Consider the following 129,529-nt stretch of genomic DNA (forward strand, 5'->3'; position numbering starts at 1 on the left):
AGCACTGTCATAATAATGACATTACAGGTTATAAACGCATTGGGAAGTTGATGACAACTGACTATACAGCTGTTACAGAAACCAATTTAGGAAAATGTGTTTGTTTTTGGTATTCCTTAACCATCTGCTTAAGTGTAATGTCCAGGGCATTGGGTAATTATTTTTCAACAAGGAGTTTTCTATTCCTGAATTAAATTCCAATCCACTCCCTGAATTGAAAGAAGTGAAATAAATTGAGCCCCCAACCCTAGTATGTAAGGACAATGGTAAAGTCAGCTGTTGGAATTCTGCTATGTCATGCTCATGATATTGCGGGGTAGACCTGAGGACATTGGTGTCAGGTAACTTATTTTTGGACAGTGTATAAGGAAGTTATTTACTTCATTTCATATCAATAATATTTGAATTTAGTAAACATTTTTGTTTCGGTTTAAACAGTTGGGAATGAAATTAACATACTGTACTTCTTAAACATATGGACTGAACAATGATTCAACCCCCCAGACATATGGACAAAACTTTATAATCAGGCATAAGCGGTCACTTAGGGCCCCTGGCCGCTATGGGGCCCCCGACCTTGTCTCAACTTACTCAGGATAGTATAATACACAAGATGCAAGTTCAAAATTTGGTTGTGCATCAGCAGCTTTTCTCTTCTTTTGTCTGTCAGACAGTCACTCAACTAGCCATGTCAGCTAACCATTTTTAGATTGATAAATCAGTCAGGCCAGTTATCAAAACTTGTAGTAATCATGACCAAATGACCATGCACTTGCCTCGAATTTTGGAGATCATTAGGGTACTAGGGGGTAACTGCCCCTCCCCCTGTAATTCACCACAAGATGTTGGGAAAATAATTGGGTGACATTTCCCTAGCTGCCACTGCTCTTGCTAAAAAAAATGTCCTCTGTGTCATCACAACTGTGCAGGTGAGTTAAAAAGAGGGACTTAAAAAGAGGGACACATTAAATCTCCCCGTAGTGCAGATATTAATGGTGACATGTGCAACACCATTGCAACACCATTCCGCCACATTCGGGTCCTCTCCTTGTTCGGGCGGCGGTCGGCGTCGCCGGTCTTCTAGCCATCATCGATCCACTTTTCATTTTCCATGTGTTTCGTCTTGTTTTTCCTCACACCTGGTTTCAATTCCCTCAATCACTTGTTGTGTATTTAACCATCTGTTCCCCCCATGTCTTTGTGTGGGATTGTTTATTGTAAGTGCTTGTGCACATGTTTATTGACGGGTTTTTGTACCCAATATCTTGTTATTTTTATGCCGTACCGGCTATTACTTAGTTCTGCTCTCCTGCATCTGACTTCCCTGCCACCGCTTACGCACCCCTTACACTACCGAGTCAATGTGCAGGTGTAATTTGTACATGTAGGTAGGGGTATAGTGACTGCATAGATAATAATAGCGAGTGGCAGCAGTGGAAAAACAAAGACGTGTGCGGGGGGTGGCACTCCGGTACCGCTAGCCATACGGTAGCAAAGAGAACAGTCTATGATTTGGGTGACAGGTCTTTGACCATTTTTTTGGGCCTTCCTCTTCCACCGCCTAGTATATAGGTCCTAGCAGGCAGGAAGCTTGGCCCCAGTGATGTACTGGGCCGTACGCACCGCACTCTGTAGCGCCTTACGGTCGAATGCCGAGCAGTTGCCATACCAGGTGGTGATGCAATCAGTCAGGATGCTCTCGATGGTGCAGCTGTAGCTCTTTTTGAGGATCTGGGGACCCATGACAAATCTTTTTAGTCTCCTAAGGGGGAAAAGGTGTTCTCATGCCCTCTTCTCGGCTGTCTTGGTGTGTTTGGACCATGATAGTTTGTTGGTGATGTGGACACCAAGGAACATGAAACTCTCGACCCGCTCCAGTACAGCACCGTCGATGTTAATGGGGGGCCTGTTCGGCCCTCCTTTTCCTGTTATCCACAATCAGCTCCTTTTTCTTGCTCACATTGAGGGAGAGGTTGTTGTCCTGCCACCACACTGTCAGGTTTCTGACTTCCTCCCTATAGGCTGTCTCATCATTGTCAGTGATCAGGCCTACTGTTGTGTCGTCAGCTAACTTAATGATGGTGTTGTGTTTGGCCACGCAGTCGTGGGTGAACAGGGAGTACAGGAGAGGACTAAGTACACACCCTGAGGTGCCCCAGTGATGAGGATCAGCGTGTCAGATGTGTTGTTGCCTACCCTTACCACCTGGGGGCGGCCCGTCAGGAATTTCAGGATCCAGTTGCAGAGGGAGGTGTTTAGTCCCAGGGTCATTAGCTTAGTGATGAGCTTAGTGGGCATTATGGTGTTGAAAGCTGAGCTGAAGTCAATGAACAGTACTCTCACATACAGTGCCTTGCGAAAGTATTCGGCCCCCTTGAACTTTGCGACCTTTTGCTACATTTCAGGCTTCAAACATAAAGATATAAAACTGTATTTTTTTGTGAAGAATCAACAACAAGTGGGACACAATCATGAAGTGGAACGACATTTATTGGATATTTCTAACTTTTTTAACAAATCAAAAACTGAAAAATTGGGCGTGCAAAATTATTCAGCCCCTTTACTTTCAGTGCAACAAACTCTCTCCAGAAGTTCAGTGAGGATCTCTGAATGATCCAATGTTGACCTAAATGACTAATTGTCACACCCTGACCATAGTTTACTTTGTATATTTCTATGTTGTGGTTGGTCAGGGTGTGATCTGAGTGGGCATTCTATGTTACATGTCTAGTTTGTCCAGTTCTATGTTCGGCCTGATATGGTTCTCAATCAGAGGCAGGTGTTGGTCATTGTCTCTGATTGGGAACCATATTTAGGTAGCCTGGGTTTCACTGTGTGTTTGTGGGTGATTGTTCCTGTCTATGTGTTTTCACCAGATAGGCTGTTTAGGTTTTCGTTACGTTCATTACGTTCTTTATTTTGTAGTGTTTGTATTGATTCGTGTTTTATGTTTGTTTATTAAAACATGGATCGCAATCGACACACTGCATTTTGGTCTGACTCTCCTTCTCATATAGAAAACCGTTACAGAATCACCCACCACCAACGGACCAAGCAGCGTGTCAACAGGCAGCAACAGCAGCGTAAAGAGGAATGGACATGGGAGGACGTTATGGACAGCAGGAGTATGGACTATACTACTTGGGAGGAGATCGACAGGTGGGCGGCCGACCCAGGGAGAGTGCCGGAGCCCGCCTGGGATTCGCTGGAGCAGTGCGAGGAAGGTTATCGTAGAATGGAGGCGGTGAAAGCAGAGAGGCGCTGGTATGAGAAGGCAGCACGGCGACGCGGATGGAAGCCCGAGAGGCAGCCCCAAAAATTTATTGGGGGGGGGCTAACAGGGAGTATGGCTACGCCAGGTAGGAGACCTGGGCAGACTCCCTGTGCTTACCGGGGGGCTAGAGAGACCGGACAGGCACCGTGTTATGTGCGCACGGTGTCTCCAGTGCGGGTGCATAGCCCGGTGCGGTATATTCCAGCTCCGCGTGTCGGCCGGGCTAGATTGAGCGTCGAGCCTAATGCCATGAAGCCGGCTCTACGCAGCTGGTCCCCAGTGCGTCTCCTTGGGCCGGCTTACATGGCACCAGCCTTGCGCTCGGTGTCTCCGGTTCGCCTGCATAGCCCAGTGCGGGCTATTCCACCTCGCCGCACTGGCAGGGCGACCGTGAGCATTCAACCAGGTAAGGTTGGGCAGGCTCGGTGCTCAAGAGCTCCAGTGCGCCTGCACGGTCCGGTTTTTCCAGTACCGCCTCCACACCCCAGCCCTCCGGTAGCAGCTCCCCGCACCAGGCTTCCTGTGCGTGTCCTCGGCCCAGTACCACCAGTGCCAGCACCACGCATCAGGACTACAGTGCGCCTCGCCTGTCCAGCGCTGCCAGAGCCTTCCTCCTCTTCAGCGCTGTCGGAGTCTCCCGCCTGTTTAGCGCTGCCTGAGCCTTCCTCCTCTTCAGCGCTGTCGGAGTCTCCCGCCTCTACAGCGCTGTCAGAGCTTTCCGCCTCTACAGCGCTGCCGGAGTCTCCCGCCTGTTCAGAACTGCCAGTTTGCAAGGAGCTGCCAGTTTGCAAGGAGCTGCCAGTTTGCAAGGAGCTGCCAGTTTGCAAGGAGCTGCCAGTTTGCAAGGAGCTGCCAGTCTGCATTGAGCTGCCAGTCTGCATTGAGCTGCCAGTCTGCATTGAGCTGCCAGTCTGCAAGGAGCTGCCAGTCTGCAAGGAGCTGCCAGTCTGCAAGGAGCTGCCAGTCTGCAGGGAGCTGCCAGTCTGCAAGGAGCCGCCAGAGCTGCCAGTCTGCAGGATGCCGCCAAAGCTGCCAGTTTGCAAGGAGCCGCTAGAGCTGCCAGTCTGCAAGGAGCCGCCAGAGCTGCCAGTTAGCATGGAGCAGCCAGAGCCGCCAGTCAGCATGGAGCAGCCAGAGCCGCCAGTCAGCATGGAGCAGCCAGGGCCGCCAGTCAGCATGGAGCAGCCAGGGCCGCCAGTCAGCATGGAGCAGCCAGGGCGGCCAGTCAGCATGGAGCAGCCGGGGCCACCAGTCAGCATGGAGCAGCCAGAGCTGCCAGTCAGCGTGGAGCAGCCAGAGCTGCCAGTCAGCGTGGAGCAGCCGGAGCTGTCAGTCAGCATGGAGCAGCCAGTCAGCATGGAGCAGCCAGAGCAGCCAGTCAGCATGGAGCAGCCAGTCAGCATGGAGCAGCATGAGCTGCCAGTCAGCATGGAGCAGCCAGTCAGCATGGAGCAGCCAGAGCTGCCAGTCAGCATGGAGCAGCCAGTCAGCATGGAGCAGCCAGATCTGCCAGTCGACCAGACTCTTCCAGATCTGCCAGTCGACCAGACTCTTCCAGATCTGCCAGTCGACCAGACTCTTCCAGATCTGCCAGTCGACCAGACTCTTCCAGATCTGCCAGTCGACCAGACTCTTCCAGATCTGCCAGTCAGCCAGACTCTTCCAGATCTGCCAGTCAGCCAGACTCTTCCAGATCTGCCAGTCAGCCAGACTCTTCCAGATCTGCCAGTCAGCCAGACTCTGCCAGATCTGCCAGTCAGCCAGGATCTGCCAGAACCGCCAGCCAGCCAGGATCTGCCGGATCCAACTACCTGCCTGAGCTTCCTCTCAGTGCTGAGCTTCCTCTCAGTGCTGAGCTTCCTCTCAGTGCTGAGCTTCCTCTCAGTGCTGAGCTACCCATCAGTCCCGAGCTACCTCTGTCCCGAGCTGTCATTAAGGAGGGTAACCTATCTAGGGACGCTAAGGAGGTGGACTAAAACTATTATGGAGTGGGGTCCACGTCCAGCGCCAGAGCCGCCACCGCGGACAGATGCCCACCCAGACCCTCCCCTATAGGTTCAGGTTTTGCGGCCGGAGTCCGCACCTTGGGGGGGGGGGGTACTGTCACACCCTGACCATAGTTTACTTTGTATATTTCTATGTTGTGGTTGGTCAGGGTGTGATCTGAGTGGGCATTCTATGTTACATGCCTAGTTTGTCCAGTTCTATGTTCGGCCTGATATGGTTCTCAATCAGAGGCAGGTGTTCGTCATTGTCTCTGATTGGGAACCATATTTAGGTAGCCTGGGTTTCACTGTGTGTTTGTGGGTGATTGTTCCTGTCTATGTGTTTTCACCAGATAGGCTGTTTAGGTTTTCGTTACGTTCATTACGTTCTTTATTTTGTAGTGTTTGTATTGATTCGTGTTTTATGTTTGTTTATTAAAACATGGATCGCAATCGACACGCTGCATTTTGGTCCGACTCTCCTTCTCATATAGAAAACCGTTACACTAATGATGATAAATACAATCCACCTGTGTGTAATCAAGTCTCCGTATAAATGCACCTGCACTGTGATAGTCTCAGAGGTCCGTTAAAAGCGCAGAGAGCATCATGAAGAACAAGGAACACACCAGGCAGGTCCGAGATACTGTTGTGAAGAAGTTTAAAGCCGGATTTGGATACAAAAAGATTTCCAGAGCTTTAAACATCCCAAGGAGCACTGTGCAAGCGACAATATTGAAATGGAAGGAGTATCAGACCACTGCAAATCTACCAAGACCTGGCCGTCCCTCTAAACTTTCAGCTCATACAAGGAGAAGACTGATCAGAGATGCAGCCAAGAGGCCCATGATCACTCTGGATGAACTGCAGAGATCTACAGCTGAGGTGGGAGACTCTGTCCATAGGACAACAATCAGTCGTATATTGCACAAATCTGGCCTTTATGGAAGAGTGGCAAGAAGAAAGCCATTTCTTAAAGATATCCATAAAAAGTGTTGTTTAAAGTTTGCCACAAGCCACCTGGGAGACACACCAAACATGTGGAAGAAGGTGCTCTGGTCAGATGAAACCAAAATTGAACTTTTTGGCAACAATGCAAAACGTTATGTTTGGCGTAAAAGCAACACAGCTGAACACACCATGCCCACTGTCAAACATGGTGGTGGCAGCATCATGGTTTGGGCCTGCTTTTCTTCAGCAGGGACAGGGAAGATGGTTAAAATTGATGGGAAGATGGATGGAGCCAAATACAGGACCATTCTGGAAGAAAACCTGATGGAGTCTGCAAAAGACCTGAGACTGGGACGGAGATTTGTCTTCCAACAAGACAATGATCCAAAACATAAAGCAAAATCTACAATGGAATGGTTCAAAAATAAACATATCCAGGTGTTAGAATGGCCAAGTCAAAGTCCAGACCTGAATCCAATCGAGAATCTGTGGAAAGAACTGAAAACTGCTGTTCACAAATGCTCTCCATCCAACCTCACTGAGCTCGAGCTGTTTTGCAAGGAGGAATGGGAAACAATTTCAGTCTCTCGATGTGCAAAACTGATAGAGACATACCCCAAGCGACTTACAGCTGTAATCGCAGCAAAAGGTGGCGCTACAAAGTATTAACTTAAGGGGGCTGGATAATTTTGCACGCCCAATTTTTCAGTTTTTGATTTGTTAAAAAAGTTTGAAATATCCAATAAATGTAGTTCCACTTCATGATTGTGTCCCACTTGTTGTTGATTCTTCACAAAAAAATACAGTTTTATATCTTTGTTTGAAGCCTGAAATGTGGCAAAAGGTCGCAAAGTTCAAGGGGGCCGAATACTTTCGCAAGGCACTGTAGGTGTTCATTTTGTCCAGGTGGGAAATAGAGTGTGCTTGAAATTGCGTCATCTGTGGATCTGTTGGGGCGGTATGCGAATTGGAGTGGGTCTAGGGTTTCCAGGATGATGGTGTTGATGTGAGCCATGACCAGCCTTTTAAATCACTTCATGGCTACCAACATGAGTGCTATGGGGCGGTAGTCATTTTGGCAGGTTCTTTGCTTTCTTGGGCACAGGGACTATGGTGGTCTGCTTTAAACATGTTGGTATTACAGACTCGGTCAGGGAGAGGTTGAACATGTCAGTGAAGACACTTGCCAGTTGGTCCTTGCATACTCTGAGTACACGTCCTGGTAATACGTCTCGTCTGGCCCCGCGGTCTTGTGAATGTTGACCTGTTTAAAGGTCTTGACCTCATATAGAGGATCTACTCCAGGGATCATCAACTAGATTAAGCTGTGGGTATGGATGTTGATTTGATGGATTTTCAAGGGGCCGGAACATTATTACAAATCATTTGTCGACTGCAAATTGACTGCAAGAAGCCCAAAGACATATAGTCACATATCTCTCTCTATTATACGTGGGAATGCTTTGGAACAGATTTCCTCAAATAAAATCAGATTTACTAGTGGGAGGGTTTTTCTGAGAAAACATGAGGGGGGGGCAAATAAAGTCACCCGCTGGCCGCGAGTTGAGGAACCCTGATCTACTCGTTGCTACCGAGTTTGTATGCTAGCTTGGTAGCTAGCTCAAGTTGGCTAACAATAGCCACACCTCATGTACAAGGTAATATTACTTTTATATTGGATATTTGGTGGATATTCTGTTTTCGATCTTCAATAGCTCTTACGCAAAGCGTGCCATGACTATGAAGACACTATACTCTGAATTAGTGGAGGATGGACAAAAATCCACAGCTTTCTTTTTTGTTATACTGTACAGTGAAACAACGTAACATACATTACCATCCCCTGGGAAAATCATTATATTAGGTCATACATTACATGCACCCAGTCATTTATTCAGTTATTAACAATATACAGTACAACTGAAAGCAAATAACAGTTCAAATACAATAGATTCTAAATATAACTCAAAGTAGTGTCTTTACAAATCCAAGCAGCTGCCAGTCTAAATTCTCGTTAACCCTTATTGTAGTTAGGCAAAACCACTTAACTCATGTGGAGTCAGAGCAAAGACTAGAATGGCATTGTCATCTGAAGAAGTATTTTTTGCAATGCTCTGACGATAACTCGACTCCCTTCCAAGACTAAGAAAGTTCAGGAATGAGGCCTCCAAAACTGGGCCAACAAGGAGGAGGAGAGCAAGGCCAAGGGCGACTCTCCCACGCACCACAACTTTCTGTATTGGAATCATAGAGTCCAATGTGCAGAGGGGGTCATCAAGAAGAGGTAACTTTCCCTTAAAACAACACAAAACATGCCTTCTGTCCTCGTACGACAATATTCTCCCAGGAAAACCTATTTTTTTAATCAATTCATTTCTGCCTCTTACTGGTTGACCATAATACAGGTCATACCCACTCCACATATTTATATATGTTTTTATACAATTGTCAGATATTCCACTAGTTAATACACTTTTACAACATTTCTGAAAAGTTAGATTTTTGGCATTATGAGGCTACTCATACAATTGACGTCACATTGATATCAAATTTCTAGCGCTTGTAAGGATCTGTCCTTCAAAAGTGGGTAAATCTTTTTTATTGGACTGTTTACCGATCTGTACATACAAACACATTCTGTAATAGCAAATCTATTCTCAAAATTATCAAATGGCCAGGTTCAGTTGTTTGGATGATTTCAAAACTATGTAGAGTTTCAAACAAAGCAAAGAAACGGAATGAAAATGTGATTAATATGACAACAGAATATTTCAGCTACAGTCCCAGAGGGTGGCTTGTCACTAAATCTGGACTGTCATGTGTGTGCCATGTACAATCACAACCTTTCTTTCACAGATCCCTTTTAATTAATTCCATGCTTACTTTGCAACTTCTTTACTCCACATGTTTTACCTTATTATATAGTTTCCTAATGTCATTTCCTTACTTGTTGTGATTCATCTGTATTTCTATCATTTCAGATTCCTTTGGAGTACGTGACATGGTTGTTTTACCGTGCAACTTGGGGGAAGAGGATTCTATAAAAAAAATATAAAGAGAAACATTTCCACAAATACAGGGCAAGCCGTTCGAGCTTTGTCAGGCAGATTGCCATCACAGGGTGTATGCCCTGACATTACCACAGATGTGCCCACAGGCGATCAGAGACAGCCAGCAGCTGAATAGGTCCACGCTCTACAGTGCCTTGCGAAAGTATTCGCCCCCCTTGAACTTTGCGACCTTTTGCCACATTTCAGGCTTCAAACATAAAGATATAAAACTGTATTTTTTTGTGAAGAATCAACAACAAGTGGGACACAATCATGAAGTGGAACGACATTTATTGGATATTTCAAACTTTTTTAACAAATCAAAAACTGAAAAATTGGGCGTGCTAAATTATTCAGCCCCCTTAAGTTAATACTTTGTAGCGCCACCTTTTGCTGCGATTACAGCTGTAAGTCGCTTGGGGTATGTCTCTATCAGTTTTGCACATCGAGAGACTGAAATTGTTTCCCATTCCTCCTTGCAAAACAGCTCGAGCTCAGTGAGGTTGGATGGAGAGCATTTGTGAACAGCAGTTTTCAGTTCTTTCCACAGATTCTCGATTGGATTCAGTTCTGGACTTTGACTTGGTCATTCTAACACCTGGATATGTTTATTTTTGAACCATTGCATTGTAGATTTTGCTTTATGTTTTGGATCATTGTCTTGTTGGAAGACAAATCTCCGTCCCAGTCTCAGGTCTTTTGCAGACTCCATCAGGTTTTCTTCCAGAATGGTCCTGTATTTGGCTCCATCCATCTTCCCATCAATTTTAACCATCTTCCCTGTCCCTGCTGAAGAAAATCAGGCCCAAACCATGATGCTGCCACCACCATGTTTGACAGTGGGGATGGTGTGTTCAGGGTGATGAGCTGTGTTGCTTTTACGCCAAACATAACGTTTTGCATTGTTGCCAAAAAGTTCAATTTTGGTTTCATCTGACCAGAGCACCTTATTCCACATGTTTGGTGTGTCTCCCAAGTGGCTTGTGGCAAACTTTAAACGACACTTTTTATGGATATCTTTAAGAAATGGCTTTCTTCTTGCCACTCTTCCATAAAGGCCAGATTTGTGCAATATACGACTGATTGTTGTCCTATGGACAGAGTCTCCCACCTCAGCTGTAGATCTCTGCAGTTCATCCAGAGTGATCATGGGCCTCTTGGCTGCATCTCTGATCAGTCTTCTCCTTGTATGAGCTGAAAGTTTAGAGGGACGGCCAGGTCTTGGTAGATTTGCAGTGGTCTGATACTCCTTCCATTTCAATATTATCGCTTGCACAGTGCTCCTTGGGATGTTTAAAGCTTGGGAAATCTTTTTGTATCCAAATCCGGCTTTAAACTTCTTCACAACAGTATCTCGGACCTGCCTGGTGTGTTCCTTGTTCTTCATGATGCTCTCTGCGCTTTTAATGGACCTCTGAGACCCTCACAGTGCAGGTGCATTTATACGGAGACTTGATTACACACAGGTGGATTGTATTTATCATCATTAGTCATTTAGGTCAACATTGGATCATTCAGAGATCCTCACTGAACTTCTGGAGAGAGTTTGCTGCACTGAAAGTAAAGGGGCTGAATAATTTTGCACGCCCAATTTTTCAGTTTTTGATGTGTTAAAAAAGTTTGAAATATCCAATAAATGTCGTTCCACTTCATGATTGTGTCCCACTTGTTGTTGATTCTTCACAAAAAAATAGAGTTTTATATCTTTATGTTTGAAGCCTGAAATGTGGCAAAAGGTCGCAAAGTTCAAGGGGGCCGAATACTTTCGCAAGGCACTGTACGTCCGTGTGATGGTAAATGTAGTAGCATAACTTAACCTAACAAGAGACCATGTTTCTATAGACCCGGGGTTCTCAAATTAGGGTGTGAGGTACTGCAGGGGGTCTGAGGCCAGATCTCAAAATATATAGTATACCTTGTTTTTTGTACGTCATTTCTTTGAAGGAATATTACTGATTACAGATCAAACACATTTTTGCCAAGGGATCCGAGGAATAAGTTTAGAGGGTGTAATACAAAACAATGTAATATTACTAAACTACAATCTAATTGATGTGCTTAACCCTGGCCAACATGGGCCTGGGAGGCTCACAGGGATATTGGATTCCCCAGTACTCCACTGATTATCAATTATTTCAACTCAACACAATTTAGTAAAAAAATAAAATCACTGTGATTTAAGCTTTAAAACTGCTAAGTTTGCTCTCTCCCTCGTGGAACAATGTGCAGGAAATTAGCTTTAAAAAGCTACCTTTGAAATCTTTCAATGTATGCTCTTTTTATTTCAGTAGAGTTGTGTTCAGATTATGAGGGGATCTCTCGTAACATACTTCATAAACAACAGGTGCTGACTAACAGTGAAATGCTTACGTGCTGGCCCTTCTCAACAATGCAGAGATAAATCAAATAAAGGAGATAATGGAACATTTAAAAAAGGAATGATAAAAGTAATAATAAATACACAATGGGTAATAATAACTTGGCTGTATACACATTGATGTGAAATTGAGGTAGATACAGTTTAAGTTGGAAGTGTTCATACACTTAGGTTGGAGTCATTAAAACTTGTTTTTCAAACACACCACAAATTCCTTGTTAACAAACTATAGTTTTGGCAAGTCGTTTAGGACATCTACTTTGTGCATGACACAAGTCATTTTTCTACCAATTGTTTACAGACAGATTTTTTCACTTATAATTCACTGTATCATAATTCCAGTGGGTCAGAAGTTTACATACACTAAGTTGACTGTGCCTTTAAACAGCTTGGAAAATTCCAGAAAATTAATAATGTCTTTAGAAGCTTCTGATAGGCTAATTGACATAATTTGAGTCAATTGGAGGTGTACCTGTGGATGTATTTCAAGGCCTACTTCAAACTCAGTGCCCCTTTGCTTGACATCATGGGAAAATCAAACGAAATCAGCCAAGACCTCAGAAAAACAATTGTAGACTGGTTCATCCTTGGGAGCAATTTCCAAACGCCAGAAGGTACCACATTCATCAGTATAAACAATAGTATGCAAGTATAAAACCATGGGACCACACAGCCATCATACCGCTCAGGAAGGAGACGAGTTCTGTCTCCTAGAGATGAACATACTTTGGTGCAAAAAGTGCAAATCAATCCCAGAACAACAGCAAAGGACCTTGTGAAGATGCTGGAGGAAACGGATACAAAAGTATCTATATCCACAGTAAACCAAGTCCTATATCGACATAAACTGAAAGGCCGCTCAGCAAGAAAGAAGCCACAGCTCCAAAACCGACATAAGAAGCCAGACTACGGTTTGCAACTGCACATAGGGAGAAAGACGTACTTTTTGGAGAAATGTCCTCTGGTCTGATGGAACAAAAATAGAACTGTTTTGCCATAATGACCATCGTTATGTTTGGAGGAAAAAGGGGGAGGCTTGCAAGCCGAAGAACACCATCCCAACCGTGAAGCATGGGGGTGGCAGCATCATGTTGTGGGGGTGCTCTGCTGCAGGAGGGACTGGTGCACTTCACAAAATAGATGGCATCATGAGGGAGGAAAATTATGTTGATGTATTGAAGCAACATCTCAAGACGTCAGTCAGGAAGTTAAAGCTTGGTCGCAAATGGGTCTTCCAAATGAACAATGACCCCAAGCATACTTCCAAAGTTGTGGCAAAATGGCTTAAGGACAACAAAGTCAAGGTATTGGAGTAGCCATCACAAAGCCCTGACCTCAATCCCATAGAAAATGTGTGGGCAGAACTGAAAAAGCGTGTGCGAGAAAGGAGGCCTACAAACCTGACTCAGTTACACCAGCTCTGTCAGGAGGAATGGGCCAAAATGCACCCAACGTATTGTGGGAAGCTTGTGGAAGGCTACCCAAAACGTTTGACCCAAGTTAAACAATTTAAAGGCAAAGCTACCAAATACTAATTGTGTATGTACATTTCTGACCCACTGGGAATGTGATGAAATAAATAAAAGCTGAACTAAATCCTTCTCTCTACTATTATTCTGACATTTCACATTCTTAAAATAAAGTGGTGATCCTAACTGACCTAAGACAGGGAATCTTTACTTTGATTAAATGTCAGGAATTGTGAAAAACTGAGTTTACATGTATTTGGCTAAGGTGTATGTAAACTTCTGACTTCAACTGCATTCAACTGCACTGTACATATAACTAGGAATAAATTGACAGATAATAAACACACTTTTGGTGCAAAAAAGGTCAATGCAGGTAGTCTGGGTGGCTATTTAACTAACTATTTATGTCTTGGGGTAAAAAATGTTAAAGGTCATGTTAGTTCCAGACTTGGTGCATCGTTACCGCTTGCCATGCGATAGCAGAGAGAACCGTCTATGACTTGCGTGGCTCAAGTCTTTGACAATATTTACGACCTTCATCTGACACCACCTTGTATAGAGGTCCTGGATGGCAGGGAGCCGTATGCACTACCCTCTGTAGTGCCTTGTGTCAGATGCCAAGCAGTTGCCATGCCAAGTGTTGTGTTCGATGGAGCGGCCTTCCGTTTTCTGTAGTCCACGATCAGCTCCTTTGTCTTGCTGATGTTGAGGGTGAGGTCGTTGTCCTGGCAGTCTTGACCTCCTCCCTATAGGGTGTTTCATCATCGTCAGTGATCAGGCCTACCACCGTCGTGTCGTCTGCAAACTTAATAATGGTGTTGGAGTCGTGCAGGGCCACGCAATTGAGGGGGAACAGGGAGTACACGAGGGGACTAAGCACACATGTGTTGAGGGTCAGCGTGCTGGGTGTGTTGTTGCCTGCCCTCACCACCTGGGGGCGGCCCAACTGGAAGTCCAGGATCAAGTTGCAGAGGAAGGTTTTCAGTCCCAGGATCCTTAGCTTAGTGATGAGCTTGGAGGGCACTATGGTGTTGAATGCTGAGCTGTAGTCAATGAACAGCATTTCCACATAAGTTTTCCTCTTGTCCATGTGGGAGAGCAGTGTGGAATGCAATAGAGATTGTGTCATCTGTGGATCTGTTGGGTCAGTATGCGAATTGGAGTGGGTCCAGGGTGTCTGGGATGATGGTGTTGATGTAAGCCATGACCAGCCTTTCAAGCATTTCATGGCTAGAGATGTGAGTGCTACAGGGTGATAGTCATTTGGACAGGTAACCTTGGTGTTCTATGGTGGTCTGCTTGAAACATGTAGGTATTACAGACTGGGAGAGGTTGAAAATTAAAACACTTGCCAGCTGGTCAGCACATGCTCTGAGTACACGTCCTGGTAATCTGGCTGGCATTCGGCCTTGTGAAGGTTAACCTGTTTAAAGGTCTTACTCACATCGGCTACGAAGTGAGTGATCACACAGTGTTGCTTGCCTCAAAGTAAGCATAGCTTGTCTGGTAGGCTCGCATCACAGGGCAGCTTGCGGCTGGGTTTCCATTTGTAATCCGTGGTAGTTTGCAAACCCTGCCACATCCGATGAGCATCAGAGCTGGTGTAGTAGGATTTGATTTTAGTCCTGTATTGACACTATGCCTGTCTGATGTTTTGTCGGAGGGCTTAGCGTGATTTCTTATAAGCGTCGGGATTAGTGTCCCACTCATTTTGAGTGCTTTTGCCGGGACTAAGGAAATGGCCAGCAAGATGTTCTCCCTCCAGTGCCAATTTTTAAGCAACCTTGAGGAGCACGAAGGAGGGGAGCATAGCTTGAAATGGACTGACCCAAGCCTGCACTATATATGTGTTGTGGTCAGGGGGGGAAGTAGAGGTGAGTGAATGACACTTTCCATCATGTGTTTTCCATCCAGAGGTCATATACGGTCATGTTATTAACACAAACCTGTACTGTTGTCTTATGTGTTTCATGAAATTAGTGCATCTACTATGTCAGCTCCATCCCACAGACACTCTACAGCCCGCAGCATATCTCACTCAACGTGCAGTCACTCTCCCCCTGCCAGTAGGCCCTCTCCTCCAGCACCCAGTCGCCATCCACCTGCCAGCAGGCCCTCTCCAGCACGCAGGCCCTCTCCCCCTGCCAGCAGGCCCTCTCCAGCACGCAGGCCCTCTCCCCCTGAGGAAGAGTATGTTTTGGGGGAATTTTTGTTACATTTAAATACAATACTAGGTTAGTCAGATGATAAATCACACTTATGGTGTTGCATGTATTTTTGTGCCCTATTTAGCAAGTTGAGAAATAGCATTCAGCAGTCAGTTAGTCCTTGCATCCAGAGCTACGTAAATGGATTTGAGTGATAGTACCAAAACTTGGGTTTTGAGAAATTTAGTATGATGGGACTGGAGTTATTTAACGTTACGATTAAGGATTGTAACTTTATCAATATACAAAACGAGTCATCTTGTTGACAGAACAGTGATGCTTTTGTTTCAGACCAGACCTGAAGGATTTGCTGATGGCCCTGATGTAAAAAGTAGATTTCAACAAAGAGGCATCTGTCGGCAATGTTGTCAATGTGGTCAGGGCAATGGTGCTGGAAAGTGCTAAACGGACTTTCAACTGGCGCACATTCGACCCCTGCAGGAAGCTAAATGTTATTCTTGTAGACACGTGTGGAAAGGGTGAAGGAGCAATGGAGGCTGGTGGGCCGTCCCGTAAATTTGTCAGGCTTCTTATTAAAGCCATTCTGAATCAATTTTTTATGTTGGACCAGAGGACCAGAAAAGCCTGGCACTTGACTCCATAGGTATGGTCATCATTTATGTTCATTTATACCCTGATGAAGACAGCTTGTCTGTCAAAATGTTGGACATAAATATTTTTGCATCTGAGCTCCTAGCGTGTGCATCTCTCCTTTATTTTTTTAGGGGTGGGGCCATGCGCCTTCTCCGATCAACTCTTCTGCCAGTTATCAGAAGAACTGACCCCACCGTGCACACTGGCAGAGGTGGATGATGAGGAGTTGCGTGCAATCTATATGGGTATGTATGACGGTGCACACTGCTGTTTGAAGTGTTGTACTAAAACATGCTCTTCATTGGCAGCCTCTAACTCTATTGGTGATGCATTGTGTGACAGATACCAAGCCCAGAAGCGGCACCTTCAAGCTTAGCGTCAGTTTCATATCAACATAGCCCAAGCAGTGGCGAGGCAGCAATGTTTGTATTCTGTTGATTTTGGATAGCAAGTGGCTGTCCTTGTATTGTAAAATGTCACACTTAACAGTGATTCTGCTTTGTTAACAATGCAATATGGTTGAGGTGACTAAGTTCCATTTAGAATCACATTTTGAATATCAAATTCCTAATTGTACTTCTCAATCACAGTTCAAACGGACTAAATGACTCAGTGGTGGATCATAGTGTAGTCTCAGGTATTTGTGGAGAATTGCATTCTGCAATTTGTTTGTCATCTATGCTAATGATCACATTTGCTCTTTTAAAAAGGTTTAAAGAGGGTCTAATGACCCTTGGTGTCCTCGATACGTTACAGTCCAGCACCGCCGCAATGAGGAACGAAGAGGAGTTAGTGGTGGGCTTCTGGAAGGACTGGCTGATCGATGTCGAAGGTGAGTTTACCTAGAAGTAGTAGTAGTAGTAGTAGAAGTAGAAGTAGTATAAGTAGTAGTAGTAGTAGTAGTAGCAGTAGAAGTAGTAGTAGTAGGTTTAATTGGCAAGTTCGCTGTCAGACATAATTCTACGCCAATTTACAATCATAGATAATAGCGAAATAGTAAAATTCTACACTAGCACAAATCTTGTAAAGAGATTCTATGGGAGTTTGGCAACTACGTATTTTTTTTTAAACTCCCGCTTTGGGTTGGATGTGCAAATGTGTAGTTCATACATGCATAATCTATGCGCATAATGACTGTTTTACCTCAGTTTGCCACAAAATCCCAAGTTTTAAAGGAACTACTTTCTGAAAGATGTGCAGCGCAATTTTCAGTACATTTTCCCATCGTGGGCCAGGCCCCTAGCAATTCAAGTTCCTTCCAATGGGCTTCAGCCCCACGCCGTTTGAGTGACAGATAGCAAGATGCACACACACCAGAGCAATGACGTCCTGCACATATCTGCACAGATATGGCGTAATACGCCATATCTGCACAGATATGGCGTAATACGCCATTTTCGGGGACTCATTTAGGCTCTTGGGCGCTACTTTCAGAACTACAGGCAAAAGAAGTATGCAAATCTGACAGAGAATCTCTTAATATAATGTAGTTTAAAATAAGTAATATATACAAAACAACAAAGTTTGGAAAATGCAATAGTACTTGGGTAGACATTAACCTTACATTCTTGTCATTTAGCAGACACTCTTATCCAGAGCGATTTACAGGAGCAATTAGGTTTAACTGCTTTGCTCAAGGGCACCAATTTGATTTTCCACCTTGTCGGCTCAGGGAATTGAACCGACAACCTTTCTGTTACTGGCCCAACGCTCAGCTACCTGTAAGGCTTAAGCCCCTGTGGTAAATGGTGTGTGCATTGATTTGTTTAGTGATAGCAGCCTGTCCAGATACCTTGGCTGGTTGGAAGAAGCCAGTCTACAAACTGGGAGCTACGCAGGGACTTCGCTCACAAGGGACATGATTGGGTTTCGAGGGCTTCACGATAGCTGGTGTATGACACGCCTATGATTATTATTCTGGTCCCGTTGAGCAGTCAAGGTTTGAGTGAGGCCAGAGTACCAGGTAGGGATTATGTATATTTAATTAAAACACAAATCTGGAGAGAAACTATCCCTCTAACTCTTGAAGATGTACTGGTTTTTGCCACTGGGGCATCAAAGATCCCACCGTTTGGTTTTGATGACAAGCCAACCATTGAGTTCCTACACTAAAGTGCTGCAGGAACAAAAAAGGATCTTCCCAGAGGCCAACACATGTGCGTTAAAGTTGTGGCTCCCTGTGCATGCCACTTTTGAGTACTTTATGAAGTGGATGACCTTCAGTATCCAACAGTCACCAACCTTTGGAAAGGCCTGAAAGAGGCACAGACAATCTGGGCAGGAGTTCCTGTGTGTCTTTCAATATCTGGAAATGTTGTTCCAAAAACAGACAGCAGAGGGAGTTATTTGCTTGTATCTACATCTGTTATTTTGTTGATGGGGAAAAATAGCAGAGTGAATAATATGTGAATGCTTGGTCGAATAGAAACGTGAAGAGAAATGCACTAAGGAACATAATATACACTGTGTACAAAACAAGGACACCTTCCTAATATTGAGTTGCACACCCCTTTGCCCTCAGAACAGCCAAAACAGCATCATCACGGACAGCAGAAGTCTTCGCATCGACCATTCTGGAATCACGCACCGAGAAGACACTTGTTTTTCCTTATGTCTTGAAGATATGTTGTATCATGTGATTACACGAACAGATGTGCCACTCTCAATGTCATTGTTGTGTCACTAAGATATCCTGGCATTTCCAACCTTGTAGTGCGTGATCTTCTTTGAAATCTTAAAAAGAAACAGGATATAAAAAATGAATTTGTTATTCCACAAAGAAATATGGGGTATGTTCAACCCATCATTTTACAATAATGAAGGAGTTCAGCACTGATTATGTCAGTGTGGTTATGTTGACCCATATACCCACACTGCAGACAATAATGTTTTTGTTTGGTCATTTGTCTGCTTGGAGGGGAACAGAGATGTCTGCCAAGTGAATGTTGCTAAAGTAAGAAATATTGATGCCGTTTATCTTTAAGGAAGGGAGTCGATCAGTTTATCACCAGCCTCCTGTCCCTACACCCTTTACAGAACTGTTATGTAACGGTCTTAAATTGTTGCATTTAGTCCTTGTTATTGCTAGAAGGGATACATTTGAAGTTTACTGAGTTAGATCAAATGGTACAACGTTTATAATGAATGTAAACCACTATGGAATTTATGCATCTCCACAGAAGTGATATTTCCTTTTGCCGTAGCTCTTTGCCTTGGCTTTTGTTGTTAAGCAGGACAATTTTTAGCTCTGTTGTTGTATCTTTTTGAGGAGTTAAAGTTTGCAAAAGTAAAAAAAGTTGGAACAAACATTGAAGTATTATTACAAAAAGGTAACATGTATGCAGTAAGATGTTTCCTTTGGAAACACAAAAAGGTCACTATTACAGTTGTAATGTTGTAAACATACTGTAATCCAGTCCTTGTATTTGTACAGAAATACTCAAATTGCATGTTTCACTAGGGACATATAATTGTGCTTGGAAGCCCTGTGAACAACCACTGTAATGCCAGCATACCCAGAGTATTTCAACTAAAGTATGTCAGACCTCAGTTCTTATAAGCATAAGTAATCTAACGTAAAGAGAGATGTTACAACAGTGAGGAATGATATTCAATGCACAAATGTGAAGAGAGCTACATTTCTAGAACATAGCTGAGGGAAGCCAATTCTTTGTCAGATTGGTGCCAGAGCTGACATGTCCACTAATCCCGAGCAGGATCAATCTAATCCCAGAGAATGAGTTCACGCCCTTGACAGAGCACTAGAAAACACACCAACCCTCCTGAATTGTCAGAGTACTGAACAAGGATGCTGTACTGTTATCTTACCACTGTTTCTGTGCCCCCCCCCCCCCCCCCCCTCCCTCCCTCCCTCTAGTTGTCTTTCTCTTCCCTCGGATTCCCTGCAGAGAGGAGGGGAGGGAGGGAGAGAGGCAGCAGCTGGCAAATGTAATCCATTCCCACTGAGGGTAGCTACGTGTTCTACTGAATGCATCATCCTCCACCCAGGTCACCGCTACATTATCCACTGTATTGTGTTTTGGCACTTTACCTTTTCCACTTTGACAATCTGTTTGATCTCTTTCTCTCCAACTGATGTCTGCTGAGTTCTCTGGCTCTAAATGGTATTACATATTACCCAGGTGGGCGCTACGCATTGGTGGTGAAAGCGGAGAGTTTATGCTGCCCTTTGAGCACCTGGTGAAAGACCCGTATGTAAATTCAGTCCATTATTGACTGAATTTTTAAGAAGTGTAACTCCAAGATGCACTACAACACCACCACTTGGCCTACCGGTATATTGAGCTAAATTACAGAAAAGCATTTATTTGAATAATTCAGTTTTATTTAGTGGCTATTATTAGACCATGCTTCTTGAATTTTTTTTTTTTTTTTTTTAACAGAAAATTGCTTCTGAAAGGAAACACTGGCTAAACCTTTTACTGGTGAGAGAATTTCAAAAATTGTTGATAAAGGCCTGTGTGTGACTGTCAGATTATTTATGGCAGGGGTACTCAAGTACTATTTAAGAAGGTCCGGTCACACAAATTTCCTAGGTTGCAAAAAGGTGTCAATTATCGGCATAGTAACAACCCCCCACCTCACAATTCATGCGACCCGAAACTTCACACCCCTCGTTGGCGAATAAAACATTTTGCAGTTGTAAAGCTAATTTCCGGTAATCGACACATCTGTGTTGATTTGATACCAGGGGTCGAAGCTCTACCGAGTTCAATATTGACCCCGTTCTGGGTCCGCGCTCCGTATTGACCCCGTTCTGGGTCCAGACCACGGGCGGCCAGTTGAGTATGGGTGGGATTTATGGTAGATCTGATTTAGTTTATTATTTATTTATTTGGAGGCCGCAAAACACTCCGAGGCCCATTCTTTGCCCTCTTTCACGCAACCGAGCAATGCTCGGATGTAAAAAATACATTAAAAAAAGATCCAATACAAATGGATTTACTCCCTTCACAGCAGAAATAAGTGCCTCATTGAATTGTTTTCCAAACAAGGATACTGATTCCTCATCTCATAGAGCATCATTATTTTAATAGGAGCCTTGCTTGGGAGAGATAGTGGTGGAGGAGTTGTTGTGATGGCCAAATATCAACCGAACACGTGCTATGATTAGTACAAGTTTTAATAACTGGCTAGAATAATTTACCAAACTAAAAATTGTTAGCTGACATGGGTAATTGAGTGACTGACAAAATAAACTGCTGATGCACAACCACATTTTGAACTTGCACCTCGTGTACCATTCTAACTTAACGGTCGGGGCCCCCATAGCATGACATAAAATAATTATCATGTCCAACAGCTGACTTTACCATTGTCCTTAATAGGGTTGGGTGGATTGGAAATCAATCAGGAATCTAAAAATCCTTGTTGGGGGGGAAAAAAAAAAAATGTATCCCACCAAATCTGGTCATGGTCATTACACTTAAGTAGATGGTGAAGGAATACCAAAAGCAAACACATTTTCCTAAATTGGTTTCTGTAACAGCTGCATAGTCAGTTATCAATTGCCCAATGTGTTTATAACCTGTTGTCATTATTATGACAGAAAAGTCAAGTCACTATAACCATAACATACACTGAGTGTACAAAACATTAAGAACACCTTAATATTGAGTTGCACTCTCCCTTTTGCCCTCAGAACAGCCTCAATTCACTTGGCCTCTAAAAAAGATGTTGAAAGCATGCCACAGGGATACTCCCTCACTGTGACAATGTACTAGATGTTAAATGGGGGAATTTTACAGAATCATTTTGAAAAATGCCAATCGGAGTTTTTCCTTTCGGCAACTGACAGACAATGAAGTCCTTGATGTGCTGTTGACATAATACATGAAGAAACATACAGGGGCCGACCATTTGGATCCAGGTCTGCTCAAGTGTACAGCGTCCCTCATTGTGGGCTCAATAACCCACATCTTTAAATTTAACACTTATCAGGAAATCTTCCTAAAGTGTGGAAATCAGCTTATGTGATGCCACTACATAAGGGAGGCGATTGCTGTGATCTTTACAAATTAAAGCCTGAGCTGAGGGAACCAGAAGCTGTAGAAGCAAAGACCTGCTCCATAGGGGAGGGGGTCGGGCCAATAGTCACACCCCGATTATGACCCTGAGTGGAACCATGTATAACAAAGTCAAATAGTCAGTGCTTTCTCCTAATGAGTCTTGACAAAAAGGCTGTGCATGAAATCTCTTCCTGTTGCAGTTCAACTTACCAAACCAAACAGTTTAAAAAGGATTAAAAATGAAACATGGTTCCACAAACTATCAATTACTAGTAGATGGAACAAGCGTCAATGCATTCACTCAGGTTTTTTGTGTAAGGGAGCATCTATGGTGGGGATCAGCATTCTACAATATTATCTCAAGGATATTATCTGTATTAGGCTATATGGATAATATATCAAGAATCAAACTTTATCTGAGACACAGAATCATGCACTGCAATGAGGAAGGAAATGGGGTAGCTAGTGAAGGGGTAGCAAAGGATTCTCTATCCTTCATACTGATCCTTGACCATACCATAGCAGAGCTGAAATGACTGACAACAATATCTTTCATTACTTGGTCCACTCAAACGAGTAAGTTGACCAAAGTTCAGCTACGTACTGAAAGATTTTGAACTGGATGTCAAATAAATGAGCACGTTTATGTTTACTTCATTAGTTCAACATTTGTGCTAACTAAGGATATTCGCTAACAAAATAAGTTGCTGAAGAAAACGTCTGCATTGAAACAACTCATGTTCGCTAAAGAAATATTTGCTCAAAAAAAGCTTTAACGCTTGCTAATCAAGCAAATGTGCTGACAAATCCATGCTGGAAAAAACTAGCTTGATAAAGAATCATTGTTTATGAGCAGAACATGCTTACAAAATGTGTTCTTAACAAAACTTATTTGTGAAAAATATTTCGCTAAAGACAAGGGGATGAAGATGACTTCACGTGCCCAGATCTGATTGCTGCCACCTGACGAATATGTTGGTATTGCAAGGTTTATGTAGACATCTGGAATCTTATTTTCCGATAAGTAGAGTTGTAACCTTAAACTCGTACATCAAATCTGAAAAGGAAAAGCAGGAAAAAAAATCTGGCCTTTGTTTCCGAAGCCCAATCGCTACTAGAGCGCACAAAACAAGACAGTTTCATTCCCAGATCGGACGATAATTAAGATGATGCCTCGATCGCCCCACGTGGCTAGTTCTGAGAAGTGATTCTGCTGCCGGTACCCTGAGTCACACTCTAAGAGGTTGAGTCTATATTGTCTTTTCTACAGCCTCTGTTCCATGGCCTTGTCCATCAACCTACTCCACTCTCCCTCTCACCGATTCCTTTCTTCATTCTTCAACTTGGAAGGTCTGAGAGCATTGACAGAGACAGAGAGTTAAGTAGGGCGAGTCTGGCCTGTTCAGTAGCCTACAGTCTGTGGTCAACATGCCGGAGTCAGGAGGGAAAAGGTGGTGCCCAAGATTGGAGCATGTTAGTCTGCCTTTGCCCACCCCACCAGAGAAGAGGGTATGGGTCAGGATATCACCTTCCCTTTCCCTCTTCCCACTCCATCTCTATCGCTCACTGCTGCGCCTCTTCGGCCTCAGGCTGGGCCTGGGCCTCAGGTTGGGCCTCCGGCTGGGCCTGTTCCTGAGCAGGCCTGGCTGGGGGAGGAGGGGGAGGAGGGGGCATTGCCTGGTGTTGTCTCTGGCGGTAGGCGATGACGGTGCCTAGCAGCAGGGCGATTACCGTCATTAGGTAGAGGTCCCACTCAGGGCCCAGGAGCTGGTCCAGGTCCACCTGACTGACCACCTCACTCATCTGGTGGAGGGGAGAGAGAGATGATACAGGGTGGGAGGGGAGAAAGAGATAGGGTCAGTCGGAGGGAGCAGAAAGAGAGAGCATTGACTACATTGAACAAACATAGTACAATCCCATGAATCCTGTACAAATGTAATAAATCAAGTTAGCCTCAAACATTGAGCCTGGCCCCCATGAGTTGAAATGGAAACAACCAGGGAAATGAAACTCCCAGAGGCACCGGGTCCAGGAAGTGCTCTGTACTGTACACTCACGTTGAGGTCGTGCAGGTATTGCAGGGTGTAGACCAGGCCCAGTTTACACAGAGCCAGGAAGACGGGCACCTGAGCTTCAGGACTAGCCTCAGCAGCCATGTCGTAGAAACGCTTGGCCAGGTGGATATCCTACAGGAGGTGGGAAAGTAAGGGGTTAGACTTATAGGGTTGCATGTGTGTATGAATGAGTTTGTTTATGTGCGAGTGCCCACCTGTTTGATGCCCAGGCCTTTCTCGTGCATGTAGCCCAAGTTGAACATGGCCTGAGCGCTGTGCTGCTGCTCCGAGGCCAGCCTATAGTGGATAACAGCGGTCTCGTAGTCCACGTCAGTACCATAACCATAGAAGTGGTAGTCCCCCAGCTTTATCCTAGCCACTGTATAACCTGGGTAACAAAGTTGAACATACAGTACACACGTTAGTACCAGTGGTGTAAAGTACTTAAGTAGTACTTTAAAGTAGTTTTACTTAAGTAGTTTTTTGGGGTATCTGTACTATTTATATTTTGACAACTTTTACTTTACTACATTCCTAAAGAAAATACTGTACTTTGTACTCCATAAATTTCCCCTGACAACCCAAAGTACTCGTTACATTTTGAATGCTTAGCAGAACAGGAAAACTGAAATTCACACACTTATCAAGAGAACACTTGGTCATCCCTACTGCTTATGTTCTGGCAGACTCACTAAACACAAATTTATATTTTGTGAATCATGTCTGAGTGTGCACATGGCTATCCTTACATTTTTTTAAAAGAAGGGCACTGCCTATGTTAAACCCTTTACTTAATATAAGGAATTTGAAGTTATTTATAATTTTACTTTTGATACTGAAGTATATTTAGCAATTACATTTACTTTTGATACTTAAGTATATTTAGAACCAAATACTTAGACTTATCAAGTAGTATTTTACTGGGTGACTGTCACTTGAGTAACTTTCTATTAAAAAAAGGTATCAATACTTTTACTCAAGTAAGACAATTGGGTACTTTTCCCACCACTGGTTAGCACCATAACCGTAGAAGTGGTAGTCCCCAAGCTTTATCCTAGCCACTATATAAGCCGGGCCCAGTTTTTCAAACCAAATATCATGGGCTCAGATACCATGATCTTTGTTTTAGCATATAATGGGATCCTTCCATTTGGTCTTAAAATTGCATCTAAAAATGAGGGACCACATCTGAAGGGGAATGAGAATTTAACACAACTCAGGATAATTTTGATTTGGATGAAATGTTTTGAAAAGCTTGGCCCTGGGCAACACAGTTGAAGATACAGTCTCCCCCAGCTTCATCCAACTGTCCTCCCCTACAATTACTGAAGGGCACAAAGACCAGCTCAGTACAGCAAAAATATGGAAGGGTGATTAATGAAGGAGGCTCAACCAACCCTGTGCTGCTGCTCTGGTCCAATGGAGGAGGGCTCGAGGGTATGTCTCGTTCTCGTTGAAGATCTGCGCCTCCTCTACTTAAAACGAAACACGCACACACACACGGTTCAAATACAAAATGGCACCAACTGGTTTAACATCATGGTAAGTGCTTATTAAACGCATTCACAAAGGTCATGTCTGTAAATAGATATCAGAAGGGCTGCACAAAGAAATGGATTGTTTTGGCATGGTGTCGCAATTTCTTCATATCTAAACAACCACAGGGGATTCATTGCCTTCCAGTGATTAGAGTTCTGAACACATTACAACAGATGGCGGGCCACAGACAGTCCCTAGGCCATATGCTTGGTTCACATGTTACAGGGTCACAGTGCTCTCTGGTGACCAATGTACATAGAAACAAATTTCCTCCCGGAGCGTGTAGTTGTTCCCCTCTCCTCATTCATTTAAAAAGGAAGGATCATGGCTCCCTTATGCCCATGCTTACCGCAATCCAAATGCTTTTGAAGCCTTGCGGGGGAGTGAACAAGTGCACAGTTCAGGGAGAGAAACAGAACTGGGCTGAGGTTCTAAGATGGTTGCTGCTAAACAGAACGGAACTCAAACTGTTCCCCTGTCAGCTATCTAGGGGATTCTTATGACAAATATTGTGTATTTGTTCTTACTCTGGTCCAGGATGAAGGCCACGTTGCTCTGCGCCACTTCGTAGCCCTGCTCGGCCAGCAGCAGGTACTGCACCAGCGCCCCGTCCATGTCGCCGTCCTTGAAGTTGCCGTAGGCTGCCATCAGCCTGTCCGACCAGCGCCCACGCTCACACACATTCTTGAAGAGCTGCCCGCAGACATACATATGAAGACACAAAGACAGATGCAGTTAGAAACACAGAGAGACAAGAACAACAGGCAATTTGAGGTGGAAATTGCCCATAATCACAGATCTAGGATCTGATTACACAACGCCTGATTTGAACTTTTACCATTGGGAGGATAAAAATGAACCCAAACCTGGTTGTGGATTTAATGGCTAAAGAATGGGTAAGTAGGTTTTGGATAGACAATGACTGACACGGAGTAGCAAATGGCTAAATAATTAACTAATGGATGACGGCTAATGGAGGACAATAAATAGCTAAACAGGCTAATTGGTTCATGCCTAGCTAGAGGACGGATTAATGCATTGATCTAATGGATAAAGGTTAACAGATGGCTTATTTAAGCAATAAGGACCGAGGGGGTGTGGTATATGGCCAATATACCACGGCTAAGGGCTGTTCTTAGGGACAATGCAATGCGGAGTGCCTGGATACAGCCCTTAGCTGTGGCAATATACCACAAACCCTGGGATGCCTATTTGCTATTATCAAATCAAATTTATTTATATAGCCCTTCGTACATCAGCTGATATCTCAAAGTGCTGTACAGAAACCCAGCCTAAAACCCCAAACAGCAAGCAATGCAGGTGTAGAAGCACAGTGGCTAGGAAAAACTCCCTAGAAAGGAGTTTAAAGGAGTATTATAAACTGGTTACCAATGTATTTAGAGCAGTAAAAACAAATGTTGTCATACCCATGGTATATGGTCTGATATACCATGGCTATCAGCATTTAGGGCTCGAAACACCCAGTTTATAATGACGATTAATGCACAGCTAACGAAAAGCTAATTAACTGTGAAAGGCTAGCTAACGGCTAGCTCCAAGGTGGCTAGTGTAGCAGGGTTGCTTGATACTTATTGGCTAATTGACTTAAGCACTGAGCCTCTGAACTAGCTAGCTAATTCTACAGCTTTCCAATTATAGAGCGCTATCTAAATGGCTAGTTAATGGCTAATGCTGTAGCTAGCCAATTACAGTGCATTCGGAAAGTATTCAGACCCCTCGACTTTTGCCACATTGTGGTTACAGCCTTATTCTAAAATGTATCAAATATTGTTTTCCTCAATGTGTACAAATGTATTAAAAATAAAACAAATACCTTATTTACATAATTATTCAGACCCTTTCCTATGACACTCGAAATTGAGCTCAGGTGCATCCTGTTTCCATTGATCATCCTTGAGATGTTAATAAAATTTGATTGGAGTCCACCTGTGGTAAATTCTATTGATTGGACATGATTTGGAAAGGCACTCACTTGTCTAAATAAGGTCCCACAGTTGACAGTGCATGTCAGAGTAAAAACCAAGCCATGAGGACGAAGGAATTGTCCATAGAGCTCCGAGACAGGATTGTGTTGACGCACAGGGTACCAAAAAAACGTCATTGAAGGTCCACAAGAACACAGTGGCCTCCTTCACTCTTAAATGGAAGAAGTTTGGAACCACCAAGACTCTTCCTACAGCTGGCCGCCTGGCCAAACTGAGCAATTGGGGGAGAATGGCCTTGGTCAGGGAGGTGACAAAAAACCCGATGGCCACTCTTACAGAACTCGAGAGTTTCTCTGTGGAGATGGGAGAACCTTCCAGAAAAACAACCATCTCTGCAGCACTCCACCAATCAGACCTTTATGGTGACGGAAGCCACTCCTCAGTAAAAGCCACATGACAGCTCCCTTGGAGTTTGCCAAAAGTCACCTAAAGACTCTCAGACCGTAAGAAACAAGATTGAATGCCAAGCATCACGTCTGGAGGAAATCTGGCACCATCCCTACGGTAAAGCATGGTGGTGGCAGCGTGGGGATGTTTTTCAGCGGCAGGGACTGGGAGACTAGTCAGGATCAAGGAAACGATGAACGGAGAGAGATCCTTGATGGAAAAACTGCTCAGGACCTCAGACTGGAGCAAAGAATCACCTTCCAACAGGACAACGACCGTAGGCACATGGCCAAGACAACGCGGGAGTGGCTTCGGGACAAGTCTCTGAATGTCCTTGAGTGTCCCAGCCAGAGCCCATACTTGAAACCGATCTAACATCTCTGGAGAGACCTGAAAATAGCTGTGCAGCAACACTCCCCATCCATCCTGACAGAGCTTGAGAGGATCTGCAGAGAAGAATGGGAAAAACTCCCCAAATAGTGGTGACAAGCTTGTAGTGTCATACCCAAGAAGACTCAAGTCTAATTGGTTCCAAAGGTGCTTCAACAAAGTACTGAGTAATGGGTCTGAATACTTATGTAAATGAAATATTCCTGTAAATCAAATTTGCCAAAATGTATAAAAAAAACAAACAAATGTTTGCTTTGTCATTATGGGGTATTGTGTGTAGCTTGATTAGGGGGAAAAAATCTATTGAATCAATTTTAGAATAAGGCAGTAATGTAAAAAGTCAATGGGTCTGAATACTTTCTGAATGCACTGTTAGTACAGCAGCTAGCTAATGGCTAGCTAGCTCACCTCCACGGCGGTGTGGCAGGAACGCAGCACGCCGGTGCCTGTGGCGTGCATCTGGGCCAGGTTGTAGAATGCCAGAATGTGCCCAGCCTGTGAGGCCAGATTGAAGAACTTGAAGGCCTGCTTGTAGTCACGCTTCACCCCGATGCCATCTGGGGAGGAAGAGGAGGAATGGAGACAAAAGTGAGTGAGATACCCAACAAAGAAAAATGGTGTGGAAGAGAAGACAAATAGCATTTCTAGGATTTTGTTTATGGGGTGGCCAAGGGGGAACCAAAACCAGTCATGGGTGGCCATGAGAAATCAGCTATTTGTATCACAAATAGCATTGAAAATTGGCTTAAACTACGATGCATTTTATTTAATAGTCTAGGTGCCTACTTTGTTTCATGTTTAACAAAAGGCTGCCCACCAAATTTAAGCTCACAGATCAAATACAGGGCAAAAGAAACCATGTCAAATGGGGGTATGTACTGGTTAAAAAAAAGGAAAGACTTGGCTGTTTAATGTTGTTACTGTATGTCTCAACTCTCATTAGAAAAGGGAATAACACCCTGCTGAAACAGGAGCAAACGGTGAACAGTGGTATTGACGAGAAAGGCATCCGTTTCCGTAGTGCGAGTCGCGGCTCATAATGGAGAACGCATGATTTCTTTTAGAAAATGACCTCGCAACTCAAGCAGACAATTGACAATGACTGCATATCATCAGCAATCATTTCTGTAATCAGCTGTTAACGATGATGTGCGGAGCGCTTTATATCCGTAGAAAATCATTTATGCCTGTACTAGACTATGGGGATATTTTATATATGAATGCTTCCACTCAGTGTTTGAGATCAATTGACACCCTTTACCATGGCACTTTGAGATTTATTTTAAACTGCAAAGCCCTTACGCACCACTGCACTTTGTATACCAGGGTTGGCTGGCCTTCTCTAGTCACTCGTAGGCTCAGGCACTGGTATACTTTTATTTACAAAGCCATTTTGGGTTATTACCTTTTTATTTGTGCATTTGTATTGTTCAGAAATGTGGTGGGTACTCTCTTCGTTCGCTGGACTTTATCCTGCTAACTGTTCCAAATGTCCGAACTGAATTTGGTAAAAGGGCTTTTATGTACTCTGCGCCATCGTCTTGGAACGCCTCACAAAATACTTTTAAACTGGAAGAACTTGTCCCGATTGGTATTTTTAAATCACTGATGAATGATGTTGAGACTGATTCCCTGACCTGTCAATGTTTTTAAATGGGCTGTTATTGATTTTGTTATAGTCTTGTGAACTCTATGGTTTTTACTAGATTACTTGTAGTTTTTCATGTTGTTTGTCTGTAATTTTTGTAATGATTTGGTGCTGCCTATCTTGGCCAGGACGCTCTTGAAAAATAGATTTTAAATCTTCCTGGTTAAATAAAGGTTAAATAAATATATTTGAAAAGGTGTATATCCCTTCTTACTAACTTTACAGCATTGTTGCGTTAGACAGGCGTATTTGTTCAAATGTTTTCACTTTGATGATCAGGACCTGTTAGTGGTAGTTTTGTGAAGAGAAAAACAAGACATTGTTTTCCAGTGAGGGATTTATTTCTAAACCAGATTGACAGCACTCTGACCCAATGAGAATGGGGTGGCACTAAGGGTGGCCAATCATATTTCATGAGTAGCCGTTGACACCCCGCTGATAACACCCCTGCTGCAAAGAGTGCAGAGTTGGGAGCAGAACGTTGGTGGGCAACTAACATTGCACTTCCAGGAAACCAAAAGGGGTAAGGCTGCTTTATACAACAACAGAAATAAAGGGGTGGTCTATACACACAAACACACACTCACTGTAGTACATGGTGCCCAGCTGAAGCTGTCCATCCACCCAGCCCTGCTCTGCTGCTTTCTGGAAGTACTTCAGTGCCAACTCGTAATTCTGGAGGATGGACACACACAAGATTGTGTAAATCACGCAGGAAATACCGACATAAAGTGCGTTCTGACCCCTTCACTTTTCCCACATTTTGTTACGTTACAGCCTTATTCGAAAATGTATTAAAATTGCCCCCCCCTCCCCCCTCAATCTATACACAAAATACCCCATAATGACATAGCAAAAACAGGCTCAGAAATTTTAGCAAATGTATATATATAAAAAAAAAAAGGAAATATCACATTTACATAAGTATTCAGACCATTTACTCAGGACTTTGTTGAAGCACCTTTGGCACCAATTACAGCCTCAAGTGTTCTTGGCACACCTGCATTTGGGGATTTCTCCCATTCTTCCCTGCAGATCCGCTCAAGCTCTGTCAGGTTGGATGTGGAGCGTCGCTGCACAGCTATTTTCAGTTCTCTCCAGAGATGTTCGATCGGTTTCAAGTACAGGCTCTGGCTGGGCCACTCAAGGACATTCAGAGACTTGTCCCGAAGCCACCCCCGCGCTGTCTTGGCTGTGTGCCTACGGTCGTTGTCCTGTTGGAAGGTGAACCCTCACCTCAGTCTGAGGTCCTGGAGCAGGTTTTCATCATGAGCTCGCTGTACTTTGCTCATCTTTTCCTCATCCTGACTAGTCTCCCAGTCCCTGAAAAACATTCCCACAGCATGATGCTGCCACCACCACGCTTCACCATAGGGATGGTATTAGACAGGTGATGAGCGGTGCCAGGTTTCTTCCAGATGTAACGCTTGGCATTTAGCCAAATTAGTTCAATTTTGGTTTCATCAGACCAGAGAATCTTTTTTCTCATGGTCAGAGTCCTTTAGGTGCCTGGCAAGTGTGTTCTTGTGGACCGTCAATGCTGCAGAAATCCCGTCTCGGCGCTCTACAAAAATTCCTTTGACCTCATGACTTGGTTTTTGCTCTGACATTCACTGTCAACTGTGGGACCTTATATAGACAGGTGTGTTCCTTTCCAAATCATGTCCAATCAATTTAATTTACCACAGGTTGACTCCAATCAAGTTGTAGAAACATCTCAAGGATGATCAATGGAAACAGGATGCACCTGAGCTAAAATTTCAAGTCTCATAGCAAAGGGTCTGAATACTTTCCAAATGCACTGTAAACCTAAAGCACACAGCTGCTGGATTCTATTGCCTATGCCAATGTCTACAAAAGCTCAATTTAGGAATGTAACCACAGTGCAAAGCAGGGACAGGCAACTGTCGGATCGATCAATTCCACCCCCCCAAAAAATGTCAAATTAAAGTGGGGGTCTCAACTTACTGTTGAGAGTTAGAATAGTAAAATAAATAAAAAAGGTGCAAATTTGGTTGTGCATCAGCAGTTCTCTATGTCAGTCAGTAGGCATGTTTCCATTGCTTTTGTCAAAAGAAACCTGGGTCAATGTCGCAAAAATAATAATTGCATCATGGTAACAGCAGACATAGGAGAAAGTTTGTAAAGATCAACAGCATTTTTATTCATTCGACAGGGTTGTACTTTTCTTTTGTTAAACTTGCGACAAATGGAAACTGTTTACCAAATAAATATTTGCTGAATACTTTAAGGTACGCAGGGCACGTGATATCATTTAACTGAATACCTTTGAAGGTATGCAGGACACGTGATATCATTTAACTGTAAGCTACACTCCACATTTCATTCTAAATGCCTACTGCTTGCAAAATAAAATGTAACTATAAAAATAATGTTTCTTTGCAGGACAAGGATTGTTCTGACTTTCAAGAATGCCTGAATTGCTTTGCCTTGCTTTTCTGGTTGGCTGAATGAAAGTTTCACCATCCAATTATTACAGATCTCAGATTACAGATTATTACAGATCTCTGCCACATGATAATTATTAGAATATGGCAAATATTGGTCAATTATAGTATTCTATCCATGCTGGCTTTCGCAGGTTACCTGAGACATGAAAGATCGGTGGGAGGGCACACAGGCAGTCGCCAATTTATTAATACGCAATTTGACTAAACGGGTAATGGCAAACACTTCAACTATTCCATTTTTATTTGTTTTTGGGTATGACGTTATTACGTCCAGTTGTTTTTAATCAACACAACATAGTTCAAATGGAAACGCACCCTAGCAGGCAATTGTCGCCTATATTCTCTATGCCAATGTTCTAAGTGCCTACAAAAACAAACAAACAAATATATATGTGTGTGTGTGTGTGTGTGTATATATATTAGACAGGTTCATGGAAACATAGCTACTGACAGCTAATATTTTTTTAGATTGGATAAGTTAGTCTAGCGGCCAGCTATATAAACTTGAAGTAATCATAGTCGAAATACCAACCGGGGGCCCCGATTGATTTTGTTAGTCACTCTCACGCAGATATCATATTAAAAACTGCAAACATTTGTCTCCACCCCATAGCAAAATGTGCAGAATTGCAGAGGGAGAGCGGTCACTCACCACTGGCACACCTCTCCCGTACAGGTACGCCATGCCCAGCCCACTCTGCCCAACAGGGTTACCCTAGGGGACAAGAACAGCGAGTAGCGACATCAAAGAGACAGAACCAAGTATTGAAAATAATAGTGCACTCTTGAAAAATACATATATATATAAACCTGTTAAAATGTACTATTAATATAACAGATTGATCCTGAAATAGCATGTGCATTGAAAATCTATGCACAGTATAGGAATGTTTCTGTCCTACAGTTTGACCACGATAAGTAGAGGATTGTTACATTCAGTACAGGCACTGTGGGCTATGTGCAAGATATCCATAGGAGTGAATGGTTCTTTTTTTACTAATGTCAAACCAAACATATATACATATATACATACATACATACATACATATATATAGAGAAATATCTATATCTATATATATATATATATATATATATATCTTTCTCTATATATCTATCTCTATATATATATATATATATATATATATATATATATATTATGATGGATGCCTAACAATCCATGGTTGGACCACAGAAATAGAATGTCAATTCTAGTCAAGGTTTGGTTACTCACCAGGTCAGAGGCCTTCTTGAAGTACTGCAGGGCCGTCTCATTGTTCTGAGACAAGTACTCACTGCCCTCCGAGTACATCTGAAAGATAGTGAGAGAAAAAGAGAGTGAAGAGAACAAATGAAAACAGAGTAAGAGAAACCACTGAACGGTAGCACAGTCACAGAGTAAGGTAGAGTTACTTGCTTATTTCTCCACAGTGCTACAGGCCTATAAGATCATGTAATAATCTTACCTTCCCAAGGAAGGCCATTGCGTGCGTGTTCCCAGCATTCGCGGCCTGGTTGAAGTAATCGTAGGCCCGCTGTCGACAAAAAAAAAAACATCTCCACACATGAACTTCACACGAAATACAGGAGTCAGCAAGACAGAGCTACAGATGTAGGAAAATAATTATAACGCTTTTTTAGGGTCGATACATTTTTTGTTAGGGAAAATCAAGTCTGAAATTTCTAAGTGGATATGACAAACTTCAGAAGCCTTTTTAAACTTCAAATACACTACAAGTTTTTAATTTCCTGCACAGGGTGATCAAATTAAGATCCTACACCTGTAGTGTTTCAACAAGGTTGAAAATGGGTCAGGGAAAGGTTACCTGGTGGTTCTGCTCCACCCCCCGACCACCGTGCAGATGCAGCTGGCCCAGTCCCACCTGTTGGGAGCAAAGCATGGGGTCATAGCACAAAACACCATGTCGGAGAACCAAATGGCCCCCTAAACCCTACATGGTGTACCACTTTTGACCAGGGCCCAGCTTTTCAATCATTATCCGCTAACTCATTATCATGCTATATTCATGCAATCACCAGAGAAACTTTAAAATGAGATAATTAGAATATTTCCATCAACTCCCACGAGGAACGGCATAATGCCTCGCTGCCAAATATACTCCTGAACTCATCATTTACGGAATTTTTCATTCTCCCTGACTGTCTAGCTCACATGTCAGACACAAGGCCCACGGGCCATCTGGCTAGTGACATTTATATATCATTGCGCAGGCTGGATTTGGGTTGTCAATTCATTTTGGCCCACTTACATACAGCCACCAACACACTGTACTACAAGTTCCAGCAAGCACTGCCAACATGCTGCGCACCAAATGGAAGTGCATTGACACATACCCCTCCTCCCAGACCCACCCACCTACGAGCCAGCCAGTACACGTTCATATTGTATGTTTATAAGTGGACATTATGAAGAACCATTTTTTTTCTTTTAAGTCCAGTTTTGGTGGCATTTATATGCATGTTGTTTTTTTCCCCAATATGGCCCGTGCTGCGATTGAATTCGACACCCCTGTCCTGGCTTTTATTTTATATAGTTAGTTCTTAAATATCACATTATAAGAAAAAAATATATATAGGTCCATTAACTTTTTCTACATACTTTATACTTAGTTTTAGTCATTCAAGTTGACACAGAATGCCTTTTCCATCGCAAAGAATCCTAAAGAATTTCCTATGCAAAAAAAGAAAAAAACTCATAAGAGCAGTGTGCCCCATCTGAACCCTAACCTGGGCCTGGACATCTCCCTTCTCAGCCAGGAACTGGTAGTATTGGATCAGGTCTTCCTCCAGCATGCCGCTGGTAGAGCCCGGGTTCTCCACCTCGTCCAGCAGACGCACCCTCTGCACCGCACTGCCCCCAGTCAGGGACACGTCACTGGCCACTGGAGGTTCAGGAGAGAAATAATGAAGAAAAAAAAACTCACTGCTCTTTGCATAACGCCTAAGGAAAGCCTCAGGACTCAAATCTTGCTGCCATAAACTTGCTCTGTGAATCAAAAAGTTACTTTTTGAATGCAGCCTTTCCTTTCCTTTCATCAGTTTGCAGCACCTACAATGTAGGGCTTTTCAAATGCAGGTCTCCTCAATTCAAAACACTAACCAGGTTTCCATCCAAACTTTTTATGCGAGTCAAGTACATGTCGGATAAAACATTTCACGACAGGCCTGATGGAAACCGCAAATTTGTCAGTAAACACTCCAAATGTCGACAAAACGCTTTAGACAAGACGGGATCTTTTTTTGTTTCTGTACAATGTATTATGCTAAGTAAACTTGGAGTCATGCGATGATATGCTGCGTGGTTCTCCCACTACGACTCTGGAAAGCATGTAGTTTAATAGGCAAACAGAGGAAATAAAATTACGAGAAAGTCACAGGGTGGTGAAAATGCACCGTGATGAGCTTGATGCTCCCAGACAATAAATAGGTTATTATTCTGGTGACATGATGATCAATGCTTGCCTGAAATTTGATAAAAATAATCTTGCTCTTTTTTTTCATAATCTCATCATCTACACTGTATCCATGAGCTGTTGGCTAGAGCACACGTACCAAGACCATAGTGAGCACATTTGCTAAATTACGCAACATTTTTGGTGGCAGAACCATCAGTAGAGTTGAAAATGCGATGGGAATTTAACCGCAACAGTAAAAAAAAAAGAAAAAAAAAGGATGCACTTAGTTTTATCCACAACAAGTCAATATGATGAAAACAATTTGTTTTTTTGCCGAATTTAGAATATTCACATGAAAATCTGTCACCTATTGTATAGAAACCTAGCTACTGAGACCAACTCATCTGAGACAGTGAAAGACGTTTATTGGTTGAGAGGGGGTGGCCTCCTACCGTGATTGGCCACCAGTCTGTAATGCGTCAGTGCTGATTCGCAGCTCTGGGGTACGCCCACACCACCCCAGTATCGGTATCCCTAAAGAGAGAACGGTAGCATAGGACGGAAAGGTCAATCATTATATCCAGAAGGACGAACAAGAGACATTATAAGGCTTCTCTACTCAAAGATACAAAGAGCAGAAGTAGCTCACCAGAATCATATGAGCCACCAGGTTTCCGCCCAAAGCCCCAAAGGTATAGTAAACCAACGCCTGAAACAGAGTTGGAGGGTTATGCTTTTACATTCCAGGCTTAGCAGCCAACTTTGACATTATCTAGGAAATAGCGCTGGGACGATAAACCAAAGATAAGTTGTCAGTTTGGTCGGTGTTGATTATTGTGGACTTTCTGCTGATATCGTTCATTACGATAAATAACCTATAGGGCCCTACTAGAGTAATATGAAGTTTGAAATTAAGTAAGTTTGCTAATATCAGTAATTGTTAAATGGGACAATTGATAGCTACAAGATTTAAAATAGTAGTAATAGTTAAGGGTTATATTTAAGTTATAGTTAAGAGTTATATAAAAAAAAATGTGGTGCACTGTAATGTTATAAACTCATAGTTGTACTTGTTATAATTCAGTCAATTTATCATAATATGGATGAGTGTCCATGTCGCCCTGCTCTACTACAAAAGCTACCTCTGAACAAAGTAAGCTTTTGATCAGTATATAGGCTACGTGTAAAAAGGAGAGTTTTGGGGAGAGAAAGTGGAGAGGCTGGGTGTTGGTACCTTTGCTTGACTGGAGTTCACGCCTAACCCAGCAGCGTACAAGAAGCCAAGTGCCTATAGGAAGTACAGGGTGGAGCGTTAGGTTACCTACAACCCCACAGAGACGCATGAAATCATATATGCATTCATCAAATGTCAGTTTTTGTCCGTCAAAAGTTAAATTCAAGTCTGTCGACTTCTTTTAAGCGAGTTGCATACGTAAAAGGACTGTCATTGTGCATTATTTAATGGGCAATCAATCCTGTTGTTCATCAACGAATGACTCCCATTGAAAAACCAAGGTCAAATCAGTAATTTTAACTAAATTTACATGCCGGTAGCCTTAAGCAGCTACAGAGAATGTGTAAATGGCCCAATAGGACTACAGTTGTAGGGATAGTGCAAGATTTGGGCAATTCATTAAAATGGTAGGAAGCATGAGATTTTACTCACCAAAGTAACAGTGTGGTCAAAGACTCAGTAACTTAGTCACGATCTGGTTACCTATAATTTTTTTATTTGATTTTTTTTAAATGTGTATATTTATTTCCGGACACCTTCTAAACTACCCATAATGCACTATTTCTCAACATCATATGGAGAATCTACTCTGTATTAGCTAGCCATGCAGACCAATTGTAGGCAGTGGTGAGCTACAATCGACCAAATCACGTGGTGGTGGGGATGTAAACAACAAATCAGATCCCCCACACGAGGGCCGCATGATCTAGCGTTACACAATGACTGGAAGTCAATGGGATCAGCTAGCTGATTGCGTCAACGCTATCTTATCCCGTAGACTTCCAGTCATTGTGCCAATGCTAGTTAGCAATCGCCACAGAAATGACCTTCAACTTACCTCCAAACTGCATGAGACTAAAAATGGTATATTCAAGTGTTCATCTGACTGTGGATAAGTAGAAAAGAATTGCCCCAGTCTCGCACTATCCCTTAAAAGGGGCATGTTGACATCTTAGACAATTCCTGGAGACAACCTGAAACTCCATCGTCTCAATGACCACATTTAAATGCAGACCAATATCCTCTTATTGTGATGATGTTTTCATCTTTGTCAAACAAATCACTTAAGAAAGTAGGCTACTTGCCCAGAATACGATGCACATGTAAAGTGGTCAATGAGACTACCCTGGATCCATTAAGTTTAAATAGGAATGTTCCATTACCATCTGAGCTTTGGGGGAGCCCTCCAGGGCCAGTTTCTCAAACAGCTCCTTGGCCTTAGGGATGTTCTGGGCCAAGTAGTCCCCAAACAGCATGGCGTAGGCCACCTTCTCCATGGCCTTGTGGTGGCCCTTGCCGGCAACCTTCAATAGCTTCTCATACAACCTGGTGAGGAATAAGATGACGAATAGGAGGAAGGTTGTATTAGTCTGAAATTAAAATATATTAAATTGGCATTTTGTGTCACTGGACAGATAGACACAACACCCCATAATGTTAGTGGAATTATGTTTTTAGACATTAAAAATGAAAAGCTGAAATGTCTAGAGTCAGTAAATATTCAACACGTTTATGGCAATCCTAAATATATTGAACAAAGATATAAACTAAACATGTAAAATGTTGGTCCCATGTTTCATGAGCTGAAATAAGAGATCCCAGAAATGTTTCACATGCACAAAGGCACCAATTTGCTTACATCCCTGTTAGTGAGCATTTCTCCTTTTTCAAGATAAATCCATCCACCTGACATGTGTGGGATATCAAGAAGCTGATTAAACAGCATGAACATTACACAGGTGCACCTTGTGCTAGGGACAATAAAAGGACACACAAATGTGCAGTTGTCACCACACAATGGCCACAGATATCTCAAGCTGGGGGAGCATGCAATTGGCATGCTGACTGCAGAGATGTCCAACAGAGCCGTTTTCAGAGAATTTAATGTTCGTTTCTCTACCATAAGCTGCCTCCATCGTCATTTTGGAGTATTTGGCAGTATGTCCAATCGGCCTCACAACCGCAGACCATGTGTAACCACGCTATTTCAACTGTGCTGGGCAGACTGCGTGTATGGTGTCGTGAGGGCGCGCGGTTTGCTGATGTCAACGTTGTAAACAGTGTCCCATGGTGGCAGTGGGGTTATGGTATGGGCAGGCATAAGCTATGGACAACGAACACAATTGCATTTTATTTATGGGAATTTGAATGCAAAGAGATACCGGGACGAGATCCTGAGGCCCATTGTCGTGCCGTTCACCTGCCGCCATCACCTCTTGTTTCAGCATGATAATCTATGGCCCCATCGTCGCTTGGATCGGTACACAATTCCTGGAAGCTGAAAATGTCCCAGTTCTTCCATGGCCTGCATACTCACCAGACATGTCACCAATTGAGCATGTTTGGGATGCTCTGGATCGACGTGTACGACAGCGTGTTTCAGTTCCCGCCAATATCCAGCAACTTCGCATAGCCACTGAAGAGCGGGACAACATTCCCACAGGCCACAACCAACAGCCTGATCAACTCTTTGCGAAGGAGATGTGTCGCGTTGCATGAGACAAATGGTGGTCACACCAGATGGTTCTGATCCACAGCCCTTACCCTTTATTTTAAAAGGTATCTGTGACCAACAGATGCATATCTGTATTCGCAGTCACGTGAAATCCATAGATTAGGACCTAATGACACTAACCTGCAAAAAAAAGAAAGTCATAGCTGTATTGAAGTGGGGTGTTTTTAGGGAATCTCTTAAGCAAGAGGAAGAACGATAAGACTATGTGGGATTTCTAGTGTTCTTGCTGTCAGCAAACACACTCATGAACATAAAAGGTGAACATTGTAGACGAGACAATGAAGAGGAGAAGAGGGAGAGCTCACTCTTTCTTCTGGCTCTTCCGGTTGGTTCCGTTGATCATGCGGAGGGCTGTCTGGTACTCCTTTTCGGTCTCCTCCGCTAGATGCCTCTGCTCCACCTGCTCTTCCGCTACAATATACAACACAACTAGAGTTGCAAAGAGAGGGTATATTTCTGGTAACTTCCTAAGTTTACCAGTAAACTACCAGAATTTTGTGTAACTTTCAAGGTTTTTGGAGGAATTTCATAAAATGGCATCTAGTGGCCTTTTTTGGTACTTCAAATTATCACAAGTATCTAATTTCCGGCCCTCTATGTGGCCTTATCACATGTAAAATATATAATAAAATGATTCTTAAAAAATAGAATGGCAAAGCTGTAAAACATCCTAAATATACCATTGGTGTTGAATATGAAGGTTTCATTATGAAATATCCCTTATAATTACACACTTATTTTACTATGTACAAATGTCTTCGTAAATGTTTCGGCGCCAAACTGGTGGCAGTTATGAAAAATTACAATAGCTGGAAGAGTTGCTTCATTGAAAAGTGAATAGAAAATAATTAGGCTATTTACTCTTTAAGAATAAGGTATTTCCACTAGACACTCAAGACAATATGGACAGATATAAAAAATGAACACACAAATGCATCATTTTAAAAAGGTATTCAACTATAAAACCACCAAATTTACAAAGATTCTAGTAACTTTGGTAAATTGCAGGTATTTTTGCAACCCTAAACACAAAGCAACTTTATTCATCCGCCAAGAACAATTTGTTTCAGCCACGTAAGTAGTGTGTCCATGTCTGATTCCCTCTAAGGCAGAGAAACAGGAATAACAATTTATTTTTACACATGTATGCTTTAAGGGATACTTACTCTCACAGAAGCCCCATCTCTTGTCCCTGTCGTAGTCGTAGGTGGTGGCGCACCACAGGCGGTCGTCCCCCCGGCCATCGGTGGTACAGTCCACATACTCCTTCCCCAGGAAGAGGAAGGGGAAGAGACAGGGCTTACCATTGGCTGTGCCGCCATTCACCACAGGAACTGCATCAACCAAAAATCACAGGGGCAGGGTGGTATGTTTAAGCAAAAACACTGACAGGAAGCAGATGGATGGTGATTAACATGTGGCAAACATCAACAAACTGAAGCTCAAATCTGTTTTAAGTTAAGCTAAAGATTGAACCAGTCTGGTTAAATTATGAAAGAAACCCTACAGTACAGTGGCCAAATGGTGCATATACCCTTCACCAGAGTACTTTCAGAGATGTCACAGGTGCAAGCGTGTTTTAATTTCCCATGAGGGCCAACCGTTTCACTGAGTGCAAGTTCAAAAAGACACCGCATTGTTGCCATGCTCAAGGCCAGGTGTCAGCAAAGCTTAGTTTGTCCCAGTTTCTCAAAATGCTTCCTCAATGTTCTCAGCCAAGATGTTGTCACTACAAACATGTTCCCAGTTCTAGAGGTATACATGTGGGGTAGCTGAAATCTATGGAGTGAAACTGTCAGTGGATTGCAGACAAATAGAATTAATTACTACATAGATATGAAACATCTCCATGTAACATTCCACAATTACTTTATTAGTCAAGACAGACAAGTCATAGAAATCCAACTGCAATGGCCACTAGTGACACCTGGCCAATAAAGGCTATCTTACGGATCCTTACCCTCTTTAGGCCTTTCCTCGACGGGAGGAGGTTGAGTGGGCAAGTCCTCCTTCTCTTCCCCCTCCAGCCCACCTTCCTGGACCCCACCTTCCTGGACCCCACCATCGAGTCTTCTCTCCCCCTCGGCCTCCCTGGGGGCAGTCACCATTCCTGCTACAATCCTGGCACCTACTGGGACCTCATCCTCCTCAGAGTTGGGCTCATGGTAAGACTAGAAGGGGAAAACAAGCAATATGAGAGGATTGAGGGGTTACATGATGTAATAACTTATTATATTGTCATTAGCTTGAAGGTTAGTGGATTTGAGTGAGACCAAGGCTATACACATGTTTTCTTATGGTTGGTTCTTCGCAAAGCAAATCTGCTTTTGCCATTTATAAAGCTAACCTATACTTTTGCTTGCATGATACCAAACAGCTTCTTATATAAAATTTGAAAAACCTAGGTAGGCCTACTTCCACGTCTAAATGCAATAGAAAAGGGCACAGCCGGTTCTTTTAAGTTACTGCTAGCTACCTTCAATTCAGGAGCATGATCATTATTCCCCTCTGGCTCTTCATCTGCAGAAAGACAACATCAAAGAAAAAAGTAATTGATTAGGTATTGTGCATCAGCTGACAAACAATAATCATCTAAAGAACAAGACTACGTAGAATAAATACTTTCCTGCTGACAGTAATGATAACTGACGTTAGTGCCTCAGAAAATGACAAGCTTGCTAGCTAATGCAATGCTAGCCAGCACTAGCGTTACACAATCTGTCAAATAGTTAATGTTGACATCTACCTGGCTGACTTTTTTTATTTTTACTTACCAGCTGTTGTTCCGTGTGAGAAAACTATTAGGAGAATCACCATAGGCAAAATCATCCTCGTAGTATTTAAATGACCCTTTCGACAACAAGCTAAAGATTGCTAGCCAGCTAATTAACCAAATTAGCTCCGTGGCTAATGTTAAACATTAAATTACAGGATTATTCTTCTCGTGCATACGCTGCTAACTAACATTCATTAGGACAAAGCCCACGAAATGAGGACAAAGCCCACAAAATAAATAATAATTAAAAGGAAGGTGCAGCTTAAAAAATATATATATAATGCTTTCTAACAGCTAAAGTTAACATGCTAGCTAAACAAAAGCTATAACGTTAACGCCGGTAGGCTTCACTATGCTTTGAAATAAATATTTCTTCAGCTAGTTATATGTACGTGTTCCTGGTCTTTGAAGCTTGTTAATAAATAGCAACGATCAGCTGTACTTAGCTAATATCGTTCGCAGTTTAAGACAACAGCTAGCAACCCCTGACCCTTGAACACCACTTCCTAATCCCTCCGATAGACCAATCCTAGACCACGATGACTGACATTGACCAATCGTTGATGATAGAGGACATGTCATCCAATCGGGTGTGCACACACACGTTTCTTGCTTGTACAGTAGGCAGATTCGTCCACGACAGTCGAAACGCCTTCTGACACATATCGGGATCTTCTCTCATGCAAATTTGTGTGGCAAGCGATACAATGCACTTGGGAGCCCCCAAAGAGCAAATACTGAAGAACTACTAGCAAATTTTAGCATAATGGGTATAGTAAGCTACTGTTATCTGCCAAAATTAAGGAAACACTTAAGTAAATGAGGGATACAAAGTATATTTAAAGCAGGTGCTTTCATCCACACAGGTGTGGTTCCTGGGTTAATTAAGCAATTAACATCCCATCATGCTTAGGGCCATTGCTGTACAACAGGATCTTGTTGCCATTTGATGCACTGTCCTATGTCGTGCCTTAGTGGTATTACTGTTGATGATATCTGGAAATGTGCATGTACACATTTGTTAACACTAGAATATTATTACCTAAAATGGATCAATTGAACGTGTGGGTTCATAGCTCCAATCCAGATGTGTTGGTCATTACTGAGATGTGGTTAAGAAAGAGTATTTTGAATACTGATGTTAACCTTTCCGGTTATAAACTTTTTCAGCAAGACAGATCTTCCAAAGGTAGGGGAGTGGCAATCTTTACCAAGCAACACCTTCAGTGCTCGGTTGTCTCCACCAAGTTTGTCCCCAAACAATTTGATTTGCTGGTTTGATTTTTAAGTATTCAACTTTCAAATAGCACTTTGTTGCCTGTTGCAAGGTGCTATCGTCCTCCATAAGCACCGGCCTGTACCCTACCTGCCCTAAGCTCTCTCCTGGCCCCTTACACTAAGTCTGAATTTGTCCTGCTAGGTGACCTAAACTGGGACATGCTTAAACTACCTGACCAAGTCCTAAAGCAATGGGACTCCCTAAATCTTTCTCAGATTATTACCAATCCCACAAGGTATGGCTCCAAACACCCAGAAATGTTACTCTTCTTGATGTTATCCTCACAAATAATCCTGATAGGAATCGGTCTGGTGTTTTCTGTAATGACCTTAGTGATCACTATTTCACAGCCTGTGTTCGTAATGGCTGTTCAGTGAAATGACCTGTCCTGATTTGTCATAGACGCTTGCTAAAAAAACATTAATGAGCAAGCCTTCCTTCATGAACTGGCCTCTGTAAAATGTTATAGAATCAGCTTGATCCCCTCTGTCGAAGACGATTGGACTTTTTTTGATAAATTGCACTTCCTAAGGCTTCCACTACATGTCAACAGCCTTTAGAACCTTGTTTGATGCTTCTACTGTGAAGGAGGGGGGAATGATAGGGGATTGAGTCAGAGGTCTGCCAGAGAGGCATGAGCTGACCACGTGAGAGTTAGCTTGAGTACCATTGCATTTTGAGTACCATTGCATTTCTGAAGACAAAGGAATTCTCCGGTTGGTACATTATTGAAGATTTATGATAAAAACGTCCTAAAGATTGATTCTATACATCGTTTGACATGTTTCTACGAACTTTAATATAAATTTTTTTACTTTTCGTCTGAACTAAGCGATCGCGTATTGAGCATTTGGATTACTGGGCTAAACGCGTGAACAAAAATGAGGTATTTGGACATAAATGATGGACTTTACTGAACAAATCAAACATTTATTGTGGAACTGGGATTCCTGGGAGTGCATTCTGATGAAGATCATCAAAAGTAAGTGAATATTTATAATGTTATTTCTGACTTCTGTTGACTCCACAACATGGCGGATATCTGTATGGCTTGATTTGTTGTCTGAGCGCTGTACTCAGATTATTGCATGGTGTGCTTTTTCGGAAAAGCTTTTTTGAAATCTGACACAGTGTTTGCATTAAGGAGAAGTGTATCTATAATTCCATGTATAATAGTTGTATCTTTTATACATTTTTATTATGAGTATTTCTGTAAATTGATGTGGCTCTCTGCAAAATCACCGGATGTTTTGGAACTACTAAACAAAACGCGCCAATGTAAACTCAGATATTTGTATATAAATATGAACTTTATCGAACATAACATACAGTGGGGAGAACAAGTATTTGATACACTGCCGATTTTGCAGTGGTTTTCCTACTTACAAAGCATGTAGAGGTCTAATTTTTATCATAGGTACACTACAACTGTGAGAGACAAAATCTAAAACGAAAATCCCATTATATGAATTTTAAGTAATTAATACATTTTTAATGCATGACATAAGTATTTGATCTCCTACCAACCAGTAAGAATTCCGGCTCTCACAGACCTGTTAGTTTTTCTTTAAGAAGCCCTCCTGTTCTCCACTCATTACCTGTATTAACTGCACCTGTTTGAACTCGTTACCTGTATTAAAGACACCTGTCCACACACTCAATCAAACAGACTCCAACTTCCCCACAATGGCCAAGACCAGAGCGCTGTGTAAGGGATAGAATTGTAGACCTGCACAAGGCTGGGATGGGCTACAGGACAATAGACAAGCAGCTTGGTGAGAAGGCAACAACTGTTGGCGCAATTATTAGAAAATGGAAGAAGTTCAAGATGACGGTCAATCACCCTCGGTCTGGGGCTCCATGCAAGATCTCACCTCGTGGGGCATCAATGATCATGAGGAAGGTGAGGGATCAGCCCAGAACTACACGGCAGGACCTGGTCAATGACCTGAAGAGAGCTGGGACCACAGTCTCAAAGAAAACCATTAGTAGCACACTATGGCGTCATGGATTATAATCCTGTAGCGCACGCAAGGTCCCTCTGCTCAAGCCAGCTCATGTCCAGGCCCGTCTGAAGTTTGCCAATGACCATCTGGATGATCCAGAGGAGGAATGGGAGAAGGTCATGTGGTCTGATGAGACAAAAATAGAGCTTTTTGGTCTAAACTTGCGTGTTTGGAGGAAGAAGAAGGATGAGTACAACCCCAAGAACACCATCCCAACCGTGAAGCATGGATGTGGAAACATCATTCTTTGGGGATGCTTTTCTGCAAAGGGGACAGACTGCACCGTATTGAGGGGAGGATGGATGGGGCCATGTATCGCGAGATCTTGGCCAACAACCTCCTTCCCTCAGTAAGAGCATTGCAGATGGGTCGTGGCTGGGTCTTCCAGCATGACAACGACCCGAAACACACAGCCAAGGCAACTAAGGAGTGTCTCCGTAAGAAGCATCTCAAGGTCCTGGAGTGGCCTAGCCAGTCTCCAGACCTGAACCCAATAGAAAATCTTTGGAGGGAGCTGAAAGTCCGTATTGCCCAATGACAGCCCCGAAACCTGAAGGATCTGGAGAAGGTCTGTATGGAGGAGTGGGCCAAAATCCCTGCTGCAGTGTGTGCAAACCTGGTCAAGAACTACAGGAAACGTATGATCTCTGTAATTGAAAACAAAGGTTTCTGTACCAAATATTAAGTTCTGCTTTTCTGATGTATCAAATACTTATGTCATGCAATAAAATGCTAAATTAATTACTTAAAAATCATACAATGTGATTTTCTGGATTTTTGTTTTAGATTCCGTCTCTCACAGTTGAAGTGTAACTATGATACAAATTACAGACCTCTACATGCTTTGTAAGTAGGAAAACCTGCAAAATCGGCAGTGTATCAAATACTTGTTCTCCCCACTGTACATGTATTGTGTAACATGAAGTCCTATGAGTGTCATCTGATGAAGATCATCAAAGGTTAGTGATTAATTTGATCTCTATTTCTGCTTTTTGTGACTCCTCACTTTGGCTGGAAGAATGGCAGTTTTTTTCTGTGACTAGGTGCAGACCTAACATAATCGTTTGGTGTGCTTTCGTCGTAAAGCCTTTTTGAAATCGGACACTGTGGTGGGATTAACAAAGAGTTTATCTTTAAAATGGTGTAAAATACTTCTATGTTTGATGAATTTTAATTATGAGATTTCTGTTTTGAATTTGGCGCCTTGCACTTTCACTGGCTGTTGTCATATCGATCCCGTTAGCGGGGATTCAAGCCATAAGAAGTTTTTAAGGAGCAGTTCTCTCTCTCTGGGTCTAATCCCAAGAAGTTTAGGAAAACAGACTTGGAGAATAAACTCTCCTCCTCACAGCTGCCTATGTCCCTTAAAGTTGATGTGGTTGTTACTGATCACCACTAGGCTAACCACGGCAGGGTAGCCTAGTGGTTAGAGCGGACTAGTAACCGGAAGGTTGCAAGTTCAAACCCCCGAGCTGACAAGGTACAAATCTGTCGTTCTGCCCCTGAACAGGCAGTTAACCCACTGTTCCTAGGCCGTAATTGAAAATAAGAATTTGTTCTTAACTGACTTGCCTAGTTAAATAAAGATAAAATTAAGTCAGGATTCTTATTAGACTCAGCCATGCCTCCTTGCCCGTCCAACATTTCCTCATCTCCCACCCCTTCTAATGTGACTATCCCTGATCCCTCTTTTTCCCCTGCCCCGATACAAAGTTTCTCTGAGTCCGAGGTGATGAAGGAGCTCCTAAGAACTTAACCCAAAAAAAGCATCTGGGTCAGATGTTTTAGACTCTTTCTTCTAAGCCTATCTCTGACCTTTTTAACCTGGGGAGGTTCCCATTGCTTGGAAGGAAGCCACCGTTCATCCTTTAGTTAAAGGGGAGATCAAGCCGATCTTAACTGATATAGGCCTATTTCTATTTTGCCCTGTTTATCAAAAGTGTTGGAAAAACTTGTCAATAATCAACTGACTGGCTTTCTTGATGTCTATAGTATTCTCTCTGGTATGCAATCTGGTATCCGCTTAGGTCATGGATGTGTCACTGCAACCTTAAAGGTCCTCAATGATGTCACCATTGCCCTTGATTCTAAGCAATGCTGTGCTGCTATTTTTATTGACTTGGCCAAAGCTTTTGATATGGTAGACCATTCCATTTTTTGGGGCCGGCTAAGGACTATTGGTGTCTACGAGGGGTCTTTGGCCTGGTTTGCTATCTACCTCTCTCAAAGAGGGCAATGTACAGTTGAAGGCAGAAGATTACATACACCTTAGCCAAATACATTTAAACTCAGTTTTTCACAATTCCTGACATTTAATCCTAGTAAGAATTCCCTGTCTTATGTCAGTTAGGATCACCATTTTATTTTATGAATGTGAAATGTCCGAATAATAGTTGAGAGAATGTTTTCTTTCAGCTTTTATTTCTTTCATCACATTCCCAGTGAGTCATAAGTTTACTTACACTCAAATAGTATTTGGTAGCATTGCCGTTAAATTGTTTAACTTGGATCAAACGTTTTGGGTTTCCACAAGCTTCCCACAATAAGTTGGGTGAATTTTGGCCCATTCCTCCTGACAGAGCTGGTGTAACTGAGTCAGGTTTGTAGGCCTCCTTGCTCGCACACGCGTTTTCAGTTCTGCCCACAAATGTTATATGGGATTGAGGTCAGGGCTTTGTGATGGCCACTCCAATACCTTGACTTTGTTGTCTTTAAGCCATTTTGCCACAACTTTGGAAGTATGCTTGGGGTCATTGTTCATTTGGAAGACCCATTTGCGACCAAGCTTTAACTTCCTGACTGATGTCTTGAGATATTGCTTCAATATATCCACATAATGTCCTTCCTCACGATGCCATCTATTTTGTGAAGTGCACCAGACCCTCCTCCAGCAAAGCACCCCCACAACATGATGCTGCCACCCCCGTGCTTCATGGTTGGGATGGTGTTCTTCGGCTTGCAAGCCTCGCCCTTTTTCCTCCAAACATAACGATGGTCATTATGGCCAAACAGTTCTATTTTTGTTTCATCAGACCAGAGGACATTTCTCCAAAAAGTACGATCTTTGTCCCCATGTGCAGTTGCAAACCGTAGACTGACTTTTTTATGGTGGTTTTGGAGCAGTGACTTCTTCCTTGCTGAGTGGCCTTTCAGGTTATGTCAATATAGGACTTTTTTTTACAGTGGAAATAGATACTTTTGTACCTGTTTCCTCCAGATTTTTCACAAGGTCCTTTGCTATTGTTCTGGGATTGATTTGCACTTTTCGCACCAAAGTACGTTCGTCTCTAGGAGACAGAAAGCTTCTCCTTCATGAGCGGTATGACGGCTGAGTAGCCCCATGATGTTTATACTTGCCTACTATCGTTTGTACAGAGGAACGTGGTACCTTCAGGCGTTTGGAAATTGCTCCCAAGGATGAACCAGTCTACAATTGTTTTTCTGAGGTCTTGGCTGATTTCGTTTGATTTCCCCATGATGTCAAGCAAAGGGGCACTGAGTTTGAAGTAGGCCTTGAAATACATCCACAGGCACACCTCCAATTGACTCAAATTATGTCAATTAGCCTATCAGAAGCTTCTAAAGACATGAATTAATTTTCTGAAATTTTCCAGGCTGTTTAAAGGCACAGTCAACTTAGTGTATGTAAACTTCTGCCCCATTGGAATTGTGATACAGTGAATTATAAGTGAAATAATCTGTCTGTAAACAATTGGTAGAAAAATTACTTGTGTCATGCACAAAGTCGATGTCCTAACCGACTTGCCAATACTATAGTTTGTTAAGAAATTTGTTGAAGTTGAAAAACAAGTTTTAATGACTCCAACCTATGTAGACTTGCGACTTCAACTGTATAAAATCAGAAAATCTGCTGTCTCAGCTACTGCCTGTCACCAAGGGAGTATCCCAAGGCTCAATCCTAGGCTCCACACTCTTCTCAATTTACATCAACAACATAGCTCAGACAGTAGGAAGCTCTCTCATCCATTTTATATGCAGATTATACAGTCTTATACTCAGCTGGCCCCTCCCTGGATTGTGTGTTAAATGCTCTACAACAAAGCTTTCTTAGTGTTCAACAAGCTTTCTCTGCCCTTAACCTTGTTCTGAACACCTCCAAAACAAAAGTAATGTGGTTTGGTAAGAAGAATACCCCTCTCCCCACAGGTGTTATTGCTACCTTTGAGGGTTTAGAGCTTGAGGTAGTCACCTCATACAAGTACTTGGGAGTATGGCTAGACGGTACACTGTCCTTCTCTCAGCACATTTCAAAGCTGCAGGCTAAAGTTAAATCTAGACTCGGTTTTATCTATCGTAATCGCTCCTCTTTCACACCAGCTGCCAATTAACCCTGATTCCGATGACCGTCCTACCCATGCTAGATTACCGAGACATAATTTATAGATCGGCAGGTAATGGTGCTCTTGAGAGGCTAATGTTCTTTTCCATTCGGCCATCAGATTTGCCACCAATGCTCCTTATAGGATACATCACTGCGCTCTATCCTCGCTCTGTAAACTGGTCATTTCTGTATAGTCGCAAGACCTACTGGATGATGCTTATTTATAAAACCCTCTTAGGCCTCACTCCCTGCCTGAGAAACCTACTGCAGCTTTCATCCTCCACATACAACAGCTGTTCTGCCAGTCACATTCTGTTAAAAGTCCCCAAAGCGCACACATCCGTGTCACTCGTCTTTTCAGTTCACTGCAGCTATTCACTGCAGCTAGCAACTGGAACGTGCTGCAACAAACACTCAAATGGACAGTTTTCTCAATCTCTTCATTCAAAGAATCAATCATGGACACTGACCGTTGTGGCTGCATTGTGTGATGTATTGTTCTCTGTGCACTGTTTGTCCCATGTTGTCATGTGTTGCTGCCTTGCTATGTTGTCGTCTTATGTAGTGTCGTCTCTAGTCGTGATGCGTTTTGTCCCATATTTATATATATATTTTTAAATCCCAGCCACAGGAGGCCTTTTGGTAGGCCATTGTTTTGGTAGTCCAGTGTTTTCCACCACCATCGACAGAACATCAATTTATAAAATTTCTCATAGAAGAACGTTGTCGCATCCCTCCAATAGAGTTCCAGACACTTGTAGAATCTAGGCATTGAAGCTGTTCTGGCTCGTGGCGGCCCAACACCCTATTAAGACACTTTATGTTGGAGTTTCCTTTATTTTGTCAGTTACTTGTATAGCCAGTGGGATAATATATCCCCATCCATCCGTCTCGATCTTGTACGATTGTATCCAAAGGACTGTCTTCTGGATGTGTTAGCTGAACTATATTATTGATGCCAAAACCTTTTGTAATTAAATGTACATGTATCCTTTACTGTCCATTTTTCATGTGTAATGCAAATTGTTTGACGTCTTAATTTTGTTAAAATATGCATGCTTTTGATTTATTCAGACTAATATCACTAAGATTCAGGCTTGAGCAACCGTGTTTCCATACAATTTTTTCCAGAGAAACATCACCGGACATAGGGTAGCCATCGAGCAACAGTATTAACAAGCATTCTTTTAATAATTTGTCTTGCAGTTAGTCGTCATTAAACCCCCAAAACATAATTCAGTAAAAATGTAATTTATTTCAGCATGACACACTTCAAATGTGCAGAATTGGAGATTGCTAATAGTTAATTCCAAATATACTGTCGATCGAGTAATTGTTTCTACATCTCATTTTGCCTATAGACTCAGTAAAGTAAGCACAGACATCAAAGAAAGCCTTGAACCAATGACCCTTACACGGACTGCCATCTTCCAAGTGGAAAAGGCACTGTTTGTCTACGCACGATGTAGGGCTGGTGCTACAAGAGACTGCATTAAATAATCAGGTTCTTTTTTTTCTCTTTTTTTTTCTTTTTTACATTATTCAGTAGAGTCGGGCCCCGAATCCAAAAGTCTGTTTGATGGCTTCAAAGTAGTGTCTCTTCCAACCCTCCTTTGTCCGATCCTCCTCTACCGTCGGGACTCCTTTAAATTCTACCTTCAGCTCAGTCTCATTGCCTCGATCCTTCATGTTCAGGGTAATAGTTGCATAGTGCTCTGGAAAAGGGAAATCAGAGCCAGTTTTAGAATCACTTGTTGCTAAAACAATAATATATCCAAGGTTTCTCAAGTCCAGTTGTGGGCACCCAACAGGGTATGCACGGTTTTGTTCCTGCCAAGTAGCAACACACTGAATCCAACTAATCATCATGCCTGTAATTAGTTGAGTCAGGTGTGTTCATTGTAGGATGGACCAAATCCTATATACCCTGAGGATGCCCAGGAGCAGAGTGGAGAAAGCAGTTAAGAATTGTAGAAATGACCCGTATAAAAAAAAAAAAAGACCTAAGTAGAGAAATGCTGAAAGTTGCCAAGGAACACACAAATCAAGGGCCCTGCTGGGCAAGATGGGGAAACCTACCACATGGCCAGGTCTTGAACCTCCATTTCATAACTATCTTTTCATCTGGGACCTAAGAAGTGGAAACCAAAACCAGTTAGATTTGGTATTTCTCCGCCAATGGGTCATGATCAACAGAACATGAGCTCAAGCAGATGCATGTCCTCACCAGCTCCAGAAACTCTCCGTTGACGCTTCCCTCTAGCAGCTGAAACTTCCCTCCTTTGTCTCCGTCGACCACTGCTGCAGTATGGGTGAACGCCTGGACCATCTGCATTACGAGAGAGGAGACCATAGATTAGTCAAATCAGCACGGATTCCTATGCCCTCAGCCAATTGTAGTCATGATTCAAAAGAGTTATGGGACGACAATTTAAAAAGTAGGTAGGCGTTATATTATAATAGGCAACATTTTTAAAGCGGAAGTAATCCACTGAGTTAAAGTCTATTGAGGTTGGTCTTCAATCCCTATTAAAAGCAACAGATGCAGTAAAATCCAACATAAGGGTATTGGAGTGAATAAAAAACATTTGCACTGAAAATGATTTGCAGTGGTGAAATTTGCACTAGTGAAGTACAGGAGAAAATTCTATCAAAACCTTGGTAGAACACTTTCCATTGAAGGCAAACAAACACATGCACTCAAATATATACTTACTGGTTTTCTGTGCAAATTGTATTTATGAAAATTGTGTCAATTCAGCTTTGTTGCTATTGATACTTTAATGTCAAATTTGTGAATTAACCATTCTCTACTGACTAGGGAAAGTACTGGGGTGTATTCATTAGTGCACACCGTAGAAAATCTTTTCACAACGGGAATGTTTTGCAATGAAAACCAAGTTAAGAGTTTATTTCCAAAATGCTATTAAACTTGCGTTTTTCAACAGAAATGATTGCATATGGGTACCTTCATGTGTGTTAAATATTACACATCTCATTTATAGATTTTAGATGTTAATTAAACAATTGTTTTTGCAAAACGCTGTATTATTGTTAGCTGGAATGGAATGTTTGTATCCTGTATATTTGACTCTGATATGTGGTTGTCTCACCTAGCGATCGTAAGATGAATGCACTAAGCTAAGTCGCTCTGGATAAAAGCATCTGCTAAATGACAAATGTGAAATGTAAATGTTTTAAATAGATCTCATATGACAGTATTTCATTATGTTTTATGTCAGAAATGTATCATTTGTACAGCTGTATTTGTTATGTTTGACTGTGTAAAACCTGAGGCGGATATACAGCGGCTTGCTAAAAATCCTGATTTGTCTCTCTGAAATGAAAACATTAAGTGGTAGATTTTAAACGAATAGATGTCTGTCATTACACAACCCAATGCCATGATTAACTTGTGAAAAAAACTCATACATTCTTGAAACAATAAAAGTTAATTTACCAACATTTCTGAAAATTGATATATAGCTTTTTGAATATAAACTCTTCCAAGTGTTTATTGGACAAGTTCAGGTTAGTCCCTCCAGTTTCTGCCCTTACGCGTTTGTTTGGTTCCTAGTGAATTCATCCCTGAATTGGTTTCCAAGCATATTACTTCAGCCTGTCATATCTGTCCCAATCAGTGATGTTGGAGGAAAGGACAAGGAAGGGAAGCTAGTATTTGACTACTTTACTACTCACGTCCTGGTTGATGAAGGTTCTGTACAGCTCGTCAGGTGAGGTGAGGAAGGTCTCCTTGAGACTAAACTTGCAGGTGGGGATCTTGACCCCTGTGCTAGGAGAGGGGGCTGATACGGAGGAGCCAATCTGGGGACATAGACAAGCGTGATCATCTTGTTATTCATAAATTCTGATTATGAATACTTAAAATCCAGAACGTGGGAAGTTCAGTAGATGGATTACGTATTGGATTCATTATGTGGCGCTTTACATCAATAAGGGGGATGGGGAAATCACTTAATTCACTACCTATGTTGGAATTCTACTTGAATGGACACTTATCAGTTGAATTCTTGTCAATAAAAAAAGCATTCCAATTTATTTTTTCTTCAACATACATGTATGGAACATTTCCTACATGGTATGTTATTGCTAGTAGGGTTTTAATCATGCTCATTAGCCCCTTGATACAGTGGTTCTTTGATTGTCTCAATTCTTCCCCCTTCTCCTTTTGTGTGTATGGGATTGAAGTAAATATTAGCTGGAGAGAGTTTCCACCATTGTTAAATCCATGACGGATGTGAAATAGAAAGGAGAAAGGTAGATAATGGGGAGGTAAGGTGAGAAGGCAACTGCCACCCACCTGGGTTTTGTCCACTTTGACCTTTGTCTGCGTTGGCTGTGGCTTGCTCACCACTCCATTCGCCGTTGGGAGGATCATGCCCTGAGTGAACTCTGCAGTCATCGGAAAAGTTCAATTTCAATCAGTATCAAGCTGAACTATTAATATCTGTATAAACAGGCACAAGGGTTAAATTATTTATTAAAGTCAAAGGCCTCACCGGATTTGAGGTGGTCCACATAGCTCCCCAGGGCAGCGCGCACTTTCTTCGCTCCCTCCTTCTTCATGAGTTCGGTGAGGGTTGTGTTGGGTTCATCTTTGCAAAGTGACACACTGATCTGTGCCCGGGGGGGGGGGGGGGGCAAAGATAATACCCAATGTCATGTTAGGTGTGGTCTTGTTCTTTTTACCATTACAAGTAACGCAAAGAAATAACATTACAACCAATAGCCATCAGCGGTCAATGTGCAAATTAGCATTCTGTCATAACCTACATCTAGGTCGTCCATGTCATTTTCATCGGAGAGGTTGGGAACTTCGATGTTCCCTTTGTACTTGATTCCGGTTTTTGATGTTCCTGGGACAGAGCGAGAGAGAAAGAGATGTCATGAAGCCTACATTGAAGAGACACTATGACAATCCACCCACTTCTCACTGAACCCCTGGGGCTTTGTGTGCTGGAGAATATAATTACAGTCTCATTGCCATGGAAACAAGGGCCCTCTGCTTCAAGCAAAATGTAGGATACATTTGGTAGAAAATACACGGGCAGAAAACCTATGTTCAACATGAGTTCCATATAGAGTGATGTGTGTGTCTGCTTGTGGTCACGAGGCCAAGTATCATGATACCACGGTAGGAAAAAAATAGCCTAGCCGTCCCCTTTGCCCTGTCCCCCGGATGCTTGTTCCTGTTTTCTTAATCTTCTGAGCATGTGCTACGCAAAAACCTGTCAATTAAATTCACACTTCCACTCAATACAATTCACACTTCTACTTGTATAGAATACGGCATAGATCGGCTGATTTGCTCATATTTGCAAAGGCCTACCTTTGGCTGCAGGAATATACGGGCGTGAGCTGCATGTCATTGTGGCAGGCTTCAGTTAACACACCTCCCTCAAACACACCACTCTCTCTCCCACAAACACTGCTCCAACTTTCAAAACACTAAGCACCAAACAGAACTTAAGGAGCACCAGAAAGAGATCAGTTTTTTATATATTTTAGGCTTCCGTTAGGCCTATATGAATCACATCATGAGTAGCAGACCCTTTTCCTTTCTTCCCGTGCCAATCAAATTTGCCTAAGCCAACTTTTAAGGTTGTTAGCTAGCTAGGGTACATGACTGAACACTTATCAAATCAATAATTAGCGACCCGGGATTAGTTTATAACGGCCTGCGACATGGTTTGTGAAACAATATAAAATGCACGTGAATACCGATAGAAAGAATAAAAGGCATCTCTGGTAATATGGGTCTTATTTTAACCGTTTAGGCTAGAGACAAGGCGTTTTCTTTGCTGTAAAGCTGAACGCATGCTTGTCAATTTCCGCTCTCTGGCACTCACGAGGCTGCGTGATAGCGAACTTGCAGTCTACTCAGACGGCCTGGGCTTATGGCTTGTAACAGCCGACTAAATGAAACAATGAATCAAATCTTGCGCGCTGCTCCAATTGAACAAATCTACAACCATAACAGAAGACTCATCAGGGTCTGTGCACCCCCACCACGTCTAAATGATATATTTTTTAAACTGATGGAGGAATAGATGTGCATGAAGAGTGGACGGAGAGAAGCAGTGAGTGAGGGCTGGAAAAGGATGTGGTTGGCTGATTACAGCTACCACAAGTGATATGCGCATACAAGTGAAGTGGATATTATTGGACCGGAGCTTACTTGTGGCCGTTGCTTAAATTCCACTGAATTTATTAACAAACTAGGCGCCAGCAGGTTCATTTGATCGGTAAGGCCGAAATATTCAGTAGTATTATATGAAACGGTACTACGGTATTCTAAAAAGTTGGCATCAGTATCATGACGTTTTAGTGCCGTTATACCGTTCAACACTAGTATCTGCTGCACTCACCAGTCCACGTCGCCTTGACGTTCCACTCGTAGAAGTAGATGAGCTTCCCCTTGCGGTTGTTGATGGATGCCTCACCGTCCAGATTGGGGATGTCAGTGACCTCGCAGCTCCCCTCTGGGCCCTCCACGCGCAGTCCCAATAGAAGCTCCTTCAGCTTGTCTGTTGACCAGCCGGTCACATCTCGTTCGGTCCTGTAGGGACACACAATGAACATATTCAACTGGGTCGCGTTCATTGGGAAACCGTCACTGTAACAAAGCATTCTGTAACAGAATCAAGCATTTGTTATTGGAGGATTTCCCCGTTTCAAGGGCTTTTTCTAGAGGGACTCAAAAGTCAAGCTCCTTTAATAACATTCATACGCAAGTGAATTGTTTACTGTAAAAATAGTTCAGTTGTAGTTAAGGGGATTCGTTGACAGCGTTTACTTAGCTCGCACCATGATCACAGTGAGGCAGACCATAATGTAATTTCCCCTGAATAAAAGTAATGATCAGGTAGAGAAAACATTTCACTCTCACACTCGTAGCTCTTTTCGGTTCAGAGGGTTGTGATCATTGCTACCGTTTGGTGTCAAGTGTTATAAATATCCCCCATCTGCACCACAGTTGTACCCTGTCCCCGGTGCTCCAGAAATAGCTTTTCTTAAAACCCTTCAGTCAGTGCCACCAACTAGAACATTCCAGAGGCTTCTCGACAGACCATAGGGGAAGAAAAACAAAAAACTTGGGAGCCTAACACTCAAAACGTTTTGATAACCGTGTGGATCTCTCCGACAAGGTGACTTATCAATATAGCGTGCTCTATTTACTCAGATTTGAAAATGATAATTACCGTCAAAGTAGCTATCATGCAAGACTGCAAGTTCCTGCACACCGTCGCTGTCAACTTGCTAGCTACCGTGATCCAAAATGAAAATAGTTTAAAAAAAAAGTGTATTTACTGTTCTATATCTTATTGAACTAATATTAGTTTATGCATTGGTTTTGTATAGAACACTATCCTAGTAGCAGTCTAGTATTTATAACATGCCCATGAATACTAAGATTCTCTGCAAAAAGAACTAGCTATCTAGTTGATATTAGCCTAATAACCTTACTTCAGCTAACCAGATCCTCTTCTCCTTCAGCCAGTGTCAGTCTTTCCTTAACTATAAGAAATCCATTTCAATTCATGGTGTCAGAATGCACTGCTGTATTAAAAGAAATTCAGAACTAACTTGACATGTTCTGTTGCAGATTCAAACCCAGATTAACTCATTGCAGAATGTATCCATTATGAATAAGTGTATTTGACAATGCACCTAGTCACCCATCAAATCACATCAAACACCTGAACTCCAACAATTACATTGTTTAAGAAATCAAAATAGGAAACAATGCATACATATGCATAACATATAAACCTCTGAATTTAAGCCAACATTAAAAGGATTTAGTCATCAATGTCACAAACCTGGAACGTCAAAGAGCACCATATGAACTATTATCATCATCATCCGCGAGCGCACAGATTCTGCTTTTCCATTTTAGGAATTAGACCAGCACAAATAACAGTGTAAAACAGAATATTGTGATTTTGGTAAGCAAGTTACAAATTGAAATAGTATTTTTTTAATCAAACCTAGCCAACTCCAGGAGAATGAGAAACACACACTCAAAACAAGGAAGCAATGCCTAATCGCAGCTATATCAACACACTTCTTGTCAATTTAACAGGTCCATGTTGCTGCTGTCAATTGTAAGCAGATTATTTACCACTGCATTCAGTCTGAACCCCAGAATAAACAGCAGGAGGACAACATTACACAGATGAAAAAAAGGTAGCAAGACTCAGGCACACCCACTGGTTCTGGAATAGAGAAGGTGCAAATAAGGTTTGCAATTTGGCATCAATAACATGACAGTAATTATACCTCAAATAAACATGCGAGTACCGATTACTTTAAAACCCACCATAGTAGGAAGGACTAAATAAGGTTACATAACATTGCATACTAGCTATACTAAATTATCTGTCCAGATGATAACAGCAAACAATGTTGTTTTCCCCACGGTAAATTAAGCACACTGTTGACTCAAGAGGATGCTAATCAGTCCATCTCTGAAACCTCCCAAAAAGCAAGACTAAAATAATACAGCTAGCCAGGGTAACTAACTATAAGTCAAGTAGGCTACCCACCCCTCACCCACAAACACACAAAGAATGCCTAGCCCTAGCTTCGCCATCTAAGTAGCAAGCTAGACTTGGTTTATAAAGCCAAAGACAACTAAACTTGTTTTAATTAATGTATCATGAATTTAAATGGCTAGAGAAACAAACGGTTAACATAGCAACATTAGCCTGGCTAGGTGGCTAACTAGATAACAGGCTATTTCAATTTAAAAACTTGCCCAAGACAGTTAACAATTGTCAATTTCTGATTGACTAAATGAGGCTAACATTAGATAGCTAATCCAGAGATTCTTACCTTTGCCTCAATTTGGCAGTATCGTCCAGATTTTCAAGGCCCTGGTGAGTGTCGTTAAGCTTGAGACAGGCATTTGTAGTTCTAGATGATATTCGCATTGGCAGCTAATTAGCATAGTTATCAAAAACGTACCGGCAGGGTAAACCTACATGAAAACACAGCCCTTAATTGAAGCGTTTCTAAAATCCACAATGGCTCAAACGAACGGTGTAAAAACGATTGGAACCATTTCTGTGTTTGTCCGCTAAATTTTATATGTATTACGACTAATACTGACGTCCACCAAATTCACACAGAAATATGAGTTACAGATCTTTCACTCATTGAAAGAAAGTCTAAGAAGCAGTAGATATGTTCTATGTGCAGTATTTCTATTGCTTCCATTCCTTAGATTTCGTTTTTGTATATTTTACTTTTGGTAACGTTATTGTTCACCAGCTTCAAACAGCTGAAAATACAATATTTTTGGTCATGGGAAATATTTCATAGCGGTTTAGAAAGTACAATGATTCTCTACACTATACTTGCTTGTTTTGTCAGATTAACTGAAATTAGGTTAAATTTTAGAATTTTAGCAACCAAGAAATGGCGGAGCTGTTTCTGCATAGTGCATCTTTAAAACGCAGAAATAGTCTAGGGTAGAGATAGCTACGGAACGCTCAACTCCGATCTCATAAAAAAACGTAGTTGAACGTTTCGTTCTCATAAGATAACGTAGGTGAGCGTTCCTCGTCTTAGGGACAGTGCAGCTCAGATGCTGCTGTAGCCTCTTTCAACCCCTCACTTGATAACGACCTGCCGATAAGCATCCTCACAAGAACAGAAACGGAGGTGCAGGTTATACAACAGCATAATCGAATCCCACAAAACATGCGATATTTGAAAAGGGCATTTTGCCGAGGTCTTCTCAACTGGATCTGAGACAGCCTATCTAGCTGAAGAAAGCACACTAACGTTACTCACCAATGCCAGTTATTGACGTTTGTTGCATCGGCTCTCTCCTCCACGATCCAGCGTGGATCCCCTTCTCCCCATTTCGCCATGATGACAGCGGTGTCTAGTTAATTGGTTAGCTACAGTAGCTAATGTTATTTGCTAGCTACTACCAACAAAAAAAACAGTTCAAAATGATTTCCTAAAGCTGGCTAACGTCAGCTAACTAGCTAGTTAAATGAATTACAAATGCCTATAACCAAAAAGGATGAAACGTGACGAAAAGCTACGTTAGCTACACAGCTAGCCACAGGCTAACGTTGGTAATATCAACCTATATGGCAAAGTGTAGCTACTATGTATGTATTTTTAACTGACAAATTCAATTAATCGCTAACCAAAACATTAACTTCAGCTAAACCGACTGTAAATCCTTTGTATTTCATCTATCTAAAACTGCGTTATGGCCGTAGAAATTACCCGTGCGCCGGTGTGCTTGGTTTTAGGACCCTGGTGTTTCTCGAAAACTCGTTTTGAAATGCAAGGAGCTTGCGCACTCGCCGTAGAAATTACTAGAAGCGGACTAGAAATGACTGGAAGGGGAAAGAAGCGGATGTAGCTACATGCGGAAGTTCCTGTCAAAAGGAAATGGTCGTCACTAGTTCCCAAAGCCACACACCTCGCCTATTTCTACCATTTCTCTTCTTTAACATTATGCCTTACCTTCAAGTAAGACAAAATAAATCATTTTTTAATTTTTTTAAATTCATTATTACGATATAACGTCTTTGTGGCAACTAGTGGAAACCAAATAAAAGCCCCGATATTTATTTTTACATTTAAAACAAATAAAGCCTATGTTACAGTACTAACAGTCTTAATACTAAACATATTGCTTTGTCTGGAAAATGTGTGACAGGAAAGTGATTCCCGTCAGTCTCTCTCCGATCCATTGGTTCCACAATAGGATTTTATTAAGAAATCATAACAATAACATTGTCCCTATTTGGACGTTTTAATTAAACTTAGTTATTGTGAATTATTAAAATGACAATATCAGGTTGGCAGTAAAAACAGTATTACTCGTGAATAAAAACAACCAATTTAGGGGACACGGAAGTAAAACAATTGAGGATACATTAAGATATTACGTTTGTAGTCTTTTTGTGGCTGTCCTTAATTCTTTGACGCATATGGTAAATCACAAGTGCACTACATTTCCCATCAAAGGGTAGGGCAGATTGACCAAGAGACGTCTACTGCTACCGACCAGCTGTATAGCTACATTTCTGAAGGTAATTATTCGTTTATGATCTTTTAGATCCATAATTTACTAATTATCCTTCACTCTTCCACAGCCCTGAAATATGTCGATATTTCTAGAGATGGTGATGTCATGACATAACATTTTCCTTTCACTCTCTGCCTCCCTCAAAAATACCTGCCATCAATTACCACAATCATAGCCTAGCTACAGGCTCACAAGAAGAATACTTACCTGTTGTCTAGCAATCGAAAACCCTACTTTTCATGGGTTTTTTAGCGGTTGGCTTCCACACAGCTGGCCATGTGAACTACAATTCTAAACCGACGCTGTGTTACAAAAATCAATAATACTCGCTTGTGAAACGGTTTTTAGAAACATGTGGCCCCTGTCTTCCATATTAGCGAGAAATAATCTCATTTTTTTAAACGACACACTTACTATAACTATCAGATTTGCACAGATCCATACACTGTGTGTGCCTCCAGTTGACAAACTACATTTCATCCCCAGTTAAGTTTACAGAAAACATACACAGGTGTTCGACGCAAGCTAGATAGCTAATTAGAACAGGTCTTCCGTAAACAAGCACTGAGACATGGCTGTGTGGGAACACTAACCCTAAAAAGGTGTGTAGTAATTTAGCTTTAGTTTTAGTTTTTATTATTTCTAGCTGAGATGAAAGATAAGTTCATTATTTCCAAAACCAAACCGCAAACAACGCGTTTTAACGTTTAGAACAAGCTTCGGGACTGTTAACAAATCCTCCTGGCCAGAACATACTATCATCAATCGACGCTTAAGGTAGTTTGTGTCTATGATTGGGCTATCTGTTGTCAGAATTGCTTGCAATATATATATATATATATATATATATATATATATATATATATATATATTTTTTTTTTTTATCATGTTTGTCATGTGTGACAACAATAGTGTCAGAAGCAAAAGTAGCAGGGGAAAATATATCCCAATATATTAGACCTCTGATTATTTAATTAATTAATAAGACAAGGTCTAAGGGAATTCCATAGCGACTGCGTTCGAGATAACTAATAGTCCAATGACTGTACCTGCTAGCAGCATGTGTCCAAAGCTACATACATAATCTTTTTTATTTATTTTATTTTTATTTTACCTTTATTTAGCCAGGCAAGTCAGTTAAGAACAAATTCTTATTTTCAATGACGGCCTGGGAACAGTGGGTTAACTGCCTGTTCAGGGGCAGAACGACAGATTTGTACCTTGTCAGCTTGGGGGTTTGAACTCGCAACCTTCCGGTTACTAGTCCAACACTCTAACCACTAGGCTACCCTGCCGCCCCGGCAGATGGTTCTGATTGTTTTTAGATGTACCCCCACCCACCCAAATCAAAATCTACACTGAACAAAAATATTAACGCAACATGTTGCACAAAAATGTTGTTTATTTCGTATTTTGTACACACATTTGTTTACATCCCTGTTAGTGAGCATTTCTCCTTTGTCAAGATAATCCATCCACTTGACAAGTGTGGAATATCAAGAAGCTGATTATACAGCATGGTCATTACACAGGTGCATCTTGTGCTGTGGAAAATAAAAGGCCACTCTAAAATGTGCAGATTTGTCACACAACGCAATGCCACAGATGTCTCAAGTTTTGAGGGTGCGTGCAATTGGTATGCTGACTGCACCAGAGCTGTTGCTAAATAATTGAATGTTAATTTCTCTACCATAAGCTGTCTCAAACATCGTTTTAGAAAATTTGTCAGTACATCCAACCGGACTCACAACCGCAGACCATATGAATTGTGTCGTGTGGGCGAGCGATTTCTGATGCCAAAGTTGTAAACCGAGTGCCCCATGGTGACAGTGGGGTTATGGTATGGGTTACGGACAATGAACACAATTGCATTTTATTAATGGCAATTTGAATGAACAGAGATACCGTGACAAGATTCTGAGACCCATTGTCGTGCCATTAATTCATCGCTATCACCTCATGTTTCAGCATGATAATGCACAGCATAATGACACAAGGATCTGAACACAATTCCTGGAAACTGAAAATGTCCCAGTTCTTCCATGGCCTGCATACTCACCAGACATGTCACCCATTGAGTATGTTTGGGATGCTTTGGATCAACGTGTACGACAGCGTGTTCTAGTTCCCACCAATATCTAGTAACTTCACACAGCCATTGAAGAGGAGTGGGACAACATTCCACAGGCCACAATGAACAGCCTGATCAACTCTATGCGAAGGAGATTTGTCGCACTGTATGAGGCAAATGGTGGTGACACCAGATACTGACTGGTTTTCTGGTCCACTCCTCTACCTTTTTTAAAGTGACCAACAGATTCATATTTGAATTCCCAGTCATGTGAAATCCATAGATTAGGGCCTAATTAATTTATTTCAATTGACTGATTTCCTTATATTAACTGTAACTCAGTAAAATCTTTCAAATTGTTGCATTTATATTTTTGTTTAGTACAATATGGATGCCAATGTTTTGTTTTCGCTTTGTGCGCTCACCTGTCTGGTTCACACCTGTTTCTTGTTAGCTAATGAGTCCCCCAAAACAGGCAGGTGCTGCCCCAGAAGGGTAGTAAAGGAAACGTGTGCGTATTGGTATTCATATTTGATTTTGATTTGGGGAGGGGGGTATCATCTAAAAACTGGATTTAAGTTTCGTGTTCACTGCTCGGCAATGTAAACATGGTTCTGATTGGAGAATCTATCTACCAATTATGGATGTGGCTTCAGACGCGGGACACAAGCAGCTAGCAAGTAGTCATTGATAAAATTGAATGGAATTCTATAATGTGAATGGAATTCTACAGTTTTTCAATTAAATGTTTATAGGACAAAGTTACATGTATTTAATTATGTTTTTGTTGTAATGGGGACAGTGACGTAAAAAAAAAGTACTTTGAAGTAAATGTATTTGTATGTTTAGCTCACATAATATAATTTAAAAGTATGGATTAAGGTGTCTGTCTACATTTGTTTTTGGCAAATGTATTATATTGCATTCATAAATGCATTTCTATAGCTTTTTTACAACGGTAGGGGAGTGCCAAGATGGAGGTACGGTGGCTTCAAAACAGTGTCCCCTGGCAGTCATCTAGTGTACATATAAATCATTGCATCAGACCATGAGTTATCTGGAACGCAGTCGCTATGAAATGCCCTTAGACCTTGTCTTATTAATTAATGAAATAATTCGTCAAGAGGTCTAATATATTGGGCTAGGGGAAACAAAGTGTACAGTACATGCTGACACTGACCAAGTGTGTCAGCTACAATCTCAAGAAGCATTTCAGTTAGGCCTCCAGCAGGGGGAGGCAACCCTGTTCCTGGAGTGCCATATATACTGCAGGATTTTGTTCCGACTAGTCACAACACTTGACCAACTGAGCTTTTGATCAGTTCAATGATTGTCTAAATTCAACACACCTGGTCTTCCAGGTTGGTAAAATCAAAAACACGAAGTACCTGTGGCACTCCAGGACCAGGGTTGTCTACCCCTGACCAACAGGCTAGTGAAAAGACTATATTTGAATATTATATGACATTTTGGATACAGTAGTGAATTCTGGAGGAAGTCCGGCTGGGACTTGAACCAGCAAGCCTAGCTTCTGTCTGTCCTTATACAACATAGTCATCGACATGGCCACAGTGGAGAAAGTCAAATGCTTCAAGTTCCTTAAATGGTCCCTACACACCAACATTGTGGCGAATAAGGAGCAGCAGCGCCTCTTCAACCTCAGAAGGCTGAAGGAATTTGTCTTGGCCCCTAAGACCCTCACAAACTTCATCAAAGCTGGAACCGAGAGACTGAAAAACAGCTTTTATGTCCATCACTAGCCGGCCTCCGCCCAGTACCCTGCCCTGCACCTTAGACACTGTCACCAGCCAGCTACCACCCGTTACCCTACACTGTACCTTAGACTGCTGCCCTATGTACATAGTCATTGACTATTTTAGTGATGTTTATTGTTCTGAAATAATTTCTGTAGTTAGAAACCGATAAGATTAGCATTCCTGCAGCATTATTTTGTAGAAATTTTAATTTGATCTCTGAGAAATTAAGCTAAATGTTTACTAATTTTATATATACATACTGTATTCTCGACATACAGTTGCTCATCCTATATAACTACTGCTGGGCATACCTTTTCCTACTTATACAGTGCATTTGGAAAGTATTCAGAACCCTTGACTTTTTCCATGTTTTGTTAAGTTACTGCCTTATTCTAAAATATAAAAAATCCTCAGCAATCTACACACTACCACATAATGACAAGTGAAAACAGATTTTTAGAAATGTTTGTACTTATGGAAAAACCAAGCCATGAGGTTGAAGAAATTGTCCGTATAGCTCCGAGACAGGATTGTGTCGAGGCACAGATCTGAGGACGGGTACCAAAACATGTCTGCAGCGTTGAAGGACCCCAAGAACACAGTAGCCGCCATCATTTTTTAAATGGAAGAAGTTTGGAACCACGAAGACTCTTCCTAGAGCTGGCTGCCTGGCCACACTGAGCAATCGGGGGAGAAGGGACTTGGTCAGGGAGGTGACCAAGAACATGATGATCACTCTGACAGAGCTCCAGAGTTCCTCTGTGGATATGGGAGAACCGTCCTGAAGGACAACCATCTCTGCAGTACTCCACCAATTAGGCCTTTATGGTAGAGTGGGCAGACAGAAACCACTCCTCACTAAAAGGCACATGACAGCCAGCTTAGAGTTTGCCAAAAGGCACCTAAAGACTCTCAGACCATGAGATACAAGATTCTCTTGTCTGATGAAACCAAGAGTGAACTCTTTGGCCTGAATGCCAAGAGTCACATCTGGAGGAAACCAGGCACTATCCCTACGGTGAAGCATGGTGGTGGCAGCATCATGCTGTGGAGATGCTTTTCAGTGGCAGGGACTGGGAGACTAGTCAGGATCGAGGGAAAGATGAACGGAGCAAAGTACAGCGAGATCCTTGATGAAAACCTGCTCCTTCCACCTCACCTTCCAATAGGACAACGACCTTAAGCACACAGCCAAGACAACACAGGAGTGACTTCGGGACAAGTCTCTGAATGTCCTTGAGTGGCCCAGCCAGAGCCTGGTCTTGAACCCTATCGAACATCTCTGGAGAGACTTAAAAATAGCTGTGCAGCGATGCTCCCTATCCAACCTGACAAAGTTTGAGAGGATCTGCAGAGAAGAATGGGAGAAACTCCTCAAATACAGGTGTGCCAAGCTTGTAGCATCATACCCAAGAAGACTCAAGGCTGTAATTGCTGCCAAAGGTGCTTCAATAAAGTACTAAGTAAAGGGTCTGAATACTTATGTTAATGTGATATTTCATTTTTTTTTTAAATTAGACACTTATTGCACTGCTGAAGCTTGAAACATAAGCATTTCGTTGCACCTGCTTTAATGTCTGCTAATCTGTGTAATGCGACAAATTAACTTTGATTTGATAGCCATTAGGCTATGCCAAGAAGTCTCAACTTTCTGATAACATTCCTGGTGTTGTAAAAGCACGCCTCTATGTTTAACTACCTCATGGATCCAAAGGATGTTTCCACTGATCTCACTGTAGCGCCATCCCACTTCTGAGACTAATGTAGCAAATTCTGGAGGACTCAAACCTGCAGCCTTATGTCTGAAACCGCTTGATGATGTTGCTGTTGTTGTACAAAGGACGCTGCCGCAATGGTTGTATAAACAATAGAGATATGATATATCCTTCTGTGGTATAAACCATGTGCAGTAAATTTAACTAACTCTGTTCCAGATGATGAGGGGTAAACCAGATGAGGATGACTACTGGAACAGTTCGAAGTTCAAAGCTTTCACATTTGATGATGAAGATGATGACTTTACCAGGGTAAATAACTTGAAAGTCTTAGGGGTGTCCCAAATGGCACCCTATTCCATATATAATGCCCTACAAGGTTTTTATAGTAAACTGAAACTAAAACCCATGAAATACAATAATTCACAAACCGGTTTGAACTTTTAAGGTAGCTGACTTGATTTTTTTTTACATACTAAAGTTAACAATCGAATACAGCGGGGCCAATGTGTACAGCTGTCCCGATGCTCTGTCTAACTCTTAATAATCACTGTGTGCAATACAGTTATGGAACCTCCGAAATTCTACTTTTATATCACCCCAAATAGATTTTACAACTACAAAAGATACATGTACTCTGTGGAAATCTCTGGTAAAACCGCTAACAGTAAGTGTATCTTTTGTATTTGTCAAGTCATTTTTGTATGATAATTAAGTTGTGTTCAGGGTTTCCAATGGCAATCAAAGATCAATTGTTTCTAGATAGTGTTTCACACTTTACCAAATCACCTCAGCTAATCAAAAGGGATGTGGAATTAGTAATGAGAAGGGCTTTCCTAACCTATGACCTGACCCACTGTTAAGGCACCATGAATTGATGAGGAATTGGAAAACTGTATGGTTGAAAGAGATGGGGCAAAAGGAGTGCCTAAAAAGTCTGACTGCACATCTGACTGGCTGACCTACTTCAAATTGAGAAATGATGTGACTAAACTCAACAAAAATGAGAAACTGTATTATGAATCCAAGATCTATGATATAAAGAACTTTGGAGTACTTTAAATGAAATTATGGGCAGAAAGACAAATTCAACTCCCATCTTTCATCGAATAAAATTGTATTTGTCACATGCGCCGAATACTACAGGTGAAATGCTTACTTACAAGCCCCTAACCAACAATGCAGTTGAAATTATACAAATAAAAGTAACAAGTAATTAAAGAGCAGCAGTAAAATAACAATAGCGAGATTATATACAGGGGGTACCGGTACAGAGTCAATGTGCGGGGGCACCGGTTAGTCGAGGTAATATGTACATGTAGGTAGAGTTATTAAAGTGACTATGCATAGATAATAACAGAGAGTAGCAGAGGCGTAAAAGGGGTGATGCAAATAGTCTGGGTAGCCATTTGATTAGATGTTCAGGAGTCTTATGGCTTGGGGGTAGAAGCTGTCTTGGTGTGCTTGGACCATGTTAGTTTGTTGGTGATGTGGACACCAAGGAACTTGAAGCTCTCAACCTGCTCCACTACAGCCCCGTCAATGAGAATTGGGGTGTGCTCGGTCCTCCTTTTCCTGTAGTCTACAATCATATCCTTTGTTTTGATCACGTTGAAGGAGAGGTTGTTGTCCTGGCACCACGCTGCCAGGTTTTTAACCTCCTTCCTATAGGCTGTCTCGTTGTTGTCGGTGATTAGGCCTACCACTGCTGTGTCATTGGCAAACTTAATGATGGTGTTGGAGTCGTGCCTGGCTGTGCAGTCATGAGTTAACAGGGAGTACAGGAGGGGACTGAGCATGCACCGCTGAGGGGGCCTGTGTTGAGAATCAGCGTGGCGGATGTGTTGTTACCTACCCTTACCTCCTGGGGGCGGCCCGTCAGGAAGTCCAGGATCCAGTCGCAGAGGGAGGTGTTTAGTCCCAGGGTCCTTCGCTTATTGATGAGCTTTGAGGGCACAATCGTGTTGAACACTGAGCTGTAGTCAATGAATAGCATTCTCACATAGGTGTTCCTTTTGTCCAGGTGGGAAAGGGCAGTGTGGAGTGCAATAGAGAGTGCATCATCTGTGGATCTGTTAGGGCGGTATGCAAATTGAAGTGGGTCTAGGGTTTCTGGGATAATGGTGTTGATATGAGCCATGACCAGCCTTCAAAGCACTTCATGGCTACAGACGTGAATGCTATGGGTTGGTAGTCATTTAGGCGGGTTACCTTCGCGTTCTTGGGCACAGGGACTGCTTGAAACATGTTGGTATTACAGACTCGGACAGGGAGAGGTTGAAATTGTCAGTGAAGGCACTTTCCAGTTGGTCAGTGCCTGCTCTGAGTACACTTCCTGGTAATCCGTCTGGCCCTGAATGTTGATCTGTTTAAAGGTCTTACTCACATCGGCTGCAGAGAGCGTGATCACATAGTCGTTCGGAACAGCTGGTGCTCTCATGCATGTTTCAGTGTTATTTGCCTCAAAGCGAGCATAGAAGTAGTTTAGCTCATCTGGTAGGCTTGTGTCACTGGGCAGCTCTCGGCTGTGCTTCCCTTTGTAGTCTGTAATAGTTTGCAAGCCCTGCCACATCCGATGAGTGTCAGAGCCGGTGTAGAACGATTCGATCAAAGTCCTGTATTGATTATTTGCCTGTTTGATGGTTCGAAGGGCATAGCGGTATTTCTTATGAGCTTCTGGGTTAGACTCCCACTCCTTGAAAACGGCATCTCCGCCTTTATCTCAGTGTGGATTTTGCCTGTAATCCATGGCTTCTGGTTGGGGTATGTACGTATGGTCACTGTGGGGACAACATCATTGATGCACTTGTTGATGAAGCCAATGACCGATGTGGTGTACTCTTTAATGCCATCGGAATAACCCCAGAACATATTTCAGTCTGTGATAGCAAAACAGTCCTGTAGCTTAGCATCTGTTTCATCTGACCACTTTTTTATTGACCGAGTCACTGGTGCATTCTGCTTAAATTTTTTTGCTTGTAAGCAGGAATCAGGAGGATAGAATTATGGTCAGATTTGCCAAATGGAGGGCAAGGGAGAGCTTTGTACACGTCTCTGTGTGGAGTAAAGGTGTTCTAGACATCCCCCCCCCCTCTGGTTGCACATTTAACATGCTTATAGAAATGTGGTAAAACGGATTAAAGCATTAAAGTCCCCGGCCACTAGGAGTGGCGCCTCTGGGTGAGCGTTTTCCTGTTTGCTTATGGCGGAATACAGCTCATTGAGTGCGGTCTTAGTGCCAGCCTCAGTCTGTGGTGTTATGTAGACAGCTACGAAGAATATAGATGAGAACTTTGTAGGTAGATGGTGTGGTCTACAGCTTATCATGAGATACTCTACCTCAAGCGAGCAAAACATAGAGACTTCCTTAGACATCGTGCACCAGCTGTTGTTTGCAAATATAGATAGTCCACCACCGCTTGTCTTACCAGATGCCGCTGTTCTATCCTGCCGGTACAGTGTATAACCAGTGTATGTTGATGTTCAGCCACGACTCCGTGAAGCATAGGATATTACTGTTTTAATGTCCCATTGGTAGTTTAATCTTCCTCGTAGGTCATCGATTTTATTTTCCAATGATTGCAAGTTAGTTAGTAGATCGGAAGGCAGTGGGGGTTTATTCGATCGCCTACATATTCTCAGAAGGCAGCCCAGCATCCGCCCTATTTATCTCCATATTTTTTTCACACGAATGACGGGGATTTGGGCCTGTTCCCGAGAAAGCAGTATGTCCTTCACGTCGGACTCATTAAAGGAAAAAAAAGCTTATACCAGTTCGTGCTGAGTAATCGCTGTTCTGATGTCCAGAAGTTACAAACAACGCCCCCAAAAAAAAAAACTGTTGGTTAGGAGCATCTTCTCGGGCACCATGCTATATCATCACAAAACCATTTGATGTTACCAATTATTTTAATGATTACTTCATTGGAAAAGTGGGCAAACTTAGGCAGGAAATGCCAACAATGAACAGTGAGCCATCGTACTCTGCATAAAAAAAACAAATAATGAAAGAAAAGCATTGTCTTAAGTTAGAATTTTGTCAAGTTAGGAGAGGTGAAAAAATAATTGTTATAGATCAATAATGACAAACCTCCAAGTATTGACAACTTAGATGGAAAGCTACTGAGGATGGTAGCTGACTATAGCCACTCCTATCTGTCATATCTTTAATCTGAGCCTAGAGGAAAGTATTTGTCCTCAGGCCTGGAGGGAAGCCAAAGTCATTCCGCTACCCAAGATTAGCAAAGCAGCCTTTACTAGTTCTAACAGCAGACCTATCAGACCTATCAGCTCTTAGCAAACTGTTGGAAGAAATGTATTGACCAAATACAATGCTATTTCTCTGTAAACAAATTAATAACAGACTTTCAGTATGCTTCTAGAGAAGGGCACTCAACATGTACTGCACTGACACAAATGACTGACTGGTTGAAAGAAATTGATAATAAGAAGATTGTGGGAGATGTACTGTTAGATTTCAGTGCAGCCTTTGATATTATTGATCATAACTTGTTGTTGAGAACACTTATGCGTTGTGACTTTTCAACCTCTACCATATCGTGGATTCAGAGCTATCTATCAAATAGAACTCTGAGGGTTTTCTTTAATGGAAGCTTCTCTGATGTAAAGTGTGGTGTGCCGCAGGGCAGTTTTCAATTTTTACCAATGACTTGCCACTGGCATTAAACAAAGCATGTGTGTCCATGTATGCTGATGATTATAGACATCAGCTAATGTAGTCACTGAAACCCTAACAAAGATTTGCAGTCAGTTTTGGAATGGGTGACCTATAATAAACTGATTCTGAACATCTCTAAATCGAAGAGCATTGTATTTGGTACAAGTTCTAGACCTCAGCTGAATCTGGTAATGAATGGTGTGGCTGTAGAACAAGTTGAGGAGACTAAATTACTTGGTGTTACCTTAGATTGTAAACTGTCATGGTCAAAACATATAGATTCAATGGTTGAAAAGATGGGGCTATATTAATACTATGCATGTCAGTCTCTCTTGGCGAATAGTTGAGAAAAGACTGACTGCGTCACTAGCTTTTATTATAAACATTGTGTTGACATTCCAAATGGTTTGCATAGTCAACTTACACACAGCACTGACACACACACACTTACCTCAACAGACATGCCACCAGGGGTCTTTTCACAGTCCCCAGGTCCAGGAAAAATATATGGAAATGTACAGTATTACACAGAGACATGATTGCGATGGAACTCCCTTCCATGTTATATAGCGCAAGTGAACATCAAATCAGGTTTTACAAAATCGATTAAAGCAACACCTCACGGCACAAGGCGACCCATGTGACCTACTCCACCATGTGACATTTGTACTGACATGTATGTGTAACTCTCTCACACACACACTAAATGTATGTCAATTGTGAAGTCTTTTGTCAGTAATGCCTTTTAGGTTTTGTGTCGGACCCCAGTAAGACTAGCTTTCTCCATTGGCATCGGCTAATGGGGATCCTAATAAATCAAATCCATTACCTTATGTATTACTGGCCCCCAGTTGCAAGAACTGACATCCCTAAAAACCAAACTATATAACCCAAATGGCTCCTTGCCTCCCACGCACGCTTTAATACTATAATAAAATATATAAATAATATAACTACATAAAAAAAAACAAAAATGCAAAAAACTAACTGAAACTAAGCTAAACTAAGCTGAATTGCATATTGTTTGTGTGGAAAAACTCATAGAAATAAAACACTAAACCATATAAACCTTGATGCACTACTTTTTACCAGGGCCCATAGGGGTGGTACTATGTAGGGCAGTGTTGCCCATCTCCGGTCCTCGAGTATCTCCAACATTCCTTTTTTTTTTAGTGGCCCCAGGCCGACAACAAAAATATGGGCTGTTGGGAGTACTCGAGGGCCTGATTTGGGAAACACTGATGTAGGGAAGGGCTCTCCAAACCTGTTTCTGGAGAGCTTACCTGTAGGATTTCGCTCCAACCCTAGTTGTAACTAACCTGATTCAGCTGATCAACCAGCTAATTATTAGAATCGGGTGCGCTAGATTAGGGTTGGAGTGAACCTACAAGAACTTAGCTCTCCAGCAACAGGGTTGGAGGGCCCGATGTAGGGAATACGATGCCATTTGGGACGCAATACATTTATGCCAGGCGGTTGGCCAATCCTCTGTTAAACTACTGAGTATGCAGGCTTTTGCTCCAGCACACTTGATTCTATTAATCAGCTGCACATCAAACCGGTGTGTTTGAGCAGGGCTTGAGCAGAAGCCTACATACCCTAAAGATCTTCAAGAGGAGTGTTGGCCACCTCTTATGTATGTTACATTTGGATACTTTAACTAGCTTACCCTATCACACAAGGGTAGGACACCAAAGAAAGACAATGGTGGAAACGTTTAGCAAATGTCAACAGCGGCTGGGTATGTGGCATCTGAAGTTTGGAAACATACTTGCTCACATTGGACTGTCAAGGTACAGAAATGTGGCATGAACATAAACATTTTTTCTATTTCGAATGTATTTAAGCTAAAGGAATCCAAGCGGGCTGTGAACAGTATCCGCAGCCTGGTAGAGGAAGAGGATGAAGAAGATGATGTGGAGAAGGTCAGCTGGAGTGGAGAGCCTGTTGGAAGTAAGAGAACTGTCCATCATATGATGCAAAACGCATCATCATCAGTTTTTTTCTCTGTACTGAAAGTGCACTATAATGAAAACTTGACTGCTGAGTGACATACATTTTGGGGGATTGTATTAACTGTAGACTAATGAACAAAATATTAAAAGCTTTTTAAGTGAACTATTCTTTTAAAAATGTGCAGTCTGTATGTTCTCTTTCCTGTAAAAAAAAAAAAAAGTGGTGTGCTGACAATTAATGGGTCTTTGCAAGTGCCAAGATGAGAAGATGAGGTTGGTGCAGTCATTGGTGTAAACCGAACAATGAAAAGTGCTACAATAGAAATATACATTGAGTGTATACAAAACATTATGAACACCTGCTCTTTCCATTATATAGACTGACCTGATGAATCCAGGTGAAAGCTATGATTCATTATTAATGCACTTCAATCAGTATAAATGAAGGGGAGGAGACACGTTAAATAAGGATTTTTAAGCCTTGAGACAATTGAGACATGGATTGTGTATGCAACTCAATGTTTTGAAGGCGTTCTTAATGTTTTGAACGTAATGTATTTTCCTAAATGAAGCCACAGACACTGTGTGTTTATAATTTAGGTTGATTATTTATCATTTGGATCGTTGCCACAAGGGAAACAGAAAACGTATGGACTGTGCCTTTTTAAGTTTTGTAATAAGTTCACTTAGGACCAGTACGTTTGCTAGTAACTTGAATGGTTCTGGGCCTAAATGTTGTAAGTTGTGGCCCTAAATGTTGGTGTTCCCTCAGGCATCTCGTGGTCGGTCAAGGAGACAGAATCCAGCATTCGTTCCACAGGAGAGGTGCGGGACCAGAGCTTCCCCAAAATCCACACTGCCCCTTCGTTGCCCAAGAATAGTTCTGGCTACTCCTTAAGCTCCTTATTCAAAGGTACAACTCAGTCCACCTCTTGACAGGTTTTTAAGGCCATTTTCGTTGGGTGTATTTAGATTGGAAGTTTTGGGTTGTGGGTCGATTTGAGTTTGGTATAACCGATCTTGTGACCTTTGCATTCGACCCAATCAAAATGGGTTCGCTTCATTCTGTCAAACAAATTTGCCCTCGGTACAGTTTTGAATCTATATAAGAAACACCAATGAGCTCTAGCTATACACTAACCATTGTCCGTAGTTTTGCACATTCTCAATGCGAATACTAATGTCAACATAAGTATTTCCTTATCAATTAACACACACTCTCTCATTTTTTTTAGGAAAGGCCAAAACTGGGAGCTTCCAGTCCTTCTCTGAGTGTGGGTAACATTTTAGTTAGAGATGCTACTCCATTTTTGCCATATGTGTGTGAAAATTGCTATTTTGAAAAGTGCGGTTCTCAACTTCTCTACTATTTTATAGCTTTCGGTGATCCATCCATCCGAAATTACGCCCCGGAGCTTCGGAAACCGAAATCTGAATACAAGGTAAGATATGTTTTATGTTACACATAATCAGTATATTTCAGAGCACTCTGAAAAGTTATTAACATCACTAATAGTTTATTTACTGGACTGTCGTTGGTCTATTCATGATGACGTCATCTTGTTGTGGCAGGACTACGTCAGTGACTGGACCCCTGAGGAGACTGTGAAGAGGATGCAGCAGGGAAAGGTAGGATCAATGGTGTAAAATCAACATTTAATTTGTCTTCAAACTGACTGTAAATTGCAAGCTGACTGTTGTTATGCCTACTGTTAGTCACTTTGGATAAAAGTGTCTGCTAAATGGCATACCGTTTATTAGGTTGTTATTATCATCTGTTTTCTAATGCTCCAGCAAGTACTCTGCTTTATGTATTTGTGATGTAATATTCATATTGTATTATTCTAACTCTGTCCATGATTGTATTTTCTCATAGGTCTACTCTTTGGAGAAGTTCCGCTCCTTACAGGACAAACTGCTGCTATTGGACGAGGCTGTGAATGCACATGATGGAAACGTCATCACTGCGGTACGATTTGATTTGACTCTAGTTGAAAGAAAACCATTTTTATTACAATGAACAAAAATATAAACGCAACATGCAACAATTTCAAAGATTTTACTGACTTACAGTTAATTTAAGGAAATCAGTCAATAGAAATACATTCATTAAGCCCAATCTATGGATTTCACATGACTGGGAACACAGATATGCATCTGTTGGTCACAGATACTTTTTTTTTTTAAAGTTATGGCCGTTGATCAGAAAACCAGTCCGTATCTGGAGTGACCACCTTTTGCCTCATGCAGTGCAACACATCTCCTTCGCATAGAGTTTATCAGGCTGTTGATTGTGGACTGTGAAATGTTGTCCCACTCCTCTTCAATGGCTGTGTGAAGTTGCTGGATGTTGGCGGGAACTGCAACACACTGTTGTACACGTCGATCCAGAGCATGCTCAATGGGTGACATGTCTGGTGAGTATGTAGGCCATGGAAGAACTGGGACATTTTCAACTTCAAGGAATTGTGTACAAATCCTTTCGACATGGGGCCGTGCATAATCTTGCTGAAACATGAGGTGATGGCGGCAGATTAATTGCACGACATTGGGCCTCAGGATCTTTTCACGTTATCTCCGTGCATTCAAATTGCCATTGATAAAATGCAATTGGGTTTGTTGTCCGTAGCTTATGTCTGCCCATACCATAACCCCACCACCACAATGGGGCACTCTGATCACAACGTTGACATCAGCAAACTGCTCTCCCACGGACAGTTGTGAGGCCAGTTGGACGTACTGCCATATTCTCTAAAATGATGTTGGAAATGGCTTATGGTAGAGGAATGAATATTCAATTCTCTGGCAACAGTTCTGATTGACATTCCTGCAGTCAGCATGCCAATTGCAAGCCCCCTCAACTTGAGACATATGTGGCATTGTGTTGTGTGATAAAACTGCACATTTTAGAGTAGCCTTTTATTGTACCCAGCACAAGGTGCACCTGTGTAATGATCATGCTGTTTAATCAGCTTCTCGATATGCCACACCTGTCAAGTGGATTGATTATTTTGGCAAAAGAGAAATGTTCATTATCAGGGATGTAAATAAATTGGTGCACCACATTTTAGAGAAATAAGCTTTTTGTGCGCGTGGAACATTTCTGGGATCTTTTATTTCAGCTCATGAAACATGGGACCAACACTTTACATGTTGCGCTTATATTTTTGTTCAGTATACTTATACTGTTCTGTAACCTCTCATTGCAGGTTTTAATATATTTAAAGAAGTCATTAAGTAAAGGTAAGGTTTTTAATCCGTTTTTTTTTGTCCATTAAATTGAACTTTTTTTTTTAACCTTATTCTATTCTGGTTGAGTTACCAGGAATTTACACCAGTGCAAATGTTGCACCTTTTATTTTTCTATTTTCTTCGTCTTCTACATTTAGTTCTACCTTTTTTATTTATTATTCCCAGGTGTTGAAAATGTATGCATGCTGACAAAAGCATCTGCTAAATGGCATATATTATTCCTTTAGAACAATAACAGTTGCAAACTTTGGATGTTGCAAAAGTTAAGTGCACATGGCAAATATTCTGCAAATAATGACAGTTCACTGTGTTTCTGTGCAGAGATTCTCTTCCGGGAGTTGATAACAAGAGAAATAGCTCTTAGGCATTATATCCACTACCTGAAGGAAATAGGAGAACAGAAGCTTTTGGTGGAGCTTTTCAAGTGAGTAACAATTCACTAAAATACAGTGCATTCGGGAAGTCTTCAGACCCCTTGACTTTTTCCACATTTTGTTACGTTACAGCCTTATTCTAAAATTCATTCTTTTTTTCTCATCAATCTACACACAATACCCCACAATGAGAAAGTAATAATAATATACATTTTTGCAAATGTATTAAAAGCAAAAACAGAAATATCGAGACAGGATTGTGTCGAGGCACAGATCTGGGGAAGGGTACCAAAAAATGTCTCCAACATTGAAGGTCCCCAAGAATACAATGGCCACCGTCATTCTTAAATGGAAGAAGTTTGGAACCACCAAGACTCTTCCTAGAGCTGGCCACCCGGCCAAAGTGAGCAATTGGGGGAGAAGGGCCTTGGTCAGGGAGGTGACCAAGAACCTGATGGTCAGTCTGACAGAGCTCTAGAGTCCTTTCTGGTAGAGTGGTCAGACGGAAGCCACTCCTCAGTAAAAGGCACATGACAGCCTGCTTGGTGTTTGCCAAAAGGCACCTAAAGACTTTCAGACCATGAGAAACAAGATTCTCTAGTCTGTTGAAACCAAGATTGAACTCTTTGGCCTGAATGCCAAGCGTAACATCTAGAGGAAACCTGGCACCATCACTACGGTGAAGCATGGGGGTGGCAGCATCATGCTGTGGGGATGTATTTCAGCGACAGGGACTGGGAGACTAGTCAGGATCAAGGCAAAGATGAACGGAGCAAAGTATAGAGAGATTCTTGATGAAAACCTGCTCCAAAGCGCCCCAAACTGTGGTGAAGGCCAAGACAACGCAGGAGTGGCTTCTGGACAAGTCTCTGAATGTCCTTGAGTGGCCCATTCAAAGCCCGGATTGGAACCCGATCGAACATCTCTGGAGAGAACTGAAAATAGCTGTGCAGTGACGCTCCTCATCCAACCTGACAGAGCTTGGGAGGATCTGCAGAGAAAAATGGGAGAAACTCCCCAAATACAGTTGTGCCAAGTTTGTAGCGTCATACCCACGACTCAAGGCTGTAATCGCTGCCAAAGGTGTAAAGGGTCTGAATACTTATGTAAATGTGTTATTGAAAATATATATATTATATATACATTTGCAAACATTTCTAAAAACCAAAAGGCAGTTTTTGCTTTGTTATTATGGGGTATTGTGTGTAGATTCATGAGTGGAAAAAAATCTATTTGAATCAATTTTAGAATAAGGCTGTAAAGGTAACAAAATGTGGAAATGTCAATGGGTGTGAATACTTTCCGAATGCACTGTATCCTTTAAGCCATAAGATTGTATCAATGGAGTTGTCATGTAACCTTGTTGTACTGGTTTTCACCGCTCCTGTTCAAGTGTAGCATCTGAGTTGTGTTTATAAGGCACCAGAGGAAATACAACAGACTGAAACAGGGAGGGATTGTCAGGATTTGTCCATTTTAAGAATTATTTTGTAAAAGATTTTAAATGTTTTCCATGGCGTACCCAAAATATGGTACTGTCTGGTCAACTTGCTACTTGTATGCAGGCATCCTGATCAGTCCTCTTTTCTCTTGTGTCATCAAGGTCCATGGACAGAACAGAAGACATGGCGGTATGTACTTCCTATGAACTGCCAAGCCATTCTGGGGGGGACAGTTACATCAAAAGTCTAATTCAGTTACATTTCAGTCCATCCTAAAATGTGTCAAACAAGTGCAGGGGCAGCACTTTTGAGTTGAAATAACCTAATGTAGCAGGTGTAAAATAAATACATGAGCAGGGTCTCCACATCTGGTTTTAAGGGGAAAAGGAAGCTCGGTTGAAGATACTGTATCCCTGAAAACTGTCTGTGACACCGCTGACGTGGAGTTGAAATGAACATTACAGATTGTGCCTTTAATGCTATGCACTCATTGGTTGTTGATGGTTTTAAATCTCAATGCACCTTCCTCTGTTTCCATGTCCATATTCAGCTTATGCAGTACAGAGATCACCTCAATGTCAGAGACGAGAACAAGAGGAGGGACTTTCTGAAGAACTGCCTCAGGTAATCCACTCCACATTACCTCACGTCTCAGGGTCGTGTTCATTAGGCACAAAACGGAAGAAATCGTACAGACACAGGAAGGCACCACATGAACGCGTCCAAAAAGAAGTGCTGATTTCCGTTTTCTGTTGCAAAATGTTTTCCGTTGCGTACCCTAAGGAACAGAACCAAGGTAAAGAATCCTAAGTTTTCTCTCATGAACAGCATCTTTTTCTTTTCCCATTTTCCTGCCACATTTTGATATTGTTGACTGAGGTGTTTTTAAATCCTACAAGGTCGTACAAACCTTTTCCTGAAGTAAGGTCATTTAACACATTTGAATGTTACCTACTCCTGGAGTCAGAGATACTACACAGCACTATTAGCTTTGGAGAACAGCGTTACTAACTAGCACCATGGACTTTGTTGCAGTTTCCCTTTCTCACCAGACGATGCCACTCACGTTCAAGACCACTACACACTCCTGGAAAGGCAGATTATCATCGAGGTGAGAAACCGCTGCTATTTTTGAAACATTGGCTGAATCCAATGGCTGAATCTCGCTCATGGTACAGTAGTAACATTTTATTTTGCGCTTTAAATAAAATCTTGTTTGAAATCTGTTAAAGAGCATGGCGCACTAACATGGTCTCCATAAGGTTTCGATGTGTAATTTGGGAGAACAGTTTTGCCACAGATACCTACGCTATGACATATTTTGTCATAAGCTCGATCCTTGCATAATATGTCAAATCCTATGTCATGTTTGACATGTTTATGTAGGCTTTAAAACCAAACATTCCAAACCTTCCCTTCTCTGGTTCTTCAGGCTGACCCTATGTCATATCAAGCCATAAGTCATGCTTATGACAGCCTTATGTAGGTTGTAAAACCATAAAATTCCATCCCCCGTTCAGGCGAACGACAAACAGGTGGAGAGTAGCGGCCAGGCGGACATCTTTAAGAAATACCCACGGAAAGCCTCCATCCTCAACATGCCCATCATCACTACTCTCTACTACTCCTGCTTCTACCATTATGGGGAGTCTGATGTGAGTTCTGGAACTGAAGTGGCCCTCAAACCTGGTCCTGGAGAACCACAGGGTGCGCAGGCTTTTGTTCCAGTACGAGCAAGTGCTCCAGATTTGGCATGATGATAAGTTGATCAGGTGAATGTGGTGTTAGTCCTGTTAGGGCTGGACTGGAGCCAGAGCCGGCACACCCTGTAGCTCTCAGGTTTGATGACCACTGTGCTACGGAGTTTTTTTCTAACTGTAATTCACTATTGCAACCACAAGATGGAGACAGAGATTGTCAGTTACCTGGCTGTAGTAGGGAACCTAGTGTTAATCAGCGTGATGTAAAAATGCATTAATCTGTGCATTAATCTATCAATCTTTTATATTATAAATACTGCCATTATATCCAAACATTTAATAATTAGTCTTGTTGTTAATTGAAATAACATTATGGTTGGAGTTGATTAAGGTCTGTTTGTGCGTGTTTGCCTGTATGTGTGTGTGTCTGTATCTGTAACTGTGTGCACAACATCAACTAACTAGCCCAGTCTCTCCCACAGGGCACGTTCAGCAGTCCAGCCAACATACGGAAGACCTTCAGGGTAAGAGAGAGAGAGAGAGAAGCTTGGACTACACATGAGTATTTGTTTGTCCATTTTGTTATTGAATTAACTGGGCCTTGTCTTTATTACTAGGTAAATGTGTCTGGCTTGAGTCACTGTTGTGAATCTTTTCGTTCAACAATATTCTGGCTCCGTTTGCAATGAGACCATATGTATATATTCGTTATTCATGCCAATCCATCTGTCCAACTATTTTAAAAGCTTGAGCTGAAGTCGTCAGAAAGACATCGATTTGCCTTCAACCCTATTTCCCAACAGAGTTAAGGAAAAATGTGTGTTTCCAGGTTAAACAACATTCAATGATTGTAATAACTCCCAAGTTTTGTCATCATCCAGATTTCAGATAAACAGTTTCTCCTCACATGTCTGGGTGCGAGGGCGAAGCTGAAAGCCTGGTTCGATGTGGATGCTCTGTTCACCACCAAGAACTGGCTGGGCTACACCAAGAAGAGGTCTCCCATTGGCTTTCATAGAATAGTGGACATCCTTCAGAAAAACAATGCACCAGTACAGGTAGGTAGGACAACTCCAGCTGCATTTCCCCAGTCTGAACACCAGGTGGTACTGTGTTTTTAAAATCACCTGAGTGCTGGTCTCTATTCCCATTGTTTTCAGGATTCTGCAGATGTATTGGGTGTGGCACATTACATGCAATGCAGTTGAATTGGACAATTCAAAATTCCATAAGCATAATAGCTCAAATTAAACCATAAAATGGCACTAAATATAATTTTATTTCATAGTTCGATGCTGTGTGTTTTCATTTTTAGGGATTACACTGACTTGTTATGCCACATCATGCAGATGTGTTGCCACATTTATTTTAGTCGCTCATCCCTCTCTTTCTGTCCCTCTTCTCCTTTCTACTCCTAGGTGTTGCAGGATTACGTCAACCTGGTTGAAGATGTGGAGCAGAAGATCAGTTTGGCGCAGAAGTATAAGTGTCACGACGTCATCATCAATGTGAGACATCTGACAGACACACATGTTATAGCTCAATGTAGGAGTCACCCCTAACCACAGATCTTGGATTAGATTATGCAATCCCAAATCCTAACCTTAACCCTTAGAGGCATAGAAAAATGGTCTGACACTGGATCAGTGGTTAGAGGTAACTTCTACCAACTTCCATGTTTTAAAGCACTATAATGAGTATTGATTATCTATTTCATTTTTATTTCAACCATTTTTTTAACCAGGCAAGTCAAATTCTTATGTAGAACTACATCTTATGTCTCTAGCACTACTGTTACAGTATTTTGACATAACTTACATTGGTAACAGTACTGCAGTTTAATACTATGCCTACAATGCCTAGTGCGCAAGAACTCGAACAATTGTGGCAAATGATATCATTGACAGTACAGATAACATTTAATCTCTTATCCTGGCATCACATGCGATTTATCATTATGTGGCATGACGATTGATTGGCGGTTCTTTTGCCCAATCAGACGTACAGGGACCTGAAGGACCGGCAGCAGTTGATTGTGTACCGGGGGAAGGTGGAGAGAGGCTCATCCGAGTACAGGAAGATCGAGGAAATCCTCAGCAACTCGGTAAGGCTCTGGGGTGAAGTTTCCCCTAGGTACAGATCTAGGATCTGCTTCCCCTCCTCCAATCTTAACCACTAGTGTGGGAAATGCACCCTACACTGTAAGATAGTGTCACCACAAGTCGGCTTCAGTGTGTGCAGGCTTTTGCTCCAGCCCATCACTAACACATTTGAGTTTACAAATAGGTTACTCAAAAAAACTCAATGAGGTCAATCGGTGGTATATGTATCCGAGTTGAAAGAAAAAGCCATACACCCTTTAGGTCTCCAGGGGTCAATGACCAATGAATTAACCTGTACACTGGAGGATAGACGTGTGCCGGCTTTTGTTCCAGCCCTGCACTAACACCCCCGATTCGGCTAATTAAAGTCTTGATTAGCAGTTCGTATCAGGTGGTATAAGGCGAATCTGGAAAGTACAGCCTTTACGTGTAGTGACCCTCCCAGGTCCAGAAGTGAATAACACTTATAGGCGTTTTTACGACACAAATACAACACAATTTGGCCCTAAGGAGACAGAAAATCAACAATTAAAGTTGCTTTGATTGTAAAGCGCGAGGACATTAAGCAAAATGACGCCTTTCAACACCCAACAGTACAAGACTCCTTTGCATCAAAGGGTTTCTTGAGAACAATATTGTGCAGTAGATTGCCTAAGTATGTGCAACAGACTGCGTTTCCCATGTGAACTGGGTCATTTTCATTGTGGCGCACAACGGAAACGTTTTTTAAACGTTTTGCAATACAAAAATGTCCAGGTAGCCCCTCCCTGTTTCAGTCTGTTTTTCTTCAATTTGGTGCCTAATGAAAACAAATCTGTCTGAAAGTGTCACGTTTCCTCTAGCAAGACGGGAAGTCTTGCTTGTGTAAGGAAGTGGTGAGGATCAGATAAGGTGAACATTTAGTCTCTCGCCTGTTCCTCTTGTAATGATAAATATGACAATCATAAGAGGATGGCTCATAATAAGATATTGTGATGATGTCTCTACTTCAACTGAAGTGGCTGGTCATTGTCAGTTTTAAGTGGAAGGCTAAAATTGACAGCCCTATTTCCTTATGGGGCATTCAGTGTTGTGTTAACACAATCTGTTTTCTTAGTCTGGTTGTGTTTTTATGGAAAGACAGTAGTTCCTCTTCAACCTTGGTTCCTTTCTGTGTTGATACTCATGACCAGACAATGTATTTAACCTTCAAAAACACTTCCACTTCTCTTTTGTACATCTCAACAGAACTACACGTGTGCATTGTAAAATCAGAGTTACGTAATCAGATTAGTCAAGTTGAAGGGACATTTTCACACACCCATATTCTCCAGCCTATTCTAAACTGCATTATAGTCAAGACCAAACTTCAGACAGGCAGCCCAATTCTGATCTGTTTCCACTAATTGGTTTTTTGACCAATCACATCAGATCTTTTCACATCAGCTATTTTGCGGAGATGTATGTATTACGTAGTAATAAAGTAACTATCTTCAAAGTGTTTTAATTTCTAAATGATAAAACCGATATGTATGAAATTACCCTCAAATGAAAGGTGACATTCTGTCGCCTCATATAAAAATGTTGATCTCAAATCCAAAATGTTGGAGTATAGAGCCAAATTAAAAGTTTAAGCTTCACTGTCCAAATAAATACGTAGGGGAGTGTATACAGTGCCTTGCGAAAGTATTCGGCCCCCTTGAACTTTGCGACCTTTTGCCACATTTCAGGCTTCAAACATAAAGATATAAAACTTTTGTGAAGAATCAACAACAAGTGGGACACAATCATGAAGTGGAACGACATTTATTGGATATTTCAAACTTTTTTAACAAACCAAAAACTGAAAAATTGGGCGTGCAAAATTATTCAGCCCCTTTACTTTCAGTGCAGCAAACTCTCTCCAGAAGTTCAGTGAGGATCTCTGAATGATCCAATGTTGACCTAAATGACTAATGATGATTAATACAATCCACCTGTGTGTAATCAAGTCTCCCTATAAATGCACCTGCACTGTGATAGTCTCAGAGGTCCGTCAAAAGCGCAGAGAGCATCATGAAGAACAAGGAACACACCAAGCAGGTCCGAGATACTGTTGTGAAGAAGTTTAAAGCCGGATTTGGATACAAAACGATTTCCCAAGCTTTAAACATCCCAAGGAGCACTGTGCAAGCGATAATATTGAAATGGAAGGAGTATCAGACCACTGCAAATTTACCAAGACCTGGCCGTCCCTCTAAACTTTCAGCTCATACAAGGAGAAGACTGATCAGAGATGCAGCCAAGAGGCCCATGATCACTCTGGATGAACTGCAGAGATCTACAGCTGAGGTGGGAGACTCTGTCCATGGGACAACAATCAGTCGTATATTGCACAAATCTGGCCTTTATGGAAGAGTGGCAAGAAGAAAGCCATTTCTTAAAGATATCCATAAAAAGTGTTGTTTAAAGTTTGCCACAAGCCACCTGGGGGAGACACCAAACATGTGGAAGAAGGTGCTCTGGTCAGATGAAACCAAAATTGAACTTTTTGGCAACAATGCAAAACGTTATGTTTGGCGTAAAAGCAACACAGCTGAACACACCATCCCCACTGTCAAACATGGTGGTGGCAGCATCATGGTTTGGGCCTGCTTTTCTTCAGCAGGGACAGGGAAGATGGTTAAAATTGATGGGAAGATGGATGGAGCCAAATACAGGACCATTCTGGAAGAAAACCTGATGGAGTCTGCAAAAGACCTGAGACTGGGACGGAGATTTGTCTTCCAACAAGACAATGATCCAAAACATAAAGCAAAATCTACAATGGAATGGTTCAAAAATAAACATATCCAGATGTTAGAATGGCCAAGTCAAAGTCCAGACCTGAATCCAATCGAGAATCTGTGGAAAGAACTGAAAACTGCTGTTCACAAATGCTCTCCATCCAACCTCACTGAGCTCGAGCTGTTTTGCAAGGAGGAATGGGAAAACATTTCAGTCTCTCGATGTGCAAAACTGATAGAGACATACCCCAAGTGACTTACAGCTGTAATCGCAGCAAAAGGTGGCGCTACAAAGTATTAACTTAAGGGGGCTGAATAATTTAGCACGCCCAATTTTTCAGTTTTTGATTTGTTAAAAAAGTTTGAAATATCCAATAAATGTCGTTCCACTTCATGATTGTGTCCCACTTGTTGTTGATTCTTCACAAAAAAATACAGTTTTATATCTTTATGTTTGAAGCCTGAAATGTGGCAAAAGGTCGCAAAGTTCAAGGGGTCCGAATACTTTCGCAAGGCACTGTATATTTCAAAAATAAGTTTGAGTCACAGAGTGACTTCCGGCGATGCAATGGAGGACTAGTTTGTCGCTCAGATGCACTCTGTGTGAACTTTTTGCATTTATTTGTCAAATTATCCTCTAAAACTGTGTTAACCCACTTCGAAAAGTGAACTAAACCCTTGGTCTGAGCAAACTGGTCTGAGCGTGGCAGGCAAACTTCGAAGACAAAAGAAGTTAGAGTCACGGTATTTAGTCCCAGCTCTAGTCCAGAACAATTCATCCAAGGGTAATCAACTTTGAGGAAATCACATTTTTACTTCTCCATTAAATAATTAGATCTGCCTCTGGATTTATTCAATCAGAATCTGTGAAACAATTAGATAGTTGTTTTATATCAAATCATAATTCAACATGGTTAAAGTCAGAGTTGAATCATCACTAACAGGACTTTGGCTCTTTTCTTGCAGCAACTCCGATGGAAAAACTGACATCCATTTCTAGAAGACTATGACAACACTGCTTCAAATGGACATTTGTTTCAGATGAGACATGATGTGTGGGACAAATTATTTTAAAGTAACGGCTGCTGGAGCGAAGATGCAGTTGACGGTTTGACTGCAAGACGAAGTTCACCTTCCATACTATGTTAGCTCTGGTCCATGGCATTAGTTTGCATTCCTCCACTAACCGTTAGTAGAGGAACACACACTAATGCCCTGGAACAGAGCGAACTTTAAGTGTGACAGCAGAGGAGAGAGCAAGTGGCCATACGAATGAATGAGCCAAAACCTTCAATTTTCATGACTTTTTTTGTTGTTGGTTTGCAGTCTTGTGTAATGCTTGCTCGACGTGCGTATCCATCTTTTCACCAACCCTGTTAGCTGTGCTCTTTACACAAGCCCGAAGCAGAAGGTGCAACAGCGGTAGTAAAAGTCTGAACAACAGTATATAGACATGTATTCCTCTGACCCCCCTGATCTAATTTATGTTTTTATAAACATGAAAATAAAACTTTAATAAGAACGGCTGAAACACGTTCTTGACTTGCAACTGTGGTGGTACCTACAATTTAGAGCTCATTTACCTTTTTGGTGTACCATTTTTTTTTTATTAATTTTTTATCTAATTTGTTATTTTTCTTCAAAATTAGATATTTCAACAGATGGTTACCAAATTATTTACAAAATGGTGAGTTGCAGTCAGATTGTTGCAGTCAACATCAAATTCATCATCTCCAGCTCGACTGCTACAGTATGTCAACATATGTGAAAATGACAAGTTTCTAATATTGTAATAAAAAAGCTAGAAGATAAGGGACAGTTGGAAATGTACTGGGGTCTCAAAAAAATTTGAGAGAGGGTAGTTTTTTTTTTTTTTACTGCTTTACTTTTCAGCCTTTTGCAGGTTTTACTATATCATTTATTCCATCCTAGCCGCATTTCCTCAGCTGCTTGCATGTGCACCCCTATATCAAGGTGTTTTGGTACTTCCCTTATGCACTACGCTTTGCCGCACGCTAACATGCTGACCAGACCAGACACGTCACGTGCGCGAGCGTTGCAAAATAAAATTAGAAACGCATGTTATTCAATTATTGCACTCACACTGCTCGCGCGCGCCAACGAGCGTCTGCATTGCCAAAAGCTAAATAGTCATTCCTATTTCTGACGCAGATCGTGCTGTAACTCCTGCCTCTCCCATCTCCTCATTGGTTTATAGAAGCAGGTACCCACGTGCCATCTCCTCATTGGTTATATCCACGTGGGTGATTGAAAGACGAACTGTTTTGCCGGTCGTCGTGGTACTACTATGAAATTTTAGATGCCGTTCAAAGATGAAAAAGCCTGGAAGGAGGAGAGATGACTAGAAACGATTCGGTTGACCTTTTCATGTGTGGATTAATTGTCGGAGTAGAGGACCTTGTGAATTTCAGGTAAAATAACAACTCAATGTTTATATCAGGACAAATTAGCTAGCAACAGCAAGCTAGCTAAATAGGACAAATTAGCTAGCATGTGCAAGCTAGCTAGCTAAATTGTCATACATGTTTAATGCTTTTCGACCTGTCCCCAAATTAATGTAATTGGTTCAGAGTTTGTTTTGATATTTTAACCTGCGTGTCGTGATCGCGTTTGGCGTGGGGGTACAAAATAAACGTATGCACGATGGGGCACGCGCGCAGCCGGTTAGGGTTCCGTGTAACTATACCACAGGTCAATATAGTCTGTCTATCCTGACCTCTATCCACCATTCATAGTGACAATAGTGATAGGTGGATCATTTGTCCACATCTGCAATAGGCTAACTAGCAATCATACCGCACATAAAATCATTCAAAGCTGCACCAATTTTCTATATAAGCGAAGAGGCCAGGTGCATCATTGTGCATGAAAGAACAGTGAAGACATGAGACACACAGCTCAAAAGCTCCCCTATTGATCTTGTTCAGGGACAATACAATTATCCTACCTAGGCCTACAACACCAGCATGCAATCAATAATTAATTGACGACGCGACGGTGATAGGCCTAATCACCGGCGACGATGAGTCTACAGGGAGGAGGTCAGTGATCTTGCAGTGTGGTGCCGAGACAGCAACCTCTCTCTCAATGTCAGTGAGACCAAGGAGCTTATTATGGACTACAGGAAATGGGGAGGGGGGGGCGAGTATGCCCCCATCCACATCAACGGGGCTACAGTGGAGCGGGTCGAGAGCTTACTTGGTGTCCAAATCACTGAGGACTTAAAATGTCCACTCACGCCCACAGTCATGAAGAAGGCACGAAGGTGCCTCTTCCCCCACGGGAAGTTGGAAAGGTTTGGCATGGTCCTTCAAATCCTCAAAAAGTTATAAAGCTACACCATTAAGAGCATTTTGACTGGCTGCATCACTGCTTGGTATGGCAACAGCACCGCCCTCGATCACATGGCGCTACAGAGTGTGGTATGGACAGCCCAGTACCATCCAGGACCTCTATATCATCCCGCAAAACACCAGTCTCAACTTCAACAGTGAAGAGGTGACTCCAGGATGCTGGCCTTCTAGGCATTGTTCCTCTGTCCAGTGTCTGTATTCTTTTGCCCATCTTAATCTTTCCTTTTTATTGGCCAGTCTGAGATATGGCTTTTTCTTTGCAACTCTGCCTAGAAGGCCAGCATCCCAGAGTCACCTCTTCACTGTTGCTGTTGAGACTGGTGTTTTGCGGGTACTATTTAATGAAGCTGCCAGGTAAGGACTTGTGAGGCGTCTGTTTCTCAAACTAGACACTAATGTACTTGTCCTCTTGCTCAGTTGTGCACCGCGGCCTCCCACTCCTCTTTCTATTCTGGTTAGAGCCAGTTTGCTCTGTACTGTGAAGGGAGTAGTACACAGCGTAGTACAAGATCTTCAGTTTCTTGGTAACTTCTCGCATGGAAAAACATAAATTTCTCAGAACAAGAATAGAGTGACGAATTTCAGAAGAAAGTAATTTGTTTCTGGCCATTTTGAGCTTGTAATCGAACCCACAAATGCTGATGCTCCAGATACTCAACTAGTCTAAAGAAGGCCAGTTTTATTGCTTCTTTAATCAGGACAACAGGTTGCAGCTGTGCTAACATAATTGCAAAAGGGTTTTCTAATGATCAATTAGCCTTTTAAAATTATAAACTTAGATTAGCTAACACAACGTGCCATTGAAACACAGGAGTGATTGTTGCTGATATTGGGCCTCTGTACGCCTATGTAGATATTCCAGAAAAAAATCAGCTGTTTCCAGCTACGATAGTCATTTATAACATCAACAATGTCTGCACTGTATTTCTGATCAATTTAATGTTATTTTAATGGATACATAATTGTTTTTTTTTCTGACCCCAAACTTTTGAACGGTAGTGTATGTTTTTCCAGCAACAGACAATGGCAATAATGTCAAACGCCACACTGGAGTCTAACAAAACAGCACCCACAATCTTTTTATCATCAATTTCTCTCAGCCAATCATTAGTCATTTGTGTAAGTGCTGTGCTTGTTGAATGTCCTTCCCTATAAGCGTGCTGAAAGTCTGTTGTCAATTTGTTTACTGTAAAAAAGCATTGTATCTGGTCAAACACATTTTTTTCCAAAAGTTAGTAACAGGGTTGGTAACAGGCTGATTGGTCGCCTATTTGAGCCAGTAAAGGGGGCTTTACTGTTCTTAGATAACGGAATAACTTTTGCTTCCTGCCAGGCCTGGGGGCACACACTTTCTAGCATATATTTTATTGAATTATAAATAATGCATAAAAATTATGAGAATCTGATTTCTACCTAGCTGAGCATTGTCTGCAGCCGGCTCTGATTGTAATGTAGCCTAATGAAGCAGGCAGGGAGTGTTATCCTGTCCGTGGTGGTCGGCGAACCCTCAACCTTCTGGCCTGTAGCCCTGCTTGGCATCGACTGTGCCACAAAAGCATGCTGAAGTGGCAAAATCGAATTCCACGTTTATAAACACAGTGTCGCTACAGTTATTGCTATTTGTGGTTGTAAACATTCCTTTTGAGTCAATTCTATGAGTATGGGGGTGGAGCCTTTTTTTTTACCCCACACATACAGCTGAAGTTGGAAGTTTTCATACACCTTAACTAAATACATTTAAAAATTCCCTGTCTTAGGTCAGTTAGGATCACCACTTTATTTTAAGAATGTGAAATGTCAGAATAATAGTAGAGAGAATGATTCATTACAGCTTTTAGTTCTTTCATCACATTCCCAGTGGGTCAGAAGTTTACATACACTCAATTAGTATTTGGTAGCATTGCCGTTAAATTGTTTAACTTGGGTCAAAAGTTTTGGGTAGCCTTCCACAAGCTTCCCACAATAAGTTGGGTGAATTTTGGCCCATTCCTCCTGACAGAGCTGGTGTATCTGAGTCAGGTTTGTAGGCCTCCGCTCGCACACGCATTTTCAGTTCTGCCCACAAATGTTCTATAGGATTGAGGTCAGGGCTTTGTGATGGCCATTCCAATAACTTCACTTTGTTGTCCTTAAACCATTTTGCCACAACTTTGGAAGTATGCTTGGGGACATTGTCCATTTAGAAGACCCATTTGCGACCAAACTTTAACTTCTTGACTGATGTCTTGAGATGTTGCTTCACTAAATCCACATAAATTTCCTCCCTCATGATGCCATCTATTTTGTGAAGTGCACCAGTCCCTCCTGCAGCAAAGCACCCCCACAACATGATGCTGCCACCCCAGTGCTTCACGGTTGGGATGGTGTTCTTTGGCTTGCAAGCCTCCGCCTTTTTCCTCCAAACATAACGATTGTCATTATGGCCAAACAGTTCTATTTTTGTTTCATCAGCTCAGAGGACATTTCTCCAGAAAGTCTTTGTCCCCATGTACAGTTGCAAACCGTAGTCTGGCTTTTTTATTGTGGTTTTGGAGCAGTGGCTTCTTCCTTGCTGAGCGGCCTTTCAGGTTATGTCGATATAAGACTTGTTTTTACTGTGGATATAGATACTTTCGTACATGTTTCCTCCTGACTTGTGGAGGTCTACCATTTTTTTCTGAGGTCTTGGCTGAATCCTTTTGATTTTCCCATGATGTCAAGTAAAGAGGCACTGAGTTTGAAGGTAGGCCTTGAAATACATTCACATGTACACTTCCAATTGACTCAAATTAGCCTATCAGAAGCCTCTAAATCCATGACATAATTTTCTGGAATTTCCAAGCTGTTTAAAGGCACAGTCAACTCAGTGTATGTAAACTTCTGACCCACTGGAATTGTGATACAGTGAATTATAAGTGCAATTATCTGTCTAAACAATTGTTGGAGAAAATTACTTGTGTCATAAACAAAGTAGATGTCCTAACTGACTTCCCAAAACAAAACGTTGTTAACAATAAATTTGTGGAGTGGTTGAAAAAATATTTTTATTGACTCCAACCTAAGTGTATGTAAACTTCCGACTTCAACTGTACAATTATCTGTAAGATCCCTCAGTCGAGAAGTGAATTTCAAAAACAGATTCAACCACAAAGACCAGGGAGGTTACCCAATGCCTCGCAAAGAAGGGCACCTATTGGTAGATGGGTAAAATTTAATAAAACAGACATTGAATATCCCTTTGAGCATGGTGAAGTTATTAATTACACTTTGGAATGTGTATCAATACACCCAGTCACTACAAAGATAAAGTTGTCTTTCCTAACTCAGTTGCCGGAGAGGAAGGAAACCACTCAGGGATTTCACCATGAGGCCAATGGTGACTTTAAAACAGTTAGAGTTTAATAGCTGTGATAGGAGAATAGAGGTTTGATCAATAACATTGTAGTCACCCCACAATACTAAACTAATTGGAAGAGTGAAAAGAAGGGAGCCTGTACAGTATAAAAAATATTCCAAAACATGCATCCTGTTTGCAACAAGGCACTAAAGTAATGCTCCAAAGTAATTCACTTTTTGTCCTGAATACAAAGTGTTATGTTTGGGGCAAATCCAATACATTACTGAGTACTACTGTCTATATTTTCAAGCATATGGTGGCTGCATCATGTTATGGGGCGGCAGGGTAGCCTAGTGGTTAGAGCGTTGGACTAGTAACCGGAAGGTTGCGAGTTCAAACCCCCGAGCTGACAAGGTACAAATCTGTCGTTCTGCCCCTGAACAGGCAGTTAACCCACTGTTCCCAGGCCGTCATTGAAAATAAGAATTTGTTCTTAACTGACTTGACTGACTTAATTTTAAAGGTAAAATAAAAAATAAAAAAAATATACTTGTAATCGTTAAGGACAGTTTTTTTTTCCCGGATAAAAACATAACTGAAGGGAGCTAATCACAAGCAAAATCCTCAAGAAACACTTGGGATTTTGTTTTAGTTTGCTTTCCACCAGACACTAGGATCTGAATTCACCTTTCAGCAGGACAATAACCTAAAACCCAAGGCCAAATCTACATTGGAGTTTCCTACCAAGAAGACAATGAATGGCAGATTATTTTTTTTTTTTAAACTTAAATCTGCTTTAAAATATATGGCAAGATTTAAATGGTTGTCTAGCAATGATCAACAACCAACTTTGACAGAGCTTGAATCATTTTGAGAAGAATAATGGGCAAATATTGTACAATCCAGATGTGCAAAGCTCTTAGAGGCTTACCCAGAAACACTCACAGCTGTAATATCTGCCATAGGTGATTCTAATATGTATTGACTCAGGGGTGTTAATACTTATGTAAATTAAATATCTGCATTTCAAAACGGTCTAAAAACATGTTTTCACTTTTTCATTATAGGGTATTGTGTGTAGATGGGTGAGAGAGATTTTTTTTTAAATCCATTTTGAATTTGGGCCGTAGCAAAACAAAATGTGGAATAAGTTTAAGGGTATGAATCTGGTGCCCGACGACACTGTCAATGACATGGCATTGGTTGATGATGCAACGCAGGGGAACACAACCACTGATGACATCTCGTGTGCATCATGTGATTTTAAACAAAAAAGCTCATTTTAAACAAATCACATGATGCACACCAGATGATGTCATCAAAAACTTTTTTTCTTCCCTGTAATGCTAGAGATGTGGTTTTGTTTATCTGATACTGTAACTCAGGGTTTCCCAAACTCGGTCCACAGCTGATTCAAATGTAAATGTTTTAAATATGAACCTTTTATTTAACTAGGCAAGTCAGTTAAGTTCTTATTTACAATGACAGCCTACCGGGGAACAGTGGGTTAACTGCCTTGTTCAGGGGCAGAACAACATATTTTTACCTTGTCAGCCTGGGGATTCAATCCTTTCAGTTACTGGCCCAATGCTCTAACCATTAGGATACCTGCCGCCCCATAATGAAAGCTTGATGATGAGTTGATTATTTGAATCATCTGTGTAGTGCTAGGGCAAAAAACTAAACGTGCACCCAGGGGGGGCCCCAACGGCGAGTTTGTGACACTGCTGTAGGTCACCAGAAAATTCTGAAGTAACAACAGGTTTGAAACCACTGATGTACAGCCCTGTCAAGAACCCTTAGGCTCACCGCTTCCCCCTAGGCAATTGTGTTCAACTGAAAGAATTTGATAGGTATAGATAGGCAATTGCAATTTAGTACTAGCTCCATCTTTTCCCCAAATTAGTTAGAATTTTGTCATAGTTCCTCACATCTATCCAGTTAGCTCAGATCTTCAAAATTTCCCAGGGAAGTTCCACACCCACAGTTTTGCGTCAACAAGGGCAAAGGGAAGCTGGGTCGTGTTCAGTAGGGCATGCAACAAAAATCTTTTTCAAACTTTTTGAAACGTAAAAAGTAAATAAGTGTTTAGAAGATTCTGACATCCTGTCCCTGGGTCGTATTTATTAGTGATCACCGTAGCAAACATTTTGCAATGAAAATGAGCTTATTTTTGGACATGTTTAGGCAGTCCCTCCCCATTTTGGTCAGTTAATTTCTAGTGAATACAACCCAGGTCTCCCCTGTCCAGAGGGAAGATGAGAGAGAAGAAAGCTATGGTTCTAAAATATGACTACTACACCCCTGAAACTATCACCTCACCTGAAGTCCCCCTTTTTTAGGGGGATTTGGATTCTGATATCCTCATGATTATATTGATATTAATGAAGTCTTAAGATTTTTTTTATTTAACTAGGCAAGTGAGTTAAGAACAAATTCTTATTTACAATGACGGGCTACCAAAAGGCAAAAGGCCTCCTGTGGGGAAGGGGACCTGGGATGAAAAAATTATAATAAATGCAATATAAATATAGGACTTAACACACATCACAACAAGAGAGACAACACTACAGAAAGAGAGACCTAAGACAACAACATAGCAAGGCAGCAACACATGACAACACAGCATGGTAGCAACACAACATGACAACAACATGGCAGCAACACAAAACAAACATTATTGGGCACAGACAACAACACAAAGGGCAAGAAGGTAGAGACAACTATACATCACACAAAGCAGCCATAACTGTCAGTAAAAGTGTCAATGATTGAGTCTTTGAATGAAGAGATTGAGATAAAACTGTCCAGTTTGAGTGTTTGTTGCAGCTCGTTCCAGTCGCTAGCTGCAGCGAACTGAAAAGACGAGCGACACAGGGATGTGTGTGCTTTGGGGACCTTTAACAGAATGTGACTGGCAGAATGGGTGTTGTATGTGGAGGATGAGGGCTGCAGTAGATATCTCAGATAGGGGGGAGTGAGGCCTAAGAGGGTTTTATAAATAAGCATCAACCAGTGGGTCTTGTGACGGGTATACAGAGATGACCAGTTTACAGAGGAGGATAGCGTGCAGTGATGTGTTAAGGAGCATTGGTGGCCCATCTGATGGCTGAATGGTAAAGAATATCTAGCCGCTCGAGAGCACCCTTACCTGCCGATCTATAGATTACGTCTCGGTAATCTAGCATATAGCATAGGATGGTCATCTGAATCAGGATTAGTTTGCCAGCTGGTGTGAAAGAGGAGCGATTACGATAGATAAAACCAAGTCTAGATTTAACTTTAGCTTGCAGCTTTGATATGTGCTGAGAGAAGGACAGTGTACCGTCTAGCCATACTCCCAAGTACTTGTATGAGGTGACTACCTCAAGCTCTAAACCATCAAAGGTAGCAATAACACCTGTGGGAAGAAGGGCATTCTTCTTACCGAACCACCTGACCTTTGTTTTGGAGGTGTTCCGAACAAGGTTAAGGATAGAGAAAGCTTGTTGGACACTAAGAAAGCTTTGTTGTAGAGCATTTAACACAACATCTGGGGTGGGGCCAGCTGAGTATAAGACTGTATAATCTGCATATAAAATGGATGAGAGAGCTTCCTACTGCCTGAGCTATGTTGTTGATGTAAATTGAGAAGAGTGACAGGCCTAGGATCGAGCCTTGGGGTGCTCCGTTGGTGACAGGCAGTGACTGAGACATCAGATATTCTGACTTTATACACTGCCCTCTTTGAGAGAGGTAGTTAGGAAACCAGGCCAAAGACCCCTCAGAGACACCAATATTCCTTAGCCGGCCCACAAGAATGGAATGGTCTACCGTATCAAAAGCTTTGGGCAAGTCAATAAAAATAGCAGCACAATAATGCTTAGAATCAAGGGCAATGGTGACATCAGTGAGGACCTTAAAGGTTGCAGTGACACATCCATAACCTGAGCAGAACCCTGATTGCATATCCGAGAGAATAATATAGACATCAAGAAAGCCAGTCAGTTGATTATTGACTAGTTTTTCCAACACTTTTGATAAACAGGATGATAAAGGGCGAACTGTGGCTGCCTTCCAAGCAATGGGAACCTCCCCAGAAAGGAGAGACCAGTTAAAAAGGTTGAAGATAGGCTTGGCGATGATAGGGGCAGCAACCTTAAAGAAGAAAGGGTCTAAATCATCTGACCCAGATGTTTTTTGGGGGTCAAGTTTAAGGAGCTCCTTTAGCACCTCGGACTCAGTGACTGGCTGCAGGGAGAAACTTTGTATCGGGGCAGGGGAAAAAGAGGGAGAAGCATCAGGGATAGTCACATTAGAAGGGGTGGGAGATGAGGAAATGTTGGATGGGCAAGGAGGCATGGCTGAGTCAAATAGGAATCCTGACTTAATGAAGTGGTGATTAAAGAGCTCAGCCATGTGCTTCATGTCAGTAACAACCACATCATCAACATTAAGGGACAATGGCAGCTGTGAGGAGGAGGGTTTATTCTCCAGGTCTTTAACCGTTTTCCAGAACTTCTTGGGATTAGACCCACAGAGAGAGAACTGCTCCTTAAAGTAACTAACCTCGGCCTTCCGGATAGCCTGAGTGCACTTATTTCTCATTTGCTTGAACGATAGCCAGTCAGCCTGAGTATGTGTGTGCCCAGTTCATGAAGGAAGGCTTGCTCATTCAAGTTTTTTATTAAGCGTCTATGACAAATCAGGACAGGTCGTTTCACTGAACAGCAATTACAAACACAGGCTGTAAAACAGTGATCATTAAGGTCATTACAGAAAATACCAGACTGATACCTATCAGGATTATTTGTGAGGATAACATCAAGGAGAGTAACCTTTTCTGGGTGTTTGAAGTCATGCCTTGTGGAATTGGTAATAATCTGAGAAAGATTTAGGGAGTGCCATTGCTTTACGACTTGGTCAGGTGGTTTAAGCATGTCCCAGTTTAGGTCACCTAGCAGGACAAATTCAGACTTAGTGTAAGGGGCCAGGAGAGTGGTTAAGGCAGGTAGGGTACAGGCCGGTGCTGATGGAGGACGATAGCATCGAGCAACAGTCAACAAAGACCTATTTGAAAGTTTAACGCTTACCAGAAAATCAAATTGTTTGGGGACAGACTTGGTGGAGACAACCGAGCACTGAAGGTGATCCTTGGTAAAGATTGCCTCCCCCAACTTTGGAAGGTCTGTCTTGCCGAAAAAGGTTATGACCAGGAAGGTTAACGTCAGTATTCAAAACACTCTTCCACCACATCTCAGTAATGACCAACACAGAAGTCTTTCTTTCGCCTTTTATTCTTTCAGTTTCTCTAGAGTTTAGGTTTTGAAAACATGGCTCAGGGTGGTCTTGTTTTTGGCCACGTTTTGTGCCATTTTAGGTGGCTTTTGGCTCGGGAGTGGAGTAAATTCAGAACATCCCTAGCAGCTTTCCCACTAATCATTGCTATAGCATAAAGGCTATGGAATTACTCAATGTCATGGCCTTGGCTAAATGTTAGCATTGTTGCCAATTATGACTGTGCTGGCTTACTCATTGTATTCCCTTCTGTTTTTACACAGAATACTTAGTAAATGAATCATCAACAGATAAAACATTTTTTAAGTATTTTTGTATAAATAAAACAATATCGTGCTCATGTGTGTCTTTTTCAAGAAGTCAGTGCAATATATTTTTTAAGGTGGTAAGAGTACACTGGAGCAATACATCAATGATTTGTCACTTGTGGTATTACTATATTCAAACCACGTGACATTTCAGAGCGGGATCTTCCCCTGCGCACGTACTACTATCGTAGCGGATGTTTAAACAGCACTTTAACAGTATGCTTATTAATGTAGAATGAATGACAAAGGTGGAAGAAGCATGCTCTCTTTCAGGCAGTAATGAATGAAGACTGTTTACGGATTTCGAGAGATGTTACAGCAAAACGGTGAGTTTCTCTGACAAATGTTGAAATGTGTGATTGAGATAATTGTAACTTTTAAGAAATTATTGATTTAGCTAGCATTTAGCTCTGGTCCAGGTCCTTAGTGCGCCTTCCTCCGTAGTGAAAGGATACGCACTAACCGCCCTGATCCAGAGCTATCATGCAGCGTGCACTTCTGGATATTACGTTCTGACTGATATTATTATTTGCAACTTAGTTATCAGTTCAGTTTTATGGTATATCGTGCAGTGATTGGAAGTGTCGTTTTATATTTTGGTGATCGACTAATGAGAAAAACTCTATAAAAATGTTGTGATTTATTTTTTTTTGTCTTCGAGGATCATGCGGGGAATTGTAGGTACATTTATAGGTCACCTCAGTTACTGGTAGTTTGCTGTTATTGTAGCCTACCTTTGCGTAAGGACATGACATACAATTGTGAGTTTATTGTTGGTTATTTGTTATTTATATTTTATTATAATAATATTTCAAAGCAACTGTGATTAATCATTCCAGACGGCTACGCATTATTAAGTGTTCAATAAGCAAAGCATAGCTGTTCACCTTGTTCGACTCGGTGGGTAGTTAAATGTTGTATACATTTTTTTTGTAAACAACGAGATGATCAATATTTAATGAATAGTTTAAATGGTGAAAATTGTAAAATATTTTAAATCAGTCAGGTTGTTGTAGGAACCTTGCAGTGAATGTTGTTCATGTCAATTCATGTGATTAAATCTGTCGCAAGAGCGCTCACGCACACTCAGCCGGTTATATCTCAACCTTATTCTCAGAATATTGTGTGTGCCATCGGGAAGGCTACGCTAGCCTAGACATAATAATAAGATAGTGTAGCGCAACACGACCCACTTAGGTCTCCCATACAAACTGTCAAGTGAGTTGAAAGAGGCGCCTCCTCAAAAATCCCCTGAGCACCGAGATTAACCGGGGTGAAATGAATGTGCGCTACCGTCACTAATGGCAGGCGACACATAGGGCAAATGTTTCATTTTCTCGTAAAGTCATCGTGTTCATCCTTAACATAAATGTGTGTCAGGAAAGAGGGCATGTGACACAATGAAGACAAAGCCTTACAGCAGGCGGAGGAGCCAGCCCCTCTTCCAATATCGATCAAAAGTGTCTAGTCGGGTGGTAGATTCCCTTTCAGCACACAAACTCAGTTTCAGAGAAAATGGTCCAATATATATATATATGTGTCTATGCACTTACTGAACCAGTGTGCTGGTCCATGGTTCTGTAGAAGCTACAGCTTCTGGGCTATGATTTATACATTCTGAATTGTAAATGCCATGCTAAATGCGTATGTTACTTGTATTACTATGATTTAATGATTCAAATTTGCATTTGTTTTATATAGCCTATCTCCTAGTCTCGTTTGTTAGGCAGCAGTTCCCTGATGCCTATTTTCCCAACCTGGTTTCATAGACTAGACGAACATAGTAGACGTAACATGGTAAATGTAAATCTGAGATACTCAAATTAGGGAGTTTCGAGTTCCAATCTCATGACTGACAATTTTAGCATTTTAGCTAATAAGCAACTTTTCAACTGCTTACTGTTTTTGGGCTACTTTGCAACTACTTAGCATGTTAGCTAACCCTTCTCCTAACCCTAATTTGTTACACTATAATACAGCATTTAATTTGTAACATATCATACCAAATGGGTGATGGACATCCAAAAAGTAATACATACCATACGAAACATAACATATCATATTAAATGGAGTGTCTTGGATTTACATACAGAATAATACGGAATGCTCTGAGACCAGGTTGATTTTACCAGTGCTCTAGTGATCCATTCATTCACCCCTCTCATCATAAATGTGACCGACCAGCTTGATTCGGTCTTATGTAGCAAAATGTGAAATTGTGTTTTTACAATGGATAAAAGTAGAGACTCTGAGCTAGAAAATTGTATATCATACACTACAGTTAAGGAACAATGGGAAAGTAATTATGCTTTGAAAGTTGATGAACTTGTAACCCCACTTTTGAGAAAATGGTCCTTAAATATTTTGGTGCACCTACTGGAGTGCTCTTCTTTGTCTACACACATTCAAATCAAAATCAAATCACATTGTATTGGTCACATGCACCGAATACAACAGGTGTAGTAGACCTTACAGTGAAATGCTTACTTACGAGCCCCTAACCAACAATGCAGTTTAAAAAAGTATGGATAAGAATAAGAAATAAAAGTAGCAAGTAATTAAAGAGCAGTAGTAAAATAACAATAGTGAGACTATATACATGGGGGGGGGGGTACCGGTACGGAGTCAATGTGTGGGGGCACTGGTTAGTTGAGGTAATATGTACATGAAGGTAGAGTTATTAAAGTGACTATGCATAGATAATAACAACAGAGTAGCAGCGGTGTAAAAGAGGGGGAGAGTGTGGGGGCCCAATGCAAATAGTCTGGGTAGCCATTTGATTAGGTGTTCAGGAGTCTTATGGCTTGGGGGTAGAAGCTGTTTACAAGCCTCTTGGACCTAGACTTGGCACTCCGGTACTGCTTGCCGTGCGGTGACAGAGAGAACTTTGACAATTTTTAGGGCCTTCCTCTGACACCACCTGGTATAGAGGTCCTGGATGGCAGGAAGCTTGGCCCCAGTGATGTACTGGGCCGTTCACACTACCCTCTGTAGTGCCTTGCGGTCGGAGGCCGAGCAGTTGCCATACCAGGCAGTGATGTAACCAGTGCTCCAACCAGTAACCATGCTCTCGATGGTGCAGCTGTAGAACCTTTTGAGGATCTGAGAACCAATGGCAAATATTTTCAGTCTCCTGAGGGGGAATAGATTTTGTTGTGCCCTCTTCACGACTGTCTTGATGTGCTTGGACCATGTTAGTTTGTTGGTGATGTGGACACCAAGGTACTTGAAGCTCTCAACCTGCTCCACTACAGCCCTGTCGATGAGAATGGGGGCGTGCTCAGTCCTCTTTTTTCTGTAGTCTACAATCATCTCCTTTGTTTTGATCACGTTGAGGGAGAGGTTGTTGTCCTGGCACCACACGACCAGGTCTCTGACATCCTCCCTATAGGCTGCCTCGTCGTTGTCAATGATCAGGCCTACCACTGGTGTGTCATCGGCAAACTTAATGATGGTGTTGCAGTCATGAGTGAACAGTACAAGAGGGGACTGAACACGCACCCCTGAGGGGCCCCAGTGTTGAGGATAAGCGCGGCGGATGTGTTGTTACCGACACTTACCACCTGGGGGCGGCCCGTCAGGAAGTCCAGGATCCAGTCGCAGAGGAAGGTGTTTAGTCCCAGGGTCCTTAGCTTATTGATGAGCTTTGAGGGCACTATGGTGTTGAACGCTGAGCTGTAGTCAATCAACAGCATTCTCACATAGGTGTTCCTTTTGTCCAGGTGGGAAAGGGCAGTGTGGAGTGCAATTGCATCATCTGTGGATCTGTTGGGGCGGTATGCAAATTGAGGTGGGTCTAGGGTTTCTGGGATAATGGTGTTGAGGTGAGCCATGACCAGCCTTTCAAAGCACTTCATGAGTACAGACATGAGTAGTCATTTAGGCAGGTTAACTTTGTGTTCTTGGGCACAGGCACTATGGTGGTCTGCTTGAAACATGTTGGTATTACAGACTCGGACAGGGAGAGGTTGAAAATGTCAGTGAAGACACCTGCCAGTTGTTCAGCGCATGCTCGCAGTACTCGTCCTGGTAATCCGTCTGGCCCTGCGGCCTTGTGAATGTTGACCTGTTTAAAGGTCTTACTCACAGCGGTTGCAGAGAGCGTGATCACACAGTCTTCCAGAACAGCTGGTGCTCTCATGCATGTTTCAGTGTTATTTGCATCGAAGCGAGCATAGATGTAGTTTAGCTCGTCTGGTAGGCTCGTGTCACTGGGCAGCTCTCGGCAATGCTTCCCTTTGTAGTCTGTAATGGTTTGCAAGCCCTGCCACATCCGACGAGCGTCAGAGCCGGTGTAGTACGATTCGATAATGCAAGAATGGCGCTGACAGAGATGGTTGCCTCGCTTCACGTTCTTAGGAAACTATGCAGTATTTTGTTTTTTTAATGTATTATTTCTTACATTGCTACCCCAGGAAATCTTAAGTCTTATTACATACAGCCTGGAAGAACTATTGGATATAAGAGCAACGTCAACTTACCAACATTACGACCAGGAATACGACTTTCCCAAAGTGGATCCTGTTTGGACCACCACCCAGGACAATGGATCGGATCCCAGTAGGCGACCCAAAACAACGACGCCGCAGAAGGGGCAGATGGAGCGGTCTTCTGGTCAGGCTCCATAGACGAGCTCATCACTCACCGCTCCCGAGTATACTACTTGCCAATATCCTGTCTCTTGACAACAAGGTAGATGAAATTCGAGCAAGGGTTGCCTTCCAGAGAGACATCAGAGATTGTAACATTCTCTGTTTCACAGAAATATGGCTCACTCCGGATACGTTATCAGAGTCGGTACAGCCACCCGGTTTCTTCATGCATCGCGCTGACAGAAACAAACATCTCTATGCTAAGAAGAAAGGCGAGGGAGTATGCCTTATGATTAACGAGTCGTGGTGTGATCATGACAAAATACAGGAACTCAAGTCCTTTTGTTCACCTGACCTATAATTATTTACAATCAAATGCTGACTGCATTATCTACCAAGAGAATTATCTTCGATTATAATCATAGCCGTGTATATCCCCCCCCAAGCAGACACCTTGACCGCCCTGAAATAACTTCATTGCACTCTATGTAAACTGGAAACCATATATCCTGAGGCTGCATATATTGTAGCTGGGGATTTTAACAAAGCTAATCTGAAAAAAAGGCTCCCTAAATTTTATCAGCATATCGAATGTGCGACACGGGCTGGCAATATTCTGGATCGTTGCTACTCTAACTTCAGCGACGCATACAAAGCCCTCCCTCACCCCCCTTTCGGCAAATCTGACCACGAATCCAATTTGTTGCTCCCAGCCTATAGACAGAAACTGTTCCGGATAGCCTCAGACAACAACATTGATGTATATGCTGATTCGATGAGCGAGTTTATTAGCGAGTGCATCGGTGATGTTGTACCCACAGTGACTATTAAAATGTTCCCCAACCAGAAACCGTGGATTGACGGCAGCATTCGAGCAAAACTGAAGCGCGAACCACTGCTTTTAATCATGGCAAGGCAACCGGAAACATGACCAAATACAAACAGTGTAGCTATTCCCTTCGCAAGGCAATCTAACAAGCTAAGCATCAGTATGGAGACAAAGTAGAGTTGCAATTCAATGGCGCAGACATGAGACGTATGTGGCAGGGTCTACAGACAATCACGGATTACAGAAAGAAAACCAGCCCCATCGCAGACACCGACGTCTTGCTCCCAGACATATTAAACAACTTCTTTGCTCAATTTGAGAACAATACAGTGCCACTGACACGGCCCGCTACCAAAGCCTGCGGGCTCTCCTTCACCGCGGCCAACATGAGTAAAATATTTAAACGTGTTAACCCTCGGAAGGCTGCCGGCCCAGACGGCATCCCTAGCCGCGTCCTCAGAGCATGCACAGACCAGCTGGCTGGTGTGTTTACGGACATATTCAATCAATTCCTATCCCAGTCTGCTGTTCCCACATGCTTCAAGAGGGCCAACAACATCTCCACCCCACTGATCCTCAACACTGGGGCCCCACAAGGGTGCGTTCCTGTGACCCATGACTGTGTGGCCATGCACACCTCCAACTCAGTCATCAAGTTTGCAGACGACACTACAGTGGTAGGCTTGATTACCAACAACGGCGAGACGGCCTACAGGGAGGAGGTGAGGGCCCTCGGAGTGTGGTGTCAGGAAAATAACCTCACACTCAATGTCAACAAAACAAATGAAATGATCGTGGACTTCAGGAAACAGCAGAGGGAGCACCTCCGTATCCACATTGACGGGACAGTAGTGGAGAAGGTGGAAAGTTTTAAGTTCCTCGGTGTAAACATCACGGACAAACTGAAATGGTCCACCCACACAGACAGCGTGGTGAAGAAGGCGCAACAGTGCCCCTTCAACCTCAGGAGGCTGAGGAAATTTGGCTTGTCACCGAAAACACTCACAAACTTTTACAGATGAACAATCGAGAGCATCCTGTCGGGCTGTATCACCGCCTGGTACAGGAACTGCTCCGGCCACAACCGTAAGGCTCTCCAGAGGGTAGTCAGGTCTGCACATCGCATCACCGGGGGCAAACTACCTGCCCTCCAGGACACCTACACCACCGATGTCACAGAAAGGCCAAAACGATAATCAAGGACAACAACCACCCAAGCAACTATCTGTTCACCCCGCTATCATCCAGAAGGCGAGGTCAGTACAGGTGCATCAAAACTGGAACCGAGACTGAAAAACAGCTTCTATCTCAAGGATATCAGACTGTTAGACAGCCTTCACTAACATTGAGTGGCTGCTCCCAACATACTGACTCAAATCTCTAGCCACTTTAATAATTAAAAATTGGATGTAATAAATGTATCACTAGTCACTTTTAACAATGTCACTTTATATAATGTTTACATACCTTACATTACTCATCTCATATGTATATACTGTACTCTACACCATCTACTGCATCTTGCCTATGCCGCACAGCCATCGCACATCCATATATTTATATATACATATTATTTTTCATTCCTTTACACTTGTGTGTATAAGGTAGTTATTGTGAAATTGTTAGATTACTTGTTAGATATTACTGCATGGTTGGAACTAGAAGCACAGGCATTTCGCTCCACTCGCATTAACATCTGCTAATCATGTGTATGTGATCAATAAAATTGTATTTGATTTAGTACTGTATTGACGCTTTGCCTGTTTGATGGTTCGTCAAAGGGCATAGTGGGATTTCTTATAAGCTTCCGGGTTAGAGTCCCGCTCCTTGAAAGCTGCAGCTCTCGCCTTTAGCTCAGTGCGAATGTTTCCTGTAATCCATGGCTTCTGGTTGGGGTATGTACGTATGGTCACTGTGGGGATGACATCATCGATGCACTTATTGATAAAGCCAAAGACTCATGTGGTGTACTCCTCAATGCCATCCAAGGAATCCCGGAACATATCCCAGTCTGTGCTAGCAAAACAGTCCTGTAGCTTAGTATCTCTTTCATCTGACCACTTTTTTATTGATCTAGTAACTGGTGCTTCCTGCTTTAATTTTGCCTTGTAAGCAGGAATCAGGAGAATATAATTATGATCAGATTTGCCAAATGGAGGGCGAGGGAGAGCTTTGTGTGCGTCTTTGTGTGTGGAGTAAAGGTGGTCCAGAGTTTTTTTTCCCCTCTGGTTGTACATGTAACATGCTGATAGAAATTTGGTGGAACAGATTTAACTTTCCCTGCATTAAAGTCCCAAGCTACTAGGAGTGCCGCCTCTGGGTGAGTGTTTTCTTGTTTGCTTATGGCGGAATACAGCTCATTCACTGCTGTCTTAGTGCCAGCCTCTGACTGTGGTGGTATTTAAACAGCTACAAAAAATACAGATGAAAACTCTCTAGGTAGATTGTGTGGTCTACTGCTTATCATGAAATACTCAGGCGAGCAAAACCTCGAGACTTCCTTAGATATTGTGCACTAGCTGTTATTTACAAAAATACATAGTCTGCCACCCCTTGTCTTACCAGACACCGCTGTTCTATCCTGCCTGTGCAGCGTATAACCAGCCAGTTGTATGTTGATAGTGTCGTTGTTCAGCCACGGCTCTGTGAAGCATAAAATATTACAGTTTTGAATGTCCCGTTGGTAGTTTAATCTTCCGCGTAGATCGTCTATTTTATTGTCCAAAGATTGCACGTTTGCTAGCAGAATGGAAGGAAGTGGGGGTTTATTTGATCGCCTACAATTTCTCAGAAGGCAGTCCTCTGGCCCATTTTTCTCCACCTCCTCTTCACACAAATCACGGGGATCTGGGCCTGTTCCTAAGAAATCAGCATATCGTTTGCGTGCGTCAGGCTCGTCAAAGGAAAATAAGGATTCTGACAGTCAGTGGTGAGTAATCGCGGTCCAGATATCCAGAAGTTATTTTCGGTCATTAGAGAAGGTAGCGGCAACATTATGTACAAAATAAGTAAAAAAATAAGTTACAAACAAAAAAACAATCAGTTGGGGGCACGGAAACGTCTGCCTTCTTTTCTGGTGCCATTTTAGTGAAGGTAGCTATGATATGGTCATTCAGCATTGTTCACACCCTCTTAAACCTTAGCCCCAGCCATCTCTTTAAGGATTCACATGTGAGGCCATGTGCTAAACAGAGTGAGTACGGTAATGTACTAAACAACCAACGATGTCAAGACTAAAGGCTGGTTTATACTACGTCTATCGACATGTCTGTAGAGGGTTGTCGCAGTGACATCATGAACATTCTATTGTCATCTGACATCAAACTTGTTGTTATGAAAAAGTATTAACACAAAATGACAGGCAGTCTGTTGGTTCAAAACAGCATAATTGGTGTATTTTACCACCAATATCCCTAGCGTTTAAAATTGAGTTTAGTATATGTCAATCTAGCAAACCAGGCAACTAAAATAAACTTTCTAAACAAGGTTTTGGTTAGTTTCTAGTTTGTTAGCCAGTTCAAATAATGACCATATCATATCTGACAACGTCTTAACTATAACATATTTTTATTAATTATTACAGTAAAATAAACTCACAACAAGTTAATGGCGAGCTAATTATAGAAAATAACTTATGGCTGTGAGTGTGACGAAATAAAAGCAGGTCATTTTACTGGAGCATTTTAGAACTTGGACACTGTCTAGTTGTCCTAACATTATATCCCAATTTGACTTTGGTGCAGATCATGATTTTCTTCACATTACTGTCTCTGGTAAACACATACTATATCAAATAAAATACATGTTTATTTGTCACATGCACAGGATACAGAAGGTGTAAACGCTACAGTGAAATGGTTACTTGCATAGTGGAGCCTTTTGTTTAGACATGTAGGTAGGTAGCTAGCTAGCTATCCCAACTCATAACGTTACTTCCATGGATGAATCTGCAGGTAGCTAAAGCTAACCAACTATGTTCAATGTTAGCTAGCTGGCTAACATTGGGCTATAAACTAGTAATGCAAATGGCTTTCTGAGATACAAATAATATTACTAACATTAGCTAGCTAGCTAACAGTATTCTTTAACTTGCAATGTAAACATCTTTCTGAGAAAATTAGAAATGTATAATATCTGAAAATGTATGTAGCTAGACTCTCTTACCTGTGTGTATAGAAAGTGAACACCCCCTTTTAAAAAGTTTTTGTTGCCTTACAACCTGAAATGGAAACACATAAATCAGACTTTATTTACACACGGATAACCTACAATGTCCAAGTGAATTTTTTTTCTTCAAAAAATCTCTTTAATAAACAGTAAAATACCCTATTTGGATAGGTGAACACCCCCCAGAGTTAATACTTGGTGGAACCACCTTTTGCTTGAATTATAGCCACGGGTCTCTTTGAATACGTCTCTACTAACTTTGCAGACCTAGACTGTGCAATATTTGCCCATTCTTCTTTGCAGAATTGTTTAAGCTCAGTCAAATTGCATGGTGACCGCTCATGGACTGCACCCTTCAAGTCCTTCCACAGATTCTCAATAGGATTTAGGTCGGGGCTCTGACTAGGCCACTCAAGGACTTTCGCCTTATTTTTCTTCAGCCACTGTACAATTGCTTTGGCAGTGTGCTTTGTTTCATTGTCAGACATATCATTTTGCTTTCTGACCACAGCACTTTTTGCCACTTAGCCTCGGAATCTACAATGTGCATTTTGGCAAAGCTCAAACAAGACTTGATGTGGCTTTTTTTGAGGACTGTTTTTTTTCTTGCCACCCTCCCATGTAGGCCAGATTTGTGGAGCGCTTGTGATATTGTGGTCACATACACACATTGACCAGTCGTTGCCATAAAGGCCTGAAGCTCCTTCAAAGTCTCTATTGGCTTCTTGGTAGCCTCTGTGATCAGTCTCCTCCTTGCCGGTCATCCAGTTTGGAGGGACGGCCTGAACTATCCAGGGTCTGGGCGTTGCCATATGCCTTCCATTTCTTAATAATGGTCTTAACTGTGCTCCGAGGGATAGACAACGCCTTTTAAATCGTTTTATTTCCATCCCCTGACTTGTGCCTTTCCACAACTTTATCTTGTAGATCTTTTGAAAGTACCTTTCCGCCCGTAGTGGATTCTTTGCTTTGAATTGCCCTACTAAGCAGTGGAGTCCTCTATGAACAACTGCTTTTATTCTGAACTAATCAAGTCACTACAATTGATCACCGATGGAAGTAAATTAGCTTGATTTGTTATCTGGAAGGTTTTTGGTTATACCTCAGAAAATGTGAAATTGCAATTCTAATTCTTATTCAAGTAGGGTAATTTACTGTTTTACTTTTAATACATTTAAATATGTATTTTTCTCCGCTTGGATATTGTGGGTTACTGTGTGTAAATAAAGAAATGTCAAATGTTGTGTTTTCATTTCAGGCTCTAAGTTAACAAAACATTTTGAAAGGGGGTGGTGACTTTCTATACCCACTGTACATGGATGACCGCTTCTCCCTCTCTGTCACGGATGCCATGGTTGCCCTTCGTTTGAAGATGTAATCCGGAGACAGGTGTTTTATACAACAGCCTTCTGTGTGTTCTATTTTCAACTCCTTCCGCATATTTGCAATCAAACGGCAGAATTTTCTCCATCTCTTTAGCTGTCATGCTCTGCTTCCACCGGGCAGAGCTAGCAGGAAGGTTCTTGTCTTTTTCTGTGGTCAAACCAACAAGGCTCGTAATTTAACAATTTTATTCGTATTTACAGATGGCAATGAAAGTTCACATGTTCCAGAAGGCATTTCTGCCAAAAAACACATTTTAATAAAAATAAAATTATGTTAAAGTGAAATGCCTGTCCTGTGAAGTAGTGACGTGCAACATACACCTAATTTCCTGAAACGAGTCACAAAAGTAACTGGGAAATTAACAATTTTATTATTTAAGCATCCATCTTGAACAGCCATAGGGTAAAAATTATGCTCTGCCACACAGGAGATTTAGTGTTGCTCTTGTAAAAATGTAATTGGTTTAACAAGGCTTCTTGCCCTACACTCATTTCAGAATTATTTTTTGGTCAAGTAAAGACTGGGCTGTTCCAATTTGTTAATTTCTCCTCTGCACATCACAGGGACTGAGTCAACTCTGTAGCTGCAGGGTTAAATCTTTTTCAGTTAAAAAGACAAAAGCAAGATGTAACACACTCTTTGGCTGAGTCTTTGCCTTAAGAGTGCAGTTTAACTGCTTAGAGTGCAGTTTAATTATATAACTGCTTTGACACAATCACTCAACAATTCCACTGTATAGAATTACACAAGTCACTCTCTAATATTAAGGAAGTCTCGGTTCTGCTCACCTGAGTTAGAATACCTCATGATAAGCTGTAGACCACACTATTTACCAAGATAATTTTTATGTATATTTTTTGTAGTATTTACCACCACAAACTGATGCTGGCACTAAGACCGCACTCAACGGGCTTTATAGGGCCATAAACAAAAAATAAAGAAATGCTCACCAAGAGGCAACGCTCCTAGTGGCCGGTGACTTTGTGTGGTCTGATGAAACGGATGCTAAACTACACGCCTGTTTTGCTAGACCAGACAGGAAAATGTTCTGAGATTCATCCGATGGCATTGAAGAGTTTAGCACATCAGTCACTGGTTTCATTAATAAGTGCATCAACGACGTTGTCCCCACATTGACCAAACATACATATCCCAACCAGAAGCCATGGATCACAGGCAACATCCGCACTGAGCTAAAGGCTAACGCTGCCGCTTTCAATGGGTGGGACACTAATCCAGACCCTTATAAGAAATCCTTCTACACCCTCCAACGAACCGTCAATACAGGACCAAGATCAAATCCTACTACACTGGCTCTGATGCTCGTCGGATGTGGCAGGGTTCGCAAACTATCACAGATTACAAAAGGAAAACTAGCCGCAAGCTATCCAATGGCACGAGCCTACCAGACAAGCAAAATATGTGTACCTTCTAAGCACGCTTCGAGGCTAGCAACACTGAACTATGCATGAGAGCACCAACTGTTCTGGACGACTGTGTGATCACGCTCTCCGTAGCCAATGTAAATAAGACCTTTAAACAGGTTAACATTCACAAGGCAGCAGGGCCAGACGGATTACCAGGACACATACTCAGAGCATACGCTGACCAGTTGGCAAGTGTCTTCACTGACATTTTCAACCTCTCCCTGACCCAGTCTGTAATACCTATATGTTTTAAGCAGACCACCATAATCCCTGTGCCCAAGAACGGCAAGGTAACTTATCTAAATGACGATCGCCCCGTAGCAATAATAGCCATGACATGTTTGAAAGTCTGGTCATGGCTCACATCAACACCATCATCCAAGACACCCTGGACCCACTCCAATTCGCATACCGCCCCAACAGATCCACAGATAATGCAATCTATATTGCACTCCACACTGCCCTTTCCCACCTGGACAATAGGATCACCTATGTGAGAATGCTGTTAATTGACTACAGCTCAGCGTTCAACACCATTGTGCGCCACAAGCTCATCATTGAGCTAAGGACCCTGGGATTAAACACCTCCCTCTACATCTGGATCTTGGACTTCCTGAAGGGCCGACACCAGGTGGTGAAGGTAGGCATCCACACATCCGCCACGCTGACCCTCAACACGGAGGCCCCTCAGGGGTGCATGCTTAGTCCCCTCCTGTACTACCTGTTAACCCACGCATGACTCCAACACATTAAGTTTGAAGACGACAAAACGGTGGTAGGCCTGATCGCCAACAACGATGAGACAGTCTACAGGGAGGTGGTCAGAGACCTGGCAGTGTGGTGCCAGGACAACAACCTCTCCCTCAAATTCAGCAAGACAAAGGAGCTGATTGTGGACTACAGGTTTTCGGTTCTGTTCCCTGTACTGGTTTTAACTCCTGATCTAATCAAATTTATTTGATGAGATTTTAGGCAACAACACAACAGGCACAATCTTACAGTTCACAGAATAGCCTACTTTAACCTACCTCACATGCATGTGTAGCCTAGTTTAAATACAACCAATGAAGACATAGGAATACAACCTAGCAGTCTTACAGCATTTATCTCTCAATATCAAAACAAAAATAAAGAATGACACCCTGTGTTCATGGAGGGAGTCTGTACGAGGCCTGGCAGGGAATTATAAAAGTAGTTTGCGACGTCGTCACAGGAATAATTTTGCACGCCCAATTTTTCAGTTTTTGATTTGTTAAAAAAGTTTGAAATATCCAATAAATGTCGTTCCACTTCATGATTGTGTCCCACTTGTTGTTGATTCTTCACAAAAAAATACAGTTTTATATCTTTATGTTTGAAGCCTGAAATGTGGCAAAAGGTCGCAAAGTTCAAGGGGGCTGAATACTTTCGCAAGGCACTGTATATACAGTGAGGCAAAAAAGTATTTAGTCAGCCACCAATTGTGCAAGTTCTCCCACTTAAAAAGATGACAGAGGCCTGTTTTCATCATAGGTACACTTCAACTATGACAGACAAAATTAGAAGAAAAAAATCCAGAAAATCACATTGTAGGATTTTTAATGAATTTATTTGCAAATTATGGTGGAAAATAAGTATTTGGTCAACTACAAACAAGCAAGATTTCTGGCTCTCACAGACCTGTAACTTCTTCTTTAAGAGGCTCCTCTGTCCTCCACTCGTTACCTGTATTAATGGCACCTGTTTGAACTTGTTATCAGTATAAAAGACACCTGTCCACAACCTCAAACAGTCACACTCTAAACTCCACTATGGCCAAGACCAAAGAGCTGTCAAAGGACATCAGAAACAAAATTGTAGACCTGCACCAGGCTGGGAAGACTGAATCTGCAATAGGTAAGCAGCTTGGTTTGAAGAAATCAACTGTGGGAGCAATTATTAGGAAATGGAAGACATACAAGACCACTAATAATCTCCCTCGATCTGGGGCTCCACGCAAGATCTCGCTCCGTGGGGTCAAAATGATCACAAGAACGTTGAGCAAAAATCCCAGAACCACACGACCTAGTGAATGACCTGCAGAGAGCTGGGACCAAAGTAACAAAGCCTACCATCAGTAACACACACACTACGCCGCCAGGGACTCAAATCCTGCAGTGCCAGACGTGTCCCCCTGCTTAAGCCAGTACATATCCAGGCCCGTCTGAAGTTTGCTAGAGAGCATTTGGATGATCCAGAAGAAGATTGGGAGAATGTCATATGGTCAGATGAAACCAAAATATTACTTTTGTTTTTGGATGCTGAGTTGCATCCAAAGAACACCATACCTACTGTGAAGCATGGGGGTGGAAACATCATGCTTTGGGGCTGTTTTTCTGCAAAGGGACCAGGATGACTGATCCGTGTTAAGGAAAGAATGAATGGGGCCATGTATCGTGAGATTTTGAGTGAAAACCTCCTTCCATCAGCAAGGGCATTGAAGATGAAACGTGGCTGGGTCTTTCAGCATGACAATGATCCCAAACACACCGCCCGGGCAACGAAGGAGTGGCTTCGTAAGAAGCATTTCAAGGTCCTGGAGTGGCCTAGCCAGTCTCCAGGTCTCAACCCCATAGAAAATCTTTGGAGGGAGTTGCAAGTCCGTGTTGTCCAGCAACAGCCCCAAAACATCACTGCTCTAGAGGAGATCTGCATTTTGCAATAAACTTTTGTTATCTCAATACTTTGTTATATACCCTTTGTTGGCAATGACAGAGGTCAAACGTTTTCTGTAGGTCTTCACAAGGTTTTCGCACACTGTTGCTGGTATTTTGGCTCATTCCTCCATGCAGATCTCCTCTAGAGCAGTGATGTTTTGGGGCTGTTGCTGGGCAACACGGACAGAGCTTTTGAAAGGATTTCAGTGTAGTGGTTTTCTGATGAAATAGGTCTGAAAAGGTCCTGATTCCTAGAGTATGCCAAAGATTAAAGTTGGCATCCCTCAGGGCATTTGGCAAGTCTGGGTTGCCTACTATAGGCGAGTGTGAACATATTTGGGAGGACATGCCCAGGTATTTCTTACAGTCCCTCCACGCTAGTAGGGTGCTGTAAATCCCAAAGGTTTTGGCTATGTTGCCCACTTCACTAAAGTTATTAATGAATATAATTGAGCTTAAGGGCAATGAACCACAGGATTGGGCTTCTATCTGAATCCACGTTGACTCTTGTCTGTTTGTGATCCATGTTAGCATGTTGCGGATTTGGGCAGACCAGTAGTAAAATTGAAGGGAGGGAAGGGCAAGACCACCCTTAGATTCAGGTTTCGATAAAGTGGAAAACTTGATCCTAGGTTTTTTATTGCCCCATATAAATTTGGTGATGCTTTGGTTAGTTGTTTTGAAAAAGGAAACTGGGAGATAGCATGGGAGCATCTGAAATAAATAGTTCAGTCTAGGGAGGACGTTCATACGGATGACATTAATTCTTCCTACTAAGCTAATTGGGAGGGAGATCCAGGTTTGGAGATCGTTCTTGATTCGATCCAGGAGTGGAAGATAATTTTCCTTGAAAAGGCTATTCAGATCTGGTGTTATGAAGATCCCGAGGTATTGAAACCCCTGTGTTTTCCATTGGAAAGGACATAGTGTCTTCATAGAGCTGGTGAGTGTAATATTGAGAGGGCAGACAGTGGATTTGTTCAAATTGATCTTATAACCTGAAAACTTGCCATACTGAGCAATTGTGTCTAAAGTGAGAGGGAGGGATTTCTCAGGGTTGGATATGTAGAGCAAGACATCATCCGCGTAAAGCGAAATCTTGTGCTGCAGGCCGCCAGCAGAAACACCCATAATACTTGGATTGCTCATTATCAGCTCTGCCAGAGGCTCCTCCCCCAACAAGTAGAGCAGGGGGGACAGCGAGCGCCCTTGTCTTGTGCCCCGTTCCAGAGGGAATCTGTCAGAGTTCAGTCCATTAGTAGTCACCATGGCATTTGCATGAGAGTATAGTGATTTGATCCATTTAATACAATTTGGGCCCATATTGAACTTTTCTAAGACTGAAAACAGAAAGCTCCACTCCATCCTGTCAAACGCCTTCTCAGCATCCAGTGAAACCAGCAGGACAGGGGTCTTCTGTGTATTTACTTGATCAATAATATCAAAAAGACGGTGAATGTTATCAGAAGAGTATCTGTCTCTAATAAATCCAGTTTGGTCCTTTTTTATTTTTTTGGGAAGAAGAGTGTTTAGTCTTTTGGCGAGCAATTTGGTAATTATTTTGTAGTCGAAATGCAACAAGCTTATGGGCCGGAAGGACGAGCAGGATAGGGGGTCCTTGTCCTTTTTGAGCAACACTGTAATGCGAGCTGTGTGCATTGAGTCTTGGAGGACTCCGTTTTTGCAAAAATCCTCCAGCATTGGCATGAAGATAGGGCTGAGCTGGGGCCAAAAAGCTTTGTAGAACTCTCTGGGGAATCCATCTGGGCCTGGGGACTTATTAGGTGGCATGGAGGTAATTGCCTCCAGGATCTCCTCAGGAGTGAAGGGGAGTTGAGATCTTCTTAGTCGGTCTCTGATAGTTTAGGTAGCGAGATTCCCTCTAGGAAAGAGTGGAGTTCTGCCTCTGTGTGTTTTCTCTCAGAGGCATATAGTTTGCAGTAAAAATCATGAAAAGTATGTGACCTCGTCCTCTGCTGTTCGGATAGCCATGATTGTACGCTCTAACTGCTCCTTTTTTAATTGGTAAGCAAGCAATCTACTGGGCCTATTGCTATACTCATGGTATTTCTGTTTAGTAAAGAAAACGTTTTTTTTTTATCTCCCGAGTGTAGTCCAAATTCAGTTTGGCTTTGGCTGCTTTAAGATGACTCCAGTTGGTGCTGTCTGGGGATTGTTTATGTATTTTTTCACAGCATTCCAGCTCCCTCTCAAGATCTAGCCTGTGTGCTTACATTGCTTTTTTCTTAGAGGAAGCATATGTAATTAGATGACCTCTTAGTGTGGCTTTAGCAGCGTCCCACAATGTGGTCGGAGAAACAGGAGAATCTTTATTGTCTGGTGTGTAGTTGTCTATCCATGTAGTTACCAATGTATGGAACGCTTCGTTTGATAGCATGGAGGTGTTGAATTTCCAGCTCTTTGACCTCTGGATGTTTTTGCAGAGGTCAAAGTGGAGGTGGACAAAGGCGTGATCTGAAAGTGCTATGGGTCCGATTGTACACGTGGCTAAATTTATGAAACTCTTTGGGATACAAATGTAATCTATACGGGAGTAGGTGTTATGGACATTAGAGTAGTATGTATCGTCCATAGTTGAGCTATTAGTCTCTCTCCAGATATCTATCAGTCCCATCTCTTTAGTAAGAGAGTTCAACATCTTCGCAGATCTAGGATTTGTGGTGGGGACTTGAGATGATTTGTCTAGGGTTGGGTTAAGGGTACAATTAAAATCTCCGGCCACCACGCCAAAGGAAACACAATGCTCATTGAACAGAGTTATCATTTTTGACATGAAAGCAGGAGTATCTGTGTTAGGGGCGTATATGTTTAAGATAGTAATTGGTTGACCATATAGTGACCCAGTTATCAAAATAAATCTCCCCTCCGGATCAGATATGTTTTTGTCAATTATGAATGGAACATTTTTATGGATAAGTATGGCTGTGCCTCTACTGTTTGATTTGAAAAATGAGAAATACACCTGTCCCACCCAAGCTCTGCAGAGTTTGGCATGTTCGGCATCACAGATGTGTGTCTCTTGTAATAGAGCGATCTCTGCTTTTTTCTTTTTTAGAGCACATAGTATATTTTTCTGTTTTATTGCATGCCCTAGACCATGGCAGTTCCATGTCAATAGATTTAAGGTACTAGTCATCGTCATCGAACAGTAATCGAACTTTAGTGCAAGCCATCGCTGGGTAAAAGTGGATAGTAGTTACAGCTGCGTTCACATAAAAGGAAAATAAATGGTGTACATAAAATAATAATCTCTGAACACCCCAGCCGAGTTCCCAAACAACTCGACACATCCCGTTGGATCTATTACCCCCCCGCTCAGTCTCAATTCTGTGTTCTGAAAAAAACTAAAAACCGGGAACAGTTAGCAACGCACAACGTCTCCCTCTCCCCACCAAAGAAATGCCTCATCCCCTCCTCTCCACCCCGCATTGAGTAAATTACACAGTTGCCCTCGTCCAGACTACACTAAAAGAGGGAGAAAATAAAATCAATAGCCCAGCCTACATATTCCTCCCCCAAGGGACATAGGGAACCCCAAGTAATAATAGCAACAAAAAAACAGGGAAATAAAAGTAGGTTGAAACATTAGTAGGCCTAGGTTAGGCTGTAGAGCCTATCCATCTCAGCTAAAGGAAAATAAATATAAATTGGACGGCTATAATGACATTTAGCGGGGCGGGTGGGTCTTTGGATATCGGCTATATGTTGTCTTACCTCCTTTAGTAATAGCATTTAGGCATTGGTCCATTTCTCATTGACCAGGATTATCTTTCAAAAAATGTTTTGCCTCTTCGGGAGTTTTGAAGTGTCGCAGGGCTCCTTGGTGAAGAATCCTGAGCTCGTTTGGGTATTTGAATCCCCTGAAGATGCCTTGGTCAATGGAGTATTTCTTCACTTCGTCAAACTCTCTGCGCTTTTGGCGTATTCCAGCTGACAGGTCCTGGTGTAAAGTGGGTTTGGCGTTTCCCACTGTGATGGTGTTGTTTTTCGCCGCCTGTAGAACTCGTTCCTTATCGGTGAATCTCAGGAAATGTATGGTGATTGGGCGCGGTGGTTGTCTGGCTGCTGGTGGGGGCCTCAGTGCTCGGTGAGCTCTGTCGAGTTCTATGGGCCTGTCGGTGGACAGGTGGAGCCACTCAGGAAGTTTGTCTTGCAGGTAGCGGATCAGTGGCATGTTTCCCTATTCTTTTTCGCCCAGATTTAATAGAACACAATTATTCCTTCGCCCCCTGTTTTCCAGGTCCTCTGTTTTCTCTTCCAGATGCTCTATTTTCTTTTTAGCCCATGCTATTGCATCTGTCAATAAGTTTTCCATGGATAGGATTCACCCCTCTGCCTCGTCCAGGCGCCCCGCGTTTATGGTTATCTTGTTGTTGATGTCAGGCAAAGCGTTTTCCAGGATTGTCACCTTGCCCCCTATCGCACTGAGCTGAGAATTAATGGCATCTAATTTAGTGTTGAGTTCTGTTTTTTTAATTTTTTTTATCATCATTAGTCACATCATGCAGCATGAGAATTAATTAAAAATCAAAACATATGGCCAAACGTTTGTATCACAACTAAAGTTACATAAACAAGTCTAAATTAAGCATGTAGAAGGACCTGTTTCTTTGTGAACCCCTCAACACAGAATAGAAACACGTGCGCAAGCCGTCGGAAATCGTGTAGAGAAAATATCCTTTCTATTTTATTCAGCTATGTTCAATTGTATTTTTAATAATATAAAATAATTTAATATCTTACCTTTATTTAACTAGGCAAGTCAGTTAAGAACACATTCTTATTTACAATGACGGCCTACCCTGGCCAATTGTGCACCGCCCTATGGGACTCCCAATCCCAGCCAGATGTGATGCAGCCTGGATTAGAACCAGGGACTGCAGTGATGCCTCTTGCACTGAGATGCAATGCCTTAGACCACTGCACCACCTGGGGGCATCATCATCATCATCATCATAATAATAATGCCATGGAATTCTCCAAAAATCTTGTCTGCTAAATGAATTAGCATTACCCACAGCCATATGGCATAGCCATAACAGGGCCTAACATAAGGACAACTCAGAGTATGCTATTCTGTTCTTCTGAAATAGACTACATTTTCTTCATATCAAGTTTCTTCAGACCTGTCTAAAATAAATCATGGATTAATTGTGATGGTGTAGACTATATTACAGTGATTTATTATCATTTTTAAATGCAGATGTTAGAAAGGTCTACATCAGTGTCTTGTGGACTATGGGTGGAAGCCAGGAGATGCTAATTGTGTTTCTGTTAATTAACAGTCATGAGACCAGCAGTTATTTGCTTGACAATCACCCACCGGCTGACAACATTTCATGACAGCCACATCATCCATCTCCATCTTAGACTGGGACCCCTTTTTAGTTTGGTTTATCTAAAATGGGTCACAGAATAGTTCACAAAATAGCATACTGTAACCCACCTCACGTGTAGCCTAGTTTAAAGCCAGCCAATGAAAACATACCAATACAACCTAGAAGTCTTAGAGCATTTATATCAGATAGCTCAATATCAAAACAAACAAGTAATAGGGAAAGCCACATCTCTCAACTCCGCCACACATATCTATAGACGCCTTTACAGGGTGGGTTCCATCGTGTTTTCCCATTGAGAGACTTCAGAGTTGTTGCAGGTAAATTATATTCATTACTCACAAAGAACTGTCTGGGTTGTCACACAGTTCCAGGCTGATAAATGGAAAAACAAAACAATATAGTCCGGTTGTTCTCACAGGATCCAAAATGGTAATGAATGTCAGAAAATAATGCAAGATAAATTCAATGGTTTACACGGTTGAAAACAGGTTTCTCTTTGGCATCTTCCATACAGGCCTCCTACACTTCCAATTATACTGAGGCCATCTTTACCCATAATCCTTTTATGCTGTCCAACTAGGTGTCACAATAGTCATAAAGTTGGGTTTCTGTACATACAATTCTATATTTAATAACAAATCAAACAAAATATATTTTATACTGTACATTTTCTTTATGTACCAAAATGGATCTAACAATGACCATCAAGGTTGATGACTAGATGAGTCGTCAAGGTTAGTCAACAGAACGTCGTTTTCAGTTGAGATGCACCAACTAGGAGTTGTGGTATTACTTGTCTATTGTGTGGTTTTTGGTTGCTTGCTAATTGATTCTCAGCAAAGAAGCACTTAAACCTGCAAATGACTCAACATGCTAAGGGCCTTGACAAATCAGATGTACATTTCCATAAAGCCGAGGGCTGACATTAAACCATGTTGCCGCTTTTGGACAGTCGCACATAGTCATGTATGTGTGACTCACTATGCACATAACTCAGCTTCTGTGTCCTTCCAGCAACTCACTCACTCATTCTTCCTTTAGTGGCCCCTAAGGGTTTTTCTGTGATTTATGTAATTATGTTTCTGTCTCTGTGTCTATGTGTGTGTCAGTAAGGTAAAGTCTATCACATTAGACTACAGTGGCTGTAGAGTAGACAAACCACGAGAAGGAATGGATGTGGCTTACATATTAGGGGGCTACTGTAGGTCTAGAATTTTGTAAAACAGAAAACTGTGAAACAAGCCAGAAAAACACCTTTTGCAATCAAAATTAAAAAGCTCTTGTTAGTTTGCTTACTAGGCCAAATAGGCCATCTTCGAGCATGATTTGTTCCGGAGATATCCAACCAATATGAATGACATGGGGCGCAGGGTAGACTAGTGGTTAGAGTGTTTGACTAGTAACCGGAAGGTTGCAAGTTCAAACCCCTGCGCTGACAAGGTACAAATCTGTCGTTCTGCCCCTGAACAGGCAGTTAACCCACTGTTCCTAGGCCGTCATTGAAAATAAGAATTTGTTCTTAACTGACTTGCCTAGTTAAATAAAGGTTAAAAAAAAACATGTTAACGTCTGTGGACAAATGCTCTGCAAATAGAGTGATTTAGAGTTAATCTTGTGATTTCCTCATTTGTGTTTGCATACATTCAAAGGTTTTATGCATACCAAATAGGAAATGTGACCTCGCTTCATCTCTCTTTCCCTCTCTCTCCCTACCCTCCAGATACTATGCATGAGACGACCATGATCAGCGTGGCGGCCACCAACTGCAACCTGACCTACTTTGATGACCGCGTGCCCCTGGTCGTGCTTTACAGTGTGGTACTGATTATCGGGCTGCCCGCCAATATCGTTACTGTCTACCTGACCTTCCTCCAGGTGCGCCGCAAAAACGTCCTGGGCATCTATCTGTTGAGCCTGTCCGTGTGCGACCTCATCTACCTCTGCACCCTGCCCATGTGGGCCGACTACGCGAACATGGGCCACCAGTGGCGCTGGAGCTCCATGGCCTGCAAGGTGACGGGCTACTTCTTCTTCAACAACATGTACATCAGCATCTTCCTGCTGTGCTGTGTCTCCAGCGACCGATATGTGGCCGTGGTCTATGCCGTGGAGTCGCGCGGCCTTCGCCAGCAGAGGCTGGCAGTTGCGGTTACCATGGTAATCGTCTTGGTGGTGTTTATGGGCCACGTGCCAGTTTTTACCATGATGGAGGGCAACGTGGTAGAGAAGAAATGCTTCGAGCCGGGCCAGAGCACGCTCACAGTGACGGGTTTCAACTACGCACGCTTCGTCCTTGGCTTCTTGGCCCCGCTGGTCGTGCTGGTGGTCACCAACCGTGCCATCCTGGCCAGCGTGCAGGCCAGCACGGGGCTGCAGCCGTGCCAGAAGGAGCGGGTGCGCTACTTGGCGATTGCCGTGGTTATCCTCTTCCTGGTGTGCTTCGCGCCGTACCACATCATCCTGCTGCTGCGCGCAGTCACCTTCCACATCCCCAAGCTGCAGAAGACATGCGACTTCGAGGAAAGAATCTACACCCCTTACACTATCTCTTTGGGCCTGTCCACCTTAAACAGCGCCATCAACCCCATCCTCTACGTGCTCTCCAGCGACAACATTCGCAAGGAGCTGCGTCGCGGCCTGAAATACCTCCGGGGGCGGGCCACCCTGCAGCCGCGTTCCACCGACAGTAGCCAGCACAAGATGCACAACTCCAAGAACTCGTCAGAAGTGGCGGCCGCCATACTGGATGTGGCGAAGCATGACAGAGGAAGGGTAGGGGTTTGATATGTGAGCCAGTGGAATACAGATATGACTGCTGAAGGAACTCTGGGATGGTGACTTGCAGGTACTCTGGAATATTAAACAAACTCAGCATAGAGCCAGGTGGAACCCCAAACATAGCAAGAGCAATGGGAGACAATGTATTCCAGCCATCCCAGAAACCGACTGGAATGTATATGATTGAAATGTGTCAAGTAGGACTTCAACCCCGCTTTAAGTTAATTTCTGCCTAATATTTTGCTGTTCGTCTCCGGTTGAAGAAATTGGGTCATTCCTGCTATGCGGTACCTTTTGGACCTCATAACTTTTGAATTCTATTTTTAGTATTCTATTACATTTTTTTTAGGTGCATAATCATAACAGGGTGGAACATAACAGGGTGGAACATAACAAGGTGGAAATGTGGAGCCTATATTAGTCATAGCGCTGGGAGTGAGCAAGATTGAGCTAGCATAATGTTGAACCATTGAACAGGATTTTAAATTCTCTTATCAAACATATTTTAACATTTGTAAATGTTTTGATTTGCTCTAATTTAGCCTAACCGGGTGGAAATGTATGAGTGGGACATGCAGACTATGAATATTTATTTAGCCGTGCACCATTGTTTTCCCACCAAAGAAATGATAACTCTTCCTAAATATGGTGTCATTGTAGGGAGGGGTTGTTTTCTTAATTGGAGAATTACGACAAACTAACAGGATGGAAAGTGATATCAGGGACACACAGAAATAAAATAAAATGATAATAAATAAAGTAATCATGAAAAAAACGTTATTTTATGAGAGAATTTAACTAGGACTATAAAATAATGAAACAATTTTTTAAATAGTGTATTTTATGGCTAATATTTCTCATGGAAGTTGATGAATAACAACCGGGGACAAAAAATACCTACATCTACTGAAGAAAAGTGTTCAAAATGCATAGAAATCCCTTTCAATATCCTTATGTTTGTGTTTTTAAGGTAAAGGACACCTGACTTTATATTTAAAGCCTTTTAGAATCCACATTTTACACTGAATAAGAAGTAATATACTGAATCCTGGGGACAGAAAAGGCACCACATACGGATGTAGGAATTACCCAATTGTCAATGTTTGCCAAATTCAGCATTTATTTGTGTCCGTGTGAAAGAAAAGTTTGAAACTTGACTGCTCTGGTGCTAATGTAGAAGTGAGAAACAGATTTTCTATTAATGGAAAAATGGTGTTTTCCTTTGGACAAACAGTAGTTGTTAAAGAAATGGTGTTTTCCTTTGGACAAACAGTAGTTGTTAAAGAAATGGTGTTTTCCTTTGGACAAACAGTAGTTGTTAAAGAAATGGTGTTTTCCTTTGGACAAACAGTAGTTGTTAAAGAAATGGTGTTTTCCTTTGGACAAACAGTAGTTGTTAAAGAAATGGTGTTTTCCTTTGGACAAACAGTAGTTGTTAAAGAAATGGTGTTTTCCTTTGGACAAACAGTAGTTGTTAAAGAAATGGTGTTTTCCTTTGGACAAACAGTAGTTGTTAAAGAAATTGTGTTTTCCTTTGGACAAACAGTAGTTGTTAAAGAAATGGTGTTTTCCTTTGGACAAACAGTAGTTGTTAAAGAAATTGTGCAAAATGTGATACGCTGCGATACATATTACACATATATTGTGTTTGTCTCTAGAAACATAGGTGATTTCACAGTAGATGAGACATAGATCAACAGCATGCTCTTACAGTTTATTTTATTTTGAAAACTAAAATGTTTAGTGTTCGTCGTGTTTTTGGTGTTGTGTTTTTGCAACATGAAGATATAACCGTTTATATACGTTGAGTGTTTTTCATCCTATGTTGCAGACCTTTTTAAAAGTTTGTGAAAAGCAAAGGCTTGTTCTTGTTATTGAAACATTTCATCTCGATGAGTATTATTTATACAGTTTTTACTGTACATTTTTAAATAAACATTTGAAGTAAAATGTGACATTTCAGTTTCATTATTGAAGTGGAAGTCTGTCCAGATGTATCTGGCTCCTACAGGTGAGATGTGAGTTTCACACTATAACGGGAACAAACAAAGAGTGAGAATGCATAGGCACTTCGAAGTATTGACACAAAAAAGAAAGCATAATAAAAGCTTTATTTCACTAAATACACTGTCAGCTTTTTTTTTAGTTTGCACGCATAGCCTATATTACGTGTGGTTCCAGCGTTGTGACATAGAAAAAAAACAGTATTTGATGTTAAAAGAATCTGAACATGCAGATGAAGGTGTGCTCAGGAACGGTCTCAATAGAAAGAGCATCCGGTAAGCTTGTGGTTTGGAACATTGTTTTTTTTCGCCGCCAAAAACATGCATAAAAGTGTCACGTCTAGCTGTTCTTGGGCATTGGTTGACACGGTCATGGGTGAAAAGTGCATGAGGTGGAGAGATTGCACAGAAACATGAGAGATGTGGGCCATAAAGTTGCAGGAATTCTTACCATTCTTAACCCATTGAATGTTTTCTCTTGTGATGCTCTTGTGTGTATGAACATGGTTGCTATTTGACATGCGGGGGTAGCGACACCTAAACATCTTCTAAACAAACATCTTCTAAATATGTGTATGTGACCGATTTGATTTGATTTAGTTCATCAAAGGCAAATGCACACAAAGTGGTGACTCCCATTGAAGAAATCCCAGCATAGATGGTTCCACATGTAGTCTAAACCAGAGCAAGTTATTATCAATCAATCACATTTATTTATAAAGCCCTTTTTACATCAGTCGATGTCACAAAGTGCTGTACAGAAACCCAGCCTAAAACCCCAAAACAGCAAGCAATGCAGATGTAGAAGCACAGTGGCTAGGAAAAACTCCCTAGAAAGGCCGGATCTTAGGAAGAAACCTAGAGAGGAACCAGGCTCTGAGGGGTGGCCAGTCCTCTTCTGGCTGTGCCGGGTGGAGATTATAACAGAACATGGCCAAGATCTTGAATGTTCATAGATGACCAGCAGGGTCAGATAATAATAATCACAGTGGTTGTAGAGGATGCAACAGGTCAGGACCTCAGGAGTCAATGTCAGTTGGCTTTTCATAGCCGATCATTCAGAGTTAGAGACAGCAGGTACGGTAGAGAGAGAGTCCAAAACAGCAGGTCTGGGACAGGTAGCACGTCCAGTGAACAGGTCAGGGTTCCATAGCCACAGGCAGAACAGTTGAAACTGGAGCAGCAGCATGATCAGTTGGACTGGGGACAGCAAGGAGTCATCATGCCAGGTAGTCCTAATACAGCGTTGTATATCAATCAATTTCTTTTTTACCTTGATATATGTATAGGGACATGAAAGGTGTTATGAAAACAGACTGCTATATTCAAACAGACACAGGATGTAGGTGTCTGATGGTGCTGTATACTGTGGCTCTATATAGTCTGTTGCAAATACAAAAAAGTAATTTGCTAATGTTTTTTTATACAAAAACAATTTAATAGAGTAATACAATATAGAGTAATATAATAGAACAGTTAACAACAGGGTCTGTTTCCTGTACATCTACGACATGCCAGGGTAAGATTTTATGTCACTCGAGTTCACACTTTGCTGACGTGGAAGAGACAAGCTCGGTGAATACATGGTGTGTGTGTAACTAGAGCTTGTAGTCTCAGTTTTTACAAGTAGCTATCTAGTCAGTATACAGGATGTAAGAAAGTACCTGATTTGCATTGAAGACACAACTTCCTGACATCTAAAGTTTTTTTTCTAAAGTCTTAAAATAAATTTGGGAGGAACTTCAAATTAAATCATTTTAGGCTACTTTACATGAAATATCGAGAGAGAGAAAAAATACATCTACAGAGGAAATAGCAACAAACAAAAAAATCTATCTTTTCATTTTGTCAACCAAGATTTCACTGCAACTGCATTTCTCATGGGAAACATGTCTATATTAAATAATGGCGAAATAAACTTCCATTGTGAAAGAAAACTATGCAGCTCTGTGTACTATCCTCCAAAAAGGATAAGCACACGCATCAAAATGAATTAAATATATCTGTTTAAGAGACATCTTTCTCACTTGCATCCTTGTGCCCTGCTTGTGTTGTTGAGCATACATAACACAAGCGCAGTCACTCTGTGAGATTTCAGACCCTCGCCACATGCCTCACCTCTTTCACTAGCATAACACCCGTTTATACCAGTTATAGCTCAGCCCTGTTGATATAACAGCCAATCCATCCAGGCTAAAAATACATCATTTGTATATGATATGATTTTGACTGACGTTTTTTCTTCGGTTTGCTGATGTTGTTTTATGACCGACAGTTTATTTGTTAGACGGACTGCTTTTCTCTGTGGTTTAGTAGATGCACATTAGTGTGAACTTGTGAGCTGTGTTTTTCGGCGTTTTCTATTTGTGCACATTTCCTCCCACAGAAACACAAACACTGTCCAAGCAGCATTAACATGACATTTTAAGTTATTTTGCTGCGAGGTTGATGGACTGACTACTCTCACCAAACAGCCTTTCCACCTCGTCATGTTGATTCCAGTAATAAGCCCTGAATATCCTGTACAGTGCTCATAAATAATAGCTTTTAAAATGGAAACCTTGGGGATTTGTTTTTACTGTATCAAACACAATAGGACAAGGAGGCAAAAGGGCAACTCTTATGTATAGCATCTTGCCAACGGGTAAGATTACACAAATGGCTTCGGGTAATTAGAAAAGCAGTCGGTAATGCCATGACACACGTAGTCTGGAGAGAGTATTACATAAAAAGACGGATATGACAATAACGATATTCAGAGGGTTGATATCTTTATTTCATGAAGACACATAGTAATCACTGATAGAGCGTGGTCACATATCAGACGATAGAGAATGGCCAATGGGATACAAAAGACCATACCCACCATCACATAAGGGCATATTCAACCTCCCTGTCCTAGTCTGTAATCCCCTCATGCTTCAAGATGTCCACCATTGTCCCTGTACCCAAGCAAGCAAAGGTAACCTGCCTAAATGACTATCGCCCTCCATGTCATCAAATCAAATGTAATTTGTCACATGCGCCGAATACAACAGGTGTATCCTTACTGTGAAATGCTTACTTACAAGCCCTTAATTAACCATCAATGCAGTTTTAAAAAATAGAGTCAAGAAAATATATACTAAATAAAAAAGTAACAATTAAATAACAATAATGAGGCTATGTTCAGGGGGTACCGGTACCAAGTCAGTGCGGGGGTACAGGTTAGAGGTAATTTGTACATGTAGGTAGGGGTAAAGTGACTATGCATATATAATAACAGAGAGTAGCAGCCGTGTAAAAACAAAGGAGGGGGGGGGTCAATGTAATATAGTCCAGGTGGCCATTTGATGCATTTTTCAGCAGTCTTATAGCTTGAGGGTATAAGCTGTTAAGGAGCCTTTTGGACCTAGACTTGGTGCTCCGGTACCGCTTGCCGTACGGTATCAGAGAGAACAGTCTATGACTTAGGTGACTGGAGTCATTGACAATTTTTTGGGCCTTCCTCTGACACAGCCTAGTAAATACGCTACCGTTCAAAAGTTTGGGGTCACTTAGAAATGTCTTGTTTTTGAAATAAAAGCACAGTGTAGACATTGTTAATGTTGTAAATGACTATTGTAGCTGGAAACGGTTGAATTTTAATGATATATCTACATAGGCATACAGAGGCCCATTATCAGCAACCATCACTCCTGTGTTCCAATGGCACGTTGTGTTAGCTAATCCAAGTTTATCATTTTAAAAGGCTAATTAATCATTAGAAAACCCTTTTGCAATTATGTTAGCACAGCTGAAAATTGTTGTCCTGATTAAAGAAGCAATAAAACTGGCCTTCTTTAGACTAGTTGAGTATCTGGAGCATCAGCATTTGTGTTTTCGATTACAGGCTCAAAATGGCCAGAAACAAAGAACTTTCTTCTAAAACTCATCAGTCCATTATTGTTCTGAGAAATGAAGGCTATTCCATGCGAGAAATTCCCAAGAAAGTGAAAATCTCGTACAATGCTGTGTACTACTACCTTCACAGAATAGCGCAAACTGGCTCTAACCAGAATAGAAAGAGGAGTGGGAGGCCCGGGTGCACAACTGAGCAAGAGGACAAGTACATTAGAGTGTCTAGTTTGAGAAACAGACGCCTCACAAGTCCTGAACTGGCAGCTTCATTAAAGAGTACCCGCAAAACACCAGTCTCAACGTCAACAGTAAAGAGGCGACTCCGGGATGTGGATACTATTTAATGAAGTTGCGTGGCAGATGTGTTGTTGCCTACCCTTACCACCTAGGGGCGGCCCATCAGGAAATCCAGGATTCAGTTGCAGAGGGAGGTGTTTAGTCCCAGGTGTCCTTAGCTTAGTGCTGATTAAGCTCCACCTTACCTGACATCCTGGACCCATTACAATTTGCATACCAACCCAACAGATCCACAGACGACACAATCGCCATTGCTCTGCACACTGCCCTATCCCACCTGGACAAGAGATATACCTATATGAGAATGCTGTTCACTAACTACAGATAAGCTTTCAACACCATAGTCCATAGCTCATCATTAAGCTTTGAGGCCTGAGTATGAATATTTCCCTCTGCAACTGGATCCTGGACTTCCTGAAGGGCAGACCACAGGCAGTGGGGGTAGGCAACAACATCTCTGCCACGCTGACTGTCAACACGGGATCCCCCCAGGGGTGTGTGTTCAGCCCCCTCCTGTACTCCCTGTACAATCACGAATCTGTGGCCACTCATGACTTCAACACCATTACTAAGTTGGCCAAAGAAACGACGGTGGTGGGCCTTATCGCCGACAGTGACAAGACAGCCTACCGAGAGGAGGTTAGAGCCCTGGCAGAGTGATGCCAGGAAAACACAACGTCAGCAAAAACAAGGAGCTGATCGTGGACTACAGGAAACGGGGGTGAGCATGCCTCCATCTGCATCGACAGGGCTGTAGTGGAGAGGGTCAAAATCTTCATGTTCCTCAGCGTGCACGTACATGTAGGAGGATCTGACATGGACCAATCACACCAACACTGCAGTGAAGAATGAGCAACAGCGCATCTCCAACCACAGGCAACTGAAGAAATTGATCCTCAAGAAATTCTACAGCTGCACCATCGAGAGCATCTTGACCGGCTATATCAACGCCTGGTATGGCAACTGCACGGCCCTCAACTGCAAGACTCTACAGAGGGTGGTGTGGACTGCCTAATACATCACTGGGATTGAGCTCCCTGCCCTCCAGGACATTTATGCCAGGCGGTGTCTGAGGAAGGCCCGGAAGATTGACAAGGACTCCAGTCACCTGAACTACGGACCAACAGGCCCCCGAGATGGCTTCTCCCACCAGGCCATCAGACTGCTGAACAGCAAAAGCACTCTACCTGCGCAGACCTGCACCGTAAAAACTATTTGCACCTTAAAGAATATCTGCACCTAGAGACATATCCAAACCTTACACAAAAGCACACACATACATTACACAAACACACATACAAATATGCACACGCATACTCACACAAACACACACACAGTCAACGCTGCTGTTCTATCATATACTATTTATTGAACTGTGCGGCCAAGTCACTATTCGCTTTACATTTGTAAATACAATCATACTTGACATAGCATATTCATAATCTATACTGCATATCCTACTGTGTACATATCCGTTTATTACTTTGCATACTTCCATGGCGTCTTCTAATTACTTCATATTTTTTATTTGACTTTTCATTATTGATATTGATTATTGTACTGCGATGTTGAGGGAGCTACCAGGCAAGCATTTCACTGCACCTTTCATACATGCTGTAAACTGTGTACGTTTTATTTAATGCTGTAAACAAATCATTTTATTTAATTTGACCACCACAGCACCCTAATAAATTGCAGCAAGATGGGATCCATTTTGGAATAACGACAGAGGTCATACGGCGTAACAGGGACAGTGAGACAGTCATCTGGTGCATCGGCCCTCTCCTTCCTCATTAATAATTAATCCACTCAATGACCAAGGCAGCCTGCTTAATTGGACCTTGATGAATCATTAAGTACCCAGCACCTGGCAAGAGCCAATAGGGCCCTCCTCTGCCCAAGGGCACCACAGCCCCTCCCCTTTGCCACCATTGTCCTTGGCCTGGTTGGTGTTTGTTAATGTACCCGTCTGTCTGAGTCTGAGAGCTAGGTGTCGGCAGCAGTGGCACGGGAAACTGTCGGGACAGCCTAACGGCCCACGGGGCTTTGGGGGTCCTGTCTGTCTGTGGGGCTGATAGGTGACCAGGGCCTCAATCACGGAAGGTGGCCATTTACGCATCATTCCCCTGACTACACCGTTCAGCCCTGCCCCTCTCTGAACCCTTGTCGGCAGGCTAGGATAGGTCTGAGAGAGTGAGATAAACAGAGCAGAGAGGGCTGGAAAAGGTGGTGGCGTGTGGGTGGGTTGGGGAAGAGTGGGGAGGGAGCAGTTGTTGACAAGTTCCCCTGTCCTGTTTCTAATTTGTTTTAAGAGCTTGTCTGGGTCACGTTCAGTGAGGGTACAACATTATAGAGTTCAGAAGGGTCAGTATGGGCCCTGGTAAAAAGTAGTACACTAAAAGTAGTGCATAGGGTGCCATTTGGGACACAGACAGCATCTCATCAGACAGTATATGATTCCAAGTATCCCAATCTGAAAGTTGGCCCCATGCCATTGTCTCATCACTTACACCCAATCACAAATCAAGCCCAAATCCACTACCTGGAGCCAGGTTCATAAACCTAGTCCTAGGGATCCACAGGGGTTCACATTTGAGCCTTTTCCCAGCAATAACTCACCTGATTCAGCTAATCAAATGCTTGAAGAGACTTGTGTAGATCTTAAATTATTTGATAGGTATAGGCAATATTGTCAGAGGCCCTCTAGTTATCTATCAAATTTGTTCAGATGTACACAACAGCCCAGGGCGTGGCTAGGGGTTGTTTCTGGAAAGGACCATGGACTAATTCCATTCTGTCTGCTACTGATTTGGCATTACAGCTCTATGTTTAATAAAACAGGGAATCTATGTAACTCATTTCTGAGGTATGTGTTGTGAAATAGTCTGGCTGTGTCAGTGAGAAAAATATTGGTGGGAGTTCTAGGTAAAAAAAGAAAATAAAAAATAATAAATGAATTGAGGCAGAACAAGTTCTTTTGATTCATTGTATG

General features: G+C 42.1%; 4 protein-coding genes across 7 annotated transcripts; 2 read left to right on the top strand and 2 right to left on the bottom strand.

Annotated features, from left to right (window-relative positions):
- Positions 1-21,032: 21,032 nt before the first annotated feature.
- LOC139415245 (SEL1L adaptor subunit of SYVN1 ubiquitin ligase) lies at positions 21,033-42,897 on the bottom strand. Of its 2 annotated transcripts, none has more exons than XM_071163197.1 (21): positions 42,368-42,897; positions 42,070-42,113; positions 41,554-41,764; positions 40,760-40,927; positions 39,899-40,004; positions 38,242-38,404; positions 37,079-37,132; positions 36,494-36,553; positions 36,297-36,378; positions 35,177-35,331; positions 34,255-34,311; positions 33,895-33,963; positions 33,663-33,740; positions 33,084-33,146; positions 30,548-30,635; positions 28,721-28,869; positions 26,057-26,222; positions 25,388-25,465; positions 24,206-24,378; positions 23,994-24,122; positions 21,033-23,739 (listed from the first exon to the last, which is right to left on the bottom strand). In XM_071163197.1, the coding sequence occupies exons 1-21, from the start codon at positions 42,420-42,422 to the stop codon at positions 23,500-23,502; spliced, it is 2,388 nt and encodes a 795-aa protein (XP_071019298.1). In that variant the 5' UTR covers positions 42,423-42,897; the 3' UTR covers positions 21,033-23,499. The 2 variants fall into 2 exon arrangements, with proteins under 2 accessions (XP_071019298.1, XP_071019299.1); XM_071163198.1 differs by having other exon boundaries at positions 25,388-25,462; positions 42,368-42,877.
- An 8,334-nt stretch (positions 42,898-51,231) lies between these two features.
- On the bottom strand, positions 51,232-60,691 carry LOC139415247 (AHA1, activator of heat shock protein ATPase homolog 1a). 2 transcript variants are annotated; one of them, XM_071163202.1, is made up of 9 exons: positions 59,819-60,691; positions 56,386-56,576; positions 54,791-54,873; positions 54,517-54,634; positions 54,318-54,409; positions 53,696-53,821; positions 52,224-52,325; positions 52,076-52,127; positions 51,232-51,711 (listed from the first exon to the last, which is right to left on the bottom strand). In XM_071163202.1, the coding sequence occupies exons 1-9, from the start codon at positions 59,896-59,898 to the stop codon at positions 51,539-51,541; spliced, it is 1,017 nt and encodes a 338-aa protein (XP_071019303.1). In that variant the 5' UTR covers positions 59,899-60,691; the 3' UTR covers positions 51,232-51,538. The 2 variants fall into 2 exon arrangements, with proteins under 2 accessions (XP_071019303.1, XP_071019302.1); XM_071163201.1 differs by lacking the exon at positions 59,819-60,691 and adding an exon at positions 58,856-58,968.
- LOC139415246 (VPS33B interacting protein, apical-basolateral polarity regulator, spe-39 homolog) lies at positions 57,046-86,418 on the top strand. Of its 2 annotated transcripts, none has more exons than XM_071163200.1 (19): positions 57,046-57,165; positions 66,842-66,934; positions 73,148-73,253; positions 74,028-74,168; positions 74,491-74,529; positions 74,633-74,697; positions 74,828-74,884; positions 75,132-75,224; positions 76,465-76,498; positions 76,829-76,931; positions 78,485-78,512; positions 78,874-78,947; positions 79,359-79,434; positions 79,844-79,978; positions 80,506-80,547; positions 80,905-81,081; positions 81,442-81,531; positions 82,023-82,127; positions 85,836-86,418. In XM_071163200.1, the coding sequence occupies exons 2-19, from the start codon at positions 66,842-66,844 to the stop codon at positions 85,854-85,856; spliced, it is 1,479 nt and encodes a 492-aa protein (XP_071019301.1). In that variant the 5' UTR covers positions 57,046-57,165; the 3' UTR covers positions 85,857-86,418. The 2 variants fall into 2 exon arrangements, with proteins under 2 accessions (XP_071019301.1, XP_071019300.1); XM_071163199.1 differs by lacking the exon at positions 57,046-57,165 and adding an exon at positions 60,999-61,083.
- A 10,967-nt stretch (positions 86,419-97,385) lies between these two features.
- Positions 97,386-120,500, top strand: LOC139415251 (probable G-protein coupled receptor 132). The gene is made up of 2 exons (XM_071163206.1): positions 97,386-97,470; positions 119,301-120,500. The coding sequence occupies exons 1-2, from the start codon at positions 97,428-97,430 to the stop codon at positions 120,362-120,364; spliced, it is 1,107 nt and encodes a 368-aa protein (XP_071019307.1). The 5' UTR covers positions 97,386-97,427; the 3' UTR covers positions 120,365-120,500.
- Positions 120,501-129,529: the final 9,029 nt, after the last annotated feature.

Source organism: Oncorhynchus clarkii, chromosome 8, assembly GCF_045791955.1.
Source record: "Oncorhynchus clarkii lewisi isolate Uvic-CL-2024 chromosome 8, UVic_Ocla_1.0, whole genome shotgun sequence".
Classification (NCBI taxonomy): Eukaryota; Metazoa; Chordata; class Actinopteri; order Salmoniformes; family Salmonidae; genus Oncorhynchus; species Oncorhynchus clarkii.

Excerpts from the sequence above, each read along its gene's own strand:
- LOC139415247 (XM_071163201.1), bottom strand. The coding sequence starts at position 58,953 with ATGCGAATATCATCTAGAACTACAAATGCCTGTCTCAAGCTTAACGAC. Across the intron at positions 54,874-56,385 it reads CGTCAAGGCGACGTGGACTG|GAACATCAAAAACCGGAATC; the intron begins GTGAGTGCAGCA and ends GCTCTGTCCCAG. Across the intron at positions 52,326-53,695 it reads GAACCTTCATCAACCAGGAC|ATGGTCCAGGCGTTCACCCA; the intron begins GTGAGTAGTAAA and ends CTCGTAATGCAG.
- LOC139415245 (XM_071163197.1), bottom strand. The coding sequence starts at position 42,422 with ATGATTTTGCCTATGGTGATTCTCCTAATAGTTTTCTCACACGGAACA. Across the intron at positions 28,870-30,547 it reads GCTGGGCACCATGTACTACA|ATGGCATCGGGGTGAAGCGT; the intron begins GTGAGTGTGTGT and ends CTTCCTCCCCAG. Across the intron at positions 26,223-28,720 it reads CCTGCCACACCGCCGTGGAG|CTCTTCAAGAATGTGTGTGA; the intron begins GTGAGCTAGCTA and ends GTCTGCGGGCAG.
- LOC139415251 (XM_071163206.1), top strand. The coding sequence starts at position 97,428 with ATGAAGACTGTTTACGGATTTCGAGAGATGTTACAGCAAAACG. Across the intron at positions 97,471-119,300 it reads AGAGATGTTACAGCAAAACG|ATACTATGCATGAGACGACC; the intron begins GTGAGTTTCTCT and ends CCTACCCTCCAG.
- LOC139415246 (XM_071163200.1), top strand. The coding sequence starts at position 66,842 with ATGATGAGGGGTAAACCAGATGAGGATGACTACTGGAACAGTTCGAAG. Across the intron at positions 74,698-74,827 it reads AACCGAAATCTGAATACAAG|GACTACGTCAGTGACTGGAC; the intron begins GTAAGATATGTT and ends TTGTTGTGGCAG. Across the intron at positions 76,932-78,484 it reads CTTTTGGTGGAGCTTTTCAA|GTCCATGGACAGAACAGAAG; the intron begins GTGAGTAACAAT and ends TGTGTCATCAAG.